Source organism: Panicum virgatum, chromosome 5N (assembly GCF_016808335.1).
Source record: "Panicum virgatum strain AP13 chromosome 5N, P.virgatum_v5, whole genome shotgun sequence".
In the NCBI taxonomy this organism is placed as follows: Eukaryota; Viridiplantae; Streptophyta; class Magnoliopsida; order Poales; family Poaceae; genus Panicum; species Panicum virgatum.
The window spans coordinates 59996000-60115847 of NC_053149.1; the positions used below are offsets into that span (position 1 = coordinate 59996000).

Here is a 119848-nt window from a genome sequence, read left to right on the forward strand (position 1 = left end):
TCTATAAAACCTTCACCAATGCAGTAGCCTATGATCCAATCCTTGGAAATGGAGAACTCCTCCGGGAACAGTGAGCAATATAATAGGCAGAGCCTTAGTTTGTCGCTGGGCAAGTTATCATAACTCTTCTTGAGAGGCTCAAGAACATCAAGTTCCATGCCAAGAAGCTGCCATGGGGCAATCTTAAGCACAGTAATGGCATGCTTCCACTCTTTTGCGGTGCGCTTGCTGGCCATCGCCCGACCAACAGTGATAAGCGCAAGGGGCAGCCCACCGCACTTTGTGGCCAGTGCCTGCGCTTGGAGCCGGATCTCCGGGCTAGCAGTCATCAGGTGATCACCGACCTTCTCGCGAAAAAGCTCCCACGCTGGTTCCCAGGGCAGACACTCCATCTTGAGCTTGCGGCGAACATCCATGCGGTCGCACACATCCTCGATCCTCGTTGTCAAGACAATCTTGCTCTTGGAGCTGTGCTTGGGCACCGGGATGCCGAGCATCCGGAAATTGAGTGGCTCCCAGACATCATCCAGCAGCAGCACGAAATTCATCTTGCTGAGCACCCTGTAGAGCACCCCGGCACGCTCCTTGGGCGTCCGGTTCTCCCACGACACGCCGAGCCGGTCACCGATGATCCTCTGGATATCATCAAGATTGTAGTCCTTGCCGACCTCGATGTAGATGGCAACATTGATGTCAGGGGAGTTGATGAGGAAGTCGTTGTTGAACTTGTTGAGCAGCGCGGTCTTGCCGACCCCGGCAATGCCGTAGATGCCGACGATGCCCACGTCGCCGTCCCGGACGCAGGTGTCGAGCTCCTGGAGGAGCGCGTCCCTGCCTAGGACGGGCGCGCTGGGCATCTCCTCGAAGCGGAGCTGCACGAGCTCGTCCGCGACCTTCTGGAATTCGGCCTTGTCCTTGAGGTCGACGGCCTCTGCGCGCGCCTCGTCGGCCATCTTGCTGAGGAGGTAGGTGGCCTTGACGCCGGGGGCCTGCTCCGGCGGGAGCTCCTGGCGCTCCTGGAAGTCGACGGTGATGGCCTCGACCCGGCCCTCGAGGATGGAAACGCGCTCGAGCCACCACGTGACCTGGCTGGTGGCCTCCATGCCCTGGCGCTCGGAGGCGTCGACCATGCGCTGGACGTCGTCGCGCTTGCTCTTGAGCTCGCTCATCTCGTGGATCATCAAGTCGATGTAGTCGCCGCAGGACATGACGTAGCCGACGGTCCGCGCGAAGTAGTCCTTGAGCGGCCGGAACACCGTGTCGATGATGGACGCCACGAACTCCATCTCCGCGAGCACGAAGCCCGAATCTTCAGCAAGAAAGCGCTAATCCTTGGTTCCCCTCGGAGCCAAGAACTCAAAATTGGCACGGACCGGAGGATCTTGGCGCTGGAGAAGCCGAGCAAGGCCTAATCCCCGTTGGTGGAGCTGATGCGCATAGGATCTGCGGGCCGGAGGAATCCACCAAGATGCAATCTGTGGGTGGCATCAACTGGGGATTCTGGGGAACTCGGAAGGTACTGACGAATCGGTTGGAATTTTTTGGGGGAGGCCACGGGAAATGGACAAATTGGTAGGTCTCTGAGCTCAGAGATCGGAGCGGTGGGCAAGCGGTGGGTGCTGATGGCAACTCCCAGCGATGAAACGGAAGGAGGGAAGAAACCAAGAAAAACTCAGGCCTGCGGTGTGGAAGATGACTGCGCAGAGGCGCTGACGCAAGCAGAGACTCGCGCCGTGCGGGGAAGGTGGGGAGTGACTGTGTGAGAGACGACTTGACTTGGGCACGGCACGAGCACGATGACAGGATCCCGATGGCGCCCCGGCGTTTTTTCTTTTCTTTTTTCTTTTTGCGAGGAGCCCGGCGAGTTGTTTATTCGAGACTTTGGCTTTGTTTTTGCCACCTGTGGAAGAGAATAAAAAGTACTCACGCCGGACTGGCAAACGTGATACGATCTGATCTAGGAGCATGAATGACCAACCGAGCATGTTTGCGAGTTGTAAAAGCAGTAAAAAAATTGTGCTAGTTGCCGATGTGTGCGGACTTTTCGATCAAAGAAACGTGGTCCAGGAAACAATCGCCTCTTCGACCGTCGACAGGTGGGGCCGGCTCTGTGTTTGGACTCGGGTTGCAGATGCAGATGAACTGGTGGATCCATCTGCTCTCTGCTGAAAACTTGAAGATCCACACCTGCTGAAATGAGGGCGTGTTTAGTTTGATAATTTTTTTGGGTTTGGCTACTATAGCATTTTCGTTTTTATTTAGTAATTAGTGTTCGACTAATTTGGCTCAAAAAATTCATCTCATCATTTACAACTAAATTTTGCAATTAGTTATTTTTTAAAATTAAATTATATTTAGTGCTTTATATATGTGTCTTAAAATTCGATGTGACGAAAAATCTTGAAAATTTATAGGAACTAAACAGGGCCTGAGCCAATCAGCCAAAGCTACCTGCATCCTTGTCCGATGCTTACTGAAGCGACTATCAGCTACTCCTATCCGGGGGCATGGATAAGACGAGGCCCAAGGCGCAAGGAACAAGACTTAGAGGTTATAAATTGTAGGCCCATCAATGTGGAGCGCCTTTTTTATTTTTGCATTTTTCAAAAAAAAATTTACAGAAATATATTTTTGGATTTAGGTTTTACAGTTCTATACCCCTACCGCCCGGCAGGGGGGGCGGCAGGGGGCCTACCGCCCGGCAGGTGGGCGGTAGGGACCTATATGCAGGTCTACTTGTAGCTATAAGGCAGCTCCAAGAAGATAGTCAATTTTCACCTCCTATATGGCCAGATGTTGTCAATAGGTGGTGTGTGAGGCATATGGCTGCTAATTTTTATGAGCGGTTCAAGAATAAGGATATGATGAATTTGTTCAAGCGATTGTGCACTCAGAATCAGCAGAGAAAGTTTGATGCTTTGTGGGGTATAATTGATGACATGAGTGCTGAATTGCTTAAGAGCCAGGCCTCATCATCCAGCAGGAGACGTTCTACAGATTCATTAGTTGGACATGCTAAACTATTTTCACAGTGGATTGATGGTGCACCTAAAGAGAAGTGGTCACTTCTGTATGACACAGATGGGAGACGTTATGGGATCGAGACGACCAACCATGCTGAATGTTACAATATGGTAATGCGTCGTGTTCGTGGATTTCCTCTTGTTGGCATTGTTGAGTTCATCATGTATGGATGCATAAAGTATTTTCGGGAGCGATACACATCAGCCGCTCCCTTACTTAATGATCCAGGAGTGCATTTTTGCAGAAGGGTCAATGAGTACATGGAGAAAAAAGTTGAAAAGGCTCGATTTCACTCAGTCATATCGATGGGCACAAAGGAGCAAAGATTTGAGGTATCATGCAGGGACAGGACCGGACAGGGTGTCCGCAGACAAAGGGTAATTCAAGAAGTTTTGATAACCATTGACGGGAGGATGTTCTGCCGATGTCAGAAGCCAAAGGTGCATCACTTACCATGCTCCCATGTCATCGCGGCTTGTTCTGTATCTGGGTTAGATGCTGCGTCATATGTTTCTCAATATTTCACAAAAGAAGCCGCAGCACAGACTTGGTGTCATGAGATATACGGCATTGGTATTCTAGGCCCATTCACTCAAAAAAATCTCCATCCAATTCTCATCCCTGATGCAGCTACGAAGCGGGGCATAGGCCGAAGGCAGACACGTCGTATCCGGAACAGAATGGACAAGGCCGAGGCTGGAAAGAAGAAAAAACATTGCAACTTGTGTGGAGCGGACGGTCACACTTACAAGAAGTGCCCACAGCTATCAGTACCCAATGCTGCTGCCGAGGCTGGACCTTCCGGGAATCCGATGGATGGATCGGCTCCACCTACAAGAATTCGCCGCATCTAGTTGTGCATTTATTTGTGTGTACGAAATTAAGTATATTGTGTATATACTATGTCTAAATGTCTTGTTTAACTAGTTGGCAGTGCGTATTTCTATAGAATTTGGTTGTAATGAACGTAACCTTTAATGTAATATCTTATGTGGTATCTTGTTTAACGTTATATTTATATATCGTTCATTGTATCAAATTGGCTAGCCCCAAATGCTTGGACACATGGTTTGTCGCCACCTATAGCACAAGCCACCACATAATGTGACACATAGAAGATAGCTAAATGAGTACACATCCATGATACTGAAGAATCCAAATTATTTCAGTACAATTTGCTTCACAATTTAGACCGATGAACAATATATGTTACACATTATTTCATGAAATCATTTAGGTAGTCACGCACAGGGGGAGGAACATCATCTCTTGGAGGCCATGGTTTGGGGGGCATGAAATCATCTAAGTCGTGATCCCAGTTAACAGAACTTGGTGCTGGAGGTGGTGCAGTTTGACTTGACGAACCTCTTGACTTTCCCTTTCTCTCTTTTATGGTTCTACTTTCATGTACAGGGGGAGGAACATCAGGTGTTCGAGGCCACGATTTGGGGGGCATGAAGTCATCCATATCGTCATCCCAGTTAACACAACTAGGTGCTCGAGGTGGTGCAGCACGACTTGACGAACCTCCGGTCACGTGTTCCTGCGGAGGCCGAGAACTATGACCCGAAGATCTTTTCCACCTCCTTCGTCTAGTTTGCGGCATAACTCCACCGAAGATACATACCAATTTTTTGAAATTTGGTATCGATTTGTTAATCAACTCCGTGTCCTCGGGGTAATCCTAGCATATAATTACACAATAATTTTACTATTTCGTAAATATAGATTACAAATAACGGACGTGATTAGAACTGAATAAGAGTTACCTTAATGTGCATCTCATACACCTCTGGCCGTATCCATATCTTACAAGTAGTTTGTAAGAATCCAATAACATGTTGATGATTCGCTAGTTCACATACCCTCATGTATATCTTCCTACGTTCTAGCAGGTATTCCTTTAAATCTTGCATTGTAATACCTCGAAACAATGTCAAATATTTAAACTCAACTAATTTGGACAACACCATCTCTATCGTACCATCCGCTAATGGATCCAACTTCTTACTAATTACAAGACGTGTCATGATCTCAAGAACTATACTGGATTTTTATTCGGTCCATGAAAATCCAACAGAATTGGAGGCAGACATTGCCTTATGCTGCAATAACAGTAAGGTACTGTCATACTAAGTTTACTATTCTATATTTCACTATCCAAAATCTAAATCTATTCTAATTCATGATTATTTTAGAAACAAGTCTATAATAGTTGAGAAATATTGGTTACCTGCGGTTCGGATCAAAAATCCTGCAGGGCTTCGCCGATTTTTTTACCTCCCTCACCCCTCCTCTCTCCCTCTCCCCTCTCTGGATCTCGTGGGTAGAAAATGAGGGCGCAGAGGGAAGGATTGGAGTTTTATATTTGAGGAGGGAGCATGCCGACCCCCTGCCGGGCGGCAGGCCCCCTGCCGCCCCACCAGTTGGTGGCAGGGGGCCTGCCGCCCGGCAGGAGGCGGCAGGCTCCCTCCAAGGACCTCTGCGCAAAAAAATTTTATTTTTATTTACATATAAGTCCCTACCGCCCACCTGCCGGGCGGTAGGCCCCCTGCCGCCCAGGGGGGCGGCAGGGGTATAAAACTGTAAAACCTAAATCCAAAAATATATTTCTGTAAATTTTTTTTTGAAAAATGCAAAAATAAAAAAAGCGCTCAATGTGGAGGCCTGCGGAAATATCTATTTGGTCAGTCTCAGAACATGTTCCATCGGCGGCCTAGCCCAGAGCGAGCGAACCAAATCCTTTGAATTTATCCAGAGCCCGTTTGGCACAGCTTTATTTTATTTTATTTTATTTTATTTTATTTTATTTTATTGGCATAGCAAGGAGCCGGTTTAGGACCCGAGGACAAATTAAAATGGAAGCCGGTGAAGCTTCTCTTTAGCTCCATCGATTCCGGCTGCTTCTGCAGCAAGGATCGGTTTGGGAGGAACCCACCAAACATGATCTTATTTATTTAGATGGTACAACACGCTATATTCGCTTGGCTGGTGCTGATTTGTTATGAGAGAACAGTACTGCTGACTGGCTGGTAGCTAGTTTAGTATGAAAAACAGTACTGTTGGCTTGTTCGCTGACAAGCCTATGATCCAAGTTTGTATAATTTAGTTTTGGGTGTCTTTTTTTTTCTCCTTTTTAAGTTTCACTGCCATCCCTGTTAGATGTTACCTCTATCATTTTCACAACAACGATGATACCGGGTTGATTCTTTTTTGTTGTCTAGCGTCACCCTCTTCTTAGTCGGCGACATTGGCCCATACATTGCCCCGTTATAGAGAAGAGGATTGTACAACTACATTACATTTAAGGTGTTAATCATGTTCTTAGAATTTAATTTTAACCATATAGATTATCTTTAATTCGTGTGTTTTTTTCCTTTTAAGTTTCATTACCATCTCTTGTCGCTATATCATTCATGGTAAGATCAATACCAAATTGGTTAAATTTTGTTGTCTAGCACCACATATTTGATCGCCGACGTGCGCGGCTCGACTAGGAGAAAGAGTCGAGAGCAGCATGGGTTCCCTCCCTCCTGAGGCCCTCCCCCCTACCTGCTGCACCCAACCCCTCCCCTACACCGGAGCTCTGCCCTCTCTAGCCTGCCTTTTTCTTCTGCGCCCCCTCCCCCTGCTGAGGGACATGCTCTGTCTAGCACGCTCGCGAGGCTCCCACCCAGGGGCGATCTTCGTTAGCGAGGTCCTTCGACATGCCCCAGTCTCCTCCCTGTCCCTGCGCCCTACTCTCCTTTGGATTTTGGTTTCTACTGCCTCCCACCCCCCCCCACCTCCTATGGTCTTTATCCTTAGTTTGCTATTTTTCTGGATGGGCTCCGGTGAGGACCACCATCGCCTTACTGTCCCGCGCCCCTATCCTTTTCGCACTTCTGTCTCCTGCCAGTCGGTGGCGAACCTCATCGTCTCCCTCTCCGGCCTCCTTCACGACGGCGTCCTCTTCCATTTCCACGCCACCGCTGATGACGCGGCTCGTTTCATTCAAATTTCGAACTCCCCTGCCTCAACCCCCGTTCTGTCGGTCTTGAGGCCCCTCCCTTTCTGTAACACCCCGGTGTTATTTTTGACACTAAATTTGTGCTTAATCGCTAATTGAGGTTAATCACCATCATTAGCGTTGATTGCGTTCGCATAGTAACTTTCGACTTAGCTATGTTCGATCTTGTTTTTCTCCCTAATCCGAGCTCTAAATCAAATTTTGCCCAAAACGAAAGTTGTAGATCTTCTCTTCCTCTACAACTTTTATTTTGGTCAAATTTCAAGTTCCCATGTAAAATTTTGAGTTTTGAATGGTCAAACGCGAGTCAATTTCGATTAAAACGAGTATTGTGCAGCTCCAGTGCTTCCACTGTGCACGCCCGACGCCCATACCGGCGTCTGGACGCCGGCGAGCTCCTCCACGCGTCGAGCATCCGGCGAACCTCGCCGTCCGTGCACCGCTCTTCTCCTCACGCAGGCCCGGGAAGCTTCCCGTCCCGTCCATTCCCTTCCCTTCCTCGAGCTCACGCGAGCAAAGCCTAGCGAAGCCGCCGTCGCTCGCCGCGCCGGCTGTTCCTTGCCGCCCCACCTCGATCCACCACACTCCAAGTCGCTCCACCTCGCCCCGAACCTCCTCTGATCATCCACTAGCTTGGTTGAGCCATCCGCCGGCCGAATCGAGCTCCAGACCGCCGTCCGCCATTGCCGTTCTTCCCCGGAGCTTCGCCCCCTCCGTCGATCCCGTGCCTCCGGCCCTTCTCCGCCCAAATCGAGCCCACGGTGAGCTCGGTCGCGACCTCCTCTCCCTCCCCGACCTCTTCCTCGCTCGATTCTGGCGCCACCGCCGCCGGGAACGTGCCGCGCCGCCGCGGCCGCCCGAGCGCCGCCGCTGCGCCCGCCGCGGGCTGCCTTCGCATGGGCTCCAGCTGCGCGGCCGCAAGCCCCGGGGCCGCTTGGCCTTCCTAAGCCCCGCGCCGCCCCCTCCCGCGGTCGCCCTGCTCCGCCGCGGCCGGAACGGCCCGGCCACCACTGCCGCCACCGCAAGCCGCCGCCGCCTCTGGTCTGGTGCGCCGCTGCCGCCTCGTGCCGCCCCTGCATGGGCCGCGGGTGCGCGGGCCCCTGTGCGCGAGCCCGGCCGCGCTGCGCCGCCGGCCAGCCGGCCCACGGCCGCCGCGCGCGCCCCAGGGCGCCGCCGGCGTGCGCGGCCGGGGCAGGCAGGCAAAGCAGGGGAGCCCCCCTTTGCTCTCTCTATCCCACTACCAGGTGGGGCCCGCGGGTCAGTGAGAGAGGGGGTTAAGGATAGATTTTTGTTTTCTTTATTGTCTTTTTGGCTGAAAACTTTAAGAATTTGTAGAAAAATATCAAAAAATGAGTAAAATGCAAAATAAATTTTGTTAGGTTTCTAAAATCAGGATCTTCAGAAGAAAAATGCTTGTGCATGTGAAATGTTAATTTTGCCCCTACTAAAAATTTGTTTTGTGCTTAATCTAGTTTATTTAATACTTGTTGTTCTATTGCTCTAAAAATTATAAAAAAATTGCAGTGGCTTACTCCTTGCATGTGTAGTCCACTGAAAAATTTTCAGGTGCATGGCCTATATGCATGTGTGTGGATTTATTGTTGTTTGATTTTCCTTCTAGGGTTAAAATAATTACTTTCGATCGTCACTAAATGTTGGAATTTTGTGTGGCATGCTTTATCGCTATCACGTTAAGTTGGTAATTTTTGTTGCTAGATCCTATATGCAAGTTAAGTTTTTGCTTTTAATTGCCCTAGCTATGCTCTTTTCTTTTATAATTGTGGTTAATTGATTATTTCATGCATGTGTAACCTCAACAAAGCAAGCTCTTGTCTTAATGCATGCTGCTCTAAGCAAGTTTAGTAGTTGTTGTTTTGAAGGAAACACTTCAGGCTAAAACGAGTTGAACTTCTGAACCGCAACTAAGCACTTAAATCGTTCAATTGTTACTTTCTTTGTGGTGGCTACTCAGTAGATGCATGTCAGTTCTGTCGGTTCTTTCAATTGCTTTGTATCGAAATACATCCGCATTGATGCATCTCATTTAGATACGCTAGATGGACAACGCATGGACATGAAGCACGTGATGACGGAACCGAACCCCAAGATGGCGTTGGTGGACGTGTCCTGAAGAGAAAAGAACCCGCTAGAGCAACTAAAGGTCCGGCCCAAGGTCTTGTTTCTACTAACACTGACTTTGTGTCAAACCCAGGTAAGCCCCGGAGCATAACCCTTAATTTTAGTATTCAATGTTTATTATATAATTATTGTGCATTTACATTTCTAGGAGTTGATTGGAACTGTAGATGCATGATCCCTAGATTTCCTCAATTACTCTACTAGTGTGCAGGTCGTTAGTACTGCCATGCTTAATCAGGATTCGGTAGAAGTCGAGTGATTCCTGTCACTCGCGAGATATATGTCCTAATTACTTATGGCAAAGTGGTTTGAAAATGAATCTATGAGAACATAAGCATGGAGACCGGGCGGAGAGGAATTGAATTATGGATATGGAATGTATGGAAAGTAAGCCTCCGCCTGTGTCGATTGAGGACCGTACCGTTGTTGGCTGTGCTGACAAAGTTTGAACAGTACTAACCACCTGCCGGGAGTAGGAGGTAGTCGAAACCGGTAAGCTAGTTACCTGAATTGCAACGATAGTTTGAATCGCGACCTGCTACTCTGGGAGTGGAATGATGGCGGGTGTTGGAGTGTATGTCAGCTCCGGGTTCTCTAGGAGTTCACCGTGAGGGACCCTTCACCCGGGTTTTGGCAGGCGTGGTTCAGACGTCGGGGTGATGATGGGAACAGTTGACATGTGTGGTCCGGCGTGGCTGCACGTGTCGTGTGAGTTAGGTCCACCTTGCAAGGTTAAATCGGATCGATTCGCCGTTTCTCTCGGTTAAGAGAACCTTGGTCACTTCGTCACATCGTAGTAAAGAAATGGTAATGAGAATGGAACGAAAATGATTTGATTGTGATATTACCAGAGGATTTCTCTGTTCTACCATGTGTGTTTTAGAAATTCAGGCAAACCTAGTTGGTACGGTGTATACTAAACCTAAGCTAAAATTTGGAAGTAAGGATCCATTGTTAGTAGCCTTTTCAGCAAAATAAACTCCATAGCCAAAAAGTTTTACATGTCTAGATAGTGGGCTAAGTATACCCGTGTCGGGTAAGTCTTGCTGAGTATTAGTATACTCAGGGTTTGTTGTCACCCTGTTTTCAGGTAACTACTGCTGGTTGGAGCTAACCATGATTCACATTGGTGGGCTCGATGTGACGTTCTCACGTCATCGTAGTTATCGTGGTTTTTAAACTAAACTTCTATTTAAATTCCGCTGCATGTTGAACTTTGATAATTTATTTAAAACTCATTTTGTAAAGCTCTGCTTTGTAAATTAAATTTGAGAATTTTTGTCTGCTTGTAATCATCTGTGCTCGTCTTCGTGCGAGACTTCCAGTGTTTTTCGATTCTTAACCCAGCAGGCTGCCGGATTACACCATTTTAAGTGCGTGGTGGCTTGATTAATACTTAAAATGATATTTAGCGCACTTAAGCCGGTTTAATTTGGGCGGTTGTCACACTTTCCCTCGTGCTGACGTCTACCCGAGCGGCGGTGACGGCGATGATGCTGCTTTTTCTCAAAGCAATGCGCTTGCAGCTAGCTCTTCTATCTCCAACAATGCCTCCCCCTTAGCCTCTTTTCCCATTCCTCCTTTCTATGCATCACGTGATCCTGATCCATGGCCTCGTGCTCGTTGCCTCTGCCTCCGGGTCCCACTTGCCAGTGGCTAGGGGGCATTCTTGGTGCCCCACCTATCTCAGCTTCCTACTTCGGGTCGTCCAGCCCCAACTCGCCCCCTCACTTTGCCTGGTCCTTACCGTCGTCAGCTGTTGTGGTGATCAAAGTCGCTCCCGTTCAGGCATCGCGCCAATCACTAGCTGCTTTCCACAGCCTTGCTGCCCCTTTGTGTTCGTCTGCCAACTTTTGCTCAGGCAGCCGCCTCCGCTCCTATTCATACCCCTGCAGCTCCCTGCCTGACCACATCCTCCCCAACCCCTCACCACAATCTGTGGCGGTGCGGCCACAAATGCCTCGTCCTTGACCACAAACTTGAGCGTTGTTGTGACCCCATCAGGTGTCGCCGTTGTTGGGTCTTCGGGCACACGAAGCGCCACTGCAATCTTCCTTCCCCCACCATGATGCCGAGCTCCCACTCCACCTCCCGCTCCACAGCTTCACCCTCGGTGCTAGTTGCCGCAACTGGCTCCTCCGCCAGGTCCCCGGCTGTCTCGATATCTCCACGCTCCCCAATCTTCATCCGGGTTTCGTCTACTTCACCCTCTGCTGATGGCGCTGGCGCTGGCTCTAGCTCCACAGGTCGCTCGCCGAAACCTGTGAAGGGATTCCCCTCTTCGCCCTCCTCCTGCTCCATGCCACGCTCCACCTCTTTGCCCCTCTCCACCCCCTCTAACCTCGCCGGTGCCCTCTCTCATCCCCGACGCTGAGGACCTCCCTCCTCCTCAGTGTACGAACCATGTCGACTCCCACATGCCTTTCACCCCCAATGCGCCACTACTCCAACCTAGCGTTTGACAACACCATCCCGCCTCCTGCTGCCCTTTCTGCTGTGCTCCGACATGCATTCCAGCTTCGGTGATGAGGCCGCCTGCAAACGTTCAATCCACCGCGCCCCCTTCCACCACCTCGAGCACACCATTCCACTTGAGCGCCATGACGAAACCTCCAAACCGCTTCTTCTTCCCTCATGAAGCCTTTGTCGCCCTCTCCATTGAGGATTTCCCCCTCAAGCACTGGTGCAAGAACCACATCATGCACTCGGTCGCCCCCTTTGCCAACCCTCACTTTGTCAACCCTGCCTCTCAGGTGCGGACTATTCTGGTGTCATTATCGTGGTCAAGGTCGAGAGCATCCATGACATCCCCCATTTCATTCACTTCAAGAACCATGACAGCACGGGCTCCATTGGCCGTGTTCACATAATCCTCATCGAGGACCTGCTGGGTCACAACTCGGACCCTGATTTCGACCCAATCTCTGACCCTAGTGCCTCTCATTCTCACGGCTCCCCCGCCAGTGCTATCTCCTCTGCTTCAACCGCGCTCCACCACCGCCCATGCCCCACTTTCGCTTGCCCACCCTGCCCGCGGCCCAGGGTGTCCCCTGCTCCCCTTACAACTCCTCCAACCTGATGGTCGTCAACTTTTGCTCCTCCTCCATTGGCCTTCTCCAGGGAGTCGCTCCTGCTGCCCCGATGGTTCTTTCCTTCTCTTAGGCTAGCTCCTTGTCTGTGGTAGTGGACCACCTGCTTTGACACCTCCCGCCACCTCCCCCGCACCTCTAGCCTGCTTTGGCCTCCCCCTTAGGCCTAGCTCGATGGATGCAGCCCATCATGTCGTCGTGGGTGATGCTGGCTTTAGGGCCGACCCTAGGGTCATCTTCGATGGGCCGGCGTTGGAGTTGCTTGCTGGACCGGTAGATCCTGCTGACCTGGTTCTTCCTATTGTGTCCCTGCGCCTGTGCCTACGCCTGTGGCGGTCGCCCCTGCTCCTCCAGTTGTGGGGCCGGCGCTCGCCCACCCCACCTCACCCCGAGTCTCTCCCTCTCCAGCTTGCTCAGGTTGTTGCCACCTTCTCTGGATCTCTGGCTCCTGCAAACATCTCTGTGTGTGGCGTGCCCGATGCTAAGCTGAACTCCATCGACCTCGGCGAGTCGTCTACTGCAGTCTCTGACGCGGGTGCACCTTGGGTGGCCTGGTTGTCCTCATGTATTGTCCTTGCTATTGTTTGCCCACCGTCCATTTAATTGCAGATACTGGCGCATACGTTACTCGGTACGCCTTAGTCCTCCTCGCTTGCCGATCATTCATCCTCATCCCCTCCCTCCTAGACCCCATACACCAAATGTATATCCCTAGCTTCATTGTTCCTTTCTACCTTATAGCCATCAAAATTAAAAACATTAAACACTAAAATTGCTTGTGGTTGATAGGTGGAATACCGTCAAATCGCCACCCTGGCCGCAAACCTAGCTCTTATTTTGGCACTGTTGCTGGGGTTGATAGTAGTCAAAAGTCAGAGAAATTTAAAAGCGCTCTTCACAACCCACGTGAAAACCTTTGTGAATTGAATCAGCAATGACCACCACGGATGCAATGCCAAGTGCGTGCTAAGCTTACGCGTGATTCGAATCCAAATTCCTACGGTTTGAACCAACCCTCCTTTCATAAGGTTTGCATTGAAGATCAGGGCACCTGATTGATACTTGATATGAACTGAGTAGCACCCAAGCAAGGTATGAATATTCCTCGCCATTGTAGGAAAGCAAAGCATAGCTTCGAAAAGCTCTCACGCAAGCAAGAACATCGAACGAAACCTAACACCAGACCATGCAGGATGGCACGTAGGATCACAGAGCATAAAAGCGGCGGGGAAAATATGCCTCTTCGCAGCGCTCACGTTCCCTGGCTTTTACGGAAAGAACCGTGCCCGCGACACGCTCTCGATCCGACGCGTTTAAAACCGCGCCGAGCCCGATGCAGCCATCCATCCAGCCCCGCTCGTTTCCCGCTTCCCACAGTTTTTTTTTTTTGGCCTTGTCGCAGCAGGCAGGCCTGCACCCAACACAGGCAGGCACGGATCCGGGCCGATCGATGGCGCGCGGGCGGACGATGATGATGCGGCGCGCGTTCCTGGCGTGCCTGGTGGCGGCGTGGGCGTCGTCCACCGCGTCCGCGTTCGTGTTCAAGGCGGGCGGCACGGGCGAGTGGCGCGTGCCCGCCGGCGCCAACGCCAACGCCACCAACGCGTACAACGCCTGGGCGCAGCGCAACCGCTTCCGCGTCGGTGACGCCATCGGTGAGTGAGCCTGCACCCTGCCTGCGGCTGCCGCCGGTTTCTCCTCCAGCTAGCAGACCACCGCATTGAATGAGTGGTTTCCATCCAGTTCAGACTCGGATACGCGCCGATCTTTCTCCACCTGAATCATATCTTTGCCGGATACGCTAGAATTCATTGTTGCCGTGGATTTTGCATGAATTTTGTTTGATTTCGCACACGGCCACTTGTCCTTTTGTTTGATTTCGCACACGGCCACCTGTCTCTCCCCCGGTCCGCGTGCCGTCCAGTTGTCGTCGGAGGGCGGCAGGGGGGACGGACGCAGGCGGCCTGCGGGCTCTCCCGCGCTACCTTCCCTGCGAAGGTTCCTCAAGTCTGACTTCTCCTAGGAGGATGCAGGCCTCCTGGCCGAGCGCATGCAGGCAGTTTCAAACGGCGCAGGCGCCTAGAGATGCCGAGATTCCTGTAACGCTCCATCTCTAAGACTCCATCTCTATCACTAACCCTAACGCTCCATCTCCACCTCCCAACCACACCGCTGACTAAACTGGAAGAGACAAAATCCAAAGATGGGGTGATGACGCTCCTGCGTGGTATCCGCCGCGTTTTACCGCGGCCTTGCCGTTGCACTGGCGTGACGCCATCGGCGTGTGTAAACATGGGGCCCTGCTAATCGCGGCGCTAATGGTGGCGGTAACTGAGTAATGACACGGTTTCACCGCGCGGTAGAAAGTAGAACACGCCCTGTCAAAAGCTGGCATTGGTTTTTTTTTCCTAGTCTTGATTACCGTGTGGCATGCATGCACGGCGTTTTGACTGCTCCTCCTCCCGCGCATGCATGGATGCATGCATGCAGCTTTCACCTACCCGGCCGGCAACGACTCGGTGCTCCTCGTCGACAAGAGGTCCTACGACGCCTGCGACACGGCCGCGCCCGTCGACACCTTCTCCGACGGCAGCACCGTGTTCACCTTCCCCCGCTCCGGCCCCTACTACTTCATCAGCGGCACCAGGGACAACTGCAACCGCGGCGAGAAGCTCATCGTCGTCGTCATGGCCGAGCGATCGGCCGTCGGCAACGCCACCGAGCCGGGCGCGGGGCTGGCGCCATCGCCCAACGGCCCCTACTCGACCTACTCCCCGCCGCCGCCATTCGGCATCGACATCTCGCCGCCGGCGTACCCGCCGCCACCCAGTGACGCGGCACCCAAGGTGGCGGGACTTGCCGGCACTGCCGCGCTTGCCATTGGAGCGCTGTTCTACGCGCTTGTTTGATGTGCGCGTGTTTTGTTTAAAATGGTCATTTGCGCGCGCAGTGGATGGAGAGAAGGTCTCATCATATGCATGGCTGCTTGACTAGTAGCTTGCCCACATTATATGTATGTAATCGATAATATATGCCAATTGAGTCGAGTGAACCTGCATGCTTTTAATGTTTAAAATGTTATCAAATGTTGATGTAATGTATGCATTGTGGATTAATTCAATTCTGTTGGAGTGTGATTTTATTCCAAGTTGATCATGTTTGCAAGGAGTTCGATACATATATGGATATGTCAGCCCATACAAATTCGTAGAGTATATATGATCTAGCTAGCAAAAGAAATATGAAAAAAATAAATGAGTATGGCATATGCAAAGCATTTGCGCGTTTTTGAAAGAAAAAAACAAATTTAGCCCACATCGAATATTAGACAAGTCGCCTTTTTGTCTCCTCGTAACGGCCAGCCCAATATCCAATAGATTTTAGAAAGGCCGCAACTCTTTCTTTAATGGCCGCCAACACTCTCACGGTGTAACTGGTCAGTCGAACACGCCAGAGAAGTGGTTCGCTGGGCCAGCCCAAGTTCGAGTCACGGCACAAATACGACAATGCACATACGTCATTTAACAAAAACATGAAAGATCGTTGTGCTTTCTTCGACGGCCTAGCCCAAACCACTCAAAATTATATACCTTTCAAAGGCCCAACAAAACAACCAATGATGATATCCCAGCGGCCCAACTTGGTGGACATACGACACCGAAGTCGGAGCTTTGATGAGTTTGTCTTGATGTTTGAAGGTAGACTTTGTAATAGAGTAGCTCATCAATGTGCAAAACTTGTATCGGGTAGTTCTTTGGTGGAGGAGTGGCCTTGTCCACCACCAGAGATTCATGACCTGCTCGCTGCAGATTGCAATAACTCTGTGATTCAGTAATGAAGCTCTGGTATTACTCAAAAAGAAACATGTGTCTAGGCTAGATTATCAACGTAATCATTTCATACCATGTTTCATACTCTATGTCAACTTGGTAGCTAGTGGGAACTAGTATGCGTAAGAATTTTTTTGTTAGTTGATGAAACTTTGTGCAAGTTTTTTAGTTGCAATGGAGTTCGTTTGATTTTATTCACCTCCAAGACCCTGATACTAGAATTGTGAGAAACTACATGTAGACAGCGTACATAAAACTTGCGCACTTTCTCACACAACCATATTTCCTCAATCCTATTTAATCATATGTAATTTCTTTCCAAGGAAGTCTATGGTAGGCATTCATCCACTTGAACATTAGTCTCGGATCTAATTGTGCGCGATTATCCAATATTTCCAAAGGTTCTACTAAAATTTAGTTATGCTGATTTTGATTGTGTTCTAGAAATTCTAGACTCACTAGAAAAACATTCAATGTTGCCTATTGTAACCACTAAGATACGCGGAATCATTTGTGATGAAATATAAAATATTTTCTATTTCTGACAAGTGAGATCTTGTATTTCTACTGATATCTTGTGATATCAAACGTATTTTCCTTGATTTTATTTGTTTATTCTATTCTTCACTTTTCCTTTCCAACTTCACACTACTAATTTTTCATCTTGCCATGCATATTCAACGTTCAATGGGTTAGGAGACAACTAGTATGAGATAAATACAGCACACCTACAACTCTACTCAAGATGTCACCACCTAATACAAGTTTTCCTATTTTGCTCGCACCTTTGTAATCTACCTCAGTACATTTGTGTTTGATGATGCATGGGTAAATGAAGCTGGAATTAATTACCCCTTTTACTATATCATTATGCATGGCTGCATATAAAATTATGACAATAATAAGCATAAGGACAAAAGAAAGAAGAGATATCTTTCACCTGCTTACCTTGTTTCTTTCTCATATGGTGAACGTTACTTTATTATTATTATTATATTATTTTGCACAATCAACCAACTTATATGCTGACATAGCGTCACGCCCAGTGTGCGGGCCATACACAATAACAATTTACACTACGGATGGCACCTATAAATAGAGAGGAGAGGGTGTTAGGAAAGGCTAACTCAAGCAAACACTTGAACAACTTGTAGGTTGTGTATTTGAACAACTTGTAGATGGGAATAGATGAACTTTCAGGAGGCCACCCATGTTTCATGGGGTCTACTAGTGGTATCGGCGATTCATCTTTGATGGGGCCTCCTAGTAGTATTGCTGTTGGGTTTTCATCAAAAAGGGTATTTTCTTACTCCATTCCTAGTGTATTTTTTAGTTGGACTTCCTTGCTTGTAGTTGAGAAGGATTTTTTTTACATGTTTTGCCCCCTGGAATAAAGATTTTGGAAAGATGAAATATAGTACCACGTTTTTGTTGCTACAGTAAGTTTGTTCGATATCACCTTCTCAAAAGATATTGTAGCATATCTCTTGGATTTTCCTTAGTTTGATGCTTTTATTCCCTTTGATTCCTTTTAACTCTATTCATCTTGTTTTGTGGAAGTTCGTTCATTACTGGATTGTTGTTTTATTTCCTCAAGAAGGATAAAGTTAATTAATTCTCCTGAAGTAACTTTTCAATAAGCTATTCTTCACTCATGGTCCCGATTCCCGAATCAATATTTACTTTTGATATAAGGTTGAGCGCTAAATCTGTAGTTCTTTTATTGTTTTCCTAAAATTTTGATGGCATACTTGCACTCATTATATATTCCCATGTTAGCCAACTTTTTCACAAGCAATTCTTTTATCAAATACATAAATCATCTCTATTTTATATATTGAATTTAATAAATTCCATGGTCCTTAGATTGTTTTTAAGGCTGATAGATGTATATGTGGGGCATGCTTATTTTTAGTTGATATTTCAAGAAGGTCCTGCGTGCAGATATATAATCGTTGAGGAATGGTTGTGTGGTAGCTTCAGTGAATACTTATGGAGCCTTAACTATGAAAAATTGAGAAAAGTTTCAAAAAGAATAGGATAAATGCCATTAAATGCATCATGGATGTGTCTGAGATTTATTTTCATTCCTGCTCCTTTTCCTGCTCTACATTGAGCTATATATAGTATGTGAAGTTTTGCAAACGTAGTAATTATCGGCATGTTTCAACAAAATTGTTTATCACGTAAATACAAAATCAGTAGTGGTGGCCTACTGACATGGCAGTTCTGTTCTATCCAAATTGGTATTGTCTCGGTTTAGATGTATCTGTAACACAAAAGTAATGTTGAAAGTTCAAGTATATAAATAACCGTTGAGGTGCGTTGTATGTTGTCTTAATCCCTTATTGCTTTGCTCCTATGTTTTAAGTTAGCCTTTTGAATTATAAAATTTTGGAACTGACGAATTTAACACTAAAAGAATAGTTGCTTTACCAGAATGAGATATCTGAAAAGAACTCAAGCAGTTACTTTGGAGAACCACAAGGAAACAACGGTCATGGAGAGATCCCCGGTGATGGTGCCCCTAGAATTAATGAGGATAACTTGAGCATCTTGGCCAGCAACAACAATGCTAATGGAAGGAGTGTCGCCGACGGTCAGGATGGTCCAGAGCCAAAGAAAAGGTCCCTACAAAGGCTCAACGGCCGGCAGGCAGAAATACTGGAGGGGTACGGTTCCTAGCAAGTATACAACATTCACGAATTTATTAGTGCATCAATGAATTTATTTCCTTTTTTTTCACTGAAGCCAGGATGCCGTGTACAATACTGACGTTATTTTGATGAAAAATCTACTAGATATTTCTTTAAAACAAACCAATTAATTCAAGTATATCTGTTGTTAGAACTTTAGAAGTTAACTCAACTCATTTAGATTAAAACAAACAGAGTAATAAATACTTTGTTGAGAGTGGGAGTCAACCTAGTAGCCGTATCCTCGATGTATTTCAAAGAATTAAACAAACATGTTCCTTTCTGCAGGTTGCCTTTTTCTTGCAATTTTTATAATCTGTCTTGTCTTTATTTTTGCTGAACAAGCAGTTTCTTTAGCGTCTGCGCACACCCTGATGAAAATCAAAGGAGGCAGCTAGCTGCGATGACTGGCCTTGGGTTGCTTCAGGTGAAGTTTTGGTTCCAGAACAAGAGAACCAACGTAAAGGTCTGTTCTACACCATTGCAATTTTGGATCCGGTTGTATGTATGTATGTTTCCTTCAAATTCTAGCATCTCATGTAACACCCTCGAGTTTCCCGACATATTTTCATATTCATACTTGAGCTATTTCACACTTGGAATCTCTAACCATTATTATCCATTCTGTTACTTGCCCAAATAGCATTTAAGTGGCAAAGAAGAGAACTACAGGTTGAAAGTGGAGAATGAAATGCTGAGGGAAGAAAACTACATCTTCAAGCAGGCTCAGAACAATCCTCTCTGCCCCAGATGCACTAATGATCCAGGGTACCTTGAGCTCATCAAAGAATTGGAACAGGTGAAAGCATATAATCGGATGCTGCAGCAACAGTTGCAGGTACAGCATATAACTCGTTGTCTCAAGTGAACTCTTTGTTTCCACTCTTATAACCAACACTCCCAACTGTCAGTTTGCAGCTTTGCATCATATACAGACTGTATTCCTTCTCATTTACACCTCAAGTAGTTGCAAGTTCCTCTGATGTTGCATCGTTTCTTTGGCAGATGTACATCGACAATGAAGCCCGTCTGACCATGATTTCGCCTACCGGCGTATTCCATCATGGGTCCTCGTCCGGAAATGCCTTTGCAATGCAAGATGACGTTCAAGCGCTTACTGAAGTAGCCATGAACGCGGCGCATGAGCTTTTCATTCTGAGTGACCCCAGCAGCCCTCTGTGGCTGGCTGTACCCGGTGGTTCATTCCAAGTACTGAACAGGATGGCCTACGCCCAAACATTCCCCGGGCAGATGAGTGTAGGTGCCATGGCCATGGGGTTGACGGTAGAAGCTACCCGTGCCAGCGCTGTGGTCATGCTGGATGCTAAAAGCATTGTGGAATTTCTGATGGATAGTGTGAGTGGGGTGTCGATACTGATAGAAGCTAACTAAAACCGTTGTCGATTCGAAATCTGAACTCAGTTTTGAAATGACTGCAGGGGAGCTTTGGGGCCTTCTTCCCTGGACTCATGTCCGGCGTAGCGACCAGCACTAAGGTTTACAACTGGCCTCAGAACAGCGAGGCAGGCTACGATGGGGCTATGCAGCTGGTATGAGTTGTTTATTTACATGTGAAAATAGAGTGCACTGGCAAATAGTAGTAAGAACTGTCCTCTTATTATTAGCTAGTAGCTGTTACTCACAGACTGTCATGCTCTTTTGCATTGAAAACGACAGCTGACTGTCGAGCTGGTGTTCCCATCCCCCCTGGTGCCGGCTAGGAAATGCACCTTCCTGCGCTACTGCAAGAGGCTGGAGCTGGGAGCCATGGTTGTCGTCGACGTGTCCTTGGACGACGGTGCCAACTGCCAGAAGATGCCATCAGGAGTACTGATTCAGCCCATAAGGCACACCAGCTGCAAGGTATGACTTACAGCTAGGGAAATGCTTGAATTAAACTTTACCCCATTATGGATGGCATCGTGCCACAACCATGTTTGATCTGTTTCCAACACTTGTTTGCAGGTCACCGCCATCGAGCACGTTCGAGTAGATGGCAGTGGTACCCATGAGCTCTTCCAGGCATGCCTGAGCGGCCTCCTCTTCGGCGCCAGGCGCTGGGTGATGAGCATGGCGCGACAGTCCGCGCGGCTCAGGGACGTGTTCCATGTCACCAACTGTACCCTGGACGGTAATGGCGTCTTCTCACTACCAACCTGAATCACAGAATGAAACAAACTTACCTCCTTGCGTTGTGGGTTTCAGTCACCTCAAGGGGGAGGAAGGCCATCATGAAGCTGGCAGACAGTCTGCTCGCCAACTACAGCGGCAGCATCGCCGGCCTCCCCGCGGACGCCTGGATCGTCCAGTGCGGCGACGGCACGGAGCAAGACGTCAAAATCGCCTACAGAAGGAACGACGACAGCAGCAACACCGCCATCGTGTGCACGAGCGCGACGTTCCTGCTGCCGCTGCCCATGAGGAGGGTGTTCGACCTGCTCAAGAGCAACTTGCTGCGTGTCAAGGTATGCCAACGAACACGGTCTCTCCGGCAACATGGCAGCAGCACGGCCTCTGCCTGAACTCGAGTACCGCGTGTGGCTTACGGATGGGTGATTGCAGTGGGATGTCCTGGTGCATGGAGGCTGCGTGAAGGAGGTTGTTCGTGTGGCCAATGGCGTCGGAAGTGAAGATGCTGTCTCCATCCTGCATATCAAGGTACCAGAACATCACCAAGCACTGACATTGGCTGCAGTTTCAATATTACTTCAGACTTGTGGCGATTTTCATGTCTCACTCGAATATTTTGCAATTGGTCAGCATGGCAGCGGGGCAAACAAGGAAACCATGCTGATCCTCCAGAACAGCTGCTATGATGCATCTGGATCATTCATGGTCTACTCCTCTCTTGACAAGCATGTGATGGAGATGATCACGAGCCCGGGCGGCGAAGAGGCGATGAGCAACATCGCGCTCTTCCCCGCCGGCTTCTCCCTTGTTCCCCTCGCCGACCCGGCGGATGCTGGCTCTCCCATTGGAGAGGCTGGGGGAACTTTGATGACTGCAGGGTTCCAGATTCTGATGAAGCTGGCCCGTGGGACTGGCCTGTACCCTCGGTCGGTGTCCTCGGCAATCCAGATCATGACAGAAAACATTGCAACTATCAAAGATACCCTGATGAACAGCCACCCTGTTTTCTACAAGACTATCCAGACTCCCAACTAGACTGTAGCAGGGTAAGCCTCCTCTTCATTGATGATTATTATCATGTCAAATTTGAGTAATGGCGGAGCCAGCCTCTTCCATAGTGGGGATACTGAATTTGCAGTCACCTCTTGTTGTTTTCTTCAGGGAGAAGAGGGAGGTCCAAGCTTGTGGAGGCTGCTATTTAAAACAAGAAATTTGGAAAGGCGTCCATCAGCTTCGATCACCTGCATTTCTCCCGGCAATACCGTTTACTATATATAATAAATTCAGTCTTCGTTCCGCCTATTATGATGTGGAACTGGCGAACTGCTCTTGTATCAAGAGCCTGTAATAATGTTGGTGGAACCAAACTTGTGTTATGTGGACCGGTCATGTATGCTAACCTTAAGCTACTCTTTGATTTGGTATATGCATGCTATGTTTGAACCTTTAAGTTACTTTGATTTGGTACTGTGTGATAAGTTGCTGCTCATATGTTTGGGCACTGGCTGGATGGAATTCAGTCGAACTTAAAACCTTTGATACTTTTGGGAGCATCAGCTTTATGTTGGTCTCTGTGGCTCTGTAGAAATGCATTTATCTTTCAAAACAAACACACTTCTTTTTTGCAGGTCATCTCTCTAACTACGCATTGGCTACGTACTTGGGCTGTCCTGCAGAAGTCTTCTTCCCAGGAAGTCGTTATAGCGGCTTCTCGGTATTTGGCGCAGGTGGCCAAGGAGTTTTTTTTTACCCTGGCACATGGTGCTTGGAAAGCCGCAATTCTCGTGCCAGTACCATGAATAATGGACTTTGTTGGGTTTCAACTCTAGCCTACCCCAACTTGCTTGGGATTAAAAAGCTTTGTTGATGTTGATGTTGATGTTGACATGGGTGGCGGTCTAGTCTTTGGATTGATAGTCATTAGTGTGCCTTGAACTTTTTGTTGGTCTTTTACGTTGAGCTGTGTGCCTCCTGGCAGAGGCTGGGGGGGATTTCAGGATGTTCTATCACTTTGATGTAACAGTCTTGAAATTAATAAAGTTTCCTGTTTCTAAAAAAAAGTTGCTGCTCATATGTATGCTAGAAGACTATAATGGCAACTGACCAATCTCTAGTTGTTGGTTTATAAGCGGGAGGTCGATAGCAGCAGAGTAGTGTTGGAATCTTTAAACTAGTACTACTAAAATGCACGGAGTTGGAGTGCTGGACCATTATAGAGGAAGAATTTATGAATAGTGAAATCAAATGCATAAAACATCAGGACATCTCATTTTGTTTGCCACCAACCTTAAAAGATGCACTCTGTGCGAATTATTTCAAGAGAAACTCGTTATTGAATCTATTTCTGTAATACATGGTTTGGAGTCCGAATCGGACCCTATGGAAAACTAGTACATAGACAGGTCAGTAAACCTATTCCTATAAATAATACCATAGAGAACACAAGCGCACCAACTTATCCAACCTTGTTACATACGGAGTAATTACCACAGTCAACAGCTGCTTGACCATCTCTAAAGATCCATAGTGCTTGCTACAGCTTTCTGAAGACGACGAATTCAGCCACAACGCATGCTAGGTTGATAATCGAGGTTGTGGTGTTATGTATTGAGACCAGCCCAATTTTTGAAAGCTACCAGGGCTTCCATTTTTCTGAAGTTTCGCTTTCTTAGCTTTGCCACTTTCAGTTTCTTGTGGGTTTCCATGAATGCTTGCTTGTACCTCCACTTATCTATAAATATTTTAAGCTCTCGTGCCTTGTCAATCACCTGCATTGCCATATCAAAGAACCCTCCTTTCACCAAAGCATACAGAAAGGCATCAATCAACTCGTGGTTGAATTCAGTCCCCTTCCTCCTCACTTCTGTCCATAATATGAGCACATTAAAGTACTTCTCAGCTGAGACATACCCATTGATAAGTGAAAGGTATGTCTGATTATTTGGTTCAAATCTAAGGAATACCATCCTTCGGTATGTCCTTCTGGCATCCTCTAACCTCCCGACCTTGCAGAAAGCATGTATTATCGAGTTCCAATCATGTGTAGCAATCTCTATTCTCGGGTCATCAACCACTGATTCCAAGAATGAAGCCATGAGGCCAGGCCGGTTGTTCTCTGTCAAGCCTGTCATTATAGTGAGATAACTTGACCTAAGTTCCGGTAGTCTTGCCTCCCTCATGTCCTTGAACAGAGCAAATGCAGATTGGAAATCATGGGCTGTCATGGAAGCATCGATAAGAGCATCATAACTACCAGCATCAAGTTGAAGCCCTGCTGCACTAATCTCTGCCACAAGCTGTGCAGCCTCTGCAGTCTTCTGTTCCTTGCAATATGCTTTCAAGATTGAGGAGTACACACCAAGCCCTACAGAAGCTCCTTGAGCAGTCATTTCATCGAGTATGCTATGGGCTTTGTTCAATAGGCCAAGTTCAACACAAGCGTTGACAATCCCAAACCCAACAGAATCCTCAACTGACATAGGTTGTTGAGTGAGCTCAATCTCCTGTGCTTGGATGATCAACTGAGCTAGTTCTCTAATCCTAGCATGATCGATAAAGCATTGAGCAACTTCACTATAGGTTTCCTCATCAAATCCATTGCCATCCCCAACTCTGCGCTCCTTCACAGCACGGAGAATAAGCAATGAAACCAACTCAAAGTTGCTTGATTTTAGGTACCCACTGACCAGATTCTTGAAAAATCCCTTCTTGCTGAATCCCAGAGCATCAAGCAATGTATCCAGCTCATCAACCCGGCTGGGAACACCTCTCCAAGCATACAAGAAGGCAAGTGACCCAAAGCTCTCTACGTCTGGTGCGACCCCAACGGCCGACATAGTCTCCAGGACTCTCTCAGCATCAGCCACCGAACCAATCCTGCGGCAGCAACCTGCAAGGACAGCATTGCAGGCAGCGAGATCAGGGCGCATCGCCGCGGCCTCAGCAGGAGCCTTCTCCTCCACCACGAGCTTGCAGGCCTCGTCGAACACCTTCAGGAACGCCGCAAAGGCGCCCGCGTCATCGCGGGTAACCTCGATCAGAGGGTGCCCCCAGACGGAGAACGCCGGGAGGCGGCGCCCGCAGCGCAGCATCGCGCGCGCGAGAGCCAGCGCCGGCGCGGCGGAGCCCGCCGCGGCTAGCGCGGAGAAGAGCGCCCCAAGGGCGGGCTCCGGGACGGGCGCCGCGTGCGGGCTCTTCTCCAGCAGGAAGACGGCCGCGGCGAAGGCGCGCTTGAGGCCAAGCCGCTGGTGCGCGGCCGCTGCGCCGGCGAGGTGGGAGACGAGCGCGGCGGCGGCTTGGGGCGAGGGCGGGCTGGAGGACGCGGCCAGGGACTTGAACGCGATCCACGCGTCGTCCGAGCGGTCCGCGGCGACAGCGGCGAGGAGGTCGGACTCGAGCGCGGCGGCCTCCGCGACGGGGAGCGTCTTTCTGGGGGCGGTGTCATGGGCCGGGGGTGGGGGCGGCGGTGGCGGTTGGGGCCTCGGACGCGGCGCGAAAACGGAGGGCTGGAGGAAGGAGTAGACGGTGGGGATCTCGTGGGGCTCGGAGGAGGAGGAGGAGGAGAAGGCCCGCGCGGCGAGGGGCAGAGGTAGCCGGCGCCGGAGGCGGAGTAGAGCGCGCATTTGGCGGGGGTGCTTCTGCCGTCGAGGTGTTCGACCGTTTGCCTAGGAAGCGAGGGAAGAACCGAGGAACGGGGATCACAGGACAACCCCTGATTCCTGAACCCTGTCGCTGGCTGATTGAATACGGGATGCATCACGGGAGCCGTCCGATTTACATTCAGACGGCCTGGATTCAGGGGCGGAGCTGAGGCTTGGCACTGGAGTCTGTCGACCCCGATGAATTTTGGGAAAACCAGTGGCAAAGTACTGTAGCTAGTTGTTAATAGTCCATTAAGACCCTGCTCTTTTCTACGTAAGACTGACTTCAACAGCAGAGGCAAAGCTATTTTTGCATGTCAAGTTGGCACTGTGCATCACAAGATTCGTCTCCAACAGCAGAGGCAGTTTGCCTCCGAGGAGAGAGGAGGTGTAAAAATACATCCCCTCTCTCCTCGAATGCATTTTGCGAGCGGCGGCGGCGGCGGCGACGCGGAGGGGGCGCCGCCGCACTCGACCTCGACGTGCTACACGGCCTGGGTGACGCACTGGCCACAGTCCCCCGTGGAGAGGTCGCCCTCGCACTGCGCCGTGGCGTAGACGGCCTGGTAGCTGGCGACGACGAAGGCGCCGGAGCTTGTTGCGACGCCGCCCTCGAGCACGGCGAAGGCGGTGTCCTGGCGCACCTCGAAGTCGCCCCCGCGCGGGCTGCCCGTGCTGCAGGTCTTGAAGAGCATCTGGACGCCCGAGACCTGGGGGAAGCTGGAGACATCGTAGAGCGCGAGGCAGCCGGCGAGCTGGACCCGCGCCGCGACGGAGGCGCCGCAGATGTCGCGCCAGGAGGACATGGCGCGGGAGACGCAGGAGGCGCAGTCGGAGCCGGAGAGGTCCCCGTGGCACTGGATCCCGCCGAGGAGGGGGAGGAGGTCTTGTAGAACTTGGCGGAGCCGGTCTGCGCGGAGAGCGCGCTGGAGAGGGCGGCGACGGTCGGGGGCGGCGCGCCGCCCGGGAAGCTCTGGTTGGCGCAGCCCTTGTAGACGAGAGCGTCGAGGTCGGCGCACGACACGAGCTGCGGCGCGTGGAGGAGGAGGAAGGCGGCGGCGGCCAGCAGCTGAAACCGGCGCGCCCCGCCCATCAGGAATCGCAGGTTCCGCTGGTCCGGATCTCTCGCTCCCTTCCCTCTGCTCTGCACCGCGAGGAGGGCCGGGGAGCAGAGGCCGCCGCGAGGAGGGCTGGGGAGCAAAGGCCGCCGTCGCGAGGAGCCCCTGCTCGACGACGACCTGACCGGCCGCGAGGAGGTCCCGCCGGCTGGGGAGCAGAGGTGAGGACAGGAAGAGGACGTCGGAGGAAGACGAGGGGTGCGCTTGGAGCAGAGCTCAAGGCAGAGCTCGCTCCGCGCCGCCATCGGCCGCTGCCCTGGCACCTTCTCCCGCCGAGGAGCTGGCCCGAGGAGGGGGGAGGGAGGACCGTAGGAGGGTGAGGGACGGAGAGGTAGATTTTGCGTGTGCTGTTGGAGATCAGTGTTTTTGCAATGGAGATGCAAAACCTGTACGTGAGGCAAACCAATGAATGCATCTCTCATTTTGCATTCGCTTGTTGAAGTCGGCCTAAGACCCCGATGCTCTTCTGTTCTGGCTTCGCCCCTGCCTGGATTTGAGAGGGAGGTGATGCACGGGGCTGGAACCTGGAAACAACGCGCGTGATGACTGATGAACTGAAAATGCTATGTCGGCGGCGCTGCAGAGGAAGAAGGAACACCCCGTCGGATTTCTTTGCCGCCGCCACCAGGGGTGGCGCCGCTTCGTGGAAATAGCACATTTCCCTCGTCGGTATCGGCACCGCAGTTTGAATTCGAACGAAGAAATCACCAGACAGATCAAACCGATCACACATGCTAGTTCATCTTCAACAGAAGAGTCACTGGACTGTCGCAATTCCGACACGGACGTTCTTCCCCATTACAGATAATAATACTAGAAACAACAAACCAGCAAATGTAAACTCTATAATAAAGAAAAATAACCATGTTCAGACAGGCACCCAGCAAGGAAGTCGATGCAGCATTTACACCAGTACAAAAGGTAGCGCAACTTGACAAATGGCACATCTACACAGTAACAAGACTACCATGCCATGCAGTTCCTAATCCCCGTGCAGTAACAGCTCGTGTTTCAGCCTCTGATCTTAAGGCGCCGCCTAGGCGCCGCCTAGGCGACAAGGCGTGATTGGCAGCCTGGGCGTCTGCTTCGCCTTGGTCGACTGCGTATGGCGTCCGCTTTGCGCCGAAGGCGTCGCCTAGGCGTCTCCTGGGCGTCCAATTGGATGAGGCGGGCGCCATACGTGAGGCCCAGGCGGGAAACAGGGGAGGCGCGCGGGAGACCGAGTGCGCGGGAGGAAATCGAGCCAGCGGCGGGAAATCGAGCGGGAACCGAGGGCGGCGCGGGAAATAGAGGCCGGCCGCTTGCAATCGACGCGATTTGGGAGGGAAACGGAGAGAGCTGACCTGTGGATAGGGAGGGAAGAGAAGAGGGCGGCGCCTGGAGCTGACCGTCCGCCTGCGCCTCATCCGAGGCGGACCTCGCGCAGCTCTCCGCCGCCATCGCGGCTGGGGAGGACTTGGGCCCCTTCGTGCGCCGGGCGTTCGCGTGCGGCCGCCCCGAGCCGCTGCTCGCCTCGCTCCATGCCGCGGTGCGGGACCGGGAGGCCGAGATCGAGGAGCTCTACCGCGCCCACTTCCACGACTTCATCCGCGCCGTCGACGACCTCCGCTCCCTCCTCGCCGACGCCGACGCGCTCAAGGGCTCCCTCTCGGCGTCCCACTCCGCGCTCCTGTCCTCGCCGACGCCGACGCGCTCAAGGGCTCCCTCCGCTCTCTGCTGCTCGCCTGGTCCACGACGCCACGACGCCAGCCCTCTCCTATGGCTAGGTAATTTCCAGTGCCCTCTTCTCTGCTCTATTCTTAAGGCAGCACAAAGCAACATCACATGCTCTGTTCTTAAGGCAGTACTTTGTGCTGTGCTAGCTCTAGCTAATCAATAAACAAAGTGATCCCAGCTTCTGTGGAGAGTCCAGCTTCTGTGCTAGCTCTAGCTAATCAATAAACAAAGTGATCCCAGTAATCACATGCTCTATTTACACTGCAGCCATCAAGCCAACAACACAATGGAGAGTCCAGCTTCTGTGGCAGCAGAGTATGATCCCAAGACTGATCCAAAACGAAGACCAGCAAAGTCAAATGATCCGGGCTGGGAGTATGGGTACTGGGCAGACCCTAAAGATCGAGATAAGGTGACATGTAAGCTATGTGACAAGAAGGTTCCAGGTGGAATTAAAAGGTTTAAGCAACATCTAGCTGGTGGCTTTGGAGATGTGGTTAACTGTCCAGAATTAAGCCCTGCATTAAAGAAAAAGATGAAAGACTACTTGGATTCAAACAAGAGGAGGGGACCATTGTTCCTAGGGGAGGAGGAGAATGCTGAGGAAGTACAGGAAGAAGATGTGGTGGAGGTGGGACAAGAAGCGGCAAATTCAGGGACTGCTGCCCAGTCCCAAGTCGACAAATAAGTGTCCAGTTTTTGCACTTAATTTCTTTTGTTAGTCTTTGCTGATTGATTCATTGCTCATTATTTGTGTAGCTTGCTACTTGGGAGAAGAGAATGGATGGAAAGAGCAGCAGCAAAGGGGAGAATGGGTGCTACAACGGCTCAACAAAGGTATGTATGTGTGCTACTAAATTATTTTGTCATAGTATTCTAACATATGTCTATGGCGTCGCCTCGCCACGCGCCTTACGCGCCTAGGCGTCCTTAGAGGGGTGGGATCGCCACAGACGCCTCACGCCTTAAGAACAGATTTCAGCAATATAAGCTGATGGACAGGTGCAACAGTACACAAGGCATATCAAATCTCTTGACGTAATACAGTTTGCTCTCCAGAAGGATACAAATAAATAGCCCCAGCCCCCAGCACACACGAACTAGCTATGACAACATATTATGTGATCAAAACTGCAACCATACATGTTGCGGCAATACCCATTAAACTCAATACCTTTCCGCCAACCTAGCAGATACAGCCCTAAGCTTAGAATACACTTTGCCAGCAGGAGAACCCAAGATGAGGCTGCAAAGTGAATCCCGAGCAACCTTGATGTTAACAAAGGATCCCAGTATATGGATCTTTGTATCAGCAATAACGATTCGGGTCCTGGTAGAGTTCTCAATGGCATACTTGGTCTTGCCCCCTTTCCCTGATAGGCGGCCAATAGCACGTGACAGGTGCTCCCCTCGAAGGGTTTTCACATCCTTGATCTCAAAGGAATCCACATAAAGATCATCAAGACGCAGCAGGGCGACAGCATCGGCAATGTCAAATCCAAGCATAAAAGCATGCACAAAGTCCGCACATTTCTGAAGGTTGCTCACATCTGGTGTGTCTTTTCTTGTTTTGAGTTCCACCCTTCTTGCCTGGAACAGGAAACGGTCTAATGAGTTTGCCAGATATGAACTTTAAGTGTTCAATATATGGAATAAAGAAAAACAATGGAATCATTCGCACAGTGGAAATAGGCACAGGAGTATGATTTCAGAGAGGAGCAAGATATCAACCATGATGCCCCAGTCCCAATTTAGTTGCTATAAACAGTTTCACAAGCTTTAGAAACATAGTAATAGCAACACAGAACAGCAGAACAAACCTTCAGCCAATTACAACTCAGTTCAGCACAGAACCTGTGTGCTGTTCTTGTGATTTGGAATCGTTCAGTTGACAGATAGAAGCATTGGTAAATCAATTATCATGTTAAACAATTACTTCTAACAAGACTACAATTCTGAACTGAACTAAAGCACTAAAGAAAACCAGAACCAGGTGAAGGAATCCATATTAATTCATTATATTCCGAATTGCTTGCTTCAATAACCAAACTACCGAGCTGTAGTATCTTGCACAGATGATTAGCTGCTCGCCAAGCCAGATATCGTCTAAAATTCCTGGCACTTCATCCAACTGATTAGACCAAAGGCAAAATTCTGCTTTCAAACATGCCAATGACGCGTAGGAACCTATACCATGTATAGCTAACTCAGGATTTAAGCGAGGATTCAAACTAGGCTTTTGTGCTCAAATATAAAACGAAGTGAGGAAACTGAGGCCGGGTGATCCCTTACCTTGATGTTCATGCGGATGTCGACCTTCATGTGCTCATAGACTGGTGTGTAGATCTCCATCCAGCAGCGCTTGAGCGGCGCGAAGCGGTGCTGCGGCACGGGCACCTTCCGGAACTGGGGCCTCCCACCGCTCATCTCGCTAGGCATCAGAGCATCGAACCGCGGCTTCTCCACGGCGGCCGGCCCCGCGGCGTTGTCCACCGCCATCTCAGCGGAGGAACCCCCTGCCGCGGCGGCGGTCTCGGCCCTCTCGACCTCCATCCTTTCGCTGTGGCGGCGGAGGTGGGAAGGAGCCGAGGTCTGGAGGGGGCTAGGGTTTGGGTGTCGGAGAGGAAGAACCTGAAGAGGAGAGAATTATAACCCACGGGCTAAGCAAGGAACCAGCCCAAGCCTCGATGGGTCTTCACGCCGATGAGACTGGGGAAGGGGCGCCGGCCCGCAGCGAGTCGGCGTGCCGGCGCGTGGAGGCGGAGAATATGACCCGGCAAAGAAGAAGAGAGGAAGGGTATCGAAACTGGCGATGCGTTGGAATTTGATAGGCCGCACTGGGGCCGGGTAAAAACGAGTGGACCGGGCCGGACCACATATGCACCGGCCAATGTGTTCTGGTATTATGGCCCAGCAGCAGTCAAAACAACGGCGCCTTTTTTATTTTTGTATTTTTCAAAAAAAAAAATTACAAAAATATATTTTTAGATTTAGGTTTTACAGATTTATACCCCTATGGGCGGTAGGGACCTATATGTAAATAAAAATAAATTTTTTTTGTGCAGAGGTCCTTGGAGGGAGCCTGCCGCCCCCCTGCCGGGCGGCAGGCTCCCTCATCAAATATAAAACTCCAACCCTTCTCTCTGCACCCTCATTTTCTGCCCACGAGATCCAGAGAGGGGAGAGGGAGAGAGGAGGGGTGAGGGAGGTAAAAAAACCGGCGAAGCCCTGCAGGATTTTTTATCTGAATCGCAGGTAACCAATATTTCTCAACTATTATAGACTTGTTTCTAAAATAATCATGAATTAGAATAGATTTAGATTTTGGATAGTGAAATATAGAATAGTAAACTTAGTATGACAGTACCTTACTGTTATTGCAGCATAAGGCAATGTCTGCCTCCAATTCTGTTGGATTTTCATGGACCGAAGAAAAATCCAGTATATTTCTTGAGATCATGACATGTCTTGTAATCAGTAAGAAGTTGGATCTATTAGCGGATGGTACGATAGAGATGGTGTTGTCCAAATTAGTTGAGTTTAAATATTTGACATTGTTTCGAGGTATTACAATGCAAGATTTAAAGGAATACCTGCTAGAACGTAGGAAGATATACATGAGGGTATGTGAACTAGCGAATCATCAACATGTTATTGGATTCTTACAAACTACTTGTAAGATATGGATGCGGCCATAGGTGTATGAGATGCACATTAAGGTAACTCTTATTCAGTTCTAATCACGTCCGTTATTTGTAATCTATATTTACGGAATAGTAAAATTATTGTGTAATTATATGCTAGGATTACCCCGAGGACACGGAGTTGATTAACAAATCGATACCAAATTTCAAAAAATTGGTATGTATCTTCGGTGGAGTTATGCCGCAAACTAGATGAAGGAGGTGGAAAAGATCTTCGGGTCATAGTTCTCGGCCTCCGCAAGAACACGTGACCGGAGGTTCGTCAAGTCGTGCTGCACCACCTCGAGCACCTAGTTGTGTTAACTGGGATGACGATATGGATGACTTCATGCCCCCCCAAATCGTGGCCTCGAACACCTGATGTTCCTCCCCCTGTACATGAAAGTGGAACCATAAAAGAGAGAAAGGGAAAGTCAAGAGGTTCGTCAAGTCAAACTGCACCACCTCCAGCACCAAGTTCTGTTAACTGGGATCACGACTTAGATGATTTCATGCCCCCCAAACCATGGCCTCCAAGAGATGATGTTCCTCCCCCTATGCGTGACTACCTAGATGATTTCATGAAATAATGTGTAACATATATTGTTCATCGGTCTAGATTGTGAAGCAAATTGTACTGAAATAATTTGGATTCTTCAGTATCATGGATGTGTACTCATTTAGCTATCTTCTATGTGTCACATTATGTGTCCAAGCATTTGGGGCTAGCCAATTTGATACAATGAACGATATATAAATATAACGTTAAACAAGATACCACATAAGATATTACATTAAAGGTTGCGTTCATTACAACCAAATTCTATAGAAATACGCACTGCCAACTAGTTAAACAAGACATTTAGACATAGTACATACACAATATACTTAATTTCGTACACACAAATAAATGCACAACTAGATGCGGCGAATTCTTGTAGGTGGCGATCCATCCGTCGGATTCCCGGAAGGTCCAGCCTCGGCAGCAACATTGGGTACTGATAGCTGTGGGCACTTCTTGTAAGTGTAACCGTCCGCTCCACACAAGTTGCAATGTTTTTTCTTCTTTCCAGCCTCGGCCTCGTCCATTCCGTTCCGGATACGACGTGTCTGCCTTCGGCCTATGCCCCGCTTCGTAGCTGCATCAGGGATGAGAATTGGATGGAGATTTTTTTGAGTGAATGGGCCTAGACTACCTTTGCATAGCTGATCACATACTGGAAATTCTGTTCAATGTCCCTAATTATCAATGCAGTCTCATAATCCATTTTGTCAAGAATCACCCCATACATCTTCTTAGCCACGAAAGTTGATGTGATATTACGATGATGTCCCACTACACCTGTCATTCTACAAGTATGTGGTGTAACAATTGAACATTCCCAGTGTGTCTTGAACTTTTCCTTGTATGCATGCACTCGCCATGTACAGTCTCTATCTGCACACCTCACCTCGTATTCTTTGCTGCTAGACTTCAGTACTCTGAATTCCTTCCTCAGAGATACAGCCTAGAGCTTCACAGCATCCTTCACATCCTCAATGGTACGATACTTTGCCCCTTGTATGACCTCATTCACTCTGTATTCAAACTCCGGACATCTAATATCTTGTACCACTGGATTACCAAAACCCTCTTTACGCCATTCACCTAGCACTGGGAAGCGCTCATCGTCCTCATCGTCCGATGAGTCCCCACATTGCTCTATTATTTATGCATCCTGGTCTTCTTTCTCCATATCATCCACAATTCCAGGTATCCGCTCGCCTTCATCTGCTAAACCTTGTGGTTCTGGTTCTGGAGCTTGCACGTTCTCTTCTTCTTTATCCTCTTCCATCTCTTCATTGCAGTCAGATGTTGTGTGTGTTGACCCTTCACCTAAATCACCGGTCTTCTGGTGATTCTGAATTACCATTGCGAGAGGCCACCCACTTTCAAGAGTTGCGTGCATGTAATGTTGCCATTCTTCCGTACTATTTATATGCGTCAACTCTCAGAAATCCTCATTAGCTTCCCAGGAAGTCAAGGTATGAACCGTAAGCAAATGGGTCTTTGAATTCACATTGAACATCTTGTGAAGACATTTCCGTATGGACTCAAAACTCCTCTCTAGGGGTTTGTCTAGACTGCACTGTCTTCTTTCCAATGCTGATAGATTTACTCTATAGGAATCATGAGTAATTCTATAGAAGTCACCGTAATGAACTTGAAATGCCACTTTGCTCGACATATCTGGAAGTGCAAAGACTTCATTTTAATTAATCTAATATCTACAAATATACTATGCCTTCAATTATAACCACTAATCCGAACCCTAAGTGCTTATAACAATAAAAAATACTAATAATAAAATTAAATATAAAAAAAATCTGGAATGATAAAGTTGAGAAATATTGGTTACCTGCGGTTCGGATCAAAAATCCTGCAGGGCTTCGCCGGTTTTTTTACCTCCCTCACCCCTCCTCTCTCCCTCTCCCCTCTCTGGATCTCGTGGGCAGAAAATGAGGGCGCAGAGGGAAGGGTTGGAGTTTTATATTTGATGAGGGAGCCTGCCGCCCCCCTGCCGGGCGGCAGGCCCCCTGCCGCCCCACCAGTTGGCGGCAGGGGGCCTGCCGCCCGGCGGGGGGCGGCAGGCTCCCTCCAAGGACCTCTGCGCAAAAAATTTTATTTTTATTTACATATAGGTCCCTACCGCCCACCTGCCGGGCGGTAGGGGTATAGATTTGTAAAACCTAAATCCAAAAATATATTTCTGTAAATTTTTTTTTTGAAAAATGCAAAAATAAAAAAGGCGCCAAAACAACAGCAACTCATATTAGGGAGGGTATCAGAAATGCACGGAGGTATCATCAGGCTATCAGCACTTAGCAGTAATACGACAGTTGCGGCAGCAACTATTACGCAAGCGGTCTCTACTATTACGCATGCGTGGAAAAATCATTCCACGGGTCTTGAATAACTAGCAGTGCCTAAAATCATTCCACAATAACATGGCATGAACGGAAGTGAGCAATAGGCCGGTGGCCGGCCGGAATGCTCGAGCTCGAGTCACCGGAGTTCGTTGCTGTTCATTTCCAACAGGCTGGACGAGGCCAGATAACAGATACCATAAGTTCGGTTCAGCCACTTCGATTGTGGTTCAGCTCACAAGCTCTCATATGGACTACAGGAATTTCTACAGCAATCACTGCTCGCAACCAAGCAATGCAAATCACAGAGCTCACAACCAGGCAATAGAGACGAACCAAAGGTATGCCAACAAGAATACAAGATGCATCCATGCTCGAAGTGAGAGATTCCAGATACTCGCCAATCGTGCAGGTAGATTTTTGGCCACTGGACATGACAGACTACTTCTAACCTGGAAGTCACCAACATTAGGTTCCACTAGTAGACTACATTAAGACTACCCAACAAAGCTAAGCCCCAAAACATACTGCTGGTAAACAATCCAGGATGGAGGGTTCATGCAGTATCCTATCCAACCTGACACCATTTGCTACCATAGTGTTCGCCATCTTATCAATTCCATCGTCATCTCCAGGATGAAGGGGTAAAGCTGACTAGCTGAACAGCAGCACACCCTCCTAGGCTCTAGAAATAATCATCGTAATCAAAGGTTTCCTCCATCTCGCCGCCATCGTTATCACTGTCACTTATCGCATGACTATCATCAACCCAATCTTGTTTCTTCTTCAATTTCTTCTCTAAGACACTTCGTCCCATCTTCCCTCCCTGACGCTTCCTCTCAGTCTCAGCTACGTTCTTTTGGATGTCTTCATAGAAAGTGACATGTATCTTCTCCAAGCTGATGCCAGTTGCTACCAAAGCATCCACCGTCTTCTGGATTTCACCATCATCCTTGGAACATTGTATTATTACTGTTTCAAGGAGGGGGCATTGGACGGTCATTCCAGCTATTGATATTGGTTCTGTTTCTGCACCTTCCCTTGCTCTGTTATGCTGCAGAGAGTGCAAGAAATAAATGGAAAAATATAATAACCATTTGACCTTTTTCCAAAAAAAAAAGGCATTAACTTGGAATGCAGGATACCTTTCTATGCTTTAAAGTAAGTTTTTCTAGTCTCGGTGAAAGCTGGAGGAAGCGAAGTACAATGTACAAGTCATCAGTTAAGCACCATTCGCCAATTGCAAGAGTCACAAGACTCTCAAATACAGAGCATGTGGACAGTTCCTTTTCCAACATAACCTTGCATTTCAAGAGGTCGGGGTCAATTATAACTTGGATGCAGCCAAAACCAGGATATTGCCAAGTATACTAGCAAAAAAGTAAGTTCGCGGAACATAACAGCCACATGTGACATGTCAAATGATGCCACTACACATGATATCATGGAACCTAACAACTATTTTGCACTTTTACCACATCTAACTATTCAGGGAGTGCATTCAGGAATATTTACAGATGTGAATAGAAAAATATTAACTAAGTTTCAGTAGTTTTTTTTTCTAGACCAATATTCAGTATCAAGACTCTTCAAAGTTAACAGAACATCTTTGAAAACAAGGGGTAAAACTTAGCAGAACGAAATGCTGTGCTCACTGGTATTAGTTTTCTCGCATTCAAATTCATATAAGCCACAAAACTAGGTGAAAATATCCCATTACATTTATCTTAATACTGCTAGGCTAAACACAAACCTGCATAACTTTTGACAAACCTAATTTAAATGATAATGATGATTACTGATTTCGAATTCACCTTAAAGCCAGGGTAAAATACACAACAGCACGTTGGAAAGGAACACAGACCAACACTTAATGCATCGATTTTCAGGCATAGAGTTGTTTCTTTTGTGGACATCTAATATGCTTGTGTTCGAAAACTTATCACCAGAAGTCCAGAACATATCAACGAAAAAGTAACTCGCAGACATCTTCATGGTTTCCAAGGCAGTGAAATAGTTGATCCAGAAAAAAGGTAGTTAGGTAGCCAATTAATCAAAATAACACTCATCCTTGCTTGTTCCTATGGATGTGACTAGTTTTGGCTACTGTGTTCTAAGAGCATCTCCAAGAGTTTGCCATATTTTACTTGGCATATCTTATGTTTTGCCAACTTCTAAAAAGATATGCTAAGTAAAAAAAGAGCTTATCTCCAACAGTTTGGCATAATTCACTTGCCAAATCCAGATCTAACTTACATCAGGAACCCTGAGAGAGAAACAAAATTATATTTATGCCCTTCCACCTCTTGAAAACTTAAATCAGGAACCCTTCTTTGTTATTTATTTCTTTTTTCACCCTCCCACCTGACTAGAAACCACGATACCAACCGCGCGCCGCGCGCGTATATTTACGCGCTGGAGGCTGGTTTTTCCCAAGTTGCCAAAAATTGCCAAGTCTTTTGCCAAACTGTTGGAGGAGTATTTTTAATGTTTTTGCCAAAAATCAAATATGGCAACTCGATTTGCCAAACTCTTGGAGATGCTCTAAGTAGAATAGTAGTTTACTTTCCCTTTTGTAGAAGCAAAAGTGTTTCTTTTAAGTACAAGTGTCAAAGTAGTTCGCTTCTTTTTTTCCCATGTTTTCAGTTGAATATAAGCAACACCAACCATTAGTACAAGAAATGTGGAAAAACTCTACATGGCAAGTATAGTAGCAAGCTAAAAAAATTCATCAAACTGTCTTTCAGAATATTAATGGCAACAATAAAACAGATGTACTTGTCTTTAGTCGAGAATACCTTTATACCGGAACCAAATAATGCAAGTCTCTTGGCATTCAGAAAGATCCCAGTAAAATCAGATTGACCATCACAAGTGCTCCTAGAAAGAGAAGCAAATATGTGTGCACTCTCTAGAGATGGCCGCTCTCGCCAAGAAATTTCTTCCAGGGGCAAGCCTGTGCACTTGAAATGAATAAGACAAGGGGCAGCAATTGTGAGTCCTTTGTCTCGACCTAGGAAACCATCAACAGTTAGCCTTTTTAGCACTTTTGAGTCTACAAGGTCAAGATGCTGTGCACAGTTTATCAAATGCAAGTCCTCTAGGCCAGGGCTCCGAGCAATAATTTGCTCAAGAGATGATGTGTCCACCTCCACATCACAGAGAGATAACTTTTTGAGGGATGGAAGCCTGATGATGTCAGGTAGCACAAGTCCTTCATGTTCATAATCTTTATAAGGAGCCTTTCCCATCTTCAGATTTAACTCCTCGAGTGAGCGGCAGGTGAAAATGCAACGAGGTAAAACAGTCTTATCATACTGATGCATGTTGACGTCTAGCACTTTAACATTATTCTTCACAGCATAGCCGATCCACGTCCTCACATCATCGCAGTTTACCACATGGTGGCTATCAAAATGCAGCTGGAAAATATGCAGGTCTACTCGAGAACGAAGGAGCAACAGGTTGTTAACAAAACGAACAAACTTCTCATATTTCCAGTTTTCATATTCTCTGTAGTTGAGACGTATCGATTCGCCTGACTTCATAGCAGATCCAGATTGGATTCTCTACCTCACAAACCTGCAAGAAGGATTTCATGATCAATACAAGAAGCAATGATTCACAGGAGGGGAATGCAACTGTCCCAAGGCTAAAAATTGTCGTCGTTCGAACTGAAATTCGGATCTATCTCATATTTGTCATTGTAAATCCTAGCCACTGAATTGGGGTTCTAGTTCAGAACAGTTCCCCGCACTACACACCACCCCAATGACAGATCAGATCTGATTTGCACAGCACAAATATCGCCCCCTTCTGGAACACCCTGCAGATACTAAATATAGACGGACACTAAGAAATACCTAGCCAGCCTATCACCACAGAACAAATTTCAATCTACGAAATGGTAGGGATACCGATAATTTGGTTGACCACATTAAAAAATTACCTCATATTCAGGATTCAAGCCTGCTCATAAAGCAATACGGGACTCAAGAGACTCGATGGGAACGAATGCCTATTTTCCGGAAACATTTCTTTTGTGCATTCCTAGATGAAACAAAAGTGCGTGCAGCGCAGCAAAGGGGAAAGATGCGATTCTGAGAGCAAGAACTCGATTTAGTGCCAGTGCTACCACAAAATGCGTACAGCTAGGTTGCGGGAAGGCTGATTTACCGGCAATGGAGAGGATTGCTCACTCGGAATCGTCTCGAATGGATGCCAGCACCACCGGGCGACTCAAGGCTTAGGGTTTAGGCGAACCCCACTGCACGGGTTTCGGTCTCTGTCTAGTAGCGCTCTCGCCAGGCGAGTGCACCGTATACAACCGGCCCAGATATACACGCTGGTTTATCCAGAAGATTTCTTTTTTTTTTTTGGGTTCCGCACTTTTCACCACCACTCTAGAGTCTAGAGGGATGACAAAAGAAGCCGAAGTCCACAAAGAGTGAAGACAAAATTGGATTTTTACCACCGCATACACTGGGCTATGCAAATTTACCATCGTGAAGATTGATTTCGCAAAATTACCACTTGCATCATTGACAACTTGTTTCTCAAGAGTGAACGAGACCTCTAAATATTGCATCGAAAACACATACTACAATTGACACATCCTGTAAACATTGGTTAAATTTGGGTCAACAATATTCTACCAATATTTCCGTTGAATTTTAAAAATAGTGTATCTAGATTTTAAAAAGTAGTTTAAAAAACTACGCCATGTTAAGATGTAATCATATTTTGCATCCATTGCATGCTTGTAATCAATGGTTTAAGTAGAATATCGTTGATCGTGTAGATGAGCAGGAGAGTATATAAAAATCAGATCCAAAATCACATATAAAATAGCAGAAGCTCAAGTTCTCTGCGTGTTACTCATTTTCTAGCGAAATCGGCGAGTATATATCACGGTTTGAAACGTGTGCAACTTTTCTGCATTCAGTCATTCACATTTCATCAACGTCGGATGACTACTTCACCCGTCGCGCTTGCCGCTCGGTTGCTCTTAAGTTCAACATGTATGGTTCGATCTCTGAAGTACATACAACATACGTGCATGTCGATTTTCGAAAATCCATCTATCCAGGAGCTACCGTGGAACACAGGGACGCTGATACATTTTCCGTTCTTCCAGAGGTTAAAGAAAAAATCAGGTCAACAGTTGTGCCGATACACGGATTGCATTGCATCGTAAACAGGACATCTGGTAACAGGACGGCACCTATCAACCTCATTCCGCCATGGCAATGGGCAAGTACAAATATTTTGAAGTGCGTATGTGTACACAGGCAACAGACTGATGTATCTATCGGGCCAAAGAAAAGCAAAGGTTCTACTGGCTTTTAATGTGCGCTCTAAGCTGAAACTAAGGGGAAGTAGTAAGCAAGAAACTTAACAGCTACTGGAGAGACCGAGCTAGAGAGGCCCAAGGTCTAATGTACAAGTAATGCGCTGATTTCATTCATGTGGCAGTGGCAGTTCTTCACTTCTTTATCCAATTATTGCCCAAAATGTTTCACTTTATCCAATCTTGCAGTTGTAAATTGGAAACTTCGCATAGCCACTCCGTCCATGCCTGATACATGTCAGTGTGTTATTGCATGCCTGCCCTCCTCATAAGCGGCAAATTCATCCATGAAACAAGTGCATGTGGCAACAGTCATCGGCTCCTTGGTTTGATCCGGTAGTATTTCACCCCATAGCCTATCGTGGAAGTGATTGTTGTAGTAGCTACCAGCCAACTGAAGAAAAAAAACAATTTAGCAGAAAAAATACTGCAAAATAAAACAAAAACATGTTTCCCGAGCATAATGCTCATTAGACCTCTGTGGCTGCACATTTTTAACAAGTGTCAGGTATCCATATTCAAGTGTTCTTCTGCTCCAGTGTTTATTGTGGGTGGGAAATTGTAAATATACCGGATTTACTGAACAAAAGCTCATGTGAGAACAACTCCCTTGTTGTACCAGGTAAACCAAATAGTTCAATCAGTTTATTGCAACGTAAGATTGCATGCAAGCACCAAGAGACGGGGACTAGAGAAACAGCAGCTGGAATATGGAAAAGGAATCACCTAAGGAGTGTAATGTAATTCTGAGTCTCATCTGTACCAAATTCTGGCTGAAGAAGTGCAGCTGCAACCAACATTAACTGGAATACTGTGTTCACCTGCAACCAACAATTATTATCATGCTTCCAGACAGGTCAAGAATCTTACAAGATTAATGCTATGCGATCAGAGCCATACCTTGCTGATGAACAGAGGTTCAACCTTTTCACGATGAATCGCATCTAAGTTAACATATTCCGACCAACTGTTCCACTGGCACCAGAATGGTAAAGGGCATTCAGCTTAATTTTAAACCTGCCACAATATACTTGCGCCATTGCGCGTCTAATAGTACCTTCCATCCCAGACTAGAAGCCCGTTTGTAGAAAGCACCACCCACAAGGAGCAAGTCTCTCATGACAACCAGGCCGACAAGACCAGCTTCAAGCGAAACAAGTGGTGTACAAGTTAAAAGATTAATTAAAATCATAACCTTCAGGTAAATACAAATATGGTGTCAAAAAATATGAGCTATTTTATTAAGGAAAGTTTGTGATACAAAATAAACACTGCTTGTTGATATACTCACGATGTAAGAGATCATTTTGAACCATGGCTACAGCAACACAGCCAATCAAAACCTAAGCAATACCAAAGATATTGCATATCATTTTAGCAGCACAAATAATAAAGAAGTAAGGCTATTAAGTGTTGATTCATACCTTATCAGCAAGAGGGTCCAAATATGACCCAAAGACAGAATTGATGCCCATCTTCCTTGCTAAAAAGCCATCCAACTATGTTCAGACAAAAGAACTGAAGGAATGAGAAAAACTTTAATGCATTTTCATGATACTGAAACATGCAATTCTTACCCAATCACTTGCACCAGAGACAGCCAATGTGGCAAAGGCAGGAAGATACCATTCGTTCACAATCATCCTAAAATACATGGACTTTATTAGAACAAGGATAGGACCACATAGGAATTCACGACGTAGAAGAATGAAAAATAATAAAGTATAGCATTGAAGGCATGATAAAACACTAACAACAGCATAAATGCAAATTCATCAAAATATAAAGAAGAAATGAAAAAAATAAAAATGAATATCCTTTTAACAGCATTGCCTATTTCCATACTAGGATACCCTACAACGAAAGAAGGATGTCAAATCGAAATCAACTCATCAAACATACAAAATGAACTGATTAGATTTTTCACAAAGATTCGGTAGATGAACACAAAAGCTAACAAAGAGATGGTGTTGTGAGTTAAGCATAGAGATTGATGATTCTACAATAGAATGTCTTCATGATTTCAATTCATGTTGAAGCAATAAGCAAAAGATGCAGCTGAATGCCTGATTCTACCTTGCAACATGTTTACACGCATGCTGTCTCATTTGCATCATGAAACATCACTTTACATGCAAAAAAAAAAACAAACAAACGACAATGCTCCTTCCTGATATGTGCAAACTTGATCAATCAAACTCAAACACATATCTATATGACCATATGTAACATAGAGGAAGGTTCATTTATTCAACATGCTTCAACTCCAAAACACCCCAACGCTCATGCCCCAACATTTGACAACGTGTTTAAGCCTTAGTGACCAGACATTCTAGCTAGTATCCTGGCCCATTTTCTTTAGAGAATATCCTGATTCAAATTGTTGCCCTACATCCTCTCACACCCTCCTAAACACAAATATTAATCCATAGATCCAAAATTAACTTCGTCGCACACATCAGGGAACTAACACTTGAAATTTATTCATTAAAAAGAGTCATACAAGCTTTAACAGTCTGTATCGCCATTCAGGGGCATTTGTTGCCTTTTCAGATCATGATACTTATATATCATTGATGTACAATGAAACGATTAAAATCTGCGATGTTCCATCAATAGAGGCAAGCTCAGAATCTCAGTAGATCATGGTTATTTATGTGTTTTCAGATTTGAACTCTCTTAGTTTCAGTCCAACTGTCAGCAGTGAAATCTCTAGCTCTAGCTGAAAGCAAACACAGAATGAACACTCACCATCCAATGACCGGCCCTGACACCATGCGCCCAATCGACACCAAATTGGGCGCATTCAGAAACCTCTCGCCCCCACCTCCCACAGCCCCCGCCGACGGCGCGGCCTCCGCCTCACCCCCTGAGATCCGCCTGTGGTCCCAACGCACGGCGTCCGCGACGGCCTGCGCGCGGCCGCCGGCGAGAGCCTGGGCCCTGCGGAGCTTGTCGCGGAGGGCGGCAGCCGCGGCCGTGAGCGGCGTCGCGGACTGCGAGAGCATCCATGGGGGCGACGAGAGGAACAGCGGGCCGCCCGACCGGACGGGGACGTGGGTCTGCGCCGCTCCGGCGAAGGGGGCGGCTGCTGGGGAGGCGGCGGCGGGGGTGATGGTGGTGGGGGAGGATGAGGCGAGGAAGGTGTGGAGGGAGAGGAGGGGCCTGGGGTTCGAGATCGGGGTGGTGCTCCTGCGTATGAGAGGGTTTAGGGTCTTGAGGAAGGCCATGGCCGTGGATCGCGGAGCATTGCAGTGGAGCGGTCCCCGGCGGTCGGAGTGGAGGAGGAGACCTCGCGGCGGGGGTTTGGACAAGACTGGGGGGTTTTTGAGGAAGCAAAATTGGATCGTGTAGCTTTTTCGATACCGTATCCGTCGCATGAATTTTCGGACACATATATAAGTATTAAGTGTAATTGAAAAAATAACTAATTATACTCTCTAACTAATTAGCACGAGTTGAATTTTTTAAGTCTAATTAGTCTATAATTTGACATTATTTATCAAATAACAACAAAATGTGCTACAGTATTAAATCCCAAACTTTTTCACCAACTAAACACACCCTAAGGCAAGTTTGGAACCTTTGGCATCGCTGATCTCACTTTACGCTGACCTTAGATCAGCCTCAGTAAAATTCATCTAGTTTTTGCTCTAAATAACCGTGAGATGAAATCATGCATTGAAACTTGCCTTAGATGCATGCTATGGATTATGTAGTATATTAAGTACAAGTTAAAATTGACTTGGATGTGCGCTATGAGTTTTGTGTCCTAAAATTTTTTGCACAGTATCCGTCACATCGAATCTTCAGAGACATGCATGAAGCATTAAATATAGTTGAAAAATAACTAATTACACAGTCTAACTGATTAGCACGAGCTGAATCTTTTAAGCATAATTAATTTATAATTAGACATTATTTGTCAAATAACAACGAAATGTGTTATAGTACCAAAACACAAATTTTTTCACCAACTAAACACACCCTTGCTCTCTTCCACACATCCGTTTCTTCTCCGCCTCTACAGCCATTCACCCTGTCTCCCATTATAGCAATTTATTGTTTCATCATTCTTACCGTGCTATTTAACTCCGCGCTCTCTTTTTGTTGCCGATACGGCCCATTGATCACCTTCGTCGTCCTAACTAGTTGTACGCGTTGTCTAAATTTATGTAAAATCTGTAGGACGTTGTGTACCAACATTATAGATTGTATGTCAATCTTAATGAATATATGAAAGTTTGTAATATATTGTGTATGAGCATTATAATGTATTTGTAGACTAATATGTATGTATAGTTTGTAGTAAAAGTGAAGATTTTTTCAGTGACCTCTAATTATGCCGTCGCTTTTGGATATTCTTATGTTAAAGCATCACCATTACAATAGCAGTAGCAACTCATCATACCACCATATGCTATTTTGACTAGTTAGATACTTAGTTCACAATTTTTAGGGTGTTGCTGGTAGATGGCTAGAGTAAAAAGAAAATCAAATAAGATGGCTCAATAGTTGCTAACATAAAACAACAACAATTTTAATTAATATAGTGGCAGTTTTGTGGCACATGTGGAAACTAAGAAATTGTATATGCTTTTCAAAATGGCAGATAGTAAAACTTGCCAGTTCCCAAAAAATTTTGCTCAGTTCCCGTCACATCGAATTTTCGGACACATACATGGAGTATTAAATATAGTTGAAAAAATAACTAACTACATAGTCTAACTGATTAGCACGAGTTTAATATTTTAAGCCTAATTAGTCCATAATTGGATATTATTTGTCAAATAACAGCGAAATATGCTACAATACCAAGACCCAAACTTTTTTACCAACTAAACATACCCTTATTAATGGAGGATGATCTCTTAACACCCAATCACATTTTATTTTTGCTGACACCACCCACATATTTGGAGCAATTGAATTGGTTGGAGCCAATATTGGAGGAGCTAGAAACAGACATCAGAGAGGATCCAACCGCAGATGCATGGTGCTTGTCGATGCATGAAGTAAGTTGAATACAGGTTCGTTGGGATATGTGTGATTGGCAATAACCGAAAAGGAGGAGGTGCTCAGAAGTAAGAAATCTAAGACACCCTAGAAAAAAAGTAGTATTGAGCAAACCTGATGTTTTTTGTTGGGCATCCCTCGGTCCCAAAAAAAAGTCACCCTAGAAAATCTAAGACAAATTAACAAGAAGATAAAATAATTATATTTGTCCTTATTTATTATCCATATATATTTTCTTTTGAATAACCTGCAGGAGCACTGCCATATCATTTAAGAGATGAGAAGAAAGTCTAAATTCTTACAATAGTGATATTACATAAATAAGGTGGTACTCAAACTCTAAAAGAACCATACAATAACTAAACATTAGAAACAAACGAGAGCTCAGGGCCACCGCAGACCAACTTCCTGTCATTGATTTCCCGCTTGATCTCTTGCAAGACCATGACCGGTGATCCGATCTGTTGGTTGAAAACCCGGCGATTCCTCTCTTTCCAAATGTTCCAAGAAGTGTAAATCATCATTGCAGCCTTCAGTTTTCTTATCTTTTTGGGCAGCTTTGCAAGTTCTTCTTGCTGTTTCCGGAGTTTTTGCATAGCCCTCCCTTGGTTGATGACTTAGCTACAGATCGCAACACGTTCATGATGTATTTTTTTTCCATTTTTTCTCAATGGCTCGAGTGATCTTTACCGAGATCACTCTTCTCTATAATTAAAACCTTCATTCTTCTTAATGAAAAATGTGCTCAGGCACGGTCGCCAAAAAAAAATTCCCCCTCCCACCAATCCAGTATCTGCGTGTGAACCAAGTTCTGTGCCCAGCTTGCCATTGAACTCCACACCTGCTGGGCGAACTTACAGTGCAGTATGAGGTGCGAGGCTGTTTCTTGCTCCTGGTTGCACAAGGAACAAATTGGGTTGCTGGGCCATTGCCGGGCCAAAAGCTTGTCCGTTGTTAGTATCTTACTTTGCACAAGTAGCCAGGCGAAAAAATTGTGCTTTCCCTCTATTTCTGCCTTCCAGATAGAGTCCCCGCTGAATAGACTGTAAGCTCCTATGAACTGTGCATTATCCATACTAGTCTATCAACCCGTGCTCCCGCACGGGCTAATTAAAATTAATATAAAAATAAGATCAATAATTATAGTTATCTAGTCCTTTTTCATCTATTAAATATTCTAACACATACTCTAAAATATATATTTATCATTATCTAATTTCAATCAATTTTATTTTGCATCACACATCCATATGTATTTGATACTCCCTCCGTACCCATAAAACTTGACGTTTAGGACAACGACACGGTCTCCAAAACACAACTTTGACCACTTGTTATTATAAAAGTATTTATGAAAAAGTGGTATATATATATTTTTATGAAAGTATTTTTCAAGACAAATCTATTCATATAATTTTCACATTTGCAAACTCAACAACTTAAAAATTATTGATGATTTATATTCCCAATGTTTGACCTAAATCTTGTCCAAAACGTCAAGTTTTATAGGTACGGAGGGAGTATATATTTAGTTGAACTATTTATTTGTGAATTGGTATTTTTATCTCTTCCATCATACATGAATATATGGTGACATATATCGTGGGTAGTATTTTTATATAAACAATAATATATTAATAATAATAGAAATAGTAATTTAGAATTTCATATCGGTGCATTTTAATATTTTATTATAATTATATAATTTAGATTTAGGAGTAATTTAACTTGTAATAATAATGACATAATTGGATAATTTATGAGCAAATTTAGGGGGGTATTTGTATTATTTTTATGATGGCATAGGTGGGTAATTTACACAAATGTTACTTTAGATTTTTTTTTATAATGTCAGAGACGAGTAATTTAGATACATGTTTAGGGGGTTACTTTAGTCTATTTTCATAATGACAGAGGTGGGTAATTCATTAGAAATGACAACAGATCCGATGATTATTATAATTAGAGTTGTTGGATTGATGGTTGTATGTTTCTGATTTTTGTGAGAATTTATAGGATTTTTCTTTTTTTTAGAGTGTCCACCAAGGATCCTAGGTGGTTTCATGTGGAGGCTCCAAAGAAGCCTCCAATTAATAATAGTAAAATATGTCACTAATTAATTTTTTCATGCACATTCTAAATTGGGTAAGATAACTTGTTTTTTAGGACAAATTTTGAATACTAAAGTGATTTGTTTTTTTTAGGACGGATGAAGTACGTTGGTACATATAAAGTGGTTTATACTTTATATGTTTTTGCATCTTGCATGTAACTTTATATGGAATTTAGGTGCGAAATTTAGGTGACAGTTCTCACCGGAACGGACAACGAAGAGAATTGGCCAAATTTGGCTCGTGTCTTCCAACCTCACCTCCAGGAAAGGAACGAAGCTGCACGATTCCCGTCCACAGGTTCCGGACCTCGTCGGTGTAGAAGTATCCCCAAGAAATCCGGCCGCCCTCCCCGCGCGGATCGACCCGAGGGTGCCCCCACCCTCTCGCGTCGATCCCGCAATGGGAATGCTCTCGTCGGCGGCGAAAAGATGCAGCAACGGCAAGAAGCTCCTCCGCAGCGCGGGCGCGTGCTGCGGCGCGCCGTCCGACGCTGCGCGTGGTGTCCGCGGCAAGGAAGAGGCGTCGACGTCCGCGCCGGCGCCGTCGCCGCCTTCCTCACCGGATAGCAAGAAGAAGAGGTGGAGGAAGCGGAGGTTCTGGAGGAAGAAGAAGAAGAAGAAGGCGAAGAAGGAGGGCGGCGACATGGCGGATCTCGTGAACAACGTTTCGGTCAAGCCGGGTATGACGATCGATGCTCTCGATCTGCTTTTTTCAGGTTGTCAGCCTCACGCAGGGACGACACGATGCATGCCGGTGCTGTGTGCTGCAGACGTTTCCAAGAACGGGAATGCGACGGCGGAGGAGACCCTACGGGGAGGGAACCAGAACATGCCGAGCCGGGCGTTGAAGTTCAAACAGCTGAGCGCCGCGACCGACGGGTTCAGCGAGAAGAACCTGCTCGGAGAAGGCGGCTTCGGCCGGGTGTACAAAGGCCGGCTCGCGGACACCAAGGAGGTCATCGCCGTGAAGCAGCTGGACAGGGACGGGTTCCAGGGCAACCGCGAGTTCCTGGTGGAGGTGCTGATGCTGAGCCTCCTGCACCACCCCAACCTCGTCAAGCTGCTGGGCTACTGCACCGACTCCAACCAGCGGATCCTGGTCTACGAGTACATGCCCAAGGGGTCGCTGGAGGACCATCTCCTGGACCTGCCCCCGAACTGGAAGCCTCTGCCGTGGCACACGCGGATGCAGATCGCGGTGGGCGCGGCCAAGGGCATCGAGTACCTGCACGAGGTGGCCAACCCGCCGGTGATCTATCGCGACCTCAAGGCGTCCAACATCCTCCTGGACAGGGACTTCAACGCCAAGCTCTCCGACTTCGGGCTCGCCAAGCTGGGGCCCATGGGCGACCAGAGCCACGTCAGCACCCGGGTCATGGGCACGTACGGCTACTGCGCCCCCGAGTACGCCATGACCGGCAAGCTCACCAAGATGTCCGACATCTACAGCTTCGGCGTCGTGCTGCTCGAGCTCATCACCGGCCGCCGCGCCATCGACGTCGACAGGCCGTCCGAGGAGCAGGTCCTCGTCCACTGGGTCAGTTTCATTCTCCGCCTTCCACAAAACTAGCTGGCCATGCCAGAAACGCCTCGCAGCTACTGATCCATCGAGCCCGGCGGATCGACGTTTTCCTTTTGTGAACGTGCAGGCGTGGCCTATGTTGAGGGACAAGAAGAGGTTCATGAGGCTGGCTGATCCGTTGCTGGGCAGGAGGTACCCCGTGAAGGGTCTGTACCAAGCGCTCGCCGTCGCGTCCTTGTGCTTGCAGGAGGACGCGGCCAGCCGGCCGGGGATCAGTGACGTGGTCGCGGCGCTCTCGTTCCTCGCCGACCAGACATACTATCCTCCGGAGGGCACGGACGCCGTCGAGCACAAGGGTGCAGGAGAGAGTAGACCCAAGGAGGTGAGCTGCAGCCCTCCTCTGGCAGCCGTGGTCTCGTCTGAGACAAGGGCAGGCGACGAGATGATCCAGAGGTGACCGTATAGGGGAGGGGACTGAGTAACGGGGAAGGGAGGGTTGCGGTTGCAGAGCGACCGGTCTGCTCTCTCCAATCTTCTTTTGTAACGTACACCACGTAGGCAGGATGTAACGTCATTCAAGGAGTAATCTTGACTGATGCTGGTTTTCAGCAGCAATGCAGCATCAAGTTGAGCTAACAACAGTCACTCTGTCTGACACAAAAATCACTCACTCATGCATGACGCAACGATGACTTATGGTGCGATGTTGTCGTAGTTCTAATTCTGCCCATGGATTCATGGTTCAGTAGTCAGTAGCTTTGCGACACAGCAGCAGAGGATCGCCGATTGATTTCAGTGATCTGAACTACTCTACTTCCCGGAGGCAAGGAACTCTTGTTTTTTCAGTATCCAAATCTCCAACTATGGATGAATATCAGTTGCCAACTGCCCACGCCACTATACTGTCGGAAAGTACACTGTTAGTTGACTATTTCAACTTTTATGTCTACCTTGCATTGCATGCTGAACTATTCGAACTAGCACACTTGCACAGTTCGTACAAACTCAGGAATGCCAAAGAAAAGGCAGACGCATCACAATTCACAAGTCGCAAGCAAATGCCTCCTGCAACTCTGCTTATTGAAATCATTCGGAGGAAAAAACTGACTATTATTTTGCATCTGAAATGAAATTTCCAGGCATTTTGTTGTCAAAAGCTGGAGCGAGGGAAGCAGGAAACCGATCATCAATGCATGAGCTCAATCCTGACGCCTCCCACCTTCACCTTGCCCTTGCCTTGCCGCGGCACGAGGGTCACCTCCACGCTCTCGTCGTCCTCGGCCTTGAGGTCCTCGAGCTGCTCGTTCAGCGCGAGCCGCAGCGTGGTCTTGATCCCTCCCCCCTTCTTACCGTGCCCGTGTCGGTGCGGCACGTTCACGAAGCTCCCCGCCAGCTCCCGCCCGCCGGAGCCCACCGCGGCGTGGTCCTCGGCGTTAACGAACACGTCGAACTTGGCGGCCACGTCCCTGCCCACCTCGATGCCGTCGATGACGAGCACCTCCTCCCTTGACGCCTTCTCCGCCTCGCTCCTCCTTGGCGCGACGGGCCTCCTCACCGCCACGCTCGCCGCCTCGTCCAGCGTGATCGGGAACTTGCCCGCCTTCTTGGCGCCGGCGGCGGCCTGCGCCGCGGGCGTCAGGAGCGAGTCCGCCCTCCGCGTCGCCGCCGCCGCCGTCACGGTCGGCCTGGCCGCCGTCCACGGCAGCGGCACGTCCTGGTACCGGTACCGCAGCGCGCCGGTGTCGAGCACGTCGCGCACGCGGATGCGCACGAGCTTGGGGTCTTCGTCGTAGAAGAGGAAGGAGGCGTCGAGCCAGTCCGGGTCGTCGAGGTCGGTGTGGCGCCGCGCGTCGAGGCCCTTCGAGACGGACCACATGCGGTCGATGTTGGCGTGGTGCGCGTAGAAGAGCGGGTCGTTCCCGGCCGAGTAGAAGTTACCCATGTCCTCGCGCCCCGGCTGGCTCGGGTCGCCGCACCAGATGTGCACCGGGCCGTGCGGGATGTTCTCCACCGGCCCCGGCCCCTGGTTCGGCTCGTCGCCGGCGCGGTACGCGCTGCCGAAGAAGAGCGACGGCGTCGGGCTCAGCGATACCATCTGGCCATCGATCCATTGTGCCATGCACGTCAGCAAATCTGATCGGCTTTGACGAGATGCCGGCGAGGCCATCCATTTTTTTTGTCAGTTTGAAACCACACGTGCACCTACCTGACGGTACATGACCCGAAGGTTGTGATCGATCTGCTGGTTGTCAGTGAGCCGCGGCTCCCTCCCGTTGTAGTCGAGATCGATCAGCTTCGGCGGCGCGTGCCGGCCGTCACGCCGCGGATCGAACAGCTGCGAGGACGGGTCGGCGTACATGGCCGGCATGCGCATCCCGTCCGGCGCGTCCCAGTTCCAGAACGGAATGGCGAAGCTGGGGTCGCCGATGAGGCTGCCCAGGATGCGCTCGAAGAAGTAGAGGTAGCACCTGTGGAAGGGGAAGAAGAGCCACGAGTTGTGCACCTGGAGCTCCGCCCCGGGGAAACCCTCGGGGCTGTACGACCCGTCGCAGTAGGCGCAGTGCACGCTCGCCTGCGCCGCGAAGCTGCGCGGGTCGTCGGCGGGGAGCGCCTTCATGGCCGCGATCCCGGCGCTGAACTTGGCGACGTAGTCCGCGGTGACCGAGTGCGCGTGCGGAGCGGCGAGGACGCGGCGGCGCCGGGCAGGGCGAAGTCCACCGGCAGAGCGTTGGACGGCGGCTGGCAGCACGTCAGCACGTTGGCGCCCGGCGGGAGGTCCGCCGGGCCGCAGGTGGAGATGTCCGGCGTCGCGACAGGGTCGGCGCCGGCACGGCGCGCGGACATCAGGGTGGCGCTGGCGCTGGCGCCGAGCGCGCCGAGGCCGAGGAGGACATCGCGGCGGTCGTGCTTTGGGGCGTCTGGTTCCGAGCGTTCGCGTCTCGACGATGCACACCAGACGCGCTGGACGGTGGCGCGGCGAGGCCGAAGGCCGGAGCTCGTTCTCGGAGAGCGTGGAGAGAAGGTGACAGGCTTAGCGATCAACTGGGACAGCGAGGCCATGGCCGATGGCCGTTTACCTACTAGGCTCTCGTAGTGCGATATGGATTGGCAGCTAGGGAGACGATGCTATATATATATAAGCTCAAAGCTCTCGCGCCGGTGCAGGCTGTACTCCGCGGCACGTCACAGCGTCGGCGAGCGACGCCGTCGAGGAGCGAGGTGTAGCAGACGTGTGAGAGGAAGACGTGCGCATGATCAGCTACTAGATGTTGTTAGCTGTTCCGTGATTTGGTTCTGGTTGGTGTGCACGTTTACTTTGAAGATTTGGTAGGCATGGGGTGCTAGTTTCGATGCTCAATTTTGACTCAAATATAGTTATTTTAACTAGTGTGCTGCGTAAGCTTGTGGTGCAGCCATGCCCCGTGAAGTGGCTGGAAGGAATCTGAATGCATGTTGTTCAGAAGAGTGTCAAATTCTGCTTTTTTTTTTGATGAAACGGGAATAAGCCTTTTTTTTTTAAAAAAATACATTGGAAGGTAACATAGCAGCAGTTCTTAAACTTCAAACAGCAAACTGCTAAGCCCAGGTACTAACACCATCAAGCTTACTTTGTATCACTACCAAAGTACCAAATACCAACACTAAATTTCTATCACACACCGCATTTCATGGTGGAAATGAAATACTTTTTATTTTTGTCGCCACCCCTGTTGTAGTTAGGCAACTTATCAAGTTTGGTTGGTGCTCGTTGAGGGAAGAGTGTATATTGTAAGTTGTAACTGAACCATCTTTTCCGAGTTTCTTCATACTAATGCAAATATATGAAAGTATTTTACATGTTCTCGAGAAATATTCAATCTTCTATAACTGTTGAAATTTTCGAGAAGATATAAAATGTAATTGTTAAAGTTGAAGAACAGCTATCGTAGACCGATTTGGGCATATTGAGTAGAACTTACTCATTTCTTCAAAGTCCATGATTGCAGCTCAAAGGCACAACCCTTGACACGCTGTACTATGGCATCACTGACCGAAACTGTTTAAAATAGTACAAGATTAATAAGGTCGAATGATAAACGAGTAGACAAATGGATATGGACGAACACATAGACGCAAGAAGCTTCATACGACTATTATAGGATCGATTTTTAGTACGTCTATGCACCATGTGCAAGATCTTCGTAGTATGACTCCCCAATCCCAAATTCCCACCGAATCTTGGTGAAGTCAATTCATGACCGCTCACTAAAAAACATCTTACATTTAAGCAGCTTAATGTAATTCAAGCGAATTTCTGGCGACACTTGTTTCTTTACTGCGCATGCTCATTTGGTCAGGGGTAAACTAAGTTTACCTAGCTCACAAATGAGTCTCTGATTTAGTAGGAGAATAATAGGTTCAGCACTTGAACTAATGCTACATGTTTACCATCATAGAACAAACAAAGCTACCTGAATGAAGTGGCGATAGACCAGGAAATTCAAATATCATGCGAAATATGCTGCCCTCTTCTTCTGTGGATGCATGTCACCAACCTAGCTGAATGGTAAGGGTGATAGACCAGGCAACTCAAATCATGCGAAATCTGCTCCCCTCTAGGCCTCTACCTCTGCTGTCAATAGGTCAATTTCCTCTTTCCTGTATGGACCAGAAGAAGGTCACTGCCATTCTGAATTGCGACTCCATGTTTTAAGCCAAGCAGCCAAGGCCCAAGGTTCTGATGCCTCCATCTTCTTCTGCTGGCATTTCAAAAGTTTAAGCAAAACAATACGGACAATCGCCGCCGGGCACGACAGCTTGCTGCTGAACGGCCGCCTCCGAAACTTACCGCCGCATCGTGCTGTATTTTTGCTATAGATCAGTCCGGAAATCTATTCATCGCTCGTGCGGCCAGTGCATGATAGCACGAGGTATCGTAGAAGTCCCTCCACCCTCTAAATAGAGTAAAGTGTGTCACCGGTCTCTATACTTGTTCGACTGCATATCCCGGTCTCTAAATTCGTAAATTGATCGTTTAGCTCCTCAAATTTGTTTGGCTGTATCATTTCGGTCCCTAAACTTATAAACCATCTGTTTAGATCGCCAAACTTGTCCAGTCGTATCATCCCAGTCCCTAAATTTAGTTTTGAGTCTCATCTAAGTCCAAACCGGACGATCTAAAATCTCTATATCGAAAAATAATTTATAACTTTTTCATATGAACTCGAATGAAGACAAATTTTATATCATAATTATATCTCTCGATGCGATCTACAACTTTGCAGTTGAAAAGTTTTTGAATTAAAATTGTTTAGAGTCCCAAAATTTAATTTAATTTTTTAAATTTCAAAATCTATAAACTTACAACAATATTTTGAGACCCTAAACAATTTTAATTCAAAAATATTGTAACTACAAAATTATAGATTACGTCGAGGGCTACAATTTTGATATAAAGTTTATCTTCATTCAAGTTCATATGAAAAAGTTATGAATTACTTTTTGATATATAGATTTTAGATCGTCTTTGTTTTGACCCATATGAGACTCAAAATCAAGTTTAGGGATCGAAATGACATGATTGAACAAATTTGAGGACGAGGGACCGGGATGACACAGTGGAACAAGTTTATGGACTGAGATGACACAAATAGATAAGTTTGAGGACCTGAACGGTCGATTTGTGAGTTTAGGGATCCGGATGACACATCGACACAATTTTAGGGACTGGTAATGGACTTTACTCCTCTATTTAATATGCTTAATATATTTTCTTATTTAAAATTTTTTTCTTCCTAGAGCCAGGGAGGAGGGGGCACTTCAAAAAAAAAAGGAGGGGCACTAGGGTCATTTGAACTGGCACTGACTAATGGGCCCGTATGCAAATGAGAAAATCAAAAGAGATTTCACTCGCAGATAGGGATGAAAACGGTCGGAAACGGTAATTATTCGGTAATCAGTTTTTTGGTCGTTTTTCTTTGATTGCGAATAAATAGGATATAGAATCTTGTATACAAATTTGTATTCTTGTTTTGAGCATTGAGCTTGTAAAGATTCATAAAAGGTAAACCTTAAATTCATCCTATATTTTCTCAAATGATAGATATAAAATTCGGTATGGATTCGGAAACAAATTCGGTATTTTTTTCACTTTTTTTGTTGTAGGGAGCAAATAATGCATAAAATAATTTATGCAAAAATTTATTCTTATTTGTAATAATATGCTTGATAATATAAGAAATGATCACCATCAAATTTTATACATATCTATTTTAAAATATTAAATTTATTCTAACAGTTCAAATTACCACTTTCATCCCTACTCGCAGAAGTGTTTGATCACTCTCCCCAATTCTAAACCCTAAACCCAACGCCGCCATGGCCGCCGCCGTTCGCCACCTCCTGCGCCGCCGCCTCTCCACGGCCGCCGCCGCTGCCCCGCCCCCCACCCCGGGCTCTATCCTCAACCCGTCCTCCCCGAGCACCCCCCTCACCTCGGTGCAGAAGACCCGCCTCGCCATCTCTCTCCTCAAGTCCTCCCCGCCGCCCCCCCCCGACCAGATCCTCTCCATCTGCCGCGCCGCCGCGCTCTCCCCGGAGGTCCACATCGACCGCGTCGCGCTGTCGCTCGCCACATCGAAGCTCTCCTCCGCCCCAGACACCCTCCGCGACCTCGCCTCCACCGTCCTCACACCGCGCCACGCGCCCCACGCCATCGTGCTCTTCGGCCAGGCCGGCCTACTCCCGGATGCCATCTCCACTTTCCAGTCCTCCCCCTCCACACGCTCCCTCAACGCCCTCATCCTCGCGTGCATCATCTCCGGGAACCACACGGAGGCTGCCCGCATCTTCCAGACATTCCCGGACGCTCATGGAGTGAAGCCCAACACCGAGACCTTCAATACCATCATCAAATCCTTCGCCGAGTCCGGCACCATAAGGTCCTTCTATTCGGTGTTTGATGAAATGTGCAAGAAGGGCGTGAAGCCAAACACCACAACGTTTACCAATGCGCTCGCTGGTTTCTACAAGGAGGAGCGGTTCGATGACGTTGGGAAGGTGATAGAGCTCATGAAGAAGCATGGGTGTGGCGAGACACTTCAAGTGTACAATGTAAGGGTGCAGAGTCTGTGCAAACTCGGTCGGAGTGGTGAGGCGAAGGCATTATTGAATGAGATGGTGAAGAAGGGTACAAAGCCAAGCTGGGTTACTTACAGCCATTTGATTTATGGATTCTGTAAGGAGGGGGATTTGGAAGAAGCAAAGCGGCTGTACAAGGAGATGGGAATGAAGGGGTTTGTTGGGGATTGCAGCTTATATTATATGTTCATTCATTACCTATGTAAGGGTGGCGATTTTGATACTGCGCTTGGTGTATACAATGAGATAGCACCTAAGAATTTGGTTCCATGCTTCTCGACCATGAAGATGCTTGTGAATGGGCTTGCTGGGAGCTCAAAGATTGATGAGGCAAAGGGGATCATTGAGAAGATGAAGGAGAAGTTCCCAGATAGAACTGATGGGTGGAAGGAGGTGGAGGAGGCATTGCCTCAATAGAGTAAGATATCTATGGTCTCTCAGGTATTATTTTTTGCTGTTGGGATACATGACAAAATGAAGTTAGATGGAGAGTTTACTTTTCTTGTTTTGGTACTTCCAAATGTAATGCTGATGGTATGGATATCTTACTTGTCTTTTTAATCTGCCGATGCACATGGATGTTATTCTCCTCATCCATTATATGATATGAAATGCTGACAATGAATTGTGATACGTTCTCTTATTTCTGGGAATTTGTGATATAAATTTCACTTCAAATAATGCAAAATTCATATCTTTCTGTAGGGCTCTTGTACATTTTTTTCCTTTTATAACGTGGATAGAAATAATAGTGAACTGCATCATGACACTATCTGTATCTCTTGGTCTTAGCCTGAGTGCTCTATTGTCCATTCCATTTGGTGTTTCAAACTTTTAATGCCCAAAGATAAACAGATAAATGTTTGTGATTGCTTCCATGATGTAACTGCTATATTGCTTTGGCCACGACTCATGATACATATAAATTTTAGTTAAAAATCATGTGGTTTATATAATCTTGTATCATTTAGAGTGCGTGAAGGAGGTTGGAGGACTTCATTTGTGATGAAAGCTGGAAGACTAAACTGAAAATGTTTTGTCATACACTATCACGCCTATTGTAGACTATCAGAGTTGGTCATAATGAGAAATTTAGTGTTGTTCAAGTGTAATTTTCTTAACTAACTTTGAAATTTCTAAATGCACAAGCTAGTGCGGTCGATTTTATAAGGTGAATCTTATCTCCTAGAAGGCATCAGATTAACGAATAGGAAACTAAAATTTGGTGCGCTATTCTGCAAGGATCTCGTTCTTAGCTAGTAAGCTGGTAGCTTTGCAAACTGCTGAGATAATTTTTCAGGTTTTGTAGGTCAACTTTAACCTCAAGTATTAAATTTTCGAGGGCATAACTGTCTCAAGCTAACTCTTTAGTAGCTGCTATAGTTTCTTTAAGAACACAGGCTTTTCTCTAGGGTAGATAAAATCAACAGATAGTTGGACCTTTCTCTTATGAATATGTTTTCCATTAAAATATTGTATTGTAAAGTGATTTGGTATGTTTTAAGTTTTTCAGCATTTAATAGTTACTCCTAGTTAGAAACAAGTGATGTTTGGGCTATCAACGGCGTATCCAAAATACAACTTTGACTCATTATTTTCTTTGCAAAATATTTATCAAACATAGCAAAAGCATGCTTTTCTGGAATTCATTTTGGGACAAATTTACTCATATCATCTTTTACTTAAGACGACCCAAAACATCTCTTATTTGTGATTGGAGGGAGTATGTCTTTTGACCTTTTAAGGCCAAACTATCTCAACCCTGTCATCTGAGTTATCTATCCAAATCTCAAGCAAGCAGATCTGTGCATCTGCTTTTGATTGTAGCAAAATAATAACAGGGTTCCTTATACTATTGTTTCGTCAAGTAGAAGATGGGTTCATAATGGTGTCATCATCTGATCTTTCTCCTTTTTTTCTTTTCTTTAGAATGATTTCTATCTTATTATCATTCATGGAACATCAATGAAACTTGAACCAAATCAACTGGGTTAAATGATTTTCAGGATTTTTGTGTTTGAAATCTTCATGAAGAAAACTTGGTTAGGCTTTTAATTGCACCAGCTCATATCAGATTAGGCAGTTGTCATTCCCTCATAGCTCTTGTTTCAAAATCAGATGTGTATGCTTGTCTTTGTTACTTTAGCTAGATTTGGGTTAACTTTATAGTTTGTTGATCAGGCCATACTGGGCTTGACCAATTTGAATTTTGTGACGCAAACTTGGTTTTTTTCTCTGAAACTTAGTTTTATATATTTGGTTGTTTGCTAGTGCTTTGGTTCTTCTACCCAAGTGTGTCTGAACATGTTTCCTTTCCCTCTTTTCGTTTCTCTCAAAATTAACCAGTTCTTTGATGAATTCAGTTTAGTTGTTCAACATTTCTTTTTTCAGAATGTTCCTGTGCTGAAGACATTGTTATTTTGGTGTGTGGACTGCGACAATATTTGATCAGCTATTCCGAGCATATGGATCTTTGTTCTGGACACACTTTTATATAAATGTGAAATATGCTAATACAGCTGTAGCGATAATGTTTCCCCAGGCATTTGAAGGGATTGTGGAAAGCTAATGCAAATTGGGAGATGCTAGGCTTTTCGGGGAATAAAAACCTGTTGGTTTCGCCCTTTTTGTTGTAGCTGTATCTAGGGATGAAAACGGACGGGAACGGGCGGAAAACCCCTCAACCATTTCTGTTTCCGTTTTTTATGACGGAAAACGGGAGCGGGAGCGGAATAGCCGGGTACGGAAGTGGAAACTGGATATAACGGTTACGGAAACGGGTGGGAACCGAAAAATCTACCGGGATGTATTATTATTTAATCACCATCCACTTTGCACAAATATAACACTAGACACTCTTTTACACAAGCTATTTTTGACACAAGCTATTTTTCAAAAATATGATCAATATTTCTTGTTTCCTACGATTAAACGATAAAATACATTTATTGATTTTGAGGAATTTGAGAGGATATATGGTGTGTTTATTATTTTTTCCCAGTATTTTATAAATACGGGACTAATAAGGGATTATCCTGGCTAAATACGGGCGGGATATATCCCTTCCTGCTTCTCATCCCATTTTCGTATTTTTCCGTCCGTTTTTATTCTTAGCTGTATCTCAGCAAGCATGAGAAATGTAGGACTAGTAGTTTGGGCTGACGCTGGCAATATGGGCGGCCCTGCTGGACTAGCCTTTACAAACTTGCAGGGGCCGTGCTACGCTTACAAACTTCCATCTATCACCGTATCAGAGGCTACATTCTGATTTTGAGTTTAGGGAGTAATCCAATTGATGCTCAGAATGGCAACACATGAATGCGAAATTCACTAGGGACAATATTGTTACGCGACTGCTGAGAAATTTCGTAGCATCCCAATATCCGCTATCAGTAATGACTGGCCAGGACTGTCAAAAAAAAAAGTAATGACTGGCCAGTGGCCATGAGCATGTCTAGAATACTACTGAGGCAAACCCATATGAATTATTGACCTTGTTTTTCACTCAAACCTCATTATCCATAGCACAAGCAGACATTATTTCATTACGATTCTCACTATGCACAAGGAACACACAAGCATTCTCCGGAAAATGGGCAACGTAACAGCAGCTTGCTCATGCTGTAAAGTTACACTATCCTCAAGCCTCCTATCACCGGTACCAGTGTCACGGTGACACGCCGAGATCCTCTCTGATGGCGCCTATGGGTGCGTTTGGATGGGTGGCTAAGGTCCGGCCAGACTTAGCTAATGCAGGATGAGCCCGTTTGGTTGCCTGCATAGACTAGTTAGCCAGGTTTAGCTTATTATGCAAAATAGGCCTCCAAGCCTGGCTCCGATAGTACGCAGAAATCGGTCGTTCTAACTAAGCCAAGCTTGTGGAAGCCGAGTTATCGCATCCGCTCGCCTCCCTTCTACTCGCGCTTGCGCCGCCACCAAGCTCGCAAGCTTGTCCATCGACGCCGGGGCTAGCTGTGGCTGTCGGAGACGGCGACTGGGCTGGCTGCGGCCACCTGCGAGGAGCGCGGGGCTCACTGTGGCCGTCGGAAGACGGCGACTTAGCTGGTCGCTGTTGGAGTAATGGGCTTGGCCCATTACTTCTAAAGCATTAAAAGAATTTAAAGCCTACTATTAATACTAGGGAATCAATGTTTAATTCCGTATCGGGAATTGAGGAGGATCTCAACCGACTTAAAAGGTGGACTTCGTGTACACCACTTGTGAAGCCGGTAAGAGGAGGACGGTGAACCACACGCGCGCGCTCGCTCGCCTCGCCGGGCCGTGGTCGAGGCGAGGCGAGGCGCGGCGGTGCGCGTGCGCGTGCGCGGCCGGACGTGACGTGCAGGTGCAGGTGCGACGTGATGTGCTGAGAAGGATGTTTTGCAGTAAAGAGTATTAAAACAGAGAGTTAATGTCGTCACTAATGATCGGACATTGAAGGCTCTTTACGACGTCCAGGTTCGTTGAACCTGAGGCAGTGCCTATATAAACCAGCACCCTCTCCTCTCATCCTCACTCATCTCAAGCACTCATCCAGGTACTCCTCTTCAGGAGACCTCTCCCTTCTCCCTCAGCTGCTTTCTGCCTTCCCCACCGCTAGCACTGCGCGCACAGGTCTAGCGAGAGCAGGGCCTCCGGAACCTCTGCTCGCTGAAGGTCCTGCACGGGACGCGGGCAATTAGGTTTTTGGGGAGCGTCTTGACGCGACTGCTCGCTCCCTGAACGACTCCTTCGTCTACTTCCCGGCGTAACCGCTCGTGCGAACGACTACTTCGTCTACTTCCCGGCGTAACCGTTCGTGGGACTGCACTGCGAACATCTTCCTGCATCGACATAGTTCGGCTACTTCGAGCAAGACCAGTCGAATAGCATGTCTATTCCAGCTGGTAACGGCGCAACCGGTGCCTCCGGCACTGGTCCCGCCTTGGGGTACTTACTAAACCTACTCTGGTTTAATTCTTTGTTCATACTTATTAGTGAGAATAACATGAACACATGCACATATCTTGTACACACATTATCACTCATCTATATCATGAAATTGATATTAATATTTGGAATTAAAATATACCGAAAATTGCCTAGATATCTAACAATCCAAAAAACTAATTGTGTTAATAGGCTTTCGGTATCTAGCTTTGCTGCATCAATCAAACCACCACCTTTTGATGGTTCAAATTACAAACGTTGGTAAGAGCGGCTTATACTGTGGTTAACACTATCGAGAGTGATCCATGTGAAAGAGGGTAAGCCTGAACAATTCTCTCCAGAGGAAGAGAGTGCGTTCGATGAGGCTGATATCCTCTTTCGAGGCTTGATCATTAGTGTTCTCGGTGATAACCTGGTGGATTCTTATATCCGGCTGCCAACTGGCAAAGCATTGTGGGATGCTCTTGATGCTCAATATGGAGTATCTGATGCCGGGAGTGAGTTGTATATCATGGATCAGTTCCTTGAGTACAGGATGGTCGAAGACCATTCTGTAGTGGAACAGGCTCATGAAATACATACTCTGGCAAAAAATCTCAAAAATTGCAGTAAAGAGTCCCCATGTGTGTTACCCAATAAGTTTGTGGCCGGAGGTATAATCTCTAAGCTGCCACCTTCTTGGAGGGACTTTGCTACTTCTCTAAAACACAAGAGACATGAGTTCACAATAGATGGACTCATAGGGACTCTTGATGTTGAGGAGAAGGCGAGAGCAAATGACATACGTGGGAAAGGAGTTGTTGGTGCTTCAAGTGCCAATCTTGTTCAGAAGAACAACTCCCACAAGAACAAGAAAAAGCCACCGCAGAACCAACCAAAGACTAAGAAGACAACCACTTTTAAGAAGAAGAAGAAGACGGGAGCTTACTATGTGTGCGCTAGTACGGATCACTTTGCTGCAAAGTGTCCAAACCGCAAAGGCAACGACTCCGCCAACATGGTTATTAGCGAGCCTGGAGAAACTTCGGGGTACGGTAATTTATTATCTACTGTTCTTTCAGTCTTTGGTTCACCCGAGTGGTGGGTTGACACTGGTGCTAATATTCATGTTTGTGCTGATGCTTCTTTGTTCTCTTCTTACCAGACCGGCGGGACTTCCTCCTTGCTGATGGGGAACGGATCACATGCGCGTGTTCTTGGTGTTGGTACGGTAAATCTGAAGTTTACTTCGGGGAAGACCGTGCAGCTGAAGAACGTGCAGCATGTCCCCACCATCAAGAAGAATTTAGTCAGCGGCTCTCTACTGTGTAGAGATGGTTTCAAATTAGTCTTTCAGTCCAATAAATGTATTTTGTCTAAGTTTGGTACTTTTGTTGGAAAAGGTTATGAAAGCGGAGGCTTGTTCCGTCTTTTATTGTCAGATGTTTGTAATAAAATTGCATACAATGTTATTAACGTTGATGAAACAAATATTTGGCATTCGAGGCTTTGTCACGTTAATTTTGGTTGTATGATGCGCTTAGCTAATTTGAGCTTAATTCCAAAGTTCACTTTTGTCAAAAATTCTAAGTGTCATGTATGTGTTGAATCAAAACAAACTCGTAAGCCTCGTAAGACCGCGGAGGCAAGGAGCTTGGCACCCTTAGAATTAATTCATTCCGATTTGTGCGAAATGAATGGAGTGTTGACAAAAGGTGGTAAAAAATATTTCATGACTTTGATTGATGATAGTACTAGATTTTGTTACATCTATTTGTTGAAGTCAAAAGATGAAGCTTTACACTACTTTAAAATCTATAAAGCTGAAGTAGAAAACCAACTTGAGAGAAAGATCAAAAGAGTTAGGTCAGATCGTGGTGGCGAGTATTTCTCAAATTTATTTACTTTATTCTGCGAGGAACATGGTATTATTCATGAAAGGACGCCTCCCTATTCACCTCAGTCAAATGGGGTTGCCGAAAGAAAGAACCACACTCTAACGGATTTGGTTAACGCCATGTTAGATACAGCGGGACTTTCCAAGGAATGGTGGGGTGAGGCTATATTAACTGCATGTCATGTTCTAAACCGTGTTCCTATAAAGAATAAAGAGATAACTCCATTCGAGGAATGGGAGAAGAAAAGGCCAACACTGTCATACTTACGTACATGGGGTTGTTTGGCAAAAGTGAGTGTGCCAATAACCAAAAAACGTAAGTTTGGACCTAAAACTGTGGATTGTATCTTTTTAGGTTATGCTATTCACAGCGTTGGATATAGATTTTTAATAGTGAAATCTGGAGTACCTGACATGCGTGTTGGTACTATAATGGAGTCCAGAGATGCTACATTTTTTGAAAATATTTTTCCCATGAGAGATGAAACAAGTTCATCTAGGCAAGAGTTCATCGAGGATGATGGCTCTGCTAAGCCGATAGAACACAATGAACATACACTTGTAGAAAATCCTGAGGAGGATAACAATGATGCTCCGAGAAAGAGCAAGAGACAAAGGACTGTAAAGTCTTTTGGTGATGATTTCATTGTATACCTCATAGATGATACACCCAGAACCATTGAAGAGGCATATTCATCTCCTGATGCTGACTATTGGAAGGAAGCAGTAAGGAGTGAGATGGATTGTATTATGTCTAATGGAACCTGGGAGATCGTTGAACGTCCTTATGGATGTAAACCGGTTGGATGCAAGTGGGTGTTCAAAAAAAAGCTTAGGCCAGATGGTACTATTGAAAAGTACAAGGCTAGGCTTGTGGCCAAGGGTTATACCCAAAAAGAAGGAGAAGATTTCTTTGACACTTATTCACCAGTTGCCCGATTGACCACAATTCGAGTGTTACTTTCCCTGGCAGCCTCTTATGGTCTTCTCGTTCATCAGATGGACGTTAAGACGGCTTTCCTCAATGGAGAGTTAGAAGAGGAGATCTATATGGATCAGCCGGATGGGTTTGTATCAAAGGGTCAAGAAGGAATGGTTTGCAAGTTGTTAAAATCTTTATATGGTCTTAAGCAAGCGCCTAAGCAGTGGCATGAAAAGTTTGATAGAACTTTGATCTCTACCGGCTTTGTTGTGAACGAAGCTGACAGATGTGTGTACTATCGCTATGGTGGGGCTGAAGGAGTGATTTTGTGCTTGTATGTGGATGACATACTGATCTTTGGCACTAGCCTTAATGTGATTAAGGAAGTCAAAGAGTTTTTATCTCAAAATTTTGAGATGAAGGATCTGGGAGAAGCTGATGTTATCCTTAATATAAAACTGGTAAAAGAGATCAATGGTGGGGTGATTCTTATACAGTCTCAGTATGTGGAGAAGGTGTTAAGTCGCTTTGGTTATAGCGACTATAAACCTGTCTCAACACCATATGATGCCAGTTTAATTTTTAGAAAGAACAAAAGGATAATGCGAGATCAGCTGAGATATTCTCAGATCATTGATTCATTAATGTATTTAGCGAGCGCTACAAGACCTGACATCTCGTTTGCTGTAAGCAAACTGAGCCGGTTTGTTTCAAACCCAAGAGATGATCATTGGAAGGCTCTTGAAAGAGTAATGCGCTATCTAAAGGGGACAATGAACTATGAAATTCACTACACCGGGCACCCAAGGGTACTAGAAGGGTACAGTGATTCAAATTGGATTTCTGATACTGATGAGATAAAGGCCATAAGTGGATATGTGTTTACACTTGGTGGTGGAGCTGTTTCCTGGAAGTCTTGCAAGCAGACCATCTTAACGAGGTCAACTATGGAAGCAGAACTTACAGCATTAGATACCGCCACTGTTGAGGCTGAGTGGCTTCGTGAGCTCCTTATGGACTTGCCGATAGTTGAAAAACCGTTACCGACAATCCTAATGAACTGTGACAATCAAACGGTAATTGTCAAGATGAATAGTTCAAAGGATAACATGAAGTCATCTAGACATGTGAAAAGGCGGTTGAAATCTGTCAGAAAATTGAGAAACTCCGGAGTTATAGCCCTGGACTATGTTCAGACGGCTAAAAATCTGGCAGATCAGTTTACAAAGGGTCTTTCACGAAATGTGATAGACAATGCATCTATGGAATTGGGCTTGAGACCCACGTGAGTCATTCTATAGTAGAAACCTGTCCTATGTGATCGGAGATCCCGTGAATTAGGATGGTGAAACAAACTAAAGTCTGACTGTGAGAAGAGAACCTTTGTGAAAAGGGCTCATTCCGTGTATAAGGTGCATTTCTCTTCTAATCTGTATGGCAGGTTGGTCTATACCTTAATGTGTGCCAGGTGGTATCTTTTAAACAAATGAGTTATTTTCTTGAAACAAATATGTTGTCCTACAGAACATCTGAAAGGAACACACCTATATGAGTTTGAACACTGGTCATGGTCTATGAGAATTGGGTATTCTCTAGAAACTCATGAAGGACCTGGAGTATGACTTATATGCTCCAAACCGCGGGGATGCTTTTGCAACCTAGTACCAGTGTAGGGCTCTGGTCAAACTTGTTTGCACAAAACTGGCAATTCAAGGCATAGTCCATTGCACAGTTGTGAATAAGTGTAGCCTTTGTCCTAGATGGAAGTTCAACTTAACAGTCTCTGTCGAATACTGGTATATCAATGAGGGAATGATGGTATTTCTAGTGTGGCTTGAATTCTTGGTGAGGATTGTTGGAGTAATGGGCTTGGCCCATTACTTCTAAAGCATTAAAAGAATTTAAAGCCCACTATTAATACTAGGGAATCAATGCTTAATTCCGTACCGGGAATTGAGGAGGATCTCAACCGACTTAAAAGGTGGACTTCGTGTACACCACTTGTGAAGCCGGTAAGAGGAGGACGGTGAACCACACGCGCGCGCGCTCGCTCGCCTCGCCGAGCCGGGCCGGGCCGGGCCGCGGCCGAGACGAGGCGAGGCGCGGCGCGGCCGGCCGGCCGGCCGGACGGGCGGTGCGGTGCGCGTGCGCGTGCGCGTGCGCGTGCGCGGCCGGACGTGACGTGCAGGTGCCGGTGCGGTGCGGTGCGACGTGATGTGCTGAGATGAGAAGGATGTTTTGCAGTAAAGAGTATTAAAACAGAGGGTTAATGTCGTCACTAATGACCGGACATTGAAGGCTCTTTACGACGTCCAGGTTCGTTGAACCTGAGGCACATTAACTGCCGCTCATCAAAGCCATTCATGACGTCCAGGTTCGTTGAACCTGAGGCATATCGTGCCTGTATAAACCAGCACCCTATCCTCTCATCCTCACTCATCTCAAGCACTCATCCAGGAACTCCTCTTCAGGAGACCTCTCCCTTCTCCCTCAGCTGAAGGTCCTGCACGGGACGCGGGCAATTAGGTTTTTGGGGAGCGTCTTGACGCGACTGCTCGCTCCCTGAACGACTCCTTCGTCTACTTCCCGGCGTAACCCCTCGTGCGAACGACTACTTCGTCTACTTCCCGGCGTAACCGTTCGTGGGACTGCACTGCGAACATCTTCCTGCATCGACATAGTTCGGCTACTTCGAACAAGACCAGTCGAATAGCATGTCTATTCCAGCTGGTAACGGCGCAACCGGTGCCTCCGGCACTGGTTCCGCCTTGGGATACTTACTAAACCTACTCTGGTTTAATTCTTTGTTCATGCTTATTAGTGAGAATAACATGAACACATGCACATATCTTGTACACACATTATCACTCATTTATATCATGAAATTAATATTAATATTTAGAATTAAAATATACCGAAAATTGCCTATATCTAACAGTCGCGGCCCGCGGCGACAGAAGAAGCGCGAGGGGCTAGCTGTGGGCATCGGAAGATGGCGACTGAGTGGCCGCCGGAGCTAGCGCTCGTCGGAGACGGCGCTTGGGGCTGCCCACGGTAACCAGCGAGGCGCACGGGGCGGCCGCAGATGACGCGCGGCCACCACCTCGTAGTCTAGTATTCAGTATTCCATCTTCGATTGCAAGCGATTCTCTTCCCTCTTTCTTGCTTATTGACTCCAATCTCATACTCATATGCAAGGATTTACCTAGATCTTGCTTTCTCGTTCCTCTCTCTGCTTGTTTGTTTTCCTGTGAATGACTGATCCAATAGAGCACACAACCTCTTTGTTAGAATGTGCGCCCGATCACGATAACAATTGGTTTCATTTTTTGTGTGAATTGATTTGTGTTATATATTTTGCTTGTCCATAATTTTGTATCACGTTAAACGTTCGCCTGATTCCTGCTCTTAGTAAGAGAGTACAAGATGCAGCAGCTCATCGTTCGGCTGGCTGGCTGGATGGCTGACTGATTTCGCGTGAGAGGAAAATACTGTTGGCTGGCTGGTTGGTTGGTGGCTGGGCTGATTTTGCGTGAGAGAAAAATACTGTTGTGGCTGGCTGAATCCGGCTAAATCCGCCAGCCGAACAAGGAACTTACCGCAATAAGAAGAAGGTGCTTTTACCCGACAAACCAGGCAACCAAACAAGACAATTTCAGTACAAGCTTAGATAAGCCAGGTAACCAAACATGAGCTCATTGCATTGTTGAATCCAGGCTTGAGCTGCCCGGACTTAAGATTCTAGCCAGGCCAACCATAGCCCAACAACCAAACACACCCTATACCTCGCCGCAGCGAGTCTCTGGTAGCGATCTCGATAATTTCCCAGACTCTGGAGACTCTGGCTGGCTGAATAGCATGCAAAGTTGATCCACATTTCAACAACAAAAAAAGGTGTCAGCACTTCAGTCTCTTTCTTCGGCCCCACCTCAGCAAAATCAAAACCGTCTTTGGTACGCCGAAATCTAGAGGTATGAGTAAATGCCTTTTCTGTTTATCAGATAGATCAGAATGGAGCTCAAATATGCACACAGTGTTATTTGTGTCACATAATTTAGTTCAGTCATCATCCGATGCGACCAGTGAGCCTGTGACGCTATAAAATAAAGTTCAACAGGCACGGGTAACATACTAACATGAGAGGACGAGACACGGTGTTAAACGCACCATAAGGGTACATTGATAATGCCACAAATGACAAATCAAATAGCAGGAAGGGCTGAACCTTTTATAACCAGCTTTCGATACAAGGATACATACATATACAGTTTATGAGAGAAACTGAATGAAAGAACTAAAGATGTTTCAGCCTTTCAGGGACCCTAGCGCAGCGTGACTATTGGGGCATCAGCTGTGTATCTTTACTGTACAGTCATGGTCTTCCATATTCGAGGAAGTTGACATATCTTGATTCTTGACTGCAATCTATGCATGCCAAGGAAGTACATTCCATACCCTACAGTTTTATGTACAACTGAAGATTTTGGCTACAAGACAGCGTGAATAAAAAGCACACAGCAAGTCTAGATAGCACTAGCAGCCCTTTGTCCTTTTGTAATCCGGAGGCAGGGATGGACATCTTTCGTTCATGTGGGCGTATGGTTTCATGGTGTTGTATCCAGGCAGCTCCATCCGGTACCTGCCCTTGATTTGGCAAAAGGGGAGCTTAACACTGTCGTCCTTGTTGCACCACTTGGGAAGCCGGGTTGAGTTGTTCTCAAAAAAGTTGAGGGTGTAAGCATCTTTTATCTGCAAAATATGGGGCAGATAGATTAAACAAAAACGAAGACTCCAGTGCAGTTTCCATGTAAGTCTCTACTGCTGGAAACTAAATGCACAATATCGACTACATGTAACAAGCCTTTACGATCCCTCTCTTCTCTCCCTAAAAGCATAATGAGATAGACCATGCACTAGATAATGAGAAACCAGATAGCTGAATTTGCAAAACACGCCCACCAGAACAAAAACGAAGACTCCAATGCAGTTTCCATGTAAGTCTCTACTGCTGGAAACTAAATGCACAATATCGACTACATGTAACAAGCCTTTACAATCCCTCTCTTCTCTCCCTAAAAGCATAATGAGATAGACCATGCACTAGATAATGAGAAACCAGATAGCTGAATTTGCAAAACATGCCCACCAGAACCTCTTGTTCTAACATCAATTTCTTTATATAGTAGGACATTTAAGCGCGAGGACAGGACTCAGGAGTACTCACTGTGAATTCAGTAACTTCAATAGAGCTCGAAATAGGGTCAAAGAGCCCAGCCTCCTTGTACATCATAAGGACGAAAGCCACACAAGATGCTGACTGACCATCTTTATAGACCCAATTATCTTTCTCAGGAACAGTTAGTAACTTCTCAAATGTTATCCCACGTTTCTCTGATTCCACAATGATTTCAGGAAGATCAAGATCCTGAAAGAAATGGTGCCACTTTAAAACCAAACAAAAACACTAAATAACTATAAGCACAATAAAATTGTAAAGTACAACGATCCTTCTACATTAAACACAATTCAAACAAGTCCACAGATATAAAAAAAACTAAAATAGTTATATCAGAAGATAAATTCATCAGCAGTGTTAATATTAGTTGTCATGTATGCAACAACAAACCTGGATACAAATTAATAAGTATGGAAAAACATGTCTAGTGCATGCTTGACCAGGTGATCAATTTTAACACAAACTAAGGCTTCCAAAATGGACTGAATAGGTAACTCAAATCTGCACCCACTCTTAAGCAGGGTTGTATCAGAACCTAGCCTGCTGGCAGGTGCTCTCTCGGGCCATTGGCTACTGGAGCTCCCTCTCAGGTACGGGACCAGGGTTCAAGACCTGTTATTCTTCTTAATTAAAAGTGGGTACCAGTATGCCCCTTCTCCTTTTTTTTTTAACCCAGCCTGGATCTGAACCAATCTATAGGATGGTAAAGATAAACATTCATTGTCTCTTTGTCCCATCAGATCAAAAGGCTAAGGATCTGACCAGATGCTTCAGTACCTACTGTCACTAAAATGGCCCATCCGTATTACGGTTATACCTATGACTAAACTAGTAGTTATTGCCATATTGCCGTGAAATTGTAAAACACAGGCGCTCAACTGCCTGCTGCCCGCTGCCAGCTCAGCTTGTTGCTAGCCCATGTTTTCAAATCGTCTAGTCGAACCTAGTCGCCATGGGACCGATCAGACGACTAGTCGCGATTAGTCGTCGATCAGGCCGATTAGTCGAGCTTAGTCGGTCCTAGTTGTCTGCCTAGTCGTCCTACGTGTCCCAAGACCGATATGATATATGTACCACATATTACTTAATAAAAAGCAAGTATGAAGGCAACAATAATAGTCGATTTTTCACTTATTTGTGAGAGATGATTTGTGAACTGTCCAGAACTCTGTATTCCTGTCCCATAGTCCATATTCCTGTCTCTCAGCCTCTATATACCAAAAACCTAATGGGCCACCTTGCCAGTCCATCACCGGCCGAGGCCCACAACTCAAACAGCCCACAAAACAATCTCAAGTCTGATCGTTTTCCAACCTGATCGTGCGACTAATCGCGACTAGTCGACGACTAGTCGGACGACTAGAAAACTAGTCGCCCAGACCTACTCGGTGTCCCTTATCGGGGTCACCGGACCGATAAGCCTGACTAATTGCGACTAATCGCGATTAGTCGGACGACTAGATAACATGGTTGCTAGCCAAAACTAACTTAAATTGAAAACAGGAACAGAACTTCAGATCTAACTGAATAAATTATCAAACATGTCTTGGTACCTATTGCCACTCATCTGCAGTATTTAGGCCCTGGCCACTCTATTCCTTGCTACCTGTGCTGCAAGCCTGCAACATGCCCTATCTAGCATTGCAAAACTAGTTTCATTGCAATACTAGTCATACAAGCAATACCACCACTAGAGCACTAGAATCACACCTCATATGTGCCATCTACTACAGCCTAAAAACTTTGAGAAGTGCCAGAGGAGGGCAGGTAATGCTTGCACTGGAGCATTAAAGGCACACATGTGACAGTCTGGACAGTTCGCCTAAACGGTCATTTAGCCCGTTTACACAGTTGTACAATGTTTCCATTTAATTGGTTGTTTTGACCGTTTAAACGGCCCTTTTGCCCATTTAAACACCCATTTTGCCGAATAATAGGCTAAACGGCAGGTGACCAACTGTTTATCATTAAGCATTTAGGACAACATTAATCGGTCTTTAATTCAAGTCAACTCAAACTAGTTTATCAGTTGCCATGTCACCTGAATGGTTGAACTTTCTAACCATCTCATTCTCATCTCATGTCTAAACTCTAAAGTGAACCGAAAGAGAAGTTAAGGGACTTGTTTGGACCTTTCCAGAAGTTAGGGAACTAAGATCAGCCATCACCAAATGCAGGAATCAAGGGATCAACTTGTGCATCAATCCAATGATAATAAACATACAGAAAAACATAATAATTTATAACAGGTACTGGAAAACACTTAATAGAATTACAGCAACTTAACAGAATTACAGCAAATAGATCTAAGCAAACCTTAGTTCCAAGGCGCTTGTTAAGGGCTTCTTTCCACATATTAGCAGCATACTCTGGTTGAAGCTTGGTCCATACAGTCATAACAGAAGCAACCTGGATCATTCATTAAAATTTCAGTTATCAAACTAGCTAATAAACTTTTCAAAATTGTGTAGTCCAACCTAACTTGTTAAAAGAAAAAAATGGAACAGAAACCACTATCATAACCTATATGCACATAGTACGATTGATATTTGAAAAGTTGGTTGTTTGCCAAGTTTGGCACTAAAATGGTATTCAGAACGGTACATGTAAAATCATACCACATGAGCATCCAATGGTGGTGGATAGTTACCACTGACAGTATCGATCCAGCTAAATATCAAATTGTGATACCCATAAGGCTTCCCATTCATGCTTTTTGCATAATTCCAAGCGGCTGTCTCATTAAACTTCGCTCGTAAATCAGGATGCAAAGGAAGCAGTGCAATCTGAGGATTTGAATCATCCTTCGTCACTTCAAACTCCCACCATTCCTCCCAGGGCAAGATAGCAATAACATCTTCTCCCTGCAATCGGTCATTAGTTAGCTTCGTTTGGGGCATCGAAACTGTTACAGCTCATAAAAGCAATTTTTCACTATCAAGGAGGGCACCTATTGATACGCAATGTTCTGCTAGGCATTGTTTATAGTTGCATTATGCTGCATACTGGTTGGACTCAACTATGAATGCGATAAAATTAAATACATAAACCTGGAAGCTGCCAGAGTTTTATTCCCACAACATACAATTTGCATCCTGGTGGAACAGTTATGGTTGTCACTTGTAATGATATCCCTTGTTTTGCCTTTTTTATTTATGTTTTATGTTCTTTAGAGCAGAAAATATTCATGATGCATTCAAAAGATTAGGGGAACACAACATTATCCATACACATTTAGAATTTTTGACACTGACAACAGGGAGAACATGATTATGTTGTTAAATACATGCATGCAATGGAAAGTGAGTGTATCCTAGTGAATGAAATAGTGTAAAACCACAATTCATACTGTGTAGTTATTCAGTTATTCCATTAAATTCTTGGCAAGCTTGTCGTTGGGGTCACTTTAGATATCATTTGTGTCTTCAATCCTTGATCAAACCTCTATGGACTAACTCACTAAAGAAGTAAAGAGTACAAAGCTAATCAATATAACCAAAACATAATCCAAGGGCAGCCGCAGGACGCCTATTGCATAAATAGTTAACATGATCGAGATTTGAGGGGTAACATTTATGACTTGCTAATTGCACAGAATGAGAAAATAACACAAAACTTATGCTTGTTAAGGGCCAGTACCTTTTCATTTTCATTACCAGATTCCCCAACCCAAAGCTTTCCATCAGAGTCCCTAAGGCAAACTGCGGTATGGCCAGCATAAGCACCAGTAACCCACTTCTCCAGTGTTTCAAAACCACCCCAGCGTCCACGAATCTTTGATAGAACCAAGAAATCTCCAGAGTGGATGTCATCAGGATTTAACTCTGATACCCAAGGTTTCGGCCGTTCCTCAAATGTAGCACCCATATGCTTCTTGAGAAAAGCAAGATTTGCATTTTCACCCCATGCAGTATTTGTGAACAGAGGGAAGACATCCCAAAGTGCTCGAAGCGTTCCAATTGTTCCAGATGGCATGAGGAAAATGGACACCCCATTACGTTTCACCTATTTGTAATGAAACAAACTAGATAACTTCTATCCAATATGCATATGTTGAATAAATGTCAATTGTATCAATTAGAGCAGGAGGGAACACTTACATATTCGTACTCAGCCTCACTTTCCCATTCTTTGATATCTAGGGTGTGCTCTCGCCCCAAAAAGTAGTAATCCCATGTCACACGGTAAGGTGTTGCAAATACATAGAGATCAATGCAAGTCCAGCTGTGTGCTTTCGTTGTCTGCAAAAAGAAAACATAAACTCAGAGCAAAAATAAAAGCAAAAGAAAACAAAGAGCGAGGTGACAACTACAATTCAAAAAAAAGGGGCATATCATAGCACTACATATAACGAACAATTAACTGCACAAACTAAAACACCCAGACACCATTCACCTAGTACAAACACTTCCACTCGCAACTTAAGCAAGCAATTTACAAGAAACAACCATATGTTCAATCAAATTTGACGTAAAGTACACAGGAAGGCCTAGAGCTAACTATATAAATTTTAGTAGAATTTTTTTTTTCTGAACGGACAGATACTGTGTTTGGTTACTGCAGATGCAAAGAGAATCTTCTATGCATGATGTACGAAACGAAGTCTGTTTGCAAAACCTTTTCACAAATAGATGCAACTTTGCGCGTCGAATCTAATAAGCCTAATTAATCCATGATTAGATACAGTAATACTACAGTACCAAGGTCAAATCTTTCTCTAATCGCACGGTCAAAGCCCTCATAAGGTACAACTTTGCTACAGTACCCAGGGTTCTGGAGATGGTTTTATAATTAGATTTTATTTAATACTACTAATTAGTGGTCAAAGATGTAAAAAGATTCACCAAATTTTTTCACCATCACAACCAAACACAGCCTAAATATACACAAATTGAATCAGCTAGCTACCATTTACCTTGTACAAACAGTTTCACCTAAATAACACCGAGCAAGTTACACGAGAAAATTATACGTTTCGATGTAATCCGTGCAATTTCGGTCATTACATTTCGATCGAACCAGCACTCAAAACTACCAACATCTCAACTGTCAAGTAGCTCAACCGGCCAGGCGGACACTCGATCGAATACAGAAGTAACGAAGCCAACAAGGCAAGGGCGCGCTCGTACAGGAGCTCACCTCCACATGAACTATGCCGCCCCCGAGTCCCCCGTTGGTCCCGTTGCGGAACTCAACCCACGCCTTGTTCTCGTAGAAACAGGCCCCCTTCCACTCCGCGGTGGGGCCGGCATCCCCGTCCACCGGCGCGCGCGCGGCGCCGACGAAGGCCGGGAGCAGGTCGGCGGGGCCCCGCAGCGCGAGGCGGCGCAGCAGCGGCTGCGCCACGGGCCACGGCAGGAGCGGGAGGAGGTCTCCCGGGAGGACGGGCGCGCGGAGGGGCGCCTCCAGGAGCCCCCGGAGGACGCGGGGCGGCGCGGCGGCGAAGAGGAAGAGGAGGAGGAGCAGGATGGGGAGAGCGAGGAGCTTGAACTTGGACCCTCTCATGGCGGCAGTTAGCGGTTAGGGTTATGCTCCGGCAGTTAGCGTTGGGTTGCCCCCTAATCACGGTGGGGAGCTCGCGGCCGGAGATGGAGTCATGGAGGAGTTCTGAGGGGAGGGGGGAGAGGAACACTCCGAAGTCCAAATCCGGGAGGGAAAAGGTAAGGTAATTATCGTGTTTCTCAAGGTTGCTTTGGTTTTTTTGCTGTTGCTTAACAAAATTTCCGATTCTGCCCGATGTTGACCGAGCCTCTGCACGAGGGGCGATCACCACAACGCCGATATTAGGTTGTACGCCATGTTTAGTTATTAAAAAAATTTCTACGGTAAATATATGCATAGAGAATTTTTTAAAATTAATTAATCTATAATTAAATATTAATTATTAAATAACAATAAAATGTGCTATGATACTAACAAACTTTTTCGTGAACTAAACACAATGTAGTTGCGGTTTGGAGTTCTTATCCACGTCGATAGCTCAGTTAAACCAAAACTTTTTTTTTGAAAGATAGTAAACCAAAACTCGTGTTGCACATTCCAGGGATATTCCAGTGCACACGCATACGTGTCCCAATCGTCATAATTAGAGCCAGACACGCAAGGTGTGAGGTAAACAATTACTGTACGTCGCTCGCGTGTCCCACACACTCCCGACCAACCACACTGCATTCATAGCAACGAAAATGCAGTAGCAACAGGGTTTATAAAACCAACCGGTCTGATTAAACCGCCACCCTCCGGTAGCGGTTTACCGGATCGGTTTGATCGAAAACGGATGGAAACCGGTTGAATTCAAATTCAAATTCAAAAACACATGTATAATCGATTCCGACCGGTTTAACCGGTTTACCGGTCCGGTCTAATCGGTTACCGGTGTTTTAACCAAAAAAACCGACAATTTAAACATAGTTTCACGATTTAACCGGTTTACCGGTAGGTTTGACCAGTTTACTGATCGCCATATGCGGTGGGCCTTAGGGCCTGTTTGGGATCGTGACCCACAAAATCGCGAGGCTTATAAGCCATAAGCGAGCCAGAGCACGCTTCTGCGATTTTGCCGCGCGTAGTTCAATTTTCCGCGTTTTGCTGCGGCGGCGGCGGGCAGAAGCGCGTTAGACGCAACTCGTTCGGCGGGATTGTTCTGCTTCTTCTGCTCAAAAGCATCGCCGACGCCGAACCAAACAGGCCCTTAGTGGGCCGGCCCATTTTTTTCTTTTTCTTTTTTGATTTAACTTCATATGTCCGCAGACTATACTAAATGAACGAATTTTTGAGAAAATTTGACACCATTAGATTCGTCGCGCCTTGAAGTATTTTTACAAATTTTTTATTTTTTAAATTTAAATTTGAATTTTGAATTTAGACCAGTTTAGTACCGGTCCAAACCGAAATCGGACCGGACCGGTTTGACCTGTTCCCACCGGTTTGGTTAATGCTGAGTAGCAATCGGTGGATATTTTTTTCGTGGATTCCCTAAACACACAACGAGACAGTGCTAACAGTTGACCATTCTGTTCGGCGCGCGAGCGCTTTGGCATCTTCCTCCTCCGAGAATACGGAGATCCGCTGGAACAAAACCGTGCTCGTGTTGGGAGGAGACGCCGTACCTTGATGTGGAGCGTGCCGCCGCCGTACCTGGACCCGCTCTCGTTGTGGAACACCAGCCACGCCTCGTTCTCGTAGAAGCAGGCCCCCTTCCACCGCACCTTCGCCCCGCTGCCGGACGCCGAGCCCGGCCCTCCCGCCGACGCCGCGCCGACGAACACCGGGAAGATGTCCGACACGCCGCGGAGCGCCCGGAGCGCGGCCATGGCGACGCCCCGCGGGAGGAGGGGCAGCACGTCGGTGGGGCTGAACGGGAGGGCCGTGAGACTGCTCGCGCCCCACGGCAGGCCCACGCGCCCGAGGTACCCATCCTCCGATGAGCCCGTGGAGCAGAGGAGGAGGAGGAGCGCGGCGGCGAGGGCGGCTGCCGCCACGAGCAGCAGACCGGCTGCGACGGGCCTATTGGGGCTCGCCATGGGCCGGTGGCCTACTGGTCTGGTCTACGCCTCTACGGGCTCCCGCCGCCTCCGGATTTCTTATCGGGAGGTTTCCGAGGGGTTCCGTGTCAAAACGGAGGGAGCAGCACGGTGAATGGAGACAGGGGCAGAAGTGTCCGACACGCAAATGCGCAAATGTTTGAGTTCTCTAGCCGGTTGTTGAATTGTGTGGTTTTGGGCCGGCCAGGGCCCACGGAGGTTTGCAGATTTAGAGCCTGTTCGACTGGTTTTGGCTTGACTTGGCTTATTACGGTTTATTTTCTCTCACACAATACTATTCAATCTATCAGCCGAGTATTATTCATTCTACCAGCCGAACAGACTCTTAATGATTTTGGGCCACGTCTGTCCTCGGCCGCCGCGGCGCGAGCCAGCTCCGCGGCCAGTGCCACCGAGCACTCCGTCACCAGTGACGTGTGCCGCTTGGTCTGGCCCTGGAATTGAGATTAAGTGACATTGTGACATTCTCGATAATATTAAGACATTCTCGATAATATTAAGTCACTGACACGTGGTTATGTGAGACTCATATGGCCCAGCTCCACCGCCGCCTTGGCTTTGCCTTCTTCCCAGCGTGCATCAGGACCGCGAGGTCCGCGTCCCTCTCGGCCGCCGAGGTGTCCCCCTCGAAGCGCAGCGCCTTCTTGCCCGGGAAGGACAGCAAGTGCACGGCGTACGTGGCCACATGGCGCGGGAGGTGCGCATCCGTGGCGACAAGTCCGGCGGCGTTGGCAGCTACGGCAGTTCACTCAGAACACAGATCCTCCGACAAGTATTTTGAGCGAAAACATGGACACAAACACTAGCTACAAGTATTTTTTCCAGGAAATGGTAGACCCAGCAACTGAAGTTTTCTGGGAAAATAAAACAAAATTATTCACTTGGAAAATGTTTATCTCAACTGGAAGCATATTACAACAGCAAAGTACTTCATGAATCCTATCTAGCATAACTAATGCTTGGCCTTCTGCTTGGGATGTGCCTTCCTTTTCGTTTTAGAAGGTGCCTCGACAATGATTGGCGCTTGTTCCTCTTCAATTTCGCCTTCTTTTGTTTCTTATACTCGCTGTCAGGGTCTACGAAGTCATCATCACTATCATCTTCAACCGGAACAGAGACAACCTCGTCCGATTCTTGGTTACCTCCACCATCATCATCATCTGAGCTCAAGACTAAATCCTCAACCCGATCCTCCTCAGTAGCAACATCATCATGCTCCCGGGGTCGCTCCTTTTTCTTCTCCTTTGCGTTTCTGCACACCAAACTAAAGGTTTAATGTGTTTTTCATGCCAAGTAACAATGGAAAAAAATAAAGTATGAGGAAGAAAAACAAAGTACAAGGAGGAAGCCAGAGCATACTTGGGTTTCTTCTGTTCAGTCAGCCAGTTCTTACTGAAAGCAATGGTGGCTTCATCATCATCCTGCTCATCCTGTTGCTTCTGTGCTTCAGTTAACCTCCTTGAGAAGGTTGACGACTCCAGCCCCACGATAACACTGGATGGGAAGAAGAAATTAGCAAACCCAAGGCCAATAACCAGTATGCAGTTCCATACTTACGACATGACCATGACACATGTTCTAGTGGTTTGTACAGACCACTTAAATGTACTATGTTCTATCAGATAATATAAAGGAAGTTGCTCCAAGCTAAAATACAGAGGGTACTTGTTTGTTATATTAACTTAGCTAAACATAGTCACATGGAAGGAACCAACCAAGTCTCGTCCAGAGCATCCATCCTGTCCTGTGCTCTCGGGTGTAGAGTAGCAACATATTTCGAGAGGGCGCTGCAACGCTCTTCCTTTTCGGTCTGTTGGGAGTGAACATTACAAGGTCAGTAGGTCACACAATGACAGAAGAATGGTAGTAATAAAAAAAAATAATGCAAGCCAGTAGAAGGATTCATGCCTGTAGAAATGATTCTACAGTGGGCTGATCATTGGGTGAAAATGCAATCCCCGCACGTGTTGACTTGATGAACTCAACATTGGCCTCTATCTGAAATCAGACATGATGATAAGCTATGTGTGCAATGGATCAAATACTATAATTCTAAGTCTTCTACACATGCTTGGCAAACCTGATGAATAAGATCCTTCATTTCCTTCCTAAATCTGTCGGCTTTAATGGTTTTGCAAAAGCTTCGGAGCCGAACAAGTGGAATGAAGGACATCTCAAAGAAAGCAATGGAGTAGCTCCAATGGGCCAGATGTTTAGCAAGCACATCAACCACAGAATAAAGCATGCTTCCTGAAAGGCATGTTCCATGATAAAACATTATATTGCAAGAAAACATACCTGTTTAACACTGAACAGATTCACTGCTTTTGCCTACACCTCCATCTGGAAGTCCGATCCTCTGAGTTCTTTCATATCAAGCAGCAGGGAGGACACAGGAATGAAGGTACCAGTGGCTTCAGGGATGCAATTAAGCATCATTACACACCTAAGGCGTACAGGGAAGTAACGCGCGCTGGGTACAAGACATGCCACGCCGTGAATTATTTGGGTCAATGGATAAGCCAGAGGTCGGAATTCTTCCTCGGAACTACATCCGCACACAACACTAGTCCAAAGCTCAAGGCAGAATATGTATTGCCAATCATAAAATTTTTGGTAAGATTTCTGCACAAGAAGCACTCATCAGCAACAAGCAACAAAATACTGCTTTAGTGTTGGACGACAAATAGTTTCTAATAATCAACAGAGGGAGGGGGAATAAAATAACATTCAGAAAAGTGAGATCTTCTCAATAAACAAGGTGCAAGAATAAGGGGATTACGAATGCAACAAGTATTAGAATGACTTGTACAATGTTAGGAAGGTAGTTGAGGAATAAAAATATGAATAATACCTCCATTTGTTTTTTTTGTCGATTTGCTATTTTCTTTCTGCCTTTTGTCCTTCGCTGGCTTACAAAATAAAACAAGAGGCACATAACTCTCTGTCAGATCATAGGTAAACAATGAAGTTCCAGTGGATGGCAATGAGTTCAGTAGAACTCATGAATATGCAGGATGCCCCTTTTAGTTTATGAATTAGCTACTGAGATGCCCATTGGTCTCCAGAAACTTTTGTTTCAATCGCTACAGTATTGTCTACTGTTTGTAATACTCCCCTCTTTCGAGAGGGATCAAGCCAGATTCTCGATCCATTGTCTTTAACTGTGCGGGGGTGTTTTAGCAAACAAAAAACTAGTTTTGTATAGGGCTTTTGCCAAAAAAAAACTTGTAGTCTTTGGGCTGTGTTTTTTCTTCTTCTAAGAATCTCATTGGGTTGTTTTCTTGGATTACTGGGGCCCAATACCTTACTATTACTAATTGGAGGCTCCTTTGGAGCCTCTACATGAAGCCACCTATGATCCTAGGTGGATACTCTAAAAAAATAGAGAAATTCTATAAATTCTCATAAAAATCAGAAATATCTAGCCATCAGTCCAACAACTCTAATTATAATAACCATCGGATCTGTTATCTTTTCTAATAAATTACCCACATCTGCCATTATAAACAAATCTAAAGTAGCCCCCTAATCTTTGTGTAAATTACTCACACATGCCATTATAAAAATAAAACAAATACCCCCCTAAATTTGCATATAAATTATCCAATTATGTCATTATTATTACAAGTTAAATTACTCCTAAATCTGAATCTAAATTATATAATTATAATAAAATATTAAAGTGTACCAATATAAAATGTTAAATTACTATTTCTACCATTATTAATATATTATTTATATAAAAATACTACCCATGATATATCACACCATATATTCATGTATGAAGAAAGAGATAAGAATACCAATTCACACACAAATAGTTCAACTAAATCTATATCGAATACATATGGAGATGTGATGCAAAATAAAATCTATTGTAACTAGATAATAATAAATATATATTTTAAAGTTTGTGTTAGAATATTTAATAAATGAAAAATGACGTAAGATAGATAATTATAATTATTAACCTTATTTTTATATTAATTATAATTAGCCCGTGTGGGAGCACGGATTGATAGACTAGTATTTCACAAATGAGCTGAACAAACTCGCATTTGACTGCGAGGGTCGAACTTCGTCGTCAAGGCATTTCTATATATCAATTGCGCACCGCTCCGCGCACAACCAAGGTGGCCACGATAGCAAAATTAATTTCCGCCGTCAGATGCCGATCGCTCGGCCCTCGCTGGCCCCTGCTCCCCTGTCCACTCACTGCCATTGTGCGGAAACTTCTAGGCGAAGCGAAGGCGGCGGCCAACGCGGCGCTGCCGGCGGCGGCGGCGGCCGGGTGCCTCCATCTCCAGGACGAGGCTCACAGCCACGTCCGTCGCCCCCCCCTACCGCAGCTCCTCAATGCGCCGCCGCCCGCCGACCTCGTCCTCTCCCCCAAACTTTTTCCCCTTCCTGACCTGCTCCTCTTCACCCACACTTTTCGCGACGCCGAGCACGGCATGGCAGCCGAGCGCCTCCCTCGACACGTCGCCTCCCCGACCTCCCTCCCCCTCTCTTCATGCATCTCCATGGCCGCGAGCCCCGCTTGCCGGCCGGTTGCGCTGGAGCGCCGGCCCCATGCTCAGCCGACCAGGGTGAGCCCAGCCGGCTGCAGCCCGGCTGCCGCCGCCACCGCTGGCCACAGGCCACCGGTCAGTGTGGACACGGTCACCGCTTTGCTTGGCTCCGGCTCCTCGCCCGGCCTCAGCGGGCATGCATGCAGCCGCCATGGCAGTGCCGGCCCCGCCACCGCCGCTGTCGGCCTCGGCCGCGGGCGACCTGGGCACGAACCGCTCACCGGTGGCCAATCCGAGCCCAGCCGCCTGACCGCCGCGGGCGCGGGCGAGCAGGCTGGCTGGCCGACTGCAGCCCGGCCACCGCCGGCACCGCCGCCCCGGCTGGCCACGGGCCGCCGGTCAGCATGGGCACGGCTGCTACCCTCCTTCACTCCCTCTTCAACCAAGATTCATTAATCAATTTGTTGTTCTTCCCTTCCCAGCAGGAGCAAGAAGATATGCATCGGGGATCTGATTTTGCTGATTCCCCTAGCCACGCAGATTCCTCCCATGTCACCAAGTTGGTCTCTCTATGTCACGCGCAGATTCCTCCCATGTCACCAAGTTGGTCTCTCTATGCCACGCAGATTCCTCCCATGTCGTTAATATGCGTGTGTGCAGCAGTAGGCTGTAGGAACGAACAAAGGTAATACAGCGGCAGGATCCACTGCCTTTGTAAAGTTTCTTCACTTTTTTTTTGCGAAATGTAAAGTTTCTTCACTTGCTGCTTGTATCGGCCATGTTTACTACTTTCTTTAATTGGTATAGGAGAATTACGGATGGTAACAAGACCTTCAAATATTTTTGCTCAATTAAATTCTTACCAGGATGTGCATCCTTTGTATTCGATGAAATGTTTGAATGGATTTTCATTTTTTGAAGGATTTAGTTTTGGTGATTGATATGGCGTATTGGGGGCCTGTTCTTTTCTTACCACCGTACAAGCTAAATTCAAGTTCTTATAGCATAGTCCATTACCTATAGATTTCCTGGCTTCGGTTCTGTAGTGTTGCTATCAATCCTTAGGTTAAATTGGCTAGTGGCAGTTAGATTGGCCATATGCTCAGATTGATATCTCTGTCAAAGAGATGAATACAAACTTGCACGGGAAAATGGATTGATTGAAGATGACAACAAGTTGCATTCTCATTTGAAGTGTTGCAATCTGTTTACCATCATCATGGCTAACTTTTTAGATATTAAAACATGTCAGCAGAATTGTACCACCATGATATGGTGAACAGCTCTGAAAATCTGCTTATCATGATATAGTGAACTGCTCTGAATTTTGTCTTCCTTTACATAGTACAACCTATATCTTCCTTCATGCTTCACTTATGCTTCTTTGAAAATTCACATTTCAAGTATGAGCTTGATGTTGTTGAAAAGAACAAAGTGAATGTAGTCGAGCCATTCAGACCTTGGTTGTGGTATTCTTGTTTTATGAAATTGACAGATATGTGATAACATCATATGTTAGCAGCACAGAAAAGAGAAAGGTCTTTCATACCCATTTGATACCATGGTAGTTTCAATGTGCTATTTCAGTATAGATTGACCTTTGCAAGTTTTCATTTTCAGTTATAACCAGTTTTTTTTTTCACTTTTGGCATAAGAGTTATGTTGGTTGACTCAAATCGCATGTGCATTCTTTGATGTCTATATATATGAATATATGCAGAATATTCACCTTAGCATTTCTACAAAATTGACCATATGAATGATACATTGGAATTGAGGGATTGAGGATCTTATTTATCTTGGCAAGGGTGTTCTTTAAGGTTTGTTCTACCAGCCAAATTTTTTCCTTTCATTAGTGCGATTGTATTATTCATTGTAATGTAACGTAGTATATTTGAGCTCTAGTAACCCAAAGTCGAATCCTATAATATCCATTCGAGCTGGTTTAATAAAGATGATTTAAATAGTTAGGTAATATGTTGTATTTGCGATAAAAAATGGTTTGACAAAGCTATTAGAAGTGTGGTCGCAAGGTAGCTTGTGGCTTAGAAGTTTCTTTCACAGTTAACCAGTTGTATCAGTTGGTTGCAACGATTTTGTTTTTCAGGGTGAGACCTGTCACTGTCAGGAGGTGTCCAGCCACTGCGGCGGCGCCAAGGACAATAGTGGCATCGGCACACCTACTAGGCCTCTGGCAGCGCACGAGTGCCATGAAGGTGCTGCAGCAGAGCAACAGCCACCAGATGCAGGCCGGCAGCAGCAGCACTCAAATGCAGGCAAGAGGAAGCTGGGCAGCCTGGCAATGTAATTTGATCTCCCTCCTATGACCATATAGTTGCACCTTGAAGATATTCAACACAGGCCACATTTCCAGGTTCCAGCCATCTCAGTTCTTTCCATTACAGCCTCATTTATTTTGCAACCACAGTTCTCAAAACCAATACCATTAAGCAAAAAAAAAATCATGTTTACTATTGCATAGCGAATGCTTGCTACTCTCCTATCACCCTCAATGATATGAACAATCATATTCTCGGTATGTGTACCAAGCCAAAGAGGTTCATTCAGCTTTAGAGCACAAAATTCTTTTCTACTTCACCTCCTAATGACATGCATTATATTGTGCCTGAATAACCTTGAAACCTTAGAATGCCAACAAACTATACATAAAGAAAAAATATCTTACCAGCAACCCACTCCAGTCCATGGCACTCTCCCTGTTTTTGTTTACAGAAAAGAAAAACAGAAGTATCTGCAATTGCCAAGGTGCTTCTAAATTCAAGTGCTGCCAATGAAATTCTACAAAAGAAAATATGTTCATTTCAGTTCATTTAAAAAAAAGTGTTCAAGTGTCATGGCTTCTTCTGCAGCCATACTCTCCCACTAACTCTTTTCTTACCTATACCTCTTATCCTCTTAGGAACAATCAGGTCACCATATCGACATAGCAGAGCAACCTTCCACCACAAATGGCACCGCTTCAAGCGCATCATCAGTATTCACCGCCCAGATCGATGCAGCCGCCCAGAATGCTGCCGAGAAAATCTTTGCGGAACTGTGCAACCTAACAATGGATGCAGAAACTTAAATTTTCTTTTCCAACACAAATTCATCCTTTTCACCTTCATTTGAGGTGCCAGATCCATTCCTGGGTGCTTCTACCAATATTCTAGCTACATTCACAATTAAAGAGGTACACCGAGATCATCTGCACCCACCTCCATACCTTGCAACGGACATAAATTTATCACTAATTCAAATTAAATCACAATGGTTACATATTAGGAACAACACAGCCATCCTAGGAACTTCACATGCAGTAACGCCTGTACCACAAAATACGATAGGCAGGAGCACTTTCATACTAACATATAGTTATGTATTATACATGTAAAATAATTGTGATGTAACATATACCTACTAATATTTGCAACTGTCACAATGACACTAATTTTATATCTATTAATGACATCCTACCATAATCTAATGACGGCTAGGCGCGCCAAGGCGCGCGCAAAGTACTCGTCAGATCAAGTTTCCCGCCCATACGTTATGCCTGATGAAGCGTCGTTCCTATATATCTTCCGGAAGTTTTTTTTATCATCATCCACCTTCGCCACCGTCTGATCATCTTCCTCACCCGTCCGATCCTCTCTCTACCTCCTTCCTCCTCTCGCTCGCCTGCGTCGCACCGGTCGCTTGCCGGCGCGCGGAGGGGAGAGAGGTAGGGGGAGCAACCGGCAGTGAGGTTGCCGCCGGCCGAGGGGAGGCGGTGGAGGCGATAGTGGTTAGGGTTTGGGGTTGGGTGGGGTGGGGGGGGGGGGGCTCAATGGCCTTCGGCCATAGAAGTGGAGCGGGGGAGGAATCGACGGGTGGTGTGCGGTGGTCGGGCGGCGAGGCAGCGGAGCGCCGGTGGCCGGGGTGGTAGATGCCGGCGACGGGCCAGGTCTGGTGCGAGGGAATAGTGCTGAAGAGGTTAGGGAGGGCGGGGACATTGACGGCGAGGTGGAGGGCGGCAGTACAGTGGGTGGACGGTGGGCGGGCGGCGTGACGGTGAGGGAGCAGTCGGCCGGGGAGGAGCACGAACGGCGGGGGCGGAGGACGGAGCGTGTTGGCCTGTTGCCCTAATCCTACCCGTCTTCTCGGAGAGCAGGCCGCAATCCCCGCGCAAACCGCCGACCTTCCCACTGCGTAGCCCTCCGCGCCGCATCCGTTCCGCGCACTTGCAGCTGACGGCGTGGCGAGCCTACTTGTTATGCATGGGTATTCTGAATACCCATTATTTCTGCTAATCTATAGTATTTCAAAGTATAATTAAATATATAATATATATATGCTAATAATAAGTATAAAATAGTCAAATCCTAGGCCCGCCACTGAGCAAAGCGAAGCGGCTCTTCCCGCTTCCCGCCTTCCCGGGCCACGGCCCTGCAGGCTGCAGGGCAGGGCAGGGCAGCCGCGGGCGTAGCAAATTACGGACCGGGGCACGGCCGGTACGGGGCACCGCCGCGCCGACGGCCGACAGTGACCCGAACACGCCCGCCGCGCACGCGCTCCGTCCCTGCGGCCGGCTGTGCAGCGTGAACACTCAGGTTTCACGCGCCGCCCTAGCGGTTAGCGTGCACGCCGGAATTCAGGATGCGCCGGTCACGCCATGTTCCGCCGATGCCCAGTGGCTACACCTTCAGGCCGGCTTCATTCAGTCACCTGACCTCCACCTTCAAGCTCGCACGGTAGGCTGGCCGGTGAGCGGATACTGATCGACGACGACGCGACGACGGGCTACCGATCGAGCAATGAGCGGATTGCTTGCTGGTTGCCAGATTCAAGTCTCCTTTTTTTTATTCCTTTTGCGACCGTATAGTATGCATGTATGCTCGCGGACGGCGTATTGCGTGTACGAGTTCAAAGTCATCTGCGACAGTATGAACGGAACTTGAGGAATTGGCCTTTTCACAGATTCTTTTCCTACAGCTGATATTGAATTCACAGTTTCCCTATGTACATCTAGAAAACCGATATCTACACAGATTAGTGACTGCAGTTTGACACCGAACACGGTCAAACCAACGATAAGAACGAAGAAGACGACTTGGCGGAGATTGGAGAAGTGGCAAAAGAATTTCTGAACCACCAGTAATCACGACCGAGATCGATCGAGTTCTCCGGCGTCATGACTCCACGGCCTCGGGGATGCTCTGCAGCGCGGGCTTCCAGTGCCAGTGCTCCTCCCTGTGGTGGTGCACCTCCCCGGAGTTCATGATGTCCGCCAGCAGCTGCTCCGTCGACCGCCGGCTGCCCAACCCCTGCAGCTGCAAGCCATGGCCGCTGGCGCTGCCCCTCTTCTCCATCAGCTCGTGCAGCTGCCTCCTGGTGATCCTGATGGTCACCTCCGACGCGTGCTCCTCCCGCCTCTCATGGTGGTGGTGGTGGTCGCCCTCCTCCGAGGACGACGCCTCCTCCTCCCACCACTCGCCGTTGTCGGCCCACGACTCCACCGCACGCTGCGACGCGGTGCAGTTCCCCATGAAACTACCTGCTGCCTTGCCTTGAGCTAGCAAGCTCTCCTTGCTTCCTCGGATTCCTAGCTCCTCTCTTTTAGCAGCCGGCTGCTCTGAGATGAACGGATAAGTAATGGGTGTGTTTAGTTCCCACCAAATTTCCAAATTTTCCATCACATCCATCACATCTCCTATCACATCGAAACATTAAATATAGTAAATAACACATGTATGGAGTACTAAATGTAGTTAAATAAAAAAATTAATTGCATAGTTTTGATGTACGTTGCGAGACGAATCTTTTGAGCCTAGTTAGGTCATGGTAGGACAATATTTACCACAAACAAACGAAAAGTGCTACAGTGACTGATGTGACTTTTTCTCCCCCTTTTCACCTCATCTAAACACACCCAATGTAACCAAATGGGTTTCGAGGTCTATTTATAGCTGGGGAGGCGGGCGAGCGGGGGGTGGAGCCTGCGAGGAGAGGTGGTCAGCGATGACACTGCACATGATGCCGTCTCGTTCCTTCCACTATTCGTCCACTAGTAAGGTGCCCGTGCTAACGCCACGAAAAAATTTTAAACGTACACAAAACAACACATAATCAATAGTTCAAAATGAAAAATAGATGTTTCACACAAAAGATGTAACATGTAGTTATTATATGTTGATAGTAGCTTGCCCATGCTAACACTATGGGTGACACCTTATTTATGCATATCTAGAAAATACATTGCACTGTGCTGTATGAACTGATATAAAACATGTGCTACCTCGCTCATTCTCACTACATACCAAGAAGAAGTGGTTCATCTTAGAACTAAACATAAAGATACATCTAAATTGTATATGCATAAGCTGTACATAAGTTGTACATGCAAGCATGACGTGTCACAAAAAGCACCGGATCCAGATCGTTTTGTTGATAGTGATAGAATCAGCAATGGGATGCAATACCTATGCAAAGGATAAGAGCGAAATATGAATCCATTTGAAATCTTGGAAGAAGTTCATGGAAATACACATAATGAGTCTTGCAATAGATGACACTGCAAATGCAGCAAAAACAAATTAATCCTCGGCACCATTCAAGTTGGTGCAGTACAATCTGAAAAAAGAAAACTGACCTAGCATAATTTAGTTTGCTTGAAAGAAATAACGGTAAGATAGTTGTAATAAAGAATTACCTATCCCTAATAGCTTAGATCAATTTCTAACAATATAGTTATCTTGAACCCACCCATTAGCAAAGACAACTTCTAACATTATTATGGCAGCTAATTTCACATTCAAATTTATGCACCTCATAAAATCAAATAGAGAAAAGGTCAAACAGCAAGATCTCACTTCTTGGCAACCTTTGAAAAAGGTCAAGCAGCTTAGCAAAGAGAATAAATAGCAAGGACAGAAGGGAGAACAAATACCTAACATCGTTCAATCAGTTTCTGAAACAAACTACTTCTCTGGACATGACACAAAAAATATATATGCATTACCTGGACTCAACTGCATCAATCAGATCCAATCATCTAGCCGCACAGCTCCGCCATGAGTCCAAACTATAAAGAAAGCATTTATATTTATATATAAGAAGCAATGTAAACTGTCAAAGAAACACATGAATTCAAAATTGGAAGGTAGATTATAACCAAAGACAACTCTGAACTTATCATGCATGTGCAAAGGTTTGAGTGTAAATTTTTCCAATTTTGGAATATTAATATTACCTTGCAATTACCATTGCTGCCATTTAATGTATTTAGCAAATGAATCATTAAAGAAAAATGCCTAACTCACATACGAGTACATAAGCTTTAGCTACTTCAAATGACTAAGTAGATTTGTAACCGGCTCTATGCTCTAAGTAGGCATCACATGTTATCATCTAAACTGAATACAAATAAAATTGATTCTTTTGCCAACTGGCCTGTCAGAGAATAAATGCACGATGAATGTAAAACAAGTTATCATCAATTAGCAGGGAACAAGCATGAAACAATAAACTCAATGCAACCTCATTAGTGATCAACTTAAATAGCTTATCTTTTGAATCAATCAGGGTACCAGACTCGCAAGGCCTCTTCAGTTGCATATGACGGTAATTTTGGTTGGGATAAAAAATATAAGTGCCATGTGCCCCTAACGACGAGCGAGCCTCTCTGCCGCCGTCTCTTCGGGTGCCGCTTTCATATCGAGAATGCCGCGGCACCCAAACCAAATCAGATCAGGAAACACCCGCACCTTCTACTGGAGCATGGAGAAATGGTGTCGTGGTGAACCCATCATGGTGTGCTTCTTCCAAGGCGCTCCTCGCACTTGGCGCAGTGCCCCAGTCCACCACCACGACGGCGCTCAGTTCATCCACGACATCAGAAACGGACGCACCCGTCCCCTGCGCTCAGGCGGGCATGTCCCCGCCTCGTTCCGCGATGGGCCTCCCCGTCGTTGGAGCTCCAGACCAACCCATGAGGCAAGGAGCGACCCACACGGCGGCGGTTGGCGGGCATTCTCCGGGCCGCGGGTGCTTCTGGAGACAGAGGTGGTGGCGGGCGTTGGTGGCGTGGGTGCTGGAGAAACGTAGGGCTGGTGCGCCCACGAAGGGCCTTGCCTCGGCCGGCTGCGCGGCGGCGGGATTCGGCCAGTTGGCGAGGCCGCTACCGGATCGACCTCAACCGCATCCAAATCGAGCTCCGCCGCCTCCAAATCGAGCTCCGCCGCTGCCGAATCGAGCTCCGCAGCCTCCAAATCGAGCTCCGCCTCCACCTCCCATCCGACCGCACGCTGGACGCCGAGGCCGCTAGCCGCCCGCCGCCTGCTAGGCCGGCTGCTGAGGGTGCACGCCGGACGGAGCACGCTAGAGGCCGCGAGGCACGGCGCCCGCCCACGCCTGCCGCGGAGGGCGCCCAGCCCACGGCGCGCGCCGGAGGGCAAGCGGCATGCCGGTCGCCCACCCCAACCGCGGAGGGCGCACGGGGCACGTCGGAGGGCAAGCGGCACGACACCCCCCCGGCTGCCGCAGAGAGCGCGCGGCGGGGTGGCCGCCCACGCTTGCCACGGAGGGCGCGCGGACGCTGGCCGCCGGACGCGCCCTTCCCCCACCCCTTACATCGGTGGCGGCAGGGAGCAGGAGAGGAGGCGGCGGCGGGGAGCCGGGGCTCGAGGAGGACAGGAGGGGGCTAGGGTTAGAGTCGGCCGGCGCGGCTGCGTCTGACCCGACAGCGGAGGCGGAGGCCGTCGTGCGGGATTACGGCGTCTGCGGCCGCGGCGATTTTTTTTGGTAGGTTTCGAACCCGGCGCGCGGCAGAGGGCGGGCGCGCACGGTCGGCGGCTCGTCGCTTCAACGCGTTGAAGCAGAGGATTCACGTCCGTTGGATTGAGTTCTAGCGTATTTTGAGCCTTTGATTTTTACAGTGGGGAGATTTGGGGTACACATTGTTTGGTACAGTACCGCTAAGCCATCTCAGCGGGGGCGCAAACGTTGGTGGACGTAGCATAATTCAATCCGTCCCTTATAGGATGGATGGATGTGAGGTCACGGACTCCGTGAGGTCACACTGGCGGTGGTCGGGTTCCAGATTCCGACGTGGCGTGCTGGCCATGTCCCAGGTTAGAGGAGCTCATCCACTTCCGCGGCCTCCAGCAAGGCAGCAAGCCGATTGAGAATCGAGATAGATGCCTTGCCGAGACGCGTTCCCAAGCATCATCGTCGAATCGTACGGCGTGCGCGCTCGACTACCCGGATGGGCCTCTGCGCCACACGGGAATTTTTCTTTTTTATATTAAAAAAAATCAAAATTTCAAAAATATATATTCATTTTGAAAAATTTCAAAAATATATGTCCGTTTTGAAAAATTTTAAAAATACCCCCGGTCGCCCTATGGGAGGGCGACAGACCCTAGATGTAATATTTTGCAACGAGGTCCATGGCCGAAAAAAAAATGAAAGAGGGCCTGTCGCCCCCCCAACGGGTGACAGGGGCCTGTCGCCCACTCCAGGGGCGACAGGGTCCCTCCCCCCTATATAAGTCCCGGCCGTCATTCCCTTGTCATTTGAGCCTGAAAATTCAGGAAAAAAGAGAGGGTGAGGAGAAGAAAAGCGGCGAAGCTCTGCCGAATTCCGCACTTGTGATCTACCGGTAACTTCCGTATGAATCCGTTGATATTGTATAACAATTTAATTTAATTAGCGGATTAGCTGAATTAGATTTGGTGCTTTAGAACACTCGTTTAGTATTACAATTTGAGTACTTTTACAGACTTGTTTTTAAATTAATTATGCATTAGAATAGAATTATGACAGTACCTTATTGATATTGTAGCATAAGACAATAGAATTATGATAGTACCTATATTTTCACGCATCGATTTGGTATACGATATGTGCATTATTTAAATCATTGTTCGTCATTTGGCGCACCACACTATAGCGCCAATGTCTTCGTCAAGATCAACCTACATTCCGTGGAGCAAGTGTGTAGCCACCGTACCTGAAGGAATTGATGTGCCAATGTGCTTCTGCGGCTCATTATGCAAGTTCATGCAATCTGAGGTTTTAGGAGATAACTACGGCATGAGGTTCTTTATGTGTGAGAACTACGAATATGATCCACCTAAGCGATACGGCAAAGATCGGGCCAAGGTAGCAGGACAACATACACTATTTTTCTTTGTGACCTAACATTGAGTTATGATTCTAACTTTTGTTGGACAAAGTCTCCTCCGCCTCTTTGTGATTTTATGCAGTGGTTCGACACCGTGCAGTCGTAGCAGGCAAAAGACTTTGTGGAACAACAAGCAAGGTGGGTTGCAGAACGTTGGCGCCGAATGAAGCACGAGGAACAGCAAGAGGAGAAGCGCAAGAAAGAGCAAGAAGAGATCCGCAAGAGGATGGAGGAGGTGGATCGTAAGGCGGTGGCCGAACGTGAAGCTGACAGGGAGAGAAAGCGAGAGAGGGCACGCCGTGCGAAGGAAGCCGGCCCCGAAGCAATTAGGAAGGGCAAATATCCTCGGTGCACTCAGTAGAGTAGTACCATGTAATCCCGGCATTTTACATTCCATAAGGCATGGTAGGTTTAGATGCAACAAGAAATTAACTTGTCGCGTGCACATGCCATTGCAATTAGTTGTTTATGTTTTCAGTTGAGAGCTTGACTCTGTGTGTTGTAACTTTTACCATTAATTTGCAGTTGTAGCCGGGAATCTATGAAATGTTTGAACTTGTCCTTAATATTTTCGGACCTTTTCATGTCACTAGAATACTAAAAAGCACACATTTAATTAATATAACGATAAGAAATAAGAACTAAGAAATGCATTACATAATGTGAACCATCAAATTTTACATCATAATACAACGATAATGAAACACACATCACACATGCAGTGGCATGGCAGAACCCATTGCAAATTACGGTAAAAAAATTCCGGACTAACCTAACATGCCTTAGGTAATTAAAAAAACACAACAAACACAACGATGCAGCATGTCACTAGCACTAGGGTAGTCCTAGTAGCCGTACCCCCACGTAGCAAACTGCGTTGACCCGTGGCTGTCTTCGTACTGCACACGGCTTCCCAAGTTGTGCACTACCTGACGCAACTGGTCACGCTGCCTCGACCATGCCTCTGTCTGCTCGAACTGGGTCATTGGGGATCCGGCACGTACCCTCGTCAGGTAAGTCGAGCAGTCCGTCTCCATCATGTTGCAAATGCGAAACTGCATCCATTCAGTAAAGGAACAGTTAGAAACACATGAATTATCTTATGAATATTAATATATATGCAAATATGATCAAGGGACTCACCGCGCCAGCTAGTGCCTCCACGTGGTGCCGGGCATAGCCATCCTGAGGCCTCGCCTGGTGTGGCTGCGGGTGAGTGTCAACATAAACCAGACGAGCCCGAGTCCGGGGTAAGTACTAGGTGAGGTAAGCCCTAAAGGAGCTGTCTGTGTGTGGTCCTGTTGGATGGACCAAGTGCTCGTCTACCTGTTCCCATTGGTCCACCCACGGCTGCATCTTGGTGAGCCAATCATCAGAGCACGGCAAGCCACTCCTTGACAACCTACAAAAGTGGACCCCGAAGAATTGTTAGATTCGATATGAATGTATGAGCCAAGTTCATTCATAATTACCTGTGGTCCTGGCGACTGACACGCTCCAACGCGGTGGGCACCGGAAACTCCACGCGCTGCCCAAACTGTCTCCTGACTCTCCAGGGGCAATATGCCTCAACCGCGATGTCATAAACCAGGACGGCTGTAGTAAGCCACAGGCTCGCATTCGCGGAGCAGTGCGAAGACAGGCCTGCTGGTGCACGGGTAGCCACAACCTCTGGCATGTAAGGCTCCCAGACAACATCCTCGGGCGTCAGCATGTCGAGCTCCGAAACAAACTCAGGATATGCGCGTCTAACCTGCGCATGCGCCCAGGACCTCTGCATTCTGAATAAGTAAAATTAAAAGTGTGCTAATGCATCATGTAACAATGAATAACAAAATTAGATTTGTTGCGAACGTACCTGACGCCAGATCCAGATAGTTCCCATAGTGGGCTTGTCGTCCTCCTCGTCGCCGTACATGGCCCCGTGGTAAGGCTCGTGGCTGACCATGGGCCGACCAACGGCTAGCCTCTCGTACGACCAAAGCTGTAGCAGTAGTGGGCACCCTGCCAGGATAGTGTTCCCATGTGTCTTCATGCAGCCGTCGCAGAGTCCACGGTAAGTGGCTGCAAGTACCGCCTCACCCCAGTTGTAGGGCGGTATGTCCTCGTCCCCATCCGCAATCTCCCGTGCATACGGAAGGAGAATCCTATCGACCGAGTTGCCATGAGTGTTGTTGAACATGATATAACCAAACAACCAAAGTAGGTACGCCTCCAGCGATCTGGTCACACTGTACTCGTCGGCATCCGCAGCCAACAGGGTAGGCTGCATAAATAATTAAGATTAATGGTTTCAACTGACAATGGAACATGTGAATTGTAACAATTAAATTTAAATATGGAATGAATACGTACTATAAACTGTAGGAACCAGGTCTTCGAATGACATGCTGCTCGCGGGTGCGGGTTGATCGGACCTGTTTCTTCCACGCGGTCAACCAGGGCAAAACGGGCCTCCAGGTCATCCTTCCACGAGGCCGCCACCACACGCGGACCTACAGCCTCCTCGACGATAGGGAGGCTGAGGAGGTAGGCCACGTCCTGCAGCGTAGGAGTCATCTCCCCACACGGGAGGTGGAACGTGTGTGTCTCCTGCCTCCATCTGTCAATGAGCGCTGTCAGGAGGGATCGGTTGAGCTGAATAGGCCCACCCTCGACAAGACGGCTCAGAGTCAGTAGACTGGCCTCACGTAACCTGCAATAAACAAAATTGTCGAAACAAAGGAATACCGACCAATACATAAGTGATAAACAATAATATTTCATTACATACCTATCACACCAATCGTGGTGTATAGAGATCGCATCCCCGGGTGGACGAGGACGTAGCACCTCTAGGGCTCGGTGCTCAACTGCTGCAAAGTAAGACCTGTGGCTCGAGTCGATAACTGGGTCTAGCAAGGAGTCCATCTCCATACTTGCATTCAAAAATATATGAGAACACATAGGTACATATATATTTCATACAAACTGGACGCGTAATATTTATACATTACAGATAGGTTCGATACAAACTCCACGCACGATTACTATATATTACAGATAGGTTCGATACAAACTCCACGCACGATATTTATACATTACAGATATGTTCTATACAAACTGAATGCACGATTACTACATATTACAAATATGTTCGATACAATTGTGGATCATGACACCGAATGGCTTCCACGAGCAATTCTCACCGATGGTCGTCTGAACGTAGGAGGTGCTCCATCTCTGGGATTTCTAGAAGGACCGACGTCTGCAGCATCGTGAAGTGCATTATGAGGATACTTCTTGTAGTTGTGACCCAATGCTCCACATTGGCTGCAACGCTTTTGTGCCTTGCTTACTTCGGACTCGTCCATACCATTCCGAATACGACGTGTCTGACGACGGCCTTTGCCTTTCTTAGTGGCTGGATCAGGAATAAACATCTTATTCTCATTATCCTGAATGAAAGGCCCCACTATTCCAATCCCGTATACCTCATGTCTCCAGGTGGATACAGCTGCTTCCTTGCTGAAATAAGGTGAAACAAATACTCCTGGCTGCAACCCAGACTCTGCACATGCCGCAATGAGATGCGAGCATCGCAAATGCAATAACTTAGGCTTCATGCAGGAGCAAAAGGCTTTGCCATCTACTGTAATCAAACTCTCCTGTACCACCCTATCTCTACGGATACCACGACCAGTTCTATCCTTGCATAGAACCTCAAATCTATGCTCCATTGTACCTGTCGATATGACGCGGTGCAGTTTGGCCTTTTCAATCTTCTCTTGCATATATTGTGTCACTCTTGTGCAAAACTGAATTTGGGAGTTGCCGATGTTTATGCTTGCAGCCATGTAACGCTCTCTGAAATACTTCATGCACCCATACATGATGAACTCAACAATTCCCACAAGAGGAAAGGCACGACAAGAACGCATAACCATATTGAAACACTCTGCATGGTTCGTTGTCTGAATACCATACCGTATTCCGTTAGTATCATAAATGAATGACCATTTCTCCTTAGGTGCACCTCGGATCCAGTGTGAAAATGGCTTCTCAATTGAATCCCTAGCCTCTGCAGCCTGACTCGTGCCTGTTCCTGATGCCCTTACCTTCACTAGCTCTGCAGTCAACAGATCAACCATCTGCCATAATGCATTGAATTTTCTCTGTTGATTTTGGGTGCACAACCTATTAAACAGGTTCTTAAGATCCTTGTTCTTGAAGTGGTCATAGAAGTTTGCACCCATATGCCTAATGCACCACCTGTTTTGGACATCGGGCCACAATGGAGGCGTTGTCGCAGTTCCACGTTGCAATTTCAGTATTGATTGCAGCAGACCTGCATGCCTATCACTAATAAGGCACACATCTGGATGTGCAGCAACAACATGAACCTTCACTCGTTCAAGGAACCAATACCAACTGTCTAAGTTCTCATTCTTAACAAATGCAAATGCGAGCGGAACTATTTGGTTGTTGCAATCTACCCCGATTGCGGTGAGTATCTGACCTTTATACCTTCCAGTCAGAAATGTGCCATCAATGCAGATCACCGGAAGACAACACTGAAATGCTCTAACACAAGCACCTATGCAAAAGAAGGCTCGTTGCATAATTCCTTGCCCCCTAGTCACGGCTGGTACGAGGTATGTGTCATAAAAGCTTCCAGAATTTCTAGCAGCAACCTGGGATAACATACGAGGTATATTATCATATGATGCCTCGTATGTGCCGAACCGCATCTCGAACACCATTTGTTTAGCCCGCCATGCCTTCAAATAACTAATGGTGTACTGGTAAGTCTACTCAATGTGTCGAACAATTATTTTTGGCTCATAATTTAGGTTGTCCATAATCAACCCATATATTTGCTTTGCAACAAAGTCGCATGATATATTGCGATGCGAGGGAAGAACTTCTGACAGCAAACAAGTGTGCTCTGTCACAATGGAACATTTCCGGTTCGACTTCCATTTTCCCTTGAATGCATGTACTCGCCATGGACATCCATCATTCACACACTTCACCTCATATTCTTTACTGCCAGACTTTACGACTCTGAATTCTCGTTTCAATGATATTGCCCATAGTCTCACAACATCTTTTACGACTTCAATGTTTGGATATGTTGCACCTTGCACTACCTCATTCCCTATGTACTCCCTCTCCTGATTTCGTACGTCTTCTGCGACATGACTGCCAAAACCATGCTCCTTCCACTCTTTTGGCAATGAGTACTGCTCGTCATCAGATGAGCCCTCATATTCTTCCATCTCTATTGCATTTTGGTCTTCTGCCTCCATCTCGTCCACAATGCTATGTATCCTCTCTCCCTCATCAGCAAGGCCCTGTGGTCTCATGTTTTGGTTCTCTATCTCTTCTGACTCATCTTGCTAAACATAATTGGTCTCTCTTCGAATACTCGGAGTTGCTTGATCTGCACCATGTTGGATTTCATTTTGTGTCTTCTCCCGGATTTGAACAAGAATGGCCAGAGGCCACCCACGCTCTAGAGCTGCTTGCATGTACTTCTGCCAGTCATCAGTGCTGTGTATCATTATCAATTCACATAAATCACTTTCTACCTCCCAATTAACAAGAGACTGGACGGTCATCACATGTGTCAACGGATCAACACGGAACCCACGCTGCAGCCATTTACATATGGAACCAAAACTCCTTTCTAGAGGTTTATCTATGGCGCTAGATGTGCACTTAAAGGCAGAAAGGTCTACTCCATTTGGCCCCATACAAAACATTGTAGTCACCATAAAATACTTGAAACTGCATCTTGCTCGACATATCTGTATATCACAGAATACTTATCGAGTTATACTCTTTACTTCACAACCTTATTCAATAATCCGTAAAAACTAAGTATGGAATTCAACTACAACGTATAAGTATTCATAACTACGTGATGACACTCAAATTCTATATTTCATATGCCAAATTATATTCTAAATCGTAATTAATTTATAAACACGTCTCTAATAGTACTGCAATTGTAATAATAAATGCGTAGTACTAATTTTCTAAGCTAATTTACTACTACGTAACTAAAGTATCATTAAACTCCTACTTAAATGGTTCTACTATAGCACTAATTAAATTAAATTACTCTACAATACCAATGGAAAAATACATAAACTAAATGTACTAACCTGCAGATCACAAGTGCGGAATCCGGCAGTGCTTCGCCGCTTTCCTTCTCCTCACCCCTTTCTTTTTTTCTGGATTTTTGGTGGAATTTTCGGGCTCAAATGAGGAGGGAACGGGGTCGGATGCTTATATAGGGGGGCATGGCCCAGTCGCCCGAGGGGTGGGCGACAGGCCCCACCTGTCGCCCGTTGGGGGGACGACAGGCCCCCCTTTCATTTTTTTTCGGCCATGGACCTCGTTGCAAATTTGAAGAAAAAATACATCTAGGGCCTGTCGCCCCCCCATAGGGCGACCGGGGGTAGTTTTGAAAATTTTCAAAATGACATATATTTTTGAAATTTTGATTTTTTTTAAATATAAAAAAGAAAAGAACGCGACCCACACCGACTACGACGCACGCGGCATGGGTGGGCTGGGTGGTGGGGTAGAGGTCGAGTTGGGCCGTTTTTTTATTTTTATATTTTATATTTTTGTTTTTTACAAAAATATATTTTTGTTTTCAAAATTTACAGGAATATACCTCGGCCACCCTGCTGCCGGGCGGCCGGGACCTGGTCGCCCCGCTGCGGGGCGGCAGGGGCTTTTCTGCAAAAAATTTCGCGGAAAATTTGCGCTGAAGCCTCTGGAGGACCGGTCGCCCGACAGCGGGGCGGCCGGCCCCCCAGGCCGCCCGGCAGTGGGGCGACAGCCTCCCAGAGGCCGCCGGCCCTCGTGTGCTTCACCAAAAATTCAAAAAAAATTCACCGGAGCGGGGCCTTCTTCGTATCACCCTATGCCACCACCAGGAGGATATCAAGGAGTTTATTCCTATCCACCACCACCACCACCTCCAACACAGGGTACGTACAATTATTTGTACGGAATTGTATTCACCTATTTAACATTGCTTAAAAAAAGGTTTTTTGTGATCCGTAGGGTGGTCTCAAGACAACGACAAGGCGTCCTTCGACTGACTTTACACGGTTATTTGCTACGCCTGCCCAGGACGATGATCCCAGCTTGCATAAACCTCTAGCTCAGTTACGCCATCCTGCCAGAGACGTGAGGCCACCGGACCGTCATAGCTACCCTACAGATCACGTACACGCACAACGTAAGAGAGGTCGGCACTGTAGAGGTGGTTAGTTTTTGCCACTTGTTTCTCTATTGTTATTATGGACCTGTCGTCTTGGTTTTCATATTTTGTACTCAAACTTCGTTTATGCTACCTTGCAATGCAAGCACACTTTTGCAGTACCAATAAACTGTTAGACCATTATATGTTATATGAATAGTATTACGACAAACCGAGAATTTTTTTTTCTGAATTTTTGGTGAAGCAAATGAAGGCCGGCGGCCTCTGGGAGGCGGTCGCCCCACTGCCGGGCGGCCAGGGCCTGCCGCCCCGCTGCCGGGCGGCCTGGGGGGCCGACCGCTCCGCTGCCGGGCGACCAGTCCTCCAAGGGCCTCAGCGCAAATTCTCAGCGAAAATTTTTGCAGAAAAGCCCCTGCCGCCCCGCAGCGGGGCGACCTGGTCCCGGCTGCCCGGCAGCGGGGCGGCCGGGGTATATTTCTGTAAATTTCGAAAATGTAAATATATTTTTGTAAAAAACAAAAAAAATAAAAATAAAAAAACCGCGTCGAGTTGGTCCCGGGCAGTTGGGCCGGCCTGGTGTGAATGGGCTGCGAGACGAATCTTTCGGTGGCTTCAAGAGCCTACTCTGTACTTGCTCGCGCTTTCTTGAGAACACGAAGTAATTAACTTTCCCCTCCGTGGGGGTCGTACTAGGGGTCACATATGTGACTGCGATGTATTCCATCACAGAAGTGAATTTGCTGCCCCACCGATTCTTTGTTGGGCCAATTTCGTGGAACGGGTCGTACTGATGGACGGACTCGTTGCATGCGATCGTGGGCTATTTTTGTTTCATGGGCCCTTATTCGGTTTATTTGTTCCCGATCGTGGGCTTGATAGTGGGATTCGGACCCACGAAGGTTATTCGTTCGTTCGGAACGAGTTTTGGGAACGAGTCTTTTTCTTCTCGCGTTCGTTCCGTCGATTTGCATGCAGCGAGTTTTTTTGAATTGAAAACAATGATGTTGCTTAGGAACAAATTATTATATTTGTTCCAACAGAACTAAATTTTGAATTAAAAAACTTGTTGGAATAATTCCTGTGGAACAAAATACTAGAATTGTTTCAATGGAACATAATTCGTTAGAAACAAATTATTTTATTTGTTCTTCTGGACACAAATTTAAATTTGTTATGTGGAACATAATTCCTTTTGAAAAAATACATGAATTGTTCGAAATGGAAAATAATCTATTTCATTTGTTCCTACAGAACAAAAAATAAATTAATTATGTGGAACATAATTTCTTTGGAACAACATACTAAAATTGTTCCAATGGAACAATAATTCTAATTCATAAAAACTGTAGGTCAAAATACTTGAATTGTAGAACAAATTATGAATTAAATAAGTTTGATGGTTAATCATGTGGAAAATAATTCCTTTGGAACAAATTACGATAATTGTTCCAATGGAACACATTGTTGATTAAGGAACAAATAATAAATTAAATCGCATTTATGATGTAGAAACATAATTGCTTAGGAACAGATTATTTTATTTGCTCATGTGGAACATAAATACAAAAATTGTTCCAGTCGAACACATTGTTGATTTAGAACAAATTGTGCACATTAATGATGTAGAACATAATTACTTAGGAACAAATTATTACATTTGTTCCAATGAAACAAATTTTCAATTTTAAAAATTGTAGAATAAATTAAGAATTAAATAAGTTTGATGAATTTAAAATCAAATTAGTGTACTTATCTTGAAGCGAACGAACTGCTCTGCTTTTCCTCTCTCTTTGGATTTTTTTTCTTGTGTTCAGTAGTTCAAGCTTGATCCGTGCTTGATCCGGCTCAAAAGCATAAGGGTTTTTTTTGCACTGTCTTTTTTGTGTGTCGGCGGCGCGCGGAGGATTGAGCAGAGGAGAGTAACGGGGCTGGCGGCGACGGTCGCTGTCGCAGCTTCCGAGATGCCTGTGTATACCAAAGTTCCTTCTGCTTCTCATCCTCGATGGCTGATAGGTGTGTTTCGTGATGCCTGTGTATACCAAAGTTCCTGCAGCTTGCAAACGAGGATGCATCAAGGAGGTGTCCAGGGAGTGGGGACCGTTGTCTCCATCACACTGAGCTTCCCGATGTCCGGCGACGGAGGCGTGGTGACTTGCTCTTCCGTTGGCACGACGCTCACCCGCGACGGCGAAAAGCCAGGAGGCGCTGCAACGAAGAACCGGGCGCCGACCCTTGGAATCGCCGGTGAATCCTGCTCGCCAGTGGAACCTAAGAAGCACTGCCGAGAATAAGAAACCCGTCGACGGCACGAAACACACCGAGAACTGAGGAGCTAGGCCGAAACTTTGGGCCGACAAGATAGAAGAAAGCGAGCGGGCCGAGCACGGAATAATGCTTCTGTGACGGAACGAATCACAATAACGCGCGTGACTGTTAACATTGGCGCTCCGTGGTGTTGCGTGGGAATTGATTAGGATAGATGGCGTCAGAGAGGTTGGAATGGTTAAGTAACTTGTGCTTACATATACCGTAGGCATTTAACACTTTGCATATTCACTTGTGCGAGAAGTACGTTTCAAGCATGGATCGTTTCGTCTGGTTCATTATTTCGGACAGTTCAACAAGTCCAAATGTTGTAGGCTTCGACTCTTTTCTGTCTTGATGTGTACCAAATCATTTCTACGACGACTGTATGCACACGGAGATGACCATATAATCATTTTTTAAAGAAAATAATCACATGTTCAGTACCCGTTATGCATGACGAGGCCAAAAGCAAAGATGGCTTGCCGAAGGGTGGCTAGGTAGTAGGTATATATCATACCATGTCAGAGATGTTCTGATCAATTTTCTTTCATCTTGACAGCTTGAGGAGCTTCATGTGTGGTGGCTTGTTATACAATACTATATGAACCAGGCGCTTCACAGAATCTCATCAATCCGATGGAATCTTCAATTGGTAGAGTCGTCCTGGTCTCGTTTATATGAATGTAGCTCATCAATGGGGATTCAAGATTCTTGATTTTGGGCTGGACCAACATGCCGTGCCCGGCCTTTTTTTGGTATTCCAAATTGAAATATCCCCCAGGACAACAACTGTTCCATGGATATTATTTTTCCACATGCTAGTTGTCAACCCCTAAACCCAACGGACAACAATAATTCCATAAGGGCGCTCAAGACCATCTAGAACTTCCCAATCATGATCACGAAGCGGCTTGTGTTGAAAAATTCCTGGAGACCTTAACCTTGCCCAGTTAGCACGACGGATTCTTCTTCGATGATACTGTTCTGGATGTTCACAGCTAGAATTGATCGTTGCAGCTCCGGGACAACGTGTCTGTTTTCTGGATCTCAAAGTTAAAGGTGCGTGGATGTTTTCCAAACCACCTGAACCTGAGTGCTTTGTCGAGACAGGCTCAGCTGCTCAGGTTCTCATTGAGTTGTCTAGTTCTTATTCCTAGCTTTGCCTCCTTTTTTACGTACACATATAGAAAAGCTATATAGTGTTTTGGATGTTGTTCTCATATCCTTAATTACCTTTTCAACATTTTATTCTTCCTCCTTCCACATTGACCTTATGCAAGCATGGTTTAGGGCCCACCTAACCTAAGTCTGATAGGTCTCGAAGGGAATCCATGGACCATGGTGGAGATATTAGGGCTGGGACTATAGTTGGCCATGCAGCCCGTAGCCCGACAGCCCGTCCGATAGCCCGGTTTTTTTGCCCGGCCCAAACCCGGCCCGGCCCAATCCCCGTCGTGCCCGGGCTGGCCCGGTCCGTTAATCGTGCCCGAGCTTGGGCCGTCACCCCAGCCCGTGGGCTGGCATGGCCCGGCATGGAGTTAACAGGCCGGCCCGTTGACGAGCCGCTACCCCAGCCCAACAGGCTCCACCTCCCTCCCTCTGCCTCTTCCACTCCGCCTCCCCCCTCCTCTCCTCATTCCCCAACACCAGCGCCTCCGATGACTCCCTCCCTCCACCCTCTCCTCCAGGCTCCACCTCCGAGCCACCGCCTCCCTCTGCACTGAGGCCGTGCGTGGCGCCGCTCAGCCCTCCCTAGTGCCAGCGCCGCCCTGCTCGCTCTGCTGTGAACCAAGCAGCTGCTGCCGGTAGCTGCGCAGCTGTTGCTGCGACTGTCTGGCCGCGCCGGCCTTGTACAGCCTACGCAGACCTGCACCCGACCCGCGCAGGCCAAGCTCCACCTAACCGAGACGCCGTCTCCCTCCCTGAGCTCCCCCCCTCCATCCTCCCTCCGCGCATTCGTGGCCGCGGCTCTGCCCCCTCCCTCCGGCGGAGCAGCAGATCCGGTTGATAGAGCAGCAGATCCGGCTGGCTCTTCGGCCGATCTGGCCCGGGTTGGTGCGGCCGGCGCGACGGAAGCCAGCGGGCGCGACAGCAAGTCATCGACACCACGAGATAAATTCGTGTGTCTATCTCGGTTACATCTCTTGCTCATCTTGTTTAGTTCATTTACTTTGAAAATTTTACTTTACTAGAGCTTGATTTGTGTCTTGTCATCCTAGGTTGCAAACCCAACTAGAGTTATTAGTAGCATGACTTAGAGCTTTCTTTTGTTACTAATTAAATTTTTCTAGTGTTGTTGGTTTTAGATTTTAAATCGCCTATTCACCCCCCTCTAGTCGGTGTTCTTGATCCTACAAGTGGTACCAGAGCTAAGTACTCCATTAATTGCGGATTTAACCATCTTGGAGTAGAACAATGACTAGTGATAATGGGATTCATGTTGGGAAGCCACCGTTCTTTGATGGAAATAATTATAATTATTGGAAGACTAGAATGTCAGCTCATCTCAAGGCCATGAGTAGAAAGCTATGGAGAGTTGTAAGTGATGGATATGTCATTTTAGACTTAAAGAATTTGACACCCCTAGATGAGGAAAATGAGATACTAAAAGATCAAGGGGTAAATGTGTTATTTAGTGCTCTTGATGTAAGTGAGTTCAATAGAGTCAAGAGCCTCACAAATGCAAATAACATATAGAAAAAATTCATGGAAATTCATGAAGGCACATCAAGTGTAAAGGAGGCAAAGCTATATGTGCTCAAGGGCAAATTTAGTGAATTTGCAATGAAGAAGGATGAGAGTGTAGCCGAGATGTTCAACTGGCTAAATAATATTGTGAACGAGCTCAATGGGCTTGGATTTGAGGTACCTGATGCGGATTTCAACCACAAGTTTCTTAGATGTCTTCCGGAAAGATATGACACCATTGTGACCTTGCTTGTGAGGTCAAATGTGAAGACCGCTACTCCCACACAAATATTGGGAGAAGTTCCCACCCATGACATGTTCAAGAAATCTCAAGATGAAGCTCATGGAGGAGAAATTGATGTGAAAAAGAAAAGTGTGGCTTTCAAAGCTCAAGATAACAAAAATGAAGAAGAAAATGAGTGCCAAGAAGAAGAATCGGATGAGGAGATGGCTCTATTTGTCAAGAGGTTCAATAGAATGATGAGCAAGAAGAACTTTGGCAAAAGAGAACAATCATCAAGAAAAAATCCTTTTGTTGACAAGACTTGCTTCCAATGTGGTGAAGTGAGTCATATCATCGTCAATTGTCCAAACAAGAAAAATGACAAGAACAAGAAGGACAAGAAAAATGATGAAAAGAAGAAGAAGAAGTTCATCAAGAAGAAGAAGAATGGCCAAGCTTATTTTGTTCAATGGGATTCTGATGCAAACTCCGATGATGATGTTGATAATGATGACAAGCCATCCAAGGGAGTTGTCGGTATCGCCATCAAGGAGGCTCCATCACTCTTCTCCACACCACATTGTCTTATGGCAAAGGGTGGTGCAAAGGTATTGCAAGATGATGATGAACTTGAAGAATTTTCTTATGATGATCTTGTAGACATGCTCACCGACGCCGGTGATCTTGTGATCAAAGAAAAGGAAAAGTTGAAGGACTTGGAGTTGAAGTATAGTTCACTCCAAGCTTCCTATGAGGGGCTAAATACCTCTCATGAGAATCTCAAAGAAACTCATGAGAAGATTAAGGAAGCTCACAACACCTTTCTTGATCACAAGGACAAAGCTAAGTTGAGCATGGGGGCTAGTAGTGAAACTTGCAAATTTTGTCATATATCTAGCTCTACTAACCCCTCATGTAGCACAACTGAAAAATCTTCTTGTGATGAGTCACTTATCTTGGATAATGAGAAATTAAAGAAGGAGGTGATTTGTTTGACCAATGATTTGAGCAAGTGCTATGATAGTAGAGCCAAATTCAATCATTGTTGGTCAAGTCAAAAGTTCACCTTGAATAGGCAAGGTCTTGGTTATATCCCAAAGAAAGGCAAGAAGGCCTTTTATGAAACCAAGATCGTGTTTGTCAAGAAAGATGGACGGCCATATTGTGAGAAGTGCAAAAAGTTGGGCCATAATGAGAAGAATTGCACCAACAACAAAGCCGTATCCTTTGATTCTAGCTATGTTCTAATGAAAAATTCTAAGGGTTGTGTTAGTGCTAAATATGTTGGGTTGCCTATATATGGTGCTAAAAAGAATGCCATTTGGGTGCCTAAAACCTTGGTCACTAACATCCAAGGACCCAAGAAAATTTGGGTACCTAAAAGAGTTACTTCTCTTTTGTAGATGAATTACAAGTCCGGAGTAAGACATTGGGTGCTTGATAGTGGATGCACTCAACACATGACCGGAGATCCAATGATGTTTTCCTCTCTAGATGAGAATGTGGTTGGCTATAGTGACATCATCTTTGGTGACAATAGCTGGGGCAAAGTCAAAGGAGTTGGTACAATTCCTATCTCAAGTGATCATTCTCTTTCAAAAGTATTGTTGGTTGATTCTCTCAAGTTTAATCTCTTAGCGGTCACTCAACTTTGTGATTTTGGCTATAAGTGTAGTTTCACTAAAGATGATATTGTAGTGACTAGCTTGGATGGAAAAGATCACATCTTTACGGGTTTAGACATGAGGATGTATATCTTATGGATTTTGCTACTAAAGAGGCAAACTTGTCTACTTGCTTGTTCACTCAATCATCTTTGGGTTGGTTATGGCATAGAAAACTTGGTCATGTTGGCATGAAACAACTCAACCGACTCATAAAGCATGATTTAGTAGTTGGCTTGAAGAATGTGAAGTTTGAAAAAGATAAGTTATGTAGTGTATGTCAAGCCGGAAAGCAAGTTGCAAATGCTCATCCCACTAAGAGTGTCATGTCAACCGAGAGACCATTGGAATTATTGCATATGGATTTATTTGGTCCTACAACATATAGAAGCATTGGTGGGAATTGCTATTATCTTATGGTAGTGGATGATTACTCAAGATATACATGGGTTTTCTTTCTTTACTCAAGATATACATGGGTTTTCTTTCTTTACTCAAGATATACTTTGGTCATCTAGTTAAGAAAAATATATTCAAACATCAGACCATAGACCTAGCATATATGAGATTACAGTCAGTTATGTCTGCTCTAGTTGATAGATTTGAGGCTATGGGGTTGGTAAATTTTCTGCAACATAGATGTGATTAGAATGAAACAGTCATATGTCAGTTCTATGCCACCTTAGCGATCAATATGGTAGAGAAAACTTTTTGGTGGACAACTGAGAAGAGAACTTATTTTGCTATATTTGCTCAGCTTGCTGCTGCCAACCAGTTGGATTATGATTTCATCACTAGTGAGCAAAGTGTGAATGCTGTGTTAGAAAACCCTCTAGATGAGAATGACTACCCCATGTACTATGAGCCTGTACATCTTGGTATTGCTAGAAGCTTTGGGGGCATTCAGAGTCTGAGGCATCATCCTGCTGTGATAAATAAGATTGCCAGAGTCACTTTCATGCCTAAGAGTGGCAACAAAGACAAACTTAGAGGTCATTATTCGAATGTTATCTCTCATGTGATGGATGGCAACAGGATTAATGTCATTGCATTCATCATGGATCAGCTAGCAGATCTAAGGCTCAACATGGAGATGAACCTTTACTTTGCTCCATACATCATGTCAATCATCAAGGCCAAGACCGCTTTTAGAGGCATTTGTGAGTGCAAGCGTCAACCTTTCAGGCCTTTCAAGAATGACACAGCCTTTCTCTTGAGGCCTTTGACTCCTTTCAACGGAGATGATATGGATGCTGGAGCACATGGGCAAGATGATGATGCTGATAGTGATGATGATGTTCACATGGGAGGACCTGCAGCATAGCATGCCATACCACCTCCACAACCTCCAGTACAGCAGCAGTGGGCTCCTCTAGCTGGTTACTTTGACCCTTACTTTGCATCCATGCAGGAGAGTATGTCCTCTCAGATTGCGGGGTTGGCTAGTCAGATGCAGAGTCAGATGAACCTCAACTTCCAGAACATACATCAGCAGATGTTCCAGCCCATGATGGCTCAGATGCAGGGGGTTCAGGAGAGTTTACACTCAGGCATAGCAGCTCTTGACTCACGCTTTGAGGATTTACCTTCTTCTGAGCAGTTTGAGCAGCTTGAGCAGAGGCAGCAGCAGCTAGAGCAACGCTTTGATACTTTCAGCATAGCCTTCACCGGGTTTTCTGACCACTTCTACTCAGTGTTTCCGGCTCTAGTGCCGCCTCCAGAGTTCTACCCGCACCAGCCGTTCTACCCACCACCACCTCCTCCGCCGCCGATGGATTGACCTTCTTGGCAATTGATGCCAAAGGGGGAGAAGGAGCTTTGGAGTGCTTGGATCTAGGGGGAGCTCATGGACTTCACATGGAGATCATTTGCTTTCGGCTTCCGCTTGCTACTCGTGTTTATTTGTGTCGAACTATGTTGCATTGCACGCTTATTCTATAGTCTTGCATGGATTTGTGATTTGAACTTGAATTTGGTTTGAAATGTGATGAACTATGTTGGTTTGTGATACTCTTATCTATTTATGTTCATTTTGTGGCTTGTTGAGGTTTTGCTAATCTTGTAATGTTCATATCATATATATCTTGTGTATTGTATGTCTCGATTTCCACTTGTAGGGGAAACTCCGTCAAAATTTTCAAAATTCATATATATGTGCTCTTAGTATTCATTCAAATTTATAAGCACATATCAATGGGGAGTTCTCTCTACTCATCGAACTTAGGTGAATTTATTCATAACATATTCTGAAATTTTCAAGAAAAATGGGTAAGTTCTTCCAAAGTTCAATTCCAAGTCCACATTATGCCTAGAGTATAAAGTTGACTTGAACACTCTTATCACTCCAAAATTTAGTGTTGTCATCAATTACCAAAAAGGGGGAGATTGAAAGCATCTAGGCCCCTAATTCGAGTTTTGGTAATTAATGACAACAATTTGTGGATTAACGATTTTATTTGAGATAATGAGCATAGGTTGATCCACGGATGAAAGGGATTTGGTTGTGAACGTGTGGAGCTTTGGAGATGATACGCAAATCTTGGGCTCAAGGCAAAGGTATAAACTAGGGCTTTTGCATTTTACCGGTCACAAGGTGTTTAGTGGATGAAAAGTGACCGGATTTGTTGGATAGATAGCCGTACTATCAAGAGGGGTTGTGTACTCGTGCTTGATGGGTCTTTAGTGCCATTTTTGCTCAAAATGTCTAGATGCATGCATGAGGGCTAACGATGTTTTGAAAAGTTTTGAAAAAGATCAAGTTTCAGAGCTGACTGCACAAGTGCGGACAGTCCGCCTCTGTGGCGCGGACGGTCCGCATCCGTACCAGAGAGCCTGTTGAACTCGAGTAGGAATTTAAATTGGCTGGCGGATAGTCCGACCCAGGTGGGTGGACGGTCCGCCGCTCTAACTCAAAATGTACCAGAGAGGGTGTTTTCTCTGGTTGGGGCGATGATCTGTGCGGCGGACTGTCCGCCCCTGGGGTGCGGACGGTCCGCCGGCTATTTTGACAATTTGTACCAGAGATATTGTTGTCTCTGGTGGATTTCAAGGATGAACGGCGCACGGTCCGCCCCTGGGGCGCGGACGGTCCACCGGCTAATTTCAAAGTTGTACCAGAGACGATGTTCGTCTCTGGTGGTGTGGAACACATGACTGCGGACGGTCCACCAGGGCTCCAACGGCTAGTTCTGACACACAATCATTGCACTCTGACTCACTGGTTTATAACGGCGGACGATCCGGTTTTTGAACCGCGGACGGTCTGCGACTTCGCAGAAAAGAGTGTAACGGCTAGTTTTTGAGGGGATGTCTATATATACCAAATGCCTGGCCATTGGGAGGCTCTCTTGGCCATTTGGACTGCATACCTGACACTATAGAGCTAAGGCATTCCTCTCTCACACACACTTGCTTAGAGATTGCATTCTTGAGAGTGTGAGAGCATCCTAGTGCATTGCATCAAGAGTTTGAGCTTTGTGGCACTAGGAAAAATTCAAGCAAGCGTCAACGACTTGTTACTCTTGGGAGTTGCCGCTCCCTAGACGGCTTGGAGAAGTGGATTTCGTGGAGCACCTCCAAGGAGATTGTTGAGGAGCCCCGATTTTGGTTGTGAGAGGTTTTGTGCTCACCTCACCGGAGTGGTGAAGAGCAACTCTAGTGGAATCGAGGTGTGGAGCGGTTCCTTGATTCAAGCCGGCTCAAGATCAAGTGAGTTCTTGATAGAGGAGCGGTTGACTCTTGGAATCCACCTCAACGTGGATTAGGGGTGACCGGCAAGTCATCGACACCACGGGATAAATTCGTGTGTCTATCTCGGTTACATCTCTTGCTCATCTTGTTTAGTTCATTTACTTTGAGAAATTTACTTTACTAGAGCTTGATTTGTATCTTGTCACCCTAGGTTGCAAACCCAACTAGAGTTATTAGTAGCATGACATAGGGCTTTCTTTTGTTACTAATTAAATTTCTCTAGTGTTGTTGGTTTTAGATTTTAAACCGCCTATTCACCCCCCTCTAGTCAGTGTTCTTGATCCTACAGTGTGGCCCCATGGTTGAGGATGTGACTGTACAGCACTGGAAAGGAGGAGCACAGGGGGGCGTCGCCGGACCAGCAGTCCTCCCAGAATGCTATGGCGACTCTGTCGTGAACGGCGACGCGGGTGATCTGGCGGTAAGCAGGCAACAGAGAACAGATGGCATCCCAGTGCGTGCCTTGGACATCACCCTCTAGAGTGTGAACATCAACATGTCGGTGTGCCCAAGTGGCCCAGGACGAGCCAGCAGGATGGTGTAGCCGGTGAAGTAATTTGAGCATCAGACACGCATTCTGAACGCTGATTGGTTTGACTCCGAGCCCGCCGTCTTGCTTGGAGATGCAGACTTTGTCCCAGGCGATCAGGCACTCCAGCAAGCTGATTATCCACCTTGGCAATGAGTGGAGCAAAAGCAGCCAGGTTGAGCTTGACATTGGAGAATGGCAGGCCTAGGTATACCTGAGGGAAATCTGCACATTGACATTGGAGAACCTTGAGTAGACGACGCATCTGTGACTCTGGAACATGCATAGGGACGATGGTGCTCTTGTGGTAATTGATTTTGAGCCTGGTGGCAGCAGAGAATGAGTCCAGAGTGGATTTGAGATTGATGACATCTTCAGTTGTAGCTCGGATCAAGATGAGCGTGTCATCGACATACTGAAGCACAGGGCACGACGCTTCTATCAGCGGGTGGCGAGATGCTGATCTGTCCTTGATTAAGCACTGGAGAACATCAGCGACTAGGATGAAGAGGTAGGGGGACAGTGCATCACCTTGTCTGAGACAGCGTTTGCAGGAGATCCAGGGGCCATGACAGCCATTGACGAGTACAAACGACCGAGAGGTCTCCAGTATTTGATCCATCCAAGTGAGCCACAAGGGGGGCAAGCCTCTGGAGAGAAGGATCTGGTGTAAGCTGCCCCAGTTAACGGAGTCGAATGCTTTTGCAAAGTCGAGCTTGAGAACCAGGGTTGGCTGCTTCCGGCGGTGAATGCATTGCACTAGTTTAGTGGCGTAGACGAAGTTCTCGGAGATAGAGCGGCCACGGATGAATCCAGTCTGATCAATGTTAACCAGAGACTAAATCTGCGCTTGCAGACGGGTTGTTAGGATCTTGGTTAAGATTTTGACAGTGCAGTTCTGAAGGGATATCGGTCGGTAATCAGAGGGGCTGGTCGCGGCATCTTTCTTCGGCAAAAGCACTATGTGCGCTCTATTAATGCAGTCGAGCTGCGAGGTGCCAACGTGGAAGGCGTTGAGGAAGTGCATCACGTCTTGACCCACAAATCACCAAGTCGCCTTGTAGAAACCAGGACCAATGCCATCCGAGCCCGGGGCGCTGTTGGCATTCATGGAGGACACAACATTCAGAGCTTCATCTCCGGTGAAGGGAGCGACCAGAGGAGCGGCCTGAACTTGCTGTCGCTGAGAGTAGAGGCTAGCCACATCGAAGTCCCAAGTGACACAGTCGGCCCCCCCAACAGACTGGAGAAGTGGGTGGTGAGGGCAGCCGACTTGGCAGCATGAGAGACATGGCATTGTCCGGCCGTGTCCACAATTGTCTGGATCTTGTTCCGTCGTAGGCGCTTGGAGGCACGAACATGGAAGAACTTCGTGTTTGCATCGCCTTCACGAATCATTCTGAACTTCCCCCATTGTTTCCAGTAAGCAGCGCGCTGTTGCACGAAAAGAGCCAATCGGTCCGGGAAAAGTGTGCGCAGAAGGCGCTCTCCTGCACACAAAGGACGAGCCTCTTCCAACAGATCAAGTAGCAGGATCAAGAAACGGCAGTTATGGTAAATGGAGGGAGGGGTTTTGTGTTGTTTCTTCCAAACCTTCGCTTCCTACCGGTAGGCTTTGACACGGGCAACCAGGGTACGAGCAGCATCGTCGCGATGTTGAGCAGCCAACCAGGCAGGCAGAGTGGAATCGAGGAATAGTGGGTGTTTGTGCTAGGCATTTTCGAAATGAAAGATGCTGGAGCGCGGGATATCAGTGTAGAGGGTGAGAAGGAGAGGGACATGATCGGAAGTAGAGTGAATACGAGAAGTGAGAGTGCAGTCAGGGAACAGGCAGCTAAAGTCCGTGTTCAGGAAAGCGCGATCCAGACGTGCGAGAGTGGGAGAACTCCTTTTGTTGCTCCAAGTGTAGAGCCGGTCAAGGAGGGGAAGCTCTAGAAGGTCGAGGGAGTTGATGCAGGTGTTGAATGAGTCGGCTAGGGAGGAGTTGAAGTGGTGGGTATTCTTGTCTGAGGCACAGCGCAGGAGATTGAAGTCACCCACCAGGAGCCAGGCGCCATGGATGTTGGTGGCGAGATCACGCATTTCGTGAAGGAACGCGTCTGTGCAAGAGTGATCGGCAGGGGCGTAGATGTTGGTGAGGGTGAAAGTTTTGTTTGAGGAGGTAGAGGAGAGGGTGACAGAGAGGGAGTAGCGGCGTGATATGAAGTTTTGCTGCGAGAAAGAGTTGGAGTTCCAAGCAGTGAGGATGCCACCACGAGTGCTAATGGCGGGGACGCGCAGGTGAAAGTCAAGGGAGAGGGAAAGGAAGGGAGGGTGTTGCGAGGGTGCGATGTCGTGGAGCTTGGTTTCCTGCAGGCAGGCGATTTGGGGGGAGGAGAAGGAGATGGCGTCACGGATGTCATCGCACTTGGCGGAGGAGCCCAAACCGCGGACGTTCCAACAAAGTAAAAGGTAGTTGAGGTGTTTGGAATTCATGTAAACTAGGTGAACAACATAACAAAGAGAGGGAGACGGGGGGGGGTGTTACAACTTGAAGGAGAAAACAAAAACATAACGAAAACGACACTAGAGGGACGCCTCATGCTAGGGAGCAACGACGGGTAACTTGCGCCATAGCCGGATGACGCGACGGAGTGACTTGGTTCGAAGGAGTCATGGGGCAGACGGGCTACCACCAACGGTGACCACGGCCACGGCGTTCTTGTCGGAGCAGCTGAGTCCGGCGGCCTTGGCCAGGCGGCGGAGGTCGAGAGCGCCGAGCAGGTGTTTGCGCTTGAGGATCTTGTGCTCGGCGACATGCTTCTTCAGGGCGGCAGAGCAAGGAGCAAGGCTCTCGCAGAGGGCCTTGCACTGCATGGCTTTGCTCGCGACATCGACGAACATGCCGGAGGTCTGGCTAGCGATGCGAGAGCTGTTGCGTGACGCGGCGGCGGAGGAACGAGGGCGGCGACCGCGACCGGCATTGGCTGGGTGGATGGTGGGTGAGGGGAGGGGAGTTGGGGGTGGTGGCGGCGGTGGGTCGAGGTCGTGGTCAGACAGCGACGCGTGGGAAGAGGCGGGTGAGGAGGTAGGGGAAGGTGGCGGCGGTGGGGGAGTGTTGTCCGGCGAGGTGTGCCATGGCAGCATGAGGAGGGGGACGGACGGCAACGGGGCTGTGGAGGGGGGCCCGCGGTAGGGGACGGAGGGGAGAACTGGCGGGAAGGCAAGGAGGTGCAGAGCAGTGCGAAAGAGCCCGTCAACCTCGTCGAGGCCGTGGCGGCGTCCGAGCCCAGCCCAGAAGCCACCGGTCCTGGCTGGCCCGCCAGCATGCCGCGGCCCACGAAGCGGAGCAGGAAAGAGCGGTCCGGGCGGGCTGCGCAGCCCATTCCCACCATTCTCACCATTGGGCGGCGGGCGGCGGAAGAAAGGACGCAGGTTCCCCGCGCCGTCAACCTGCTCAGCCCGGGGCCAAACCCTAAGTGTTTGGACCTGGAAGCTTGTGCCGAGGCGGTCAGGGTTGCCGATGAAGATGTCATCCGGCAGGTTCCCAGGACGATGACGCTCGAGGATGACACGCACAGACAAGCAGTCGGCCGGCTCACAGTCAGGGTCGTTGGGGTCGTCGGCGAGGCAGTCCGGATCGATCTCGACGACGTTGCTGTAACATCCCGAAAACTCACCAAATTAAATCATGCGCTAATTTTTGTTTCTCGTCGTTGAGCTCGACCCCTCCTTAAAACCCTAACTCCAGCTTTCCGGAACTTCACCCTGTTCCGATCTCCCGATTCCCGAAAGACTTGTTCCGGCACCCGTATCCCGCGCCCTGTTTCTTCCTCGACCCGCACGTCGCGCTCACGCGCGCCGAGGCGCCGCGCGTGGCCGACCGAGCGCCGCGATCACGGCGCGAATCCCGCTCTCTCTCTTTCTTTCCCTTTCTTTTTTTTTTCTTTTCTCCTTCTTTCCTCTCTCCTTCTTTTCTTCTCTGCCGCGCGCTTGACCCGGCCACGCCCCCCCTCACCCGGACACGCCACCCTTGGACCCCGCTCCGGCCATGCAGCACGCCCGGCCCGGCCGGTCCTCCTCCCCGCGCGCGCCCGCCCTTCAGCTGCCCGGCGCGCACCGACCCGCGCACCGCGCAGCTCACCATCGCCCTGCTCCCGGCTCCCGCGCGCGCACCAGCTCGGCGCCGCTGCTGTCCCCGCTCGCGCCGCGCCGCCGTTGCGCGTCCACGCGCGCGCCCGCCTGGCCGAGCCGAGCCAAGACGACCCGAGCAGCGCACCTGCGCGCGCGTGCGCGCACGCTCATCGCGCTACGGGGCCCCGAACCGCCGCACGCCGGCCGCCCACACGCGAAGCCGTGACAAGCCGTACACTCACAGCGCCGGCGACTTCGTCACAGCGCCGCCTGCGCGCGGTCGCCGCTTGCCCAAGGCGTCACCGCGCAGTCCGCCCATCGTTGACACCCGCACAGCGCCACCGGCGACCCGCCCGTCGAGTCCCATCCTGCCTCGCCGCCCCCGCGCCATTAATGGCCGTCCTCGGAGCTTCCCCGCCGGCCACCCACCCCGGTGTCGCCACCGCCTTTCTTGCCCTATAAAAAGGCCACTCATGCCGCCCATCCGCTCTACAACTGCCTACTGCCACCTCCCGCCCTTCTCTCCCATTTCGCAGCACCGCCGCCGCCGCCGCTTCCGTCGCCCCGCCTCCTCGCGTCGCCTCGGCCCAAGGTAGGGGGCGCGCGGAGTTCCTCCCTTTCCCCTATTCCTCTACCCCCGCCAACCCGTCCCGAGCCGCCCTGCTCGCGCCGCCCAGGGCCGCAGAGCGCCCGCCGCGGCCATGGCCGCTGCTCCCACCCCTGCAGGCCCCTTCTCCGAAATTGGAAAAGGGAATCGAGCCTCCAGGGCCCCATTACCCTTTCTCCCATGGTCCCGGCCGCCCTCGAGCCCCGGACCGCCGGCCCAGGGCCGCCGCCGGCGTATCCCCGCCTCCCCTGCTTCCCAGCGCGAGGGGGAGGATGAAGACAGGGCGCTTTTGCCCTTAACCCGCTCCATTCCTTCCTATTTATTTAAGAGCCCTCCCACCCTTTGTTTTTCTTTCAAATAAAACCCTGTCCTTTATGGTAATCACAAACAAAGCCTCCACTATATAAATAAGACCCTATCCTTTTTCCCAAATAACCCAAACTTTTCTAGAAATTCTAAATAAGCTCTTTCATTAATTACAACTAAGTCCCTGGACCATTGTTTAACTCATAAACCTTTATAAAACCTATCATTTCATGTGCCAAACGAACCCTGATCAACCCGAAACTTTACCACGCCTCTCTTAACTTAGTTTTGACCATGCCATTAGAAGCACACCCAAATATACCACGCCTTGCCCTATATTTTATGTGTTTCCGATTCGAGCTCAACGATAGACCATTATTTTCTGAAGTATTGATTGTGTGCTTGTTTGTGTACGCTGTAGACCACGGAATGAACGAAGGAGAGCCCGTTGATGAGCAGTGCTGTGAGCAGGTGAACGAGGACCCGTTCCGCAACCCCGAGCCCGAAAGACAGGACCTCCCCGAAGGCTACGAAGACGGCAAGTTCAATCCCATCCTTTGATGCATGTTTCTGTCCTAGTTTTTATAAACACAACCCAATGGCCTGCTTTATAAAACTGCATATGTTTTTGCTTGCATGAAAACATGGTTGGATAGCCACCCCTTGATTTGTGATGACCATTCCTTGACTACCTAGATTAATGTCTGATTTTGCTTGGACATTAATCAATATTAGAACGCTTAGGACTTTACTCATAATATGATTTATTTTATAAGGGAAATGCGTGTGTGTGGGAAGGGATAAAATGTGGATTTTCGAAAGATGAGTATAGACGGGATGGACGGCATTTCTGTGTGAATTGCCGATTGGTGTGCTTGTGCCTGTGTGGCAGGGCAAAGAAGGGAGATATCCATCTTGTCGTGTCTAAGGACCGAGTTGGTGTGTCATCTCACCTAACTCCACTATCGTGCAAACCACTCGACCGTTGAATGGGCAACGGCGTAGCATAAATCCCACTAGTTGGTGTGATAGCCATCAGGAGAGCTGGGAGCAACGGGTGACTAAGGAAAAGGGATAAGCCCCGAGTGACTTATGCCCGGTTATACCTAAGTGGACGGTCGATGACCCCTTGGTGCATCCCGTGATGGCTAGTCAGGCTTAGCTATGGTGGGTAATGGCTATGTTGGGATCTACACCGACACGACGGTGTTCGAGTTGTGGTATCCTACTTGTGGGTAAAGTTGCACACCCCTGCAGAGTTAAGAATCTATTCGAATAGTCCGTGCCCACGGTATTGGGTGAGTTATGGTGTAGTCACATAACTAGTGTTTAATCGGGATGGGCTGGTGTGAGTGTTTTGGAATTGTGTCCGGCAGTTGTGCCGTGTGCTACGACGGATGGGGAGTCTGGTAGCTGTTTTAAAACCTGAACTCCGTGTTAATGCAAAAACTGATTTCTAAAAGGTTTTCTGTAAAACAAACCCCTGCATAAAATGTCGTTTTTCTGCAAATTAAACCGTAACCTTATCCTTGATTTATCTATGCATATTATTCTGTTATAACCCCCTCCGTGGGTGTGGTTGGACTTGCTGAGTACGTTTGTACTCACCCCACTCTTACTTTTTACAGAAGAAGACCCAGACTTCGTACCAGACGACGCCGAGTAGGGTTATCGTTCTACACCCAACCTTGCCTGTGGAACCGGCCCTGTCGAGATGCCCCCGCTGTCGCAGTACTCTGAGCCCGTGATAGACCCCCATGTGGTTTGCGGTCTGGTGTTACGTCGTAGCTTGGTTAATTATTATTATCATCTGTATCGAGTGTCCTCCAAGGTTTGTACGGTTTTGAACCATCTGATGTAATAAATGTGGCATCAGCCTCCTGGGACTGGTGCTTTGTATCACATTTAAGTCTTCTCTTATGAGGGGACGCTTGAGTTGCCGAGCTTGTGGAAGGCAGCGCGAATCCCAAGGGGGGTCCAGTGTTCGTCCAGGAACTCGGTCGCCGCGGCAGCGACGAGGGGGGGGTGTGGATGGCGAAGCGGTTTCCGCCCTCCTCTGAGCGCCCTCCTCCGGGAACTCGGTCTACCTGCAGTTTTAATTAGTGAGCGCCCATGAATTGAACAAGTAGAAACAGAGCCAGTAATCATACAGTGGTCTGCTGGGTGTTAAAAACTGGCACCAGTAACTGCTTCCTATCAGCATTATCGGTTCGTAAGCCTGTACAGAAAACTATCTCAGAAAGAATCGCTAAAACCTGCACCTTCCTATAGCAACTAGCCAACTACCGTGCGCATACAGAACTAATCTGACAGAAAATTCTGATCGAGCACCCTCTCTCGCCGGCCAAGAGCTCAAGAGGCTCAAAAAACTCGAGAGCCGTGTCATGACTCCTCGGCGGCAGACTCCGGTATGCTGTACAGGGCGGGCCTCCAGTGCCCCCGCATCTCCTCGTGCTTCCGCTGGTAGCACACCCTGCCGGAGGTCATCAGCTCCGCCAGCACCTTCTCCGCCTCCCGCGCGTTGGCCTTGCAGCCCCCACGGCCGCCGGCCTTCTCCAGCAGCTCCTGCAGCTGCCGCTTCGTCACCCTGATCTTCACCTCCACCCGGTTCACCTTCGCCTCGCCGGCGGCGGCGGCCTTCGCCTTACTGCTCCCCGCCGCCAACTCCTCCTCCTCCCACTCGTCGCCGTCCGCCCACACCGCCGCGCGCTGCAGCTTGAGGCAGTTCCCCATGCTGCGCCGATGCGGGTGTGTTGTGTATGCCGCCGGCCGGCGAGGTGTGTCACGCGCCTCCCCTCGCAGCTAATAAGCTCGAGCTCTGAGTAAATGGCTGGCTAGTGCTCGTTGCTTGATATTTTGCCGTGGTCGGTTTCCAATCGAGAAGGAATCGGCGGATTGGCGACGAAGAGCTTATTTATACGCGTGGTTCAAAGGGGTGTGCGGCACGACGTGGCAGCTACGCGAGGCGGAGACCGGGTCGCGGAGCGGGAAAAAAAATGGGGTGGACCCCGGGCGCGGGGGCAGCCTGGCCTCTGCATCCCATCTGGCCACGTGGACGGCCTGCGTCCCGGACTAGCTAGTGCGGGCGGCGAGATGGAGGCGCTGCCGGACCGGACGGCCGCGACCGGGCGGGGGCCGGAGGCGGAATCTTCCAGCGTTTTTCTCTCGCTCCATTCCGTTCCACGCGAGGCACCAGTGGGGAAAAACGGCGGTGTGAACGCGGCTTTTCCGGGGGATCTTCCGCTAATGAAAAGCATCGGACGGAGAGGGGTCGCTCTCGGTCTCGGCCTCTCGCTCTCGGCTCTCGTCGTCTCCCAGCGCCGATGGGCGATGGTGTGTGACCACTGACCACGCGACGACGAGCCGTGCGCGGATTTGGACGGCTTCAGCTGCCGTGTCCGCGGCCATCCGTCTCTACCGATGCCTAGTTTTAAATTGCAAAGCTGAACAGTTCGCCTAGAAGATCACGCGAGGGGCATGGTCTTTATATTTTTTTTTCATTCTCTCCTCGGTCCTGTTTGGTTGTTCTACGCTACTCATGCTAAAAAAGAATTTTTCATGTATGAAGTACACAATGAAATATATTTGCAAAACCCATTTACGGATGAGTGTAACTTTGCGCGACGAATCTAATGACGGTAATTAATTGATGATTGGCTACAGCAATGCTACAATAACCATCCTCTAATTGTGTGGTCAAAGACCTCATTAGATAAGTCTCGCGAAGTAGCACAGAGGTTGTTGTGTTAGTTTTATAAACTGCTTTTATTTAGTACCTTTAATTATTTGTCAGAGTTTGTTACAGTAGCTTGCGCTACACAAACCAAACAGGGCCCTGGCGATCACGCTCTTCTCTCCTGCATGTCGCAATGGTTCATAACATTTTGCCTTGCGTATCTTGCAACCCACATCGCGCATTCTGAATTTCCAAGAGCAGCTAGCGGATCAAAAGGTGATCGTCTGCAATGTTGATGAGAATTTCCCTCGTTTTTGCCACAACAAGTTACTACTACACCACCAGCCCGCATATAGCTAGGCTCATCAAACCAAAGGGTTGACGAAGGAGCTTTAAAGATCTGAACTGCCGCTAATAATCACCATATATTTCTGCCTGATCAATCACAGATAGAATATGAACATGGTTGATTCAACCTAACGAAGGAAGAACCATCAGTTCAACTCTCGAGTAACCCAACAACCAGGAATATTTAGTCCAAACCAAACAACCGCTTCCCAGTTTAATAACACTAGAACTCGATAGTACCTGTTGCCAATTGATGCGCATGCAGGCAGGATTACAAAATACTCCTTGCTGTTGGACTTGTGAAGGACAATCGTGTTGCACACATGTTTTTGTTTAGATGGATTTTAGTAGGGAGCAAGTATATTACCATTCGCGGTCACCTCTCGCACGGGGCACGAGCGTTCTTCTTTATGCAGACACCAGCATCAGCATACCTGCAGTCTGCAGATAGGCAATCGCCTATACGAAATGCTCCATTTCCTTCATTACTCTCCAAGCGTTCATGTACTAGTTTGTGATGACGAAAATCGTTTCTGTCAACAGTATCCTTTCATACAAAAGAAATGCCTCGAGGGAATTGCTGCCTGATAAGCTAAATACTCAGCACTCAGCACTATTACGTCACTTTAGCGTCAGCCTGGTCCTGTATTTGTCCTTTTCGTTCTTTTTTTTCCCAAGGTACTATATACAATTCATCTGGCAATAAAAAGTCCACCAGAAATTAATTTGACCTAATAATTGCTCTTCATCTGCTAACCACTACCCGCCCCTGAAGCTTCAGGACACCGAAAATGCGTCGTGTCAACAGTGGTTGGAATACGTACGTACGTGGTTGTCGCATTGCTGGAAAATGCCACTTCCAGTGCTTTGGAGGGCGCGCGGGCCCAGAGAGCAACACACACGCACGCACCGGCGCGCGGTCAAAACGACAGCAACACTACGGCCACTGCTTGGGGGGTTTTAATCGAGCCGATCGCTACGTCGAGCAACCTTTGATTTGGACCTCGTCGTGTCAACGTGTTGGTGCGCACCTACTGCTAATGTGGGTTGCCCATTTAATCCCCACCTTCTTGGTGGCACTAAGCGGAGTTGATGGTAAAATTTTGACCTGCGAGATGTGCGGAT

The 119848-nt window shown here is 47.2% G+C and overlaps 15 protein-coding genes, 2 long non-coding RNA genes and 2 pseudogenes across 26 annotated transcripts in view; 7 read left to right on the plus strand and 12 right to left on the minus strand.

The window, feature by feature from the left end:
- Positions 1-1808, minus strand: part of LOC120672457 (disease resistance protein SUMM2-like) — a 3615-nt gene extending 1807 nt beyond the window's left edge. The window contains exon 1 of the mRNA XM_039952857.1: positions 1-1808. This exon is cut by the window's left edge and continues 1807 nt beyond it. Within this exon, the coding sequence (XP_039808791.1) occupies positions 1-1286 (1286 nt within the window). The 5' untranslated portion in view covers positions 1287-1808.
- Positions 1809-13612: 11804 nt separating this feature from the next.
- On the plus strand, positions 13613-15409 carry LOC120676771 (early nodulin-like protein 1). The gene is made up of 2 exons (XM_039958108.1): positions 13613-13916; positions 14752-15409. Exons 1-2 carry the CDS (start codon positions 13712-13714, stop codon positions 15168-15170), a joined length of 624 nt encoding a protein of 207 aa, XP_039814042.1. The 5' UTR covers positions 13613-13711; the 3' UTR covers positions 15171-15409.
- A 3781-nt stretch (positions 15410-19190) lies between these two features.
- LOC120675010 (homeobox-leucine zipper protein TF1-like) lies at positions 19191-20343 on the plus strand. Its single transcript, XM_039956101.1, has 4 exons — positions 19191-19253; positions 19431-19625; positions 19793-20143; positions 20227-20343. The coding sequence occupies exons 1-4, from the start codon at positions 19191-19193 to the stop codon at positions 20341-20343; spliced, it is 726 nt and encodes a 241-aa protein (XP_039812035.1).
- A 169-nt stretch (positions 20344-20512) lies between these two features.
- On the plus strand, positions 20513-22367 carry LOC120675509 (homeobox-leucine zipper protein TF1-like). Its single transcript, XM_039956713.1, has 6 exons — positions 20513-20650; positions 20753-20918; positions 20993-21252; positions 21350-21445; positions 21548-21963; positions 22079-22367. The coding sequence occupies exons 1-5, from the start codon at positions 20555-20557 to the stop codon at positions 21950-21952; spliced, it is 1023 nt and encodes a 340-aa protein (XP_039812647.1). The 5' UTR covers positions 20513-20554; the 3' UTR covers positions 21953-21963; positions 22079-22367.
- An 837-nt stretch (positions 22368-23204) lies between these two features.
- LOC120676066 (pentatricopeptide repeat-containing protein At1g69290-like) lies at positions 23205-25667 on the minus strand. Its single transcript, XM_039957287.1, has one exon. It carries the CDS (start codon positions 25537-25539, stop codon positions 23518-23520), a length of 2022 nt encoding a protein of 673 aa, XP_039813221.1. The 5' UTR covers positions 25540-25667; the 3' UTR covers positions 23205-23517.
- Positions 25668-25892: 225 nt separating this feature from the next.
- On the minus strand, positions 25893-26650 carry LOC120675011 (annotated as a pseudogene).
- Positions 26651-27500: 850 nt separating this feature from the next.
- Positions 27501-31118, minus strand: LOC120673990 (RNA-binding protein pno1-like). The gene is made up of 3 exons (XM_039955053.1): positions 30684-31118; positions 29375-29981; positions 27501-27691 (listed from the first exon to the last, which is right to left on the minus strand). Exons 1-2 carry the CDS (start codon positions 30942-30944, stop codon positions 29559-29561), a joined length of 684 nt encoding a protein of 227 aa, XP_039810987.1. The 5' UTR covers positions 30945-31118; the 3' UTR covers positions 27501-27691; positions 29375-29558.
- LOC120675012 lies at positions 27767-29468 on the plus strand. Its single transcript, XM_039956102.1, has 4 exons — positions 27767-28441; positions 28659-29067; positions 29151-29228; positions 29439-29468. The coding sequence occupies exons 1-4, from the start codon at positions 28434-28436 to the stop codon at positions 29466-29468; spliced, it is 525 nt and encodes a 174-aa protein (XP_039812036.1). The 5' UTR covers positions 27767-28433.
- A 4142-nt stretch (positions 31119-35260) lies between the features above and the next one.
- On the minus strand, positions 35261-39318 carry LOC120674013 (putative F-box/LRR-repeat protein At3g42770). 3 transcript variants are annotated; one of them, XM_039955071.1, is made up of 4 exons: positions 39158-39318; positions 37780-38563; positions 36127-36282; positions 35261-36035 (listed from the first exon to the last, which is right to left on the minus strand). In XM_039955071.1, exons 2-4 carry the CDS (start codon positions 38527-38529, stop codon positions 35667-35669), a joined length of 1275 nt encoding a protein of 424 aa, XP_039811005.1. In that variant the 5' UTR covers positions 38530-38563; positions 39158-39318; the 3' UTR covers positions 35261-35666. The 3 variants fall into 3 exon arrangements, with proteins under 3 accessions (XP_039811005.1, XP_039811006.1, XP_039811007.1); XM_039955072.1 differs by having other exon boundaries at positions 38931-39307; XM_039955073.1 differs by having other exon boundaries at positions 35324-36035; positions 39181-39305.
- Positions 39319-40130: 812 nt separating this feature from the next.
- Positions 40131-43658, minus strand: LOC120675841 (CDP-diacylglycerol--glycerol-3-phosphate 3-phosphatidyltransferase 1, chloroplastic-like). 3 transcript variants are annotated; one of them, XR_005675511.1, is made up of 9 exons: positions 43083-43658; positions 41909-41975; positions 41756-41830; positions 41623-41674; positions 41389-41474; positions 41232-41306; positions 41058-41152; positions 40822-40940; positions 40131-40725 (listed from the first exon to the last, which is right to left on the minus strand). XR_005675511.1 is itself a non-coding variant. In XM_039957052.1 (8 exons), exons 1-8 carry the CDS (start codon positions 43559-43561, stop codon positions 40644-40646), a joined length of 1011 nt encoding a protein of 336 aa, XP_039812986.1. In that variant the 5' UTR covers positions 43562-43652; the 3' UTR covers positions 40131-40643. The 3 variants fall into 3 exon arrangements, 1 of the variants encoding a protein (XP_039812986.1); XR_005675512.1 differs by having other exon boundaries at positions 40822-40910; positions 43083-43657; XM_039957052.1 differs by lacking the exon at positions 40822-40940 and having other exon boundaries at positions 43083-43652.
- Positions 43659-47711: 4053 nt separating this feature from the next.
- Positions 47712-49623, plus strand: LOC120676391 (probable serine/threonine-protein kinase PBL23). 2 transcript variants are annotated; one of them, XM_039957654.1, is made up of 3 exons: positions 47714-48140; positions 48231-48997; positions 49110-49623. In XM_039957654.1, the coding sequence occupies exons 1-3, from the start codon at positions 47861-47863 to the stop codon at positions 49437-49439; spliced, it is 1377 nt and encodes a 458-aa protein (XP_039813588.1). In that variant the 5' UTR covers positions 47714-47860; the 3' UTR covers positions 49440-49623. The 2 variants fall into 2 exon arrangements, with proteins under 2 accessions (XP_039813587.1, XP_039813588.1); XM_039957653.1 differs by having other exon boundaries at positions 47712-48997.
- A 545-nt stretch (positions 49624-50168) lies between these two features.
- On the minus strand, positions 50169-52042 carry LOC120675013 (polyphenol oxidase, chloroplastic-like). Its single transcript, XM_039956103.1, is given in 3 exon segments — positions 50169-51077; positions 51189-51655; positions 51658-52042. Coding segments are annotated over 3 exon segments (1761 nt in total).
- Positions 52043-55324: 3282 nt separating this feature from the next.
- Positions 55325-58729, plus strand: LOC120675570 (pentatricopeptide repeat-containing protein At1g61870, mitochondrial-like). Of its 2 annotated transcripts, none has more exons than XM_039956766.1 (2): positions 55325-56542; positions 58493-58729. In XM_039956766.1, exon 1 carries the CDS (start codon positions 55340-55342, stop codon positions 56516-56518), a length of 1179 nt encoding a protein of 392 aa, XP_039812700.1. In that variant the 5' UTR covers positions 55325-55339; the 3' UTR covers positions 56519-56542; positions 58493-58729. The 2 variants fall into 2 exon arrangements, with proteins under 2 accessions (XP_039812700.1, XP_039812702.1); XM_039956768.1 differs by having other exon boundaries at positions 55325-56519.
- Positions 58730-68026: 9297 nt separating this feature from the next.
- On the minus strand, positions 68027-76754 carry LOC120672121. Of its 2 annotated transcripts, none has more exons than XM_039952416.1 (7): positions 76174-76754; positions 73165-73305; positions 72704-73069; positions 71683-71928; positions 71381-71473; positions 69053-69253; positions 68027-68577 (listed from the first exon to the last, which is right to left on the minus strand). In XM_039952416.1, exons 1-7 carry the CDS (start codon positions 76585-76587, stop codon positions 68362-68364), a joined length of 1677 nt encoding a protein of 558 aa, XP_039808350.1. In that variant the 5' UTR covers positions 76588-76754; the 3' UTR covers positions 68027-68361. The 2 variants fall into 2 exon arrangements, with proteins under 2 accessions (XP_039808350.1, XP_039808351.1); XM_039952417.1 differs by lacking the exon at positions 76174-76754 and adding an exon at positions 74204-74799.
- Positions 76755-78652: 1898 nt separating this feature from the next.
- Positions 78653-79576, minus strand: LOC120675014 (annotated as a pseudogene).
- A 2167-nt stretch (positions 79577-81743) lies between these two features.
- On the plus strand, positions 81744-84588 carry LOC120672133. Of its 3 annotated transcripts, XR_005673965.1 has the most exons (3): positions 81744-81807; positions 83230-83426; positions 84043-84588. It is a non-coding gene; the product is annotated as an uncharacterized LOC120672133 (long non-coding RNA). The 3 variants fall into 3 exon arrangements; XR_005673966.1 differs by lacking the exon at positions 81744-81807 and having other exon boundaries at positions 83011-83496; XR_005673964.1 differs by lacking the exon at positions 81744-81807 and having other exon boundaries at positions 83014-83426.
- Positions 84589-86054: 1466 nt separating this feature from the next.
- LOC120675902 lies at positions 86055-86753 on the minus strand. The gene has a single exon (XM_039957110.1). The coding sequence runs from the start codon at positions 86648-86650 to the stop codon at positions 86294-86296; it is 357 nt and encodes a 118-aa protein (XP_039813044.1). The 5' UTR covers positions 86651-86753; the 3' UTR covers positions 86055-86293.
- Positions 86754-87257: 504 nt separating this feature from the next.
- Positions 87258-89008, minus strand: LOC120675593. Its single transcript, XR_005675397.1, has 3 exons — positions 88868-89008; positions 88123-88185; positions 87258-87583 (listed from the first exon to the last, which is right to left on the minus strand). It is a non-coding gene; the product is annotated as an uncharacterized LOC120675593 (long non-coding RNA).
- A 27825-nt stretch (positions 89009-116833) lies between these two features.
- LOC120676951 lies at positions 116834-117592 on the minus strand. Its single transcript, XM_039958298.1, has one exon. It carries the CDS (start codon positions 117430-117432, stop codon positions 117082-117084), a length of 351 nt encoding a protein of 116 aa, XP_039814232.1. The 5' UTR covers positions 117433-117592; the 3' UTR covers positions 116834-117081.
- Positions 117593-119848: the final 2256 nt, after the last annotated feature.

Bases quoted from the DNA above. Each gene is read 5' to 3' on its own strand.
- LOC120676771 (XM_039958108.1), top strand. From the start codon at position 13,712: ATGGCGCGCGGGCGGACGATGATGATGCGGCGCGCGTTCCTGGCGTGC. The intron at 13,917-14,751 runs GTGAGTGAGCCT...GCATGCATGCAG, and splicing joins CCGCGTCGGTGACGCCATCG to CTTTCACCTACCCGGCCGGC.
- LOC120675010 (XM_039956101.1), top strand. From the start codon at position 19,191: ATGACTGGCCTTGGGTTGCTTCAGGTGAAGTTTTGGTTCCAGAACAAG. The intron at 19,626-19,792 runs GTACAGCATATA...TTTCTTTGGCAG, and splicing joins TGCTGCAGCAACAGTTGCAG to ATGTACATCGACAATGAAGC. The intron at 20,144-20,226 runs GTGAGTGGGGTG...AAATGACTGCAG, and splicing joins TGGAATTTCTGATGGATAGT to GGGAGCTTTGGGGCCTTCTT.
- LOC120675509 (XM_039956713.1), top strand. From the start codon at position 20,555: ATGGTTGTCGTCGACGTGTCCTTGGACGACGGTGCCAACTGCCAGAAG. The intron at 20,651-20,752 runs GTATGACTTACA...ACTTGTTTGCAG, and splicing joins TAAGGCACACCAGCTGCAAG to GTCACCGCCATCGAGCACGT. The intron at 21,446-21,547 runs GTACCAGAACAT...GCAATTGGTCAG, and splicing joins TCTCCATCCTGCATATCAAG to CATGGCAGCGGGGCAAACAA.
- LOC120676066 (XM_039957287.1), bottom strand. From the start codon at position 25,539: ATGCGCGCTCTACTCCGCCTCCGGCGCCGGCTACCTCTGCCCCTCGCC.
- LOC120675012 (XM_039956102.1), top strand. The intron at 29,068-29,150 runs GTCGACAAATAA...TTATTTGTGTAG, and splicing joins GGACTGCTGCCCAGTCCCAA to CTTGCTACTTGGGAGAAGAG. The intron at 29,229-29,438 runs GTATGTATGTGT...GACGTAATACAG, and splicing joins GCTACAACGGCTCAACAAAG to TTTGCTCTCCAGAAGGATAC.
- LOC120673990 (XM_039955053.1), bottom strand. From the start codon at position 30,944: ATGGAGGTCGAGAGGGCCGAGACCGCCGCCGCGGCAGGGGGTTCCTCC. The intron at 29,982-30,683 runs GTAAGGGATCAC...TTCCTGTTCCAG, and splicing joins ACATCCGCATGAACATCAAG to GCAAGAAGGGTGGAACTCAA.
- LOC120674013 (XM_039955071.1), bottom strand. From the start codon at position 38,529: ATGAAGTCAGGCGAATCGATACGTCTCAACTACAGAGAATATGAAAAC. The intron at 36,283-37,779 runs GTATTCTCGACT...TTGAAATGCAAG, and splicing joins TATTTGGTTCCGGTATAAAG to GTTATGTTGGAAAAGGAACT. The intron at 36,036-36,126 runs GTATCCTGCATT...CACTCTCTGCAG, and splicing joins TTACTTTAAAGCATAGAAAG to CATAACAGAGCAAGGGAAGG.
- LOC120675841 (XM_039957052.1), bottom strand. From the start codon at position 43,561: ATGGCCTTCCTCAAGACCCTAAACCCTCTCATACGCAGGAGCACCACC. The intron at 41,976-43,082 runs GTGAGTGTTCAT...CATGTATTTTAG, and splicing joins TCAGGGCCGGTCATTGGATG to GATGATTGTGAACGAATGGT. The intron at 40,726-41,057 runs GTGATTCCTTTT...TTTTTTCTTCAG, and splicing joins AATTACATTACACTCCTTAG to TTGGCTGGTAGCTACTACAA.
- LOC120676391 (XM_039957653.1), top strand. From the start codon at position 47,861: ATGGGAATGCTCTCGTCGGCGGCGAAAAGATGCAGCAACGGCAAGAAG. The intron at 48,998-49,109 runs GTCAGTTTCATT...GTGAACGTGCAG, and splicing joins AGCAGGTCCTCGTCCACTGG to GCGTGGCCTATGTTGAGGGA.
- LOC120675570 (XM_039956766.1), top strand. From the start codon at position 55,340: ATGGCCGCCGCCGTTCGCCACCTCCTGCGCCGCCGCCTCTCCACGGCC.
- LOC120672121 (XM_039952416.1), bottom strand. From the start codon at position 76,587: ATGGCGAGCCCCAATAGGCCCGTCGCAGCCGGTCTGCTGCTCGTGGCG. The intron at 71,929-72,703 runs GTACTGGCCCTT...GACCGATTGCAG, and splicing joins CTGGTAATGAAAATGAAAAG to GGAGAAGATGTTATTGCTAT. The intron at 69,254-71,380 runs GTTTGCTTAGAT...CATTTCTTTCAG, and splicing joins ACAAGCGCCTTGGAACTAAG to GATCTTGATCTTCCTGAAAT.
- LOC120675902 (XM_039957110.1), bottom strand. From the start codon at position 86,650: ATGGGGAACTGCACCGCGTCGCAGCGTGCGGTGGAGTCGTGGGCCGAC.
- LOC120676951 (XM_039958298.1), bottom strand. From the start codon at position 117,432: ATGGGGAACTGCCTCAAGCTGCAGCGCGCGGCGGTGTGGGCGGACGGC.